Source organism: Tetrao urogallus, assembly GCF_951394365.1.
Source record: "Tetrao urogallus genome assembly, chromosome: 1".
NCBI classification, from domain to species: Eukaryota; Metazoa; Chordata; class Aves; order Galliformes; family Phasianidae; genus Tetrao; species Tetrao urogallus.
Window position 1 is genome coordinate 170,949,470 of NC_136813.1, and position 111,129 is coordinate 171,060,598.

The following is a 111,129-nucleotide window of genomic DNA, read 5'->3' on the forward strand; positions in this document are numbered from 1 at the left end:
AATGGTTCCAGCTCCTTCAGTGCCTGATCTCAGCACCTTCCAGGCTCCTGGTGCTGGCAGATGCCATCATGGTGGACTAGAGGTGGACTGAAAGCACACTTGATGAGTTAGAAGACTGTAATTTGTACCACCGCACACAATTAATTTCATACCCGAAGGAATGACCTAATCTAGAGAATGTGGGAGATACTTCTGTTTGGAAGATGGGATTTGTGCTCAGTTCATAAAGATAAGGGGATGCTGTCCCCACTGGGCAGTAGGGCCATGTGTGTGGGAGGGATAATGCAGAATGCCAAGTGGTGCTGATATTCAGGTGCCTCCGCTTGGGCATCACAAGTGCCGGAATAAAGAGAATTACTTGAACTAAATAATTTCCAAACAACTTCCAAAAGTGGTGACTTGTATAGGGAAACTTGAGAGTGTTTAACTTTAGAGGTTCTTGTGCCTAGTGAATGGGACAGCAGGCCTTGGTTATACTGACAACAGTATCCATTAACTGCATTAAGAGATATTTAGTCCATCTTCCAGGTATATTATCTACTGAGTGATCCACTTATGTATACAGATTCCATACAGTGGAGTACTTTTCTTTAACTAATGAAGAATAAAATGAAATAAAAAATAATTACATATCTGCAACCAACTCTGTCAAGATGATATTAATCATAATTAAATAGCACATTTATAAATGCCAAGTCAGGAAACACCACTCCACTGGGACACTTTTCCTTCTTTTTTCTTCTTGATTTTTCTTGAACAACAGTTTATTGTCTTCTTTTTAAAATAGAAAACTGTGGGCATTTTAGTATGAATAGGCAAAGAAAGCCCCACCTCGGACAATGAATTTTAAATAAGCAAGCAACCAGATTTATCTTCCTTCATTGATATCGATTTTTGATGACTCAAGCTCAGTACCTGACCTCTCTGTCAGACCCCTGTCCATAGTCTCTCTACATTCTTGTCACTGTCTGTGATGGAGGGAATGCTCTTCCTGCACAAGGTGCTCTGGAGCACCAGCCACTCCTGGCTGTGCTGCTTATGCCCAGGGAACGAAGCAGAGAGATGATGCAAATGGCAGAAAGGAAAATGAGGAAAGGAGCAGGGAAGAGGACGGGTTCTGGTGGGTGACCAGAAAGGAGGTAGCCAGAAAGGAGGTGCAGGGCTGTAGGCAGAGGGGCAGTGGTTGGAAACAGGAAGAGAGGCAGATGGAGGGCTGGGACAAACAAACACAGTAATCCAAACTTCTTTAAATCAGATGTTCATGGAAAAACTTGTCCTGCTTCCAATCCTACACAGAATGAACTAAAAGATATCCAGAGGTCCCTCACAATATGTACTCTTTAGCATCAGCCCTTCAAATTGCAGTTTCACTCTACACCAGTGTATATGACCAAAACATTTTCTTAACTACCTAATGGCTCCGATAGCATAGAATGTAGGCAAAATCAGATCCCAGCTCAGGGGATCCCAGAAGAGAATTTTTGTTATCCTGGATAAGGTCTTACAAATAGGTTTGGAATTTTTCAAATCAATGCTTTTTTAATTAAAATTTTATGTAAATTGTTACTAGAACATTTTGCAGCTTCTAGACAAAATCTCAAACATAGGAATTTAAAATCAAAGGCTCCAGACTAATTAAAGAGAGAGAGGGAACGCAAGAGAATAACCCAGTTAAAACAACAGGCAGGAAAAAAGTAGACAGAATAGCTGATTAATGCAACAAGTAGATTAAGAAGGGAATGAGAAACACAGCATTGCCAGGCCAGGGCTTTGAATTACTTCAATAGGTGGAGCCAGGAAGCAGCAGTGAGGGTAACAGTAGTTCCCTGACACAGCCCATGCAGTTTGGCTGGCTCTGGCCTTCCCCTGTGTCCCAGCATGGTCCTCTGTCCCTTCCCTCACTCTGGACAAAGTTCCTCTGCAACCGCAAGCAGATATTCACCAGGCTGGAATTCAGAGCAGAGAAATGAGCTGCAATGGAAGCTTTGAATGACTTGTTGGGTCATGTGGAATCTGCCCAGCACCGGTGGTGCCGTGGAGACCCTTTAAGAGTAGGCAAATGAAGTAGGAAGGAGACAGTTTTATGGCTCTGATTGTACCCTAGCCAATGCTCTTGAAATATCTCAGTATATCCACTGGTAAACAGGCAGGGTGAACACCACATTCGTGCAATTATTTCTCTACATGCTGTGCTCTTAAAAACTGTCTGTCGAGATGATTTATTTTGCTCTTTGCTTAGCGCTATTGTCAGTCAGCAGGAGCTATGTCACTTTTACAGCTGTGTCATACCAGAGCCTGCCCGGAGCTGCCCTGTTACCTGGGCTGTGTGCAGTGTGCATACACTGGAGTAAATCAGACCTGGAAGCCCTGGGTGCTGGTGATGCTCTGCATCATGCATCGGGCTGCCAGCATGGGCTGAGGGTGCCTTTCTGTCCAAGACTTTGCACAAGTGATTAACAAATACTAAATTAATAGTTGATAAGGCTTAGAATGAAGTTAACAGGACTGGACAAATGAGCAGTGATGCTGGCTCTACGGCCAGTTATCTAGCACTACGAAAGCACAGGGAAATTTAAATAAAACGTGTGGGAAAAATTCTCATTTACGACCAGCCCTCCTTACGCCACTTTTCTGTGCACGAAGTCGCTGAGGCCCAATGCCTGCAGCACACCCCGCGGCGCCTGCACTTCCCCAGCATCCCCCCAGGAGCTTCAGTCCCGGAGGAAGAGAAGGACAGCGCCGAGGGGCGGGCGGCGGTGCGGCGCGGTGCGGATCGGCGCGCAGTTCCCCGCTCCCCGCCCCGGCCCGCCCCGCTCCCCGGGCGGCCAATGCGCGGCCGGGGGAGGCAGAGCCGGGAGCGGCCCGGGGGAAAGCATCAAGCCCAACTTTCTCACCTTGAAGGGAATAAAGCTCTCCCGATGCTTCCCCGCCCGCCGCCCTCCTCGCCGGCCCGGGCTGTCCCCGTGAAGGACGGAGCCGAGTAGGGGCTCGATGCGCGGCCATGGGGCGCGGGGCCGCCCTCGGTCGGAGCCTCCTGCGGGCGGCGATGCTGCTCGCCCTCTGCCCCGGCGCCGCGGGCGGCACATGGATGTGAGTAGCCGGACGCGGGGATGCGGGGATCGGGGCAGCGCGGCGCGGGTCCGCCGGTCCCGGCGCTGACGGGGCTGTTCCGCAGGTGGCTGGGCATCGCGGCCGCCGGCGGGCCGGAGAAGCCGGGCTGCGCCAGCCCTCCGCTGAGCCCCGGGCAGCAGGAGCTGTGCAGGCAGAAGCCGGAGCTGGTGCCCGCCATCCGAGAGGGAGCTCGTCTCGGCCTCCAGGAGTGCCGCAGCCAGTTCCGACACGAGCGCTGGGACTGCCGCCCGCCGCCCGCCGCCCCGCGCCGCCCGCCCGCCGCCTTCGGGCAGCAGCTGAACAGCGGTGAGTGTCGCCCCGGGAGTTGCCCACGTTGTCTGGCCGAGCTGCTGCTGCTACCTGTTGTCATCCTCTGCTTCACGCTCCCGGGGATGACGGCACCTTGAAGTAGATTTAAACTGTGTTGAAATGTTATTCTTAGGCTGAGGTTGCTGTGCCCTTACTTGTGTCGCGATTGCTAAATTGGTGACACACGGTTTCAAAAAGGTGCTTGCTTGCAGGTAGAAATCTGCTCACACCCCAAACCGAACAGGAATTACTTTAAAACGTAGCACATGCACTCGGTCAGAGGTAGCACTCAGCACAACCAGAGCAGCGCTGCTCCCACTGCATGAACTGATGATGGAACTGCTGAGATTAGCACACAAACACGGAGTTTGCATTTGTATGGAATGGCAGTCCAAGGGCTTTACTCCTACAGGTTCCCTTTGAGGCCTGTTTGCTGATTTCACACAGCCACCGACGTGAGCTCCATTAAGTATTGCAGCACTTCGTCCCAGTTTTGTGCAATCGTCACTTTATACTACAGGAGTGGGGGAAAAAGAATCATAAAATAAGCAATGAAAAGAGATGTGTGTTCCAAAATGGGGAGGGGAGCAAGATTTTCACTCTTCTCTACGCAGCCTGGTTGCACTCCTTGTTTGTCCTTCTGGCCAATGGGAAGAACTGTCACTAAAGCCCCACAGCTGTGTGACTCTGCTGAGCCACTGTTGTGTTCCAGGGAAAGGTTTTGTGATGGAACTGGCACCAGAGACTGACATGGAAAGGAAGAAGGAGCAAGAACGTTCCAGTTGATGAGCAGGAGTACTGGGAGTGGGAATAGCAGGCTGTTTTTACAAGTGGAAATTAGCACAGGGAAATGTTATCTGCAGTTAGGTGCTGGGGATTGACTTCAGGTTTGCTTAGAGAGTGTGTGGTGCTGTGTGCCACATTGTGCCAGGATCACTGGAGAGGCCCAAGCAAGTGCGTCCATGATTCTTTGGGTATAGCAGATATAGCAGGAGCAGATAAGGGCTTTGTGAGCTGCTGTCCTTGCCATGGCCAGGTAACTGGTAACTGCTTGGAAGAGCACTTGGCCAACATATTCTTGTGCCATCCCAACTACTGCCTGGTTTAAGAATCAGGGGGCCATATGTTTTGTGTGTTATGGCAACCTCAGTGTTTGCTCATTTGAAAATGAAGTACATTTCGGCTTCGTACCAAATTACCCCGGGATCTTGACATCTTGAAGTTCATCTTCCAAGATCTGAACTGACTTCTTCATCCAATTGATACAAATAGTGAAAATCAGAGTGGGCAAAGAGTCAGGGTGGTTAAGCTGGGTGAGGATTTTTTGTTGTGCTTTACTTTGATTAAAGCTTAATTGGCTCAAAAGTTTCATTGACCAATAAAGTTCCCAACCAGATTTAGAAAGCAGTTACCAAGAATCCAGCAGCCAGAAACAGCAGAATTAATAGCATAGCCACATGAATAGGCACTGAAGTCTTTTTCTGGATGTGAATATTGACGGCTCCTTTAAACAAGTTAACTCTGGAGACCAAGGTGTGACAACTTTAACTTCAGAACTGTTCCCTTTTAATAATGCTCTGGCTTGTAAAATCAGTTCCCTCAGCTCCGCCAGCATGCAGAGCTAGGGAGCCGTGAGCTAACAGCCCTGCATTGCCTTGCAGGCACGAAGGAGTCCGCGTTTGTGTATGCAGTGACGGCAGCAGGGCTGGTGCATGCCGTGACCCGCTCCTGCAGCGCAGGAAACGTGACTGAGTGCTCCTGTGACACCAAGCTGCAGGGCGGGGGCTCGGCCAGCGAGGGCTGGCACTGGGGCGGCTGCTCCGACGACATCCACTATGGGATGTCCTTCAGCAGGAGCTTCCTGGATGCGCCCATCAGGAATGCGTCAGGAAAAAGTGGCAACGGACTGCTGGCGATGAATCTGCACAACAACGAGGCTGGGAGGCAGGTACGTGTTGCTGCTGAGCATGGAAGCCATGGTTAGCTTCGTTCTGTTCGCAAATGGCATCAGTCAAGTGAGGCTGGTCCTTGACTGCAGGTACAAGTGGCAAGAACTGGGCTGACACCTCCAAAGTCAACACTTACAAAACCAGAATCAAGTTGTTCTTAACTAAGTAAATGTCATGGGTTCAAATAAAATTCACAAAATACACGTTGATTCTGGAGTGCTGATCAAAGTGCTCACAAATAGGTAATTGATACTCTATTGCATAGCAAAGTTTAACTAGTCTCATTATCAGAATACTACTTGAAGATTTTTTTCCCTTATTATCTGTAATATTCTGTTATTGCTTGGGTTTTTAATTCTTTTTGATGATGAATGAACAGACTCACTGGAGACCATCACTCATGTGGGATCCACAGTCTGGGGTCCTTATCTGTGGGCAATAATCTAGGATCAATGAGGAAAAGGAGATTTAACCTTTTCTTTTGAAAGATGGGTTGGAAATGACAGTCCTACTGTAAAGCAGCCCACTGGCTAGGGCACTAACCAAAGCAAAGAGAGAAGGTTGGCTTCAAATAGATCTTCTCCCAAGAGAATTCAAAGCTCTGGTAACAAAGTGTTCCTGCCCTCATATAGTGCATGAGTATGGAACACTGGTTCCTCTGTGCTGGTCTGCAGAGAACCCCAGTAAATGAGGCAGAAATAGCCAGTACAGGTGATGTGAGTCCAAAATCAGGTGGCTGAGGTTTTACATCTGCAATGACAGAGCATTCTGGTTCTTGCTCTAAAATTAGTTTCCCTGCTTTACATGGGAGTTGTTGACTTCATAAGCGTTTGATGGCTCTCTCTGGCCCCACAATTCTTTAAATCTATTCTGCTCAGTGGCAACTGCTGTAACTGAAGAAAAGAAATGGTAACTCTCTGGTTTTGGACAACATATTGTTCACACTTGCTGGCCGACATTGTAACTCTGGAATTTCAGAAAAAGCATGGCTGGGTTTTGTAGAAAATAACTTTCCTATCAGATATGGTTTGGGAATAGCCACAGTAAGCCAACATCTCAAAAAAGAACCACGGTGGTACCACTGCGAGCTGTTTTAAAGTAAACTTACTTTTATATGTTATGAGGTAATATATTTTATTTAATTAAGTTATATTGTAGGAAAAATAGCAAATCTTTGAGAGACATACACCCTTTTTAGGTCTGAAGACCTCCTATCAAAACAGACTAAGAGATTCGGAGTTGTTCAGCATGGAAAAGAGAAGGCTTTGGAGAGACCTTGTAGCAGCTTTCCAGCACCTGAAGAGAGCCTACAGGAAAGATGGGGAGATACTCAATATCAAGGAGTGTAGTGATGGGAGAAAGGGGAATGGCTTTAAAGTAAAGGAGAGGCAATTTAGATTATATGTTAGGAGGAAATTCTTTACTCAGAGGGTGGTGAGGCCCTGGCACAGTCTGCCCAGAGAAGCTGTGGATGCCCCATCCCTGGAGGCACTGAAGGCCAGGTTGGATGAGATCCTGGGCAGCCTGAGCTGGTGGGTGGCAGCCTGCCTGTGGCACGTGGTTGGACTGGGTGGGCTTTAAGGCCCTTCCAACTCAAACCATTCTCCAATTCTATGAAATAAACTTGAAAACGAAGAAGATGCTGAGAATGGTTACTTTAAGTTCAATTAGATGTCGGGCAGCTAAATCATCTCCAAGGAATGGTGGTTGGTGTTGTGTAGTGGGGGATATTAACAAAAGGGGAGGAGATTAAGTGGTTATTCATTAGAGAAAGAGCAAAAAGTTATTAGTCACATTTGTAGAGAGAAATAATTAAGAGAGGAGGTAATAATCTCCAGAAAATAATCTCTCTTTAAATCTCTTTATCTCTCACGTTATTTAGTGTGTAATACAGATATAGATTTTTATTTTAATGGTCATATTTGTCATTAGGAAGAGAACAACAATCCACAGTGACATTTTGGTCCACTCCTGCCAACCTGCATTTCACGTACACTGAGACTTCTGTTGTATCTCCCATTGCAGAGAATTAGGAAAAGAATTGAATTCATGGAAATCAGTAAAACAAGTCTGTGAAAGAGTGACATTTTCTTAGATCAGTGTGACAGTGGAGATGTTGGAAACAGAGTGCAAGACACTTGATGAACTCTGGAAGAAAAGAGATGTTATTTCTGAGTTTAGGTGGCAGTGACACAGATTGTTTCCTTGAAGCCCCATTCTCTCTTCTATTCTTACTTAGCTCAGCAGCAGCAGCAATTTGCTATCCTCTTGCCTTCAGTGGCAGCATCTATTCTTCCTGCATCACCCTTATACTCAGAGCTCACTCATGCCCACACTGGGTTACAGCTGCTTTCTGCAGGTGGGCCAGCCCTGCTGTTTGGGGTCATGTTAGCTTTAAAGAGAGAACGCTGCCATCTCCCTAAACTAGAAAAGAAGCTTCTCTTTTGAAGCTAATGTCTTTTAAGTTGGATCAGCTCATCTACAGTGACCCATCAGTGTCCATCAGGTCCTGAAGACATAGTAGGGTTTCAGACTTCTCGTAAAATGCGGTGCATATGATGCACGTGATCATTTTTTTCAAGCTAACTTCACTTAAAAGAAAAACCTATCATCCACTGCAAGCCTGAAGATCCTTAGCTTTGATGGTTTTCTAGCAATGGTCTATTTACTGTTTGTTATTTTGGATGAAAATATGCAGAGTATTCAGTTAGCTTCCGTGCATAAATATTTTGTAACTTAATAGCAAGCTGTAGGCTGAAGTAAACATTTTGACCATCGTCCAGGATGAAAGAGAACATTTATTGTTGGTCCTTGGGATTTTTAATAGTGATATTAACTGAAGTGAAGTTTAGCAGAACTCTTCATTTTTCTAATTTCAAAATCCTTGACTAGATGTTGGAAAATGTTGACCTTCATGTTTTGGGGCTTACAGGAAGGATGTTTTGCAATACATTTTGGTACCTTATGACCTTTTGTAATAAATACTATCATGTTCCTGGTTGTGTTTCTTGCAAGAGCAATCTTCCAGGGACAATACTGTTTGTTTGGAGTAACTCATGGAAATGGTATGCTGGGAATTCTCTTGTTCCTTTCCCATTCCCATTTTATATCTCTACATTTCATAGTTAAGTCCAAGGTATACAAATTCTGAAAGAATAATGATAATTTGACTGAGTTGTGCTTTGTTTATAGTACTAACCTGAACCTCAAAAGGTCCATATTTCATTCCTTATTTTGCTATAAGATAATTATTCTTCATCTTTTGGAATTGTAATGTTCAGTGTACTTAGATATGCATATGTGAGCTGCTTTATAAAAATTATAGGTACTACTGTAGTAATATTTTTCCACTGATGGAAGAATTCCTGTTCAATCACACACCAGTGAAGTGTGTTGACCTGGAGGACTCATCTTCTCACATGCAAGTAGGTTAGCTCCTCAGAGGGTTAATTTTTATTGGTACTTGAGGATGATAGCAATCTGCAACTGCTCTTGACTGTTGTACCTCCATTAGAATATGTGCTCATCTTCATGAGTACTCCTCATCTGTTTGTGCCTTAAATTAAGATATTTGATTGCAGTTGCTGGTTTTCACCACAGAGCAGGTGGTCACAGTCCCAGCCTCACAGCTGAGAATAGGGACTGCAAACAGAGGGCTTGACCTGGAGTTATTCAGCAGTGATTGGCAGTAAGGGGTACACAGACTACATACAATTCCACTGACACTCAGCTGCAGCCAAATGCTTTCTGCCCATCTGCCTGTTACAACCACACTTTCCTTCCCCATGTCACTCCCTCTCTTAATTACATCAGATCAGTGAAAGGAAGTCACCTAAAAATAGCCTTCTTTTAGGTTATTTTTTAACACAGATCAGTGTTGATCACTGTGTCCAGTTTAACACTTTAACTCTTCTGCCAGCACCAACACAACTTAGGGTCAGCAAAAGGCAAGCGTGTGGGCTTGTGGTTGAATATGGCCATCATAGACCTGTCTTGGTTTGACGCTGGTCATTTCTCACAAGCAAACAGCCTTCTTGGTTTCATGACCAACCTAAGGAAACCAAAAAACTGTCCCAGCCTGTACTGGTGGACATGTGTCCACTGTGTTTGTGTGATCAGCAGTGTGCATCCTAACATCTGTATGAAGTTTTGCTATTTAGGGAGACTTCTGTCCCAGTATTTCATGAGTAACTGAAAATATTCCCCATGTGAACCTAGAGATGTGACACCAAGCACCGACTGGGGAGTGAAGCTGGAAATTATGCTTCTTTGGGCTCTACAGTGTGTTGTAGCCACGTCCCCACAGAAAGCTGTGTCAGCTCTGTAGGCACTGGATTAGATTTGTTTCCAAGAAAAAGAGCAAAAGAAGATTCCCAGTCTCTAAATTTTGCCAGATGTTCAACTTTTGGAGTTTGTTAATGGAGTTCACATGACAGCCTGAGGTCCAGGCTTGTGTTTTGTAATCAGACAAAGCAAGATGTCAGCTCCCAGTGCTGTCAGCAGAGTTGGCCCAAAATGTGTTGGCGTCCAACCAGAAAACCTGCCCATTCTAGCAGCTGGGAAGCAGTAACCTGGGGTCAAGCACAACTGTGATGACACCATCGATCATTTGAAAGCAGATTGCATGAAAACTTTATGGAAGAAGCCAAAGCCATGCTGAACAAGAACACAAATGTTTGTGATTGCAGTGTATATTCTCAATGACTCCACACAGATGTATATTGGTAGCATTCACATTGATCTGATGTTTCATATACAGCTAATGTATGCTGTTTTTTCATACTTTGACATTAACCTGTGACTCCAATATCATTTTCCACTCCTGTTTAGAATCATTTTCCACTCCTGTTTTCATTAATTTATCCTCAGAGAAAGACTCTTGAGTGTCACTGCTGGGCTACATGGAACTGCTGCCCACATGGAACTCACTCTCCATTAACACCCAGCAGACATGTTCAGGACTTCCCCATACAACATCCGAATCATTCTCCCATGTCCAGGTTTTACTGTGTCTTGTCATAGCAGACTTGGAAGTATATTTTTTTTTCTTCAAACCAAACCCTGTGTTTTCCTTCCGTTGTTTCTTCCCTAGTTAGCACCTTGTCATGCTGCAGTGAAGACTAACATTGCATCTGTAACTACAAGGCTTACAGCACAATGTGGTTTCAAACTACTTCAGCACTTCAGTTACTTGCTGTGGTGCAAACAAATGATCATTTGAAATTGGAAAATACTGTTAAATCCCTTCTGTTTGTAAATTGCCTATAATATTTATGTATCAGTATCAAGGCTCCCAGCTTCTGCTCTCACCACGGGATCTGGACTTGAGAACAGGCACAAATTAAACTTATTTCCCCTAGGAAAACTAAGGGTGTTAGATGGGCTTGTTTTCTCTTTTTTCTTTCTAAGATATTTTGAGGAAAACATAGATTGTCAGTGGTTTCTATCTGTGGGTGCTGTGAAGGAGCTGAAGATTTCAGGTGAGCTTTAATAAACAGCATGAAGATATTTTTTTTTTATTTTTCCTCCTCTTTAATGTTTCCTCCATAGAAAAATATTGTGAATCTGTATTGGCTTTGCTGTATGAGAAGTTTTAAGAAAAACTAAAATTCTCTCTTTCCATTACGTTTTCTAACTACCTTTATTCTGGAAAAGAAATGTGAGACAGAAGGTCAATAAAAAGGAATAGTGTAGCATGGCTTTACGTGCTATTAACCACCAACCCATGTGAGCCCACAGATGGCTACAAAGAATACAAACAAATGAAAAGGTAAAATGAAGCACAAATTATAATACCTTATCCTTCTGCTATATCTTGTATGTGATTATTTTTTTCCTTATTTTTATCCTAACTGTAATGTGTCACAAGACTAACTGTATAATTTTATACCATGACTATTAGCTGTTCTAGAAGGAAGTACTATGCTGGTTGTCTGCTAATTGTTGTCGGCTGGCTGTCTGAATTACAGTCCCAGATAAAGGAGGTTATTGGTTGTTTACAGTTTCAAGTTCTTGAAGTCTTGCTTTCATATAAAATGTGCCAAAATTCTTGCATATTGCAAAAGCTAAACACAGCCTGCAGATTTCCACTGTTGGTTGGATAGCTGTTGTGCAGCCCACTGCTTGCATCCATCTGAGCATAGATGTGTGCACATTTAAGGGCACTGGAAACAGTGGAAATCCATTGTAGTATGTGTATGCCTACATTTCAAGATCAGGGTTTATCACTGTAAGGAACACCTCAGATTTACTACAGAAGATTGAGGTGAAGGTCTCTCTGCAGAGCCCCGGTGTCTCTTTCCATGGCTTTTCCCTGCAACTCAGGGATGTGAGTACCCACTTACTGTGCTCCAGGGCACTCCAGCAATCTGTGGGTTCAGCTGCTGGGCCACACTGGTCACACAGACCCTCATAAAGCACCTCAAGCCATTCCCATCATTGGTCACAGGCTGCGTTGTGACTGGTGATCTGGATGGTCACCAGCCTCAAGGCACCCTTAGAAGATGTCACAGATGCTAATTCTTTTTCATCTCAGGAATGGTGCTGTTAGCTATTCTTTTGCTGCTTCCTCTCCTGCTGTTCCCCACAAGGGCCATTTGATCTTCAGAAAGAAAAGCTGCTGAGAAATACAAAGTTCTAATATTGGCATTTTGATACTACTTAGTTATTGCCATTGCAAGGTGCATATATAGGCCATTTCTGGAGATCTTTTGAGCACCAGCATGGGCTGCCCACAGGCTGTGCAGTTTCCTCTTCAGAGATCTTCAATGGCCACTTGGATGTGGACCTGGGCACGCTGCTCTGGGCATCCCTGCTGGAGCAGAGATTGTGCCAGGTCTCCCTGCCAACCTCAATCATTCTGCCACTGGGTTGCTGGAAGTCTGGAGGTAGAAACATGGTTCATAAAATGCACCTTCCTGTGGTCTGGCTGGCGGTAGCAGTATTAAATACTTAGAGAATTCCCAATGAATGAAAGACTACATCCAAATGTCTTCTCCCTTTGCTTTCAGGCTGTAGCAAAGCTGATGTCAGTGGACTGCCGTTGTCATGGTGTTTCTGGGTCATGTGCTGTGAAAACTTGCTGGAAAACCATGTCCTCCTTTGAAAAGATTGGCCGGTTTTTAAAGGATAAGTATGAAAACAGCATACAGATATCAGACAAGCTGAAAAGAAAGTTACGCAGGAAAGAGAAGAGCCAGAGAAAAATACCAATCCAGAAAGAAGACCTGTTGTACGTGAACAAATCGCCCAATTACTGCGTCGAAGATCAGAAACTGGGCATCCCTGGGACTCAGGGCAGGGAATGCAATCGCACGTCGGATGGACCCGATGGCTGCAACCTGCTGTGCTGCGGGCGCGGGTACAACACGCATGTGGTCAGGCACGTGGAGAGGTGTGAGTGCAAGTTTATCTGGTGCTGCTACGTGCGCTGTCGGCGGTGCGAGACCATGACTGACGTACACACCTGCAAGTAGGGCTCGGCACAGAAACAGCCAAACCGCCCCACAGCGGGCTGTGCGCCATGCAGACAGCAGTTACTGGAACAGGGACTATGGGGGATTCACCTCCAGGGCATCGCCAAACAGGGCATACTCCAAAAGGTTGGTGTATGAAAGTCACGAGTGGAGAGCAGCCTGCACACAGGGACAGCCACAGCAACAGACTCCCAGTGGCACATTTGAGCCATCTCCGTTTTAGAGTTAAAATCTCTTTGGCACTTGAATAGCTACAACATCTTGAAGATAAATGTGATCAGTGGGTACAGTGCAGAGAACCCAAGATCTTATCAGCCAGAGGATGAAGGGCTAGGAGGCTTGTAAGACACATCAGATGGATCTGCTGTATGATTCATTTCTACCAGTCTTACAAAAAAAAAAAATACAGGAGTGCTGTATGTTCTGCTCATCCTGAAGCGTTTCCTTTGTGACCTTTTGAAAAGCTCTCTGTGTGATGTGCAGAAGAGCTCCTGGTACCCAGAAACGTGTGTGCCTAAGGAGAGGTGGGATAGGAGAGGACGGCCCATTGGCCTGGAGCAAACTGTGCCCACAGATGGGGTGGGTTGGAGCACAGTTCAGTGAATGTGGTGAGCATGGCGTGCCAAACAGCAACCTCAGGGTCTTGTACAAGCTGTCTTTCAAATGCACAAAGGCCAGGTCTGAGGAGAGACAGAAATACAGCTTGGTATTTGAGGGAAGTGCAGTCCCTCACTGGTATCTCCTCAGCACCCAAGAGCACAATTTGCAATCAACCCATCATCGCCCCAGTGTTGGACTGTGTGTCAACCTGCCGTCTTCAGCCATCCTGCTGGGGCTCACCAGCATTTTCACAGCCATGTGAGACTCAGCCCAAATAAATCTGTCAGAAAATGAGAGAATTTTAATACTTCAATCACATTCTCTTACAGGAGCTACAAATAGAACTTTTCATTAGTATCCCAAGTCAGTTCAGTGCACAATATCACTGAAGGATTGGCTCACACCACTAAAATATTTCAACTGTTATCAATAATGTTTTCTCCCCTCCACGTGTTAGTTTAATTCTATTTTACATCTGAAAAAGGTTGTTTATTTTTATGCATTGATACAATTCCTGGTTTAAAAAAGCATCACGGGAAAGGATTTCTGTTGTTTAAATGTGCAAAGACCTATTTTTGATAAGATGAGAAAGTTTATATTTTGTAAATATTTAAATTATGCAAGTTATGTAAGAGGTTTCCAAAACGAATGTGCTAAGATTGCAGCCTTTGGCATTTACTGATGTTTGTTACTATTGCAGCAGCCTGTAACTGATTTTCATTTGCATGTGCAGGGGAAACTTATTCAGAGGTTATTACTGAGATGTTCTTCTTTTTTACAATCAGGTCAGTTATAACTGACCTGACACAGTGGTGACACTGGTGACACAGAGACGAGAAGCACTTATTTGGCTGTTCTAAACGACCATTAATTACTATCCTGTAGAGTTTTTCTGTTCTTTTCAACCCATTTTGCATACAGTGAAATTGGGCTCCAGTGATAAGTGGCGGGACTCCCACTGACAACAGGAGGACTGCTGAGGGGCTGCAGTCCCTTAACTCATTCCACAAGGGCAGGCAGTTGTTACAAATATATCTGCTGAGACACTTTGGTTGAGGCTTTCAAAGCTGTCATTTATTTTCTCGTGAAAGATAGTGACCGGATTCCCCCTCACTGTCTATTGGATGTGTAGGTCAGGAGGAAGGAAACAAAACCTGTGTTGTGTTACGTTGTTGCCTTGTGTAGAGTATCAGGAAGAGAAGTCCTTTATGTACCGGTTCGTCTTCGGGGACTGACCTCCCCTTTCGGCCAATCTCACTGCATTGACCTAGCTAGATAATGAGGAGGAAATAGTGCAGGGCTCCTGGACACAAGTTCAGCTTCAGGGATTTGCCAAGGAGAAAAGATCTCAAAGGGCTGTTTCTGTGGATTGGAGCAGGAGGGGCATGCACATCAGCATCTCACTGAGGAGTGGGGCAGTTGTGAGAGGGCCAACACATTCAGGGTGTCAGTGCCTGCTTGGGTAGCTCCTATTTGAGGCTGCAGAGCAGTCACCTAGATCTAAAAGGCAAAATAAAAATGTTTTTTTTGTTGATAAATGTTATTAATAAAAGACTTTTTTTCTGGCTGAAAGGGGAAAGAGTTTATTTTTTCAAAGCATGACAAAAGACAAGAAAGAGATGTAGGGACATGGTTTACAAAACAACAACATGGTTTGTGAAAGCTGGGATGGCTGAACAAATGTCATATGAGGGAGCTGAAGCTTTGCTACAACCCATCCTTTCTCTTTAGGTCATTGAGTGCATTTGCCCATCTGAGCAAGAGGATTTGAGTGGGAGAAAGGCCTTATCTCCGAGCCCCTTGTGCAATGAGCAGCAGTTTGTGAAAAGTAGCAAACCTGTGAAAAATGCCACAGGTTTACTTTCCTACCACTGAAGCAGACCATGCCAAAGGAGGCACTCTGTCTCAGCCTGTAACATACTGTAGACATCACCTGTCTGCCTACCCAAGAAGTCTTGGCTTTCCAGTCGGGTCTATGCAAAACCACTGGGCAGGTGCTGCTGAGTGCAGTGCTCAAGGACAGGCAAAGCCCACAGCAGTCAGTTGCATGAAGTTACTTTCCCTAAACTGCTCTTGCAGTTTGCGTTTCAGGAAATCAAATATGCTTTTTTCCCCTTCACAAATGACAGATGTGAACTCCACATTAAATAAATGCTAGAGCTAACTAATGCAAAAGCACTGATGGATACAAAGTATTAATGCTGAAATACACTACCTTAAGAAATTAACACTGTGCCAGGGTCTGCTGTCATACTGAATTGACAGCTGTGTAATTCCACGGATGGTCCTGTAAAGTAATGAATGGTTTTCACAGCAGAGAATGAAATGCTGTCTGGTCACTGTGTCAGCACTGGGGCTGGAGGTGCACTGCAGGCAGGAGCACGAGGCTGCAGTTCATTGGGAGCCGCTGAAGCACAGCAACTGGTGATGTCCAGCACAGGCAAAAAGTGGAGTCCATGGCTGGGTGCAGAGCAGGTGGATGGCACCTCACTTGGGCAGCAAAGAGGTGCAACAAAGTCAGGACTGCTAAGGCTGTCACACATATGGAGTTCAGATTAATTCAACGGAAGAAAGAACCAAATTTTCATTAACAAAAAGGGCCAAAGGCCTTCTGAAATGCTCTGCTGTTGGTGAGCTTGCAAACGAGCTGAAACATCACAGCCTTGCTCAAGGTTTGGCCATGGCGTTTTCCCATCAGTCCTGCTATTTTTATGACTATTCAGTGTAGTTTTAAATGAACTCCATGCTTTCCTTGTTAATTCTTCAAGAATGATCAAATTCTCATTTCTTATTCTGATATTTTTAAATATCAAGCTCTACACATATCAGGTTGCCCCAGTTAAAACTGAAAATTCTGACTGGTAAGATTTCTATAGGTATTATCCACAAAAACCTAAAAGCGTGCATTTGAATGTGGAAAAGAATGAGACACACTTCACGAGCATTTCTTTCTAGAGCAAAAGCCTGCCAACACGCTAGAGGTTAAAAAGAGAACTCACTATTATTTACATAGACGATCATTTATTGTCTGTGCTGAAAGGAGCACTGTGCCTCATGTCAGCAGCAGAAAACCAGCTGACAGCTAAGTCAGCATCCCAGTCTTTTACAGTCTAATCTGCTCCATAATCTAAGAAATTAAATCGATGTTACCATATCTCAACACGTCCAAAGCAGTATTTTGATGTTAAATGCACAGTTTCTATAGGATGTATATATCATCTGGGATAACACCAACAATTTTATCTCAGCTGGCTCTGGAGCATCAGGCTGGGGTTACACGGCATGGTCCGCACTGCTAGCCCTGCCCTGACCCCTGGGTCAGTTCAGTTTAGTGATATGGGTCACAGAAACATCACAAAGAAGAGCTTTGGCTGCATTTGTAGCCTCAAACCGAGCACTAACACACTGGTAAGGGCTTAGGGAGGTGACCAGGAGTGGTAACTCCTTGAGCTGACTTTGCTGCCAATTTATCACAACACTAAGGATCTGATCCAAGCAATCTTGCTTTGTAGCATTAGAGGAACAGAGCTAACTAGCTGCTTCGGGCTATCCCTAGGGATCAGAAATTTAATGAAGAGGATGCAGTGATTTGTGTGCATTATTACACAATATGGCTGGACTAGTACTCTCTACTGATACCTACTCCTCTCCATATATATGCAAGTCAGCCCTGAAATAAAGTTTTATTTTCTATACACCTCAAAGAATAATAAACAGACTATTTCATTTACTAACATACCACGAAAATTAGCACAGTGTTTAGTTTTCTGCATTGTGTCACATGTATATTAAGTGCTTTCAATAAAATTTGAGAGTGCATACATCAAAGCCATAAAAGACACTATCCACCCAGTTTTCCAATTGGAAAGGATGAGTCAGGATACTTGGGAAAATGAAGCGGTGCTGATAAAGACAATGCTAAGATACTCAAGGCCAAGTAAGATAATTAGCCAGAAGTGATCACTGAAGCATCATAGAAATAGTCAGGCTGTATTCCATGGAAAACAGTACTCCCTTCCACCACTATCCAAGCTCAAAGAGGAGACCTCCCCTCAATTGGGAGTGCTTTTCTCACATCAACAGGGCTGCATCCAATGCCCTACTAAAGGAACAAACCATTCTGTGGCTATTGCAACAGGCTATTGCAATGGCGACTTTAAAAGGATAAACACATTTCCTAGTGAGGAAATGACAGGGTCAGGAAGTAAGTAAAAATACAACTAAGTACCTCTGAGGCCAGTGATCAATTTTTAATTGATGTAAAAAAAAAAATCATTAATTTTCAGTAAAGATTTGGGTTGTACATTATCACACTTACCCTAGATTGATACTTAAGGATTGGAAGGGATGCCTGAGGAACACAGGCCTATGAAGGACACATCAGATCTTGGCTGAAAGGATAAAAGAGGGTAAAAGGAGCAGAGATGAGAAACTACAGTTGGTTTTAAGCCAGCCTGAGGCTGCCTTATCTCTGAGGCCACAGATAGGACAATCAGAAATGTAATGAAATATCTCAAGTAAAGCACAGACCTTCTTTCTCTGCTGCATCATTTATTTATGTTTTTATTTTTGCCTGTGCAGACAAGAAACTCTTCTTTCACAGAGGCTGCTGCAGGAAATGGCTAAACCCAGGTGCTGGATCTTTTGGTATACAGCCTGGAGGCAAAAAGCAGCATCCCTCACATGCCCAGTACAGCATCAGAAACAAGGTATCAGGTCCAGGACACAACCACCTGTATTGACCTGAAAGCTGAAAAAGCTTCCCAGCAGCTTCTAGCCTGTGCTCCACTCCAGCCAGTTTATGGAGGGGTATGGCCCTTCCATCTGTGCACAGAAAACCCTGTCAATATACCCAGCACTAACACTTTATTTCTCCTCATGATTTACCACTTGGCTTCTAAACTGCAGATAATCCAAACAGTTTAGGAACTATTATGAACACAAGTGTTTTCTAGTCTCATCAACATCTGAGGGAACTAAAAGCCACATTAATGTCTATAAAACAAAACATGCCAAGCAACAGAAAGCTTTTTCTGAACCAGCACTTGAGCAAGTAAGGCTGTCAAAGCCTCTCCTCTTTCAAGAAGAAAAATACGTTCGATGCTAGGAGAGATGCAGACAGCATTTCAAGGCAGGCATCTTCAGCTTCTTTAAGACTCATACACGTAAAGAGGACTAGCACAGCAGTTGAGAGCTGTGGCTGACAATGAAGCAGTTTCCAGGTGGCTCAGATCCCAGCCGAGTGCTCCTTGGGGAGAACAGCCACAACCTTCTTGTGTCCTGCCCCTTTACTCACACATACATTTGTTGAGGCAGACATACTCCCATCTTCACCTTTCCTTCCTTTGCTCCCCTGTCCTCAACGCGCTGCAGATGTTCTCATCCTTTCATGTAGGAAGTGACGTATCCTGGAGCTTTCTCATACAAGTACTTTTGCATGAAGCTCTTTGAACAAAACAGCAAGTTCATACCACAAGATGTAGGAGAAACCACACAAAGTTCTTCTTCATCACTTACTTGAAACATGCATTATTACCAAAGTCTTGTTTACTGAAAGCATCAGAAAGCTTACTGCAACAGAAGGAAATGGTGCAACTAGCCCACTCAAGGTAGAGAATGAGATGGCATGACTGTATCTTGTGGCAAGTCAAAAAAAGACCATGGGATCCTTGCTGTTTTTTCTCATTTTTCATGGCCAAAATGAGCTCATTTGTATAACTGAAATATTAAAGGATGCAGCTGCGAGGATGAGTTAGAGAATGAGGGAAAAGGAGGCAGATTTCACAAGAACTAAATGATTTAAGAACAATTATTAAACCATTTATTGCTTTAAAAGCAGTAGTTAAATATTTTGTGGTAGACCCATCTTTAACAGGTTAAATATTCATAATATGCATGCTTGCTTCTGATGGCTAGAAAAAAGAAGGCACAAACCTGAAGACAAAAGCTAGAACTAAAGTCAGGCTTCTTTTATGTCCTCCATTACATTCTGTAGAAGATAATCGTGCAAGGAAACAATAAAGGCTTCCTAGATGCACCCCCCCACCCAGCCTTCACCAAACCCACTTCCACCTTCAAGCCTCTGCTAAGTATCTTCAAATTCTTCTGTTATTACTTTGGATAGCAGCATAACCAATACCAGCTTACTTACAAATAAAAATTTATTCATGTGAAAATTCCAGGACTTTGCAATTAGTTTTCCACAGTAACCTGATGTTATTAAATAAAATTTATTTATTTTAATGGGTAGAAATCAGGTGTTTTATTTCATTCGATGTAAAAGATACATATGATTTTGACACATCCTCCTAAACAAGAGAATCTGAAAGATTTAACAAAAAACAATTTCACCACATAAGGTGCTTTTATTGCTGCTCTACATTAAACTTGAGGGAAAGCCACATTATTTAACAAGCTACTTAAACGTACAGAACAGCTCAGAGTCCAGTCTTACTCTGACATCACAGGTTATTTGACTTGCAAAGCAACGCCCAATATTGCTTGACTTTTTTTTAGTGCACACTATTGAGTTCATCTCAGAAGACATATCAACAATAGGAACGTTTGAGTGCTACTTACACTGTGGGTCCCTGAAAAATCCTTTGTTGCTTTATTCCCACGGTACTAGATGGAAGTTTCTGAAGATTAAACCAGAACTCATGATGTAAAACTCCAAGAGATTACAATCAATTCCATAACATCCCCATTTTTTGTATACCAACAATTCAATTTATAACAGACTTAGTTGCAGTAAAAGTTCAAGCTGGCCCTACCTAAAAATGAAGCTATGTTTTCCGATAGCTCTGGCATGAGCTGAAGAATAAGGCCACTTCAACTTGGTCCTTTTTTTTTTTTTTTTTGCAAGGAAAAAAAATGAAGATGCATCGTCACTGAAGTTTGAATATCATAGATTGCATAACCAAAGATGCAACGCTTTCTCTAACATCTCTGTAAGCACAAGTGACCCCACATTAGATGTAACATAAGCAGTAAAGATACATAATGCTGTAGCCTGGACAACTCTCACTAGAAGGGAGACTGCCTTCTGCTGGCTTCTTTGCGATGGAAAATTTATTTCTAGGGTTACAGCTACAGCAGGAAGGAATCCCATTACACAGGTTTACTATGTGACTAGCTAGCAGGGCTGAACAGGTCGACTCAGTGGTTAAGCAGCAGTACAAAAATTGTTACAAAAATAATGAACAAGTCACTTGAACAAGTACTGTTTTTTAACGTGCCAAGTCTCTTCTACATAGACAGTACTATTTTCAAACTGATCAACAATACTTCCAAACTGCTTTTAAGTACCACATACGGTATTTATGCATTTGCCCTTGCTCTTCCCCTAGTAAAAATAACTTATTTGTGCTTTTCATGGTATATCTGTATTTCTCTACCATGTTTTCTTCCTTTGCAGATTATTCAGTTTTGGTGGGAGACTACAAAATTTTTTTTTTTTTTAGCACTTGGTATTAGAATAACCAATTACCTTCAATAAAAAGTGATGCTGCCATTAAAAAGGCAGAGGATAAAAAAAATTAAAGCTCTTTATTAACTTATCTCTAAAATCTATATTTTCCACAAAGGTTACATTCTCACAGCAATGTTAGAAGACAGTACAACATTTGTCTGGATCTGTTTATTATTGGCATATGCAATTTATTAGCCAGTTGGTCTACAAGATACTCACCATAGGCAAACTAAATACTGTGCTTTTAAGAAATCTGTTTAGAAATTATTTGATGTTCCTTTTACTTTGAACATATTTACAAAAAGGATTTTATGTGTGTTAGCAATAAATAATCCCAATATTCAAGATGTCAGTGCTCATGCACACACCGACAGGATGGCTGCATGCTTTAAAAATATTATTTACAATACAGTCTCCTTCATAGCCCTCTCCCTAATAACAGCAGAAAGTGCATTTTCTTCCTTTCCTTTTCTGTAGGTTTAGTCTTGCTTCTGAGGGATACAACCTTCCATCTCAACAACTTCTGGCCAGCCTTCGTATTTGTTTGTGTCCTTGTTGTTCTTTATATGCTGCAAATAGAAAATATTGACTGTTAATATGAAGTCTTCTACCGTGTTGCTTTAAGTCACAGCTTGCAAAGGCATTTCTTGTAAAGACAAGACGACATCAGTAGTAGCCTCTTGTGCTTTTCTAATTATCATCAAATATAACAAACCCTCAGTACAGCAAATTGTTCAGGTAAATGTATGCTAAAAGCAAGTGAGCCATAATACAGAAAACATTTTTAAAGTTTACTTAGGAAGCAAAACAAGTAAGGAGAAGATGAACTACATGAAACCAGAAACCATTAGGAAATATTAAACAAGGATATTACATTTACAAGGCACTGAAAATAAAGTCAGATTTTAAGAAAATTATTTAGTGTTGAATGTCCAGCTTTTTTTTTTTTCTTTAAATTTATTCATCCCCCCACAAATCAATAATCTGCTGTCTGATAAGACATTACTAGCTGAAGAGTCTGCCACTGCTGCTGCACTAGTCTGCACATTTGCACTCACCAAGTACAAAGCTACCTTTACCAGTCATTAAAGGAAACAATGACACACGTTAAATTCTAGTTGTTTAAGTCTGAGAACTTAATTTCATAAGTTTTTCTATGGCAGCAATAATTTCTGAAAGAAGAACAAAGTGAACAGCTTAACCAATACCTTAATAACCTATTTGTCAGATGTTAGTGGGTCTAAAATATGACTCTTAGGCATTAAGTTTCGAATACCCAGTTTCACTGAATTCACTTAAAATAATTCATCTAGTTACTGTGATACTAAGACCTACCCAGGTAAGATTTATTACCACAGTCTGTTTGCACACATAAAAGAAAGCAAACAGACAAGAAGTAAGTTTGAAAATAACACTGTGTGCCACTATTGCAGTAGATACCCATCTTGAGTAAACTCATGGTATAAAACAGGCCATGTCTCTATTAATGTAAGCTGCTGAAGTTACAGAACATAGCATAAGTTATAGAATGTAAGAAGTCACAGACCTGCTCAAAAGGACTTTTAGTTTTAATTCCTTTTCCACCACAGAAGACCCAATTGTCTCTAAAGCCAAGGTTAGCGATAGATGTGCTTCCCAGTTCAGCAATCAGTTTCCGTGCTTCATCATTAAGCCTTGGGAAAAAAAAATAAAAATACACATTCTCAGAGTTTTCATTGTTCAGTGCACCACTTAAATTCAACCCGATTAAATATAATTTAAGTCAGTCAATATTGGGAAAGATCTGTCTTTCAAAATCAGATAAGGCCAGTTCTGTAATCAGCTGATCTAATAAGCTCTGCTCTTTGATATCATATCAGGCAAATAATATAAAACCACTAACAAAAGCAAAGAATCCTATCCTGTGAGAATTTATATACACAATTCAAACAATTTTAGCAATTCCCCAAGCAAGTAAGAAAAGTTAATCTTTAACATAACCATTATTTACACATTGAAGTTGAAGCCTAAATAGTTCTTCTAGGTTAAATGAATGACCTAAATACACAGAAGTTCTTGTCTGTTCAATTAATTCAGAAGTGAGAATTGCTGTCACCACAGCATGGTTCAGTGCCCATAGGTCCATACAGGATAATTTTAAATACAGAAATGAAAAAGATTCTGTAAGAGATAGGATCTCAGTACAACAGCTCATTATTTCTACTTAATGAGATATGGCTGTATGACTCACCTTAACCAAAATGAAAAAAATGATTAAATAATTTACTTTGGAGGCTATCTGCACCACCCACACTCCAAGCTTCCAAAGCATGAAGACAGCTTATATTAAAAGCAAGAAAAAAAACCAAACCCACCACCAAAACACTCACAGTAAGATTTTTATCTTTTAAACATGATGGTTCTTCACTTTTTAAGTTGCTTTCTAGCAGTTTGGTGTTTTTGGTTACTCTAAAGTCACAACCACAAGTTTCTGGTTAATTTTGCAATACCACTAATGAGTAGATCTTGGCTGTCAGCACAAATGTGCCAAACTCACCTTTCTGTTTAGTTTTAGAAAACACCAGCAGAGACATGATTAAAAAAAACCTAACTACTTATCTAAATGCTGAAGCACAACAGTTAGGAGATCTAGCCTTCTGATAAGGAAACATTAGATTGCTTTCATCTCCCTAAGGCAGGCAAAGTTACTTTCAACCAGTTATTGAAAATACTGCATGTTGTGTAGTCAGGACTTTGTCATAGCAAAGCTATTTCTACACCAAAATACAGACAGGTCACGGACAACAAACTGTACCAGAAGAGGGGAAAAAAAAGTACATAATATAAGTGTAAGTAATGTTAAAATAATGGAGGAAAATAAAAAATTCTCTACTAAAAAAATTCCTTCTGAGAATATGACTTAAGTAAATAATGACAATACAATTTTCTACAGTGATTTCAATATCTATTAAAGATGATCGAAGTTGAGAAGGTTGGAAAGTACTGCATAAAGAATATTAAAATAATATTAAAATTAAATTAAGCTGTATTTATACTGATAGGCTGAGCAGCTTACAGTGGAACACTTCAAAAAAGTTTAAGGCTCACAAGCATGAGGCTCACACTAATAAAAACTCTCAGACCTTAGAAAAGAAGGGGTACATGCAAGACCTATCAGAAATGCTCTGCACAATTTAACTACCAAAATACATCTTCAAGTTGTCCTGAAGAAAGCGTGGGATGGAACAGATCAATTTCAATCAGAGGGTATCTTCTCACAACCATATGACCTAAATTCAACAGCATAAGACAGATTTGATCCTCATTATCTCCAAATAATATTAGCATTATTAAATTGATCAACTGAAAGCATAGTTTCTAATGCCTTGCCGTGGAAAGACAAAACTTTATCAGAAGTGACTGCAGTTAAAAGCAACATTTAAAATTTTAGTCAATGTTCACTGCATAAATCAATGACATACTTGGTTGCACCATCATCGTACGTCCCCATTAGCACGATGGTTCCATCCTGTATGGATTTGAGAAATTCAATAAATGGTGCCACATCTGAAAAGAAAGAAAACAAAACCTTTGTAATAAGCAATTAATCATATTTAAACACCTGCGACGTTAGACTTCTTTTAATACTTATAAATATACTCAAATTTATGCACAGATCTTCAGTAAGAGGCAAATAGAACACATAAGAATGAACTCTCATTTTATAGAAAGGCTTTCGTCTATATAAAGCTGACTGCCAGTTGGTACATGCTTATTCTCCTGAGCAGTTCCCTTCTCCTCTCCCACATCAACTATGCGTGTTTACCTAAAGTTGTATCCTCCTCACAATTACAAAGGCAGAGGTAAGGCTTAAAATACCACAGCAAACAGAACTTAAGAGAACAAACACGTTAGCACAGAAACGGTTTGTTTCTTTAACCAGCTAGATTAACTGCACCTACCTCCTCCCCACATGTCAAAGAATTTAGTGTCTACTGGTTCTCCTGTTTTACCTGAAGAAAAAGAAATGTTTGGTGTCAGGAAAAAGCCAAAAGTTACTCCAGAGACAACATCCCCACTTCCTTTCAATTACTGTCAGAGAAAGTGCTGCAGAAGACGCCATATAAATCATCAAGTTTTATTTTTTATGAAGACCACTCCTTAACCACAGCAGTTTGTGAAAAGGTGCCGGAAAAAGAGGGGAAAAATGATAAAAGATGTAAATTTCTGATTTAGATTCAAGTAGAACACCCTCAAAAGACAGTAATAAAGAAAACGCACTTCACAAATTCATGGGGAATTTACTTTTTTTAGGTGCTTTTTCTAGGATAAAAAGAGAAAGCACAGTTGTAGGTTGCTTTTAGTACTGCAGAGGAAGCAGGAAAAATCAAAACTACTCAGCAAGTTTTGCTACAAATTAGAGATTCCTAGTTGATTTAAACTTCTGGAATGAATAGAGAAGAAAGCGATTGGTATATATATACATTAGTATTCTCCCTGTCTACAAAGTCAGTATTTGATGGAAGGCAGAGTTTCATTTTAATAGATACATTCATATAAAATTCAGAAAACGAGAAAGTTTGGGAACTACATGACGGAACAAGGTGGTTTGGTTTTTGACTAAGACAACAGAGGAAGGCAAAACAGAATTAGGTATTGTTCAAGTCATGCATTAGATTACATAAACCTGAATGCAATCCAAAAATAACATTAATTTATATTGCAGCAAAATAATAAAGTGCTGTCTCAGCACTACAAAGAATTGCTTCTTACATATTAAGGAGAAATGCCAGTACTGATGTTCAGTCTTGAAGCTGACACGCAGGTAAGTCTGCTTATTTTTAATGAAATTAAAATTCCTGAATACATATTACATGGATGTATACATGGACAAGATCAACAAACGCAGACTAATACAATCTAGTGATTTCAAACTGGTGAATAATGAACAGTTCCTTTCATGTAGTAATAAAATTGCTAAATGGATTTCTCTGAGAACAGAAGAATTTGGTGTAGAGAATTTCACAGTGGCAATACACAAAATCAAGAGAGCAATTTTATCATTCCATGTGTATCAGGAAGTTACTTGATGTATCAATAGATAACCACCATGGAAATCCACATGTGTAGGAAAAAAAAAAAAAGGCATCAAGTTTGAAAGCAGAAAAACAGCATACAACTGAATAGAACAGTATTCAACTAAAACACAGAAATGGCAAAATCTGACATTATCTCAGTACGAATACATTGAGTACTCCTCTTCTCCTCTTGTTTACTTGTCACCACCTTAGCAGACCTTAAACTTCATGAAGAATTGGAAAATGAAGACACTGCTCACTTAGAAAGTTACTCACCATTGACCAAGGCCACATTTATTCCTCTGCCGACATTATTTTTAACTCCACTCATTAATCTGAAACAAAATAAACAATTTAATTTGCAATAGAACTATTTTCTGATGCAAAATATTTCATTTTAAATTATTTTTTAAAATAAAATCATGTTGTAAAAGACCACCACATTTCCATGAATATTTAAAGCAAAAGGTGTCCTTATGGCACCACTGATTTGGGAACAATAGCTCTAATGTCCCTAACTGTATCCATTTTCTATGGAAAGAAGATGATTAAATGCTCAAATTACGCGTATATTAAAAATGCCACCAAAAATAAAGCACTATTAATGTAGTTGAGAAAATCCCTTGCAGTTAAGATGCATTGAACAAAGAACTATTTGAAGGGCTTAGTACAGCCACATAGCCAACATTTTAAGCTTTTCTGTAAGCAAAAATGTGTTAATGAGTTTAAAGCCTAACTGAATCAAAGTATTTAAAATGGATGTTGCAATACTGTGGACCATGGTACCAAACTAGAAAGTCAAGGCAAATTAGTTTGGTGAATCACAGAATGCCCAGGGTTGGAAGGGACCTCAAGGATCATGAACCTCCAAGCAGCAGAAAAGTAAACCAGAAACAGTAAATATAATGACAAGACTTCAAATGAAAATTGAACGCAACTTTGAAGCAGAATTGAACATCTCAACAAAATCACCACAATCTATGACAGCAACTACTTGGCCAAACTCAAAGCAGCAAAGGAGCTTGGAAAGAGCTGATACACTGTGAAATGTAAGCTGTTCAGAGCTGTAAAGAAGAGCTAAGGGGAATGTCAAGCTACAGTGCTGTGCTGCCCTGGCCACGATAGGTACATCACTCCAATGTGAAGAAGCTTAGAAACCAGCTCATTCCTTTTCACTGGCACCTTACAGAGATCTCTGTTCTACCCACAGGCCCTGCACTTCCCAGCACTACTATTTCAAAGCTGAGAGTCAAAGTGTTAGACAAACAAGGAGAAACAGGAAGGTCTGAAGTTGTATGAAGACAATGAAGAAGTTTTCAGCTCAGCTTTAAGAAAAAGCAGAGATGCACATCTCATCATTTCTAAGCATACTTTAGCAGATGCTTTAATTCCACTACAACCAAGGTCAATTTAACTTCCCTGGCTTATTCTAAGGGGCTGCAACCCTCTACAAATCTGTTGTCTACAGAACTTTTTCAGGTAACTTCTTTTGTCCTAAGCAACGTTTCAGAAGGAAATGTCCTTGCACAGAGAACTGCAACAGCTCTCCAATAATAGTCATGGGCTAGAAACAAGAATTGCTTTACCAGAAAAATGACAGCCTTCCTCTTAGATACCATCTTTGGCACTTCAATGAAAGACTACGAGTTAACAGCAACTCACAGTATAGTGACCTGGATTTTAAAGAAGTAATAATCAGAAGTGTTCCATATTTTTACGTTAACCCTCTAATATCATCTACCAAAAAAAGCCTTACTTGATTAAAAATGAAACTAATTCAATAACTTTGAAGACAGACAACTTGCAATTTTCTGCTAAAATACAGAATTCAGTTCTGTTTAATAGGGAATTCCCAACTGGGCTTCTGGAATTCTTTCTAAATCCATTCAGCACTTGGGGGAACATTACTTCTCCGACCACATCATTTTCAGGCCATGTCTGGACACCAATTCTAAGCAATAGAATCATATGACAAACAAAGATTGAAAAAAAATGAAAAACAATTATGTCCTGAATGGTCATGTGAGATTTAGTGTATCTGAATTCAACAAAAAGAATAAGAAGTTCCTTTCACTTTGACTACTAAATTCTCTATAAACAAATGCAAGTAAAAAAAAAAAGAATCCAATACTGGAGTGATTAGATGCTGAAATATCACATACGTATAAACAAAGTTATAACTGACTTCAGGTAAGAAAATATCCCGTGAGTACAAATGGCAGAAGTAACTGTTATTATAGCAGTGCAGAGTGCCATTCTGCTCTAAGGTTACTGCAGCACAAATATGGAACTGGCTTCTTAACAGAAGAAAAACTGCACGGAGAAGTGCTGGTAAAGAAGTATAACTCTACTGCTTCTGAGCCTCTCAAGCAGCAACCACAGTAGTTCATATTTAGAAAACGTACTACAGTTACTGTCAAATCTGGATTGCGTACTGTAATCAAACTTCCATAAAGCAGAATTTCCATTTTAGTACTCTCATAAATCAAACAACAACCTCGTTTAACACAGAGGAAAAACCTACATTGTAAATATTACTGACAATTTATGAAGCCATCTTCCTGTTTCTGTGTCTTGGACATACAAAGAAGAATTTTACATAAAACTCAGCTATTGCAAATTAACTAGAAAAGCACATCTTGTATAGGAGAGGTAAAAGAAACATTGTTATAAAAAGATCTATCAAGCAGGAAATAGATTTCTTTACAGTTCTGAGATACTACTCTGCACACCTGAGATAGCTTGTGTGTTGCCACAAATACTACTGGGTGTAATGTGAATGTTTTATCACAGGAGGGCAGTAGTTCGTCAGTTTTAGAATTCCACCAAAAAAACCCATTCAAGAAATGACGTGAGCTTTCAAATGAGAAATCAAATATAGTATGAACAAAGCAGAAGATCGTATGAAAATAATCAAATTTTCTGATGTACACTTTAATAGACATTAAAATCTTATTCCCCAGAAGTAATTAGAAAGGATTTTTTCCAACTGAGACAGAACTTTGGACTCCAATAGTCACGCACTAAGCTGTACAATAATATTAACAGAACAGAGAATTTCTTGACAGCTACTGCTTTCCTTTCATTTCTTAAGCAAAATATCCATCAATTTGCAGTTATTCGGGTTTTTGTTTGCTTTTTTTTTGGACATGAACCACAACCTCCCTTTAGTAAGCAAGGCATTTAAAAAGCCTACCATCCTGAAGTTAAAAATATTACTTGCACTCAAAACTTTTCATCAGTGAATCACCCCAAGTGTTTTTAGATATGAAGCTTCCTAGCAACCAGGCTGAGATGCTGACAAGCTCTGTAACGTGAACAAAAATCTCTCTGCAGAGATATTGGGTAAGACTGTCCAAGGTCATAAAGGGAATCAATGCTAAGAGAAGCAGAACCTAGCAGCTTTTAGTTAGTATGCACTAAGCATGAACTCATGCTCATTTTGCACGTGTACTGAGCAGTAATGCACCACTGGAAATGGAGTTCTACACAAACAGAAAAGCTTCATTTAAGTCAGCTTTGCATAAAATCACCTTGACATCTGAACAGTACTCAAGTTTTAACCTGCAATGCAAAGTGAAGATGCTGCATGGGTTTCACTATAAGAAAAAAGGTTCCCATTTCAACTTTACTACAGCTTAATTGCTAGAGGCAATGCTAGCAGTCATCTTGTTTTAGCTCATGCGCAACTAATCTTACTTTAATTAGAGAAAAAGTAACAAAGAATATAAAACAATACTTAAAGGTCTTGTAATACATAGGATTAGTATTTAGATCTATATTGCATGGGATTACACTGTTCACAGAAAAGTTATTATCTGCTCTACAATTTGCACTGACTACTGTAGGTAAGTGCAAATGACCTCGGCCACATCACCTACAGAGCAGGGGCTCAGAAACTGGAATAGTTTAAATGCAAATGGACAGCAATGGGTAATTAGTGTAACTGACAGTAAAACAATAGAAGCCTATTACTATTGACCATGTTTACAGCATGTCTGTTCTGCCATGGACATGCAAGGTTAAGCATATAGATTGTACTATAGAATGCAGTAGGAGACAACAAACAGTAGCAACCTAAGAACAAAGAAAGTCTCAAAATAAACATTAATATTGACGTTATGGAGATTAGTGACAGATATTCAGCTAAATACTCTAGACATGCTGTGTTAAGAGAACCGTCATCAGAAATAAAAGACTTGAATCATTTTACAAAGCTCTTTTCTTCAAGAAGGCTAAGTGCCAGGTCCCACGCTTGGGTCATGACAACCCCATGCAGCAGTACAAAGGCTTGGAAAAGAGTGACTGGAAAGCTGCCTGGCAGAAAAGGACCTGAAGCTCCTGGTCAGCAGTTGGTTGAATGTGAGCCAGCAGCATGCCTAGGTGGCCAAGAAGGCCAATGGCACATTGGTCTGAATCAGAAAGAGCACAGCCAGCAGGACTAGAGAAGTGATTGTCCCCTTGTATGTGGCACTGCTGAGACCATACCTCAAGTACTGTGTTCAGGTTCTGGCCCCTCACTACAAGAAGCATGGATTTGAGCCTTTGCAGAGGAGAGCAACAAAGCTGATGAAAGAACTAGAAAACAAAAGTTTTGAGGAACAGTTGAGGGAACTGATGTTCTTTAATCCAAAGATGAGGAGGGGAGATTTCAGTGCTGTGAAAGCAGGTTGCAGTGAGGAGTGTATTAGTTTCTTTGTTCAGAAGACACAAGAAAACAGTCAAGTTGCACCAGGAGAGGCTAAGATGGGACATTAGGAAGAGTGGTTTTGTAATGGGACTAGAAGCTGGAAAAGACCTTGAAGATCTTAAGTGATTTTATAATTAAATTCTAATTTAATTGTCTTGATTTAATTATGCCAATAGGAACTACTGATCTTTAATAGATGACTTCAGAAGGAAAAATATTTTAATGAAAAGTGGAAAATATGTTCTGTTATTGGAACTGTAGAAACAGATTAGTTTAAAAGATGACTTACAAAAGAAAATTCCATGATAGTTTTAACTAATGACATTCAATTAAGAGTATCAAGAGCAAGTACTTAAAATACACTTGTTCAATGAATTACAATTAGAGACACGAGTACCTTAGTGGTAAAACTGAATCCAGCTTCACAAAGTCTGACTATTTCATAAGTAACTAAAACTTGTAACTGTGTAGGTTACCTTATGCATATTAAAATAGCCTAGATTTCAACATTTACTGCAGAGTATTACTTGCTTCATCGGTGATTAAGTTATAGTGCAGTATAATTTTTTCATGTGTCACACTGTAGGCAAACGAAAACTTAAAGAATCATTCAGGTTTCTGATTTAGCATGCAAAGGAATTCAAGACAACAGTTGAAAAATGTACTTTGAGAACATGTAAAAATACTTACACATTATCTTCTACGCAAATTTTAGGTCCAACTACATTTGCTGCTCCACTTGCCATTTTGAATGCAAAATGCTTTTCAGGACAAGCTTTAGAGATCCCACACTTGTATCTCGGAGGTTTCGTAGCTTTCAAAAGGAAATAAAACTGGATTTTAGAGCTAAGGAAAATCAGGGAAAGGGGAAAACTAGCTTGACTGCATTTACAGTGTGATTAAGACTTTCTTAATTATGAAAAATCCAAAATTCTTTATGCTATTAGTCAAAGCAAGTGACAGCAGTAACACATGCATATGAATACTCACAGCGTGCAGCTGCATCCAATGCTGATCTAGCTAAAATGCAAAAAAAAATTTTACAAGACATTACTATTGAGATGTCATCTGCAATAAAATACCCTACAAATTTAAAAACTTTCTGTATCTCTATAATTTTTTTTTTTTTAAATGAGTATCAAATACACATGAGCACAATGTTCCACTGTAAAACCTTCATGTGGTAGAAAAATGAAAGCTGTATCATCAGGGACCACATTTAAAAGTACTACCCTAATTTATGAGTCACTGATTAAAATAAAAAAAACACAGAGATTCAGACTCAAAACAGCCAGGAGTCTGTGGAGGTTGGGCACTGAAGTGAAATCAGCTCCTTTCTTTCAAATCAATTTTATCCAGCCAGAAGTAATTACTACAAATCAGAACCTTTACCAGGGTGCAATTCCTTACACCTAACACCAGAATTCTGCAATTTGGGTGTATCTGTAGCCAATCATGCATTACTCCCTTTCATGGAATGAGGAAAGCATTATGATACTTAACATCAACCATGGTTTCTTCAATAATTATCTGTGATGCCCCTGGTGACTGTTTCAGATGTGTGCTCACACTGTAGTAATGCAGAGTTCAGCATCAGGAACCATACATACATACCTAAAATTGGGTTTTCCTAATTAAAAGCCCCTTTCAAGATTAAGGTGGCAAAAAAAAAAAAAAAAATCTACTCTGAACTTCAAATCATCTAAGCTGGTAATTTTTTTTCCTGCACAGAACTCATCACATCCAAAATGTTCTGCTTATTGCACAACGTAGTGTACCTATGCAAGCAAGAAATCCCACCAGAAATATGATTTTTTTTTTTTTTTTAACTGCCAGACTAAGCAGAAAAAATAGGTAAGAGTTTATGCATAGTTGGAAGTCAAAAGGATTAAACCAATTAAGAAAGGTAAAATATCTAATACGGAAAATAACATTAAAATACATTAAAATAAACACAACTCTTCTAAGCTTAAAAGCCTAAGCCAAGCTTACAGCTAAAGAATATTGTATCCTTGATTATGGCACAAATAAACAGGTGTCCGCAGAAAATAGTTACCACTTACCAAATATGTGTCCTAAGTTTGCTTCCATTTTTATTTCAAACACTTGAGATATGACATAAAATGTCAATAAAAATATTGCTATGACTACTATCAACTTTGCAGCACCTATTCAGAAATAGAGAAAAAAATAAATTATCTGTAAATGTTAACTGCAAGATTATTAAAATTAACTACATGAGAAAGGTGTACAAAGCGACAGGATGTCAGGATGTTGAATTCAGAAACTTGCCATACAGATGTAATCTGCAAGAAATGAGAATTATAGTGTAGGATGTAACTGAGCCACTCTGCTAAACTGCTACACCAGAGACACACACCCTGCTCTCAGACATGAAATCTCCCCTTGTTCTTTCTCCGTGTTTCATGCCATGTTGCTTGACATCATTTACCAACCTCAGCAACCAAGAGAAACCACAGACTTTTTTTGTATGGAAACCCAGATCAATAAGGTAAACTAAGCTGACTTGACTTGCTGCTGTCCAAAGTGGAAAGTTCTGCTCTCTCCAATCTCACTTCCCTGTTCTTAGCCATGTGTCCACATTTCTCACTGTTTATAAATATTCCCTTTCTGCCTTTATCCTCAGATTAACACAGCTCTGTTTTAACGTGTAACTAGACTGAGTGATTATGAATCTGTTGATATACTGTAGCTTGGCTGCTTTGGCCAGTCAGGTCTGAACATTACATTAAAAAAAAAAAAAAAAAAAAAAAAAAAAAACTTCTGGTCTTCAAGAAGAGCAAGAAAACATTAAAGTTCTAAGTTAAAAAGTAATGAAAAGCAGTATCTCACCTTTACCATTTTTAATATGCTACAGACTTAGGAAGCTTAAAGTTTGAACAAGCCTAATTTAAGACAGCACTAAGTGGTCCAGCCACCTTCTAGGGGGAAAAAAAAAAAAAAAAAAAAAAAAAAAGAAGCCTACAACTGCAGCAACTTAAATCTGAAATGGAAACCTACACGTGGTACCACCATGAACACTGCCATTTTCAGCAATATATTTTTACAGAATATTTTGCTCCCAGATTATTGTATATTAATGACTGTCTGAGAGCAGAAATTAAGTGAGAAAGATCTAATGAACATCCCATCTTCCTCTCTCACCTCTGTATGAAGAATTGTTTGGAAGAAGCAATGCTATGCATGCTTCTGTTCCTCAGATGGCCAGCCAAATAAATCCTCCAGAACAAAAGATTATTCACTCCTTCAAATCTTAAATCAGGCAGTTTAGCAAATCTTAAAATAGACAGATTACTCAGCCTTCATAAGAACGAGATATGTTAATCTTTCTAAAGGCTAAAAAAGGAAACAAAAAGATATGACTTTTGTTTGCTTACAGTTTGGACTTCCTCTCCCACTGCATGTGCAAGTATATGTATATTATGTAAGAAAGCACAGATGCAAACTGGATTTAAAAATATTACAATGGTATCCCAAAGATGACTGCATTTGAAGGAAAGCAAGCCACAGGCAAGAACTAGAGAAAACAGATGATGCAAATGTACAAGAAGCAGAAAAAAATACTTCAAAGTAACTTTACTGCTAAAGATGGTACCAGAATTTGGAAAGCGGAAATGGAGAGCAGTTTGTTTCTGTAGACAGCATGCAAGATCAATGAGTACAAACACAAGCTGACCTCTCCCACCTACATCTTCTTCCTCTTAACTGAATTTTAAATGCTCCCTTTATTTAAAGGAGGTAGGAAATCTTGAATATCCTTGCAGCATTTGAATAAAAGCAAGGCTGTCTGCTACAGGTTCAATCTTCCATAGGAATTGTCGTATCTTTTTGTTTGTAGGACTTAATAACAAAATAATTAGCTGGAATAGGGAAGAAGTAAGGCTTGGAAAAGTCATCTTTCAAGAGATTTTTCAGCCTTTTAAAAATTACAGCATTTTCCCAGTTCTTCAGCAGTTTTGTGTTAATGTGTTGCTCCCAGTTCCACTCACTGAGGCTCTGTAAACACACCATCTAACAACCGCCTTAACAGTAGTGACAAAAAAAACCATCAGGACTAATGTATCAATAAGGCTAGAAGTTGCAACCCTCCTGGAAAAGCAAGTGTTGCTGACTCCAGGGTAAGTCAACAGCTGCTTCTTCTGCAACATTAATTATTGCTTTTGATTAAAGTGCAAGACTTCAGAACATCAAGACTGCTCAAAAATGTACAGGCTATTCCACTGAAGTGAAGTGCCTAAAGTAATAGTTTCTTGCAGTACCATACTGGCAATGAGATTTTTTTAACTGCTACACCTTCTGCCAAATGAAATCAGCTTCTCAAACAGGCACTGAAGTATCTTACCTTTACTGAAAGGCTTTGCAGCTTTAAAACTCTCTGTAACCATTCAGGAAGTTTCAGACACTGTATTTAAAAAGTGCACAGCAATTTTGGTTGTGGTGTGGGGCACAAAAGAAGCCATTCGTTCCCATTTCCTTATTCTTTCAACGTCTTGCATGATTAGCAGCCAAAGATCACGTCACAGCACCTTAAGCTGCCACCACAGTTAAGCTGAAGCATTTGTAAGTAGCTGCTTCCTCTTAGACCATCCCAAATTCTCAATTAAGTTTCAGTTAACTGGCACAACAGGAGTCGCTGTGCCTTTTATGCTTACTTTAAAACCTTCTATTATTGTCACAACTTGTTAAAGCTATCCACACCTTATTCCACGAAGGACAAAAGTCTGATTTCAGTGAGTGTGCTTACCTGCTATTCTCATGTTTAGTTTTCAGCCAGGTAATGACACTACTGCATTAAAAACAGGAAAGTCACCTAGAGGAAAAAAAAGGAAAGAAAAAGTAATTGTAACTGCAATCAAATAAGCAACTTCATGGTGTGTTAACTGTAGCAATACCATGGACTTTCCAGCTAGTAACAGTAATGACAACTGTCCTGAATAGTTAACTACTAACACAATAAAGGGAAGAAGATGCAAGATGGACCTCTTGCCATAGTTTTACTTTCCTTTGTTACTCTATGAAACAAGCCATCTTAAATGCCATTACTTTAATTTCATCAAATCTACTACAAATTATGTTAATTAACCTGTGGCAAGTACTTAACAGTGCTGCATCTAAGCAGCCTTTAATTTCTTAAAGCTGCAAGTTAAAAGCAAGCAATTCCATCAATGTTGCTCCAGAATCACAGTGACATCTGGATATGAAGTTGTTGTTCAGTAATCTAATATAGTAGAACATAACTCTGGAGAGAAAAGATTTAAGCATTTTGTCCTTTGGGATACTGCACAAACTACATTCAGTGGAACTGAAAGACCCAGGTATTACAGAAAAGCACCAACACATCTCTCACCCACAGCTGCGTCCAGAAGATTCACTTTATGGCCAACGGTGGCAGAAGCAACAACCCTAGGACTATTTCAGACTAAGCTGAAAATCACCGCCTATGAGCACAAGCCACATAAACATCCCAAAGGTTCTTCTTTACAAGGGCCTGCTGCTACATGAAGCCAAAAGTTGCCACAACCTCCACAGACTCTCCTCATAGGCACCACAACTCCTCACAGCTCTGGGGCTGCACGCAGTGCTTCACTTCTGCTGCTGGCTCTGTTCAGTGGCATGGCCCTTGGCCACACCAGGCACACTAGCTCTGTTTCTGTTGCCTGGCACCAAGGCTCCCCTTACTGTTCATTCAAGGAACACAAAGCAGCTGACCATGAGTGGACCCTAGGCAACCTCATGGTGTCCCACAAATCAGGTCTGGCAAACACATCAAACACAGTCACCTTCACTGACAAAGTACCATAAATCCAATAGAAACAGCAGATTATTTCAGCAGGCTGAATACACAATTCATTTAAATTAACTGAAGTTAAATTTTGCTGGGAAACAAAGCAGTTAAGGTAGCACAATATTACCTCTATTTTTATGATAAGAAAAGAACTCTCAGTTACTTTCAAAAATATGAGGTCTTCAGACAACTTATAGTCTGCAGTCAGTATGGCCTTCTGAACAGTAAAAAAAAAAAAAAAAAAAAAAATCTGTTTCTGAATTTAATCTGAATTTTATTTCATGTTTGCACTTAATATGCAAAAAATCCTATTGGCATTCAGTGATTTTGTTGGATTAGCTATGTTAAGGTTGAACTTGAACATGTGTAAGAATCATTGTAATTGAAGCTGTCCCACACCCACCTATCAAAAGCTGCAGTCCTATCCCAGGATTCTGAAAACCACCAAAAAAACAAAAAAAAAAACAAAAAAAAAAACCAAACCAACCAAAACCTGTCTTCAGAAATTATTTGAAAAGCTATTATCACAATCCAGGAAATGCAAATCATTTGATAGCATCGCCAAAACCCAGATGGTTCTCAGAGTCCATGCCAGGGAGGAAAATGTAATTTTTCCCCAACTTTTTTCCCCTCACTTGAATCAGTATCTGTAAGGTCAATTATCTATGTGCCTAGATACTCTTTGCCAAACACCATCACTATCATCCACTGCTTACAGTTTGCTGAAAAGAAAATCTCATGCCATGTCACAGAATCACAGAATGGCCAGGGTTGGAAGGGACCTCAAGGATCATGAATCTCCAACCCTCTGCCACATGCAGGGCCACCAACCTCCATGTTTAATGCTAAACCAGGCTGCCCAGGGCCCCATCCAACCTGGCCTTGAACACCTCCAGGGACGGGGCATCCACAACCTCTCTGGGCAGCTGTTCCAGCACCTCACCACTCTCTGGGTAAAGAATTTCCCCCTAACGTCCGACCTCAATCTCCCCTCCCTCAACTTAATACCATTTCCCCTTGTCCTGCAGTTATCTACCCTTTCAAAGAGTTGATTCCCCTCTCCTCTGTAGGCTCCCTTTAGGTATTGAAAGGCTGCAATGAGAATACCTTCATCCCAGCATTTGTGCCCACTGACCCCAGCCATCATTTGTTGCAAGCAGACATATGCTGCACAGAATTTTCCAAGTGCAAGTTAACTTATGAACACCATGTCTTTTCCCAATACAATACTACTTTACCACATTATTTTTAATTAAAGAACAGCCCATTAGCCATTATGAACACTCACTGACTGTCACTCTGCGACATTAATAGATTTCATAATTGAAATTCAGACATGATATATAAGTGGATCAGGAATTTCTAACAGTGCTTAATTTGTGAATTTAAAAACGTGAAAAACAAGAATGAGACTGAGCTCAGGCTCACATGCATAAAAACAGCAACAACATTCTTTCAAATGCTTTCAAAATTAGGTAAGGCAAAAACAACAATAACAGCAAGCAAAAAACCCACTACTTCTTCCTCCTGTTTGATATATCACTCCAATCAAGCAGGGACATGAGCATTACAACCCAAATATCTTCTTGACTTACAAATGCCTGATAATATAAGTAACCACTTCATTATGATGTTAATGTAATTTACCTCTGTAGTACAACAAAGCTCATATTTACCATATCTAGAGTGCAGGAAGTGCAGCCTTTAACAGGATCTACAAGCAGACTGCTGATGAGTAAAGTAGAATCCATAACAGACACCAGGTCGAGAAGAGCATGTGAAATAGACAACAGAAGTAAGCAACAGCTCTAAGTCAAAATCCGGTGGATCTGAGGAAGCACTACAGTACATGATTGTAAAACATGGATTTATTTTTTTTTCCCCACCAAGATTGTTTTCTCAATGCAGTATTCAGAGGTACAACAGTTAAAGAATACAACTGGGATGATAAAAAGACACCAACAAACTCTTCAAGTGCCTTGAAATAAAGAACCTATCCACATAGAAGAATCTAAAGCTGGTGTTTTCAGAAGCTGGTTTTCTTCCACTTTAAGTAAAAGGAATTTATTGTTTCCCGGATACTATACTAGAAGGAGGAGCAAGAATTGCAGGTTTACATCAACCATGGACAGGAGCCAAGGCATTCTAATAGTTGGAACAAATTCTACTAACAGTACAGTCAAATCTCTGTTCTGGGCAGATGCTTTCTTCTTTAAGATGAGCACTGCTGCAGATTTCCTATTGCCTACTAAACTTCCAACATTCCTACTTTGCCGAAAGAAGTTTTGTGCAATTTCTCATGAGGCCTGAGGACCACACTTTCCTTTTCTTCTGATTCTACTCAGCACTAACAGTGCAGGCAGGTCTTCTCGTCACAACTGCACCAGCTGAAGAGAGGTTCCTATCATCTGTAAGAGCCAATTTACACAAGCCAACGTTTATAGAAGAATCAGTGACAAAAAGTTCAGACCGGTGACCTCTTGACTACAGGAAGCCATATTCACGCCCTGAATACTTTAAAGAGCATAGAAACATAAAAAGATTGTGGTCTACAGGCAGTTAGACCAGAGTAGTTGGTCAGTAGCTGGCTGATATTTTTCTAGTAGGGTCCAAAGGATATCAACCTTCAGACAAGGCAGCCAGCTATTTAGCCATGCTGACTCACTAATATTATAAAATTCTAGTACCTAAATCTAAAGCACTGAACAGCAGAAAGATAAAAGGAGAGTGCTTTGTTAGTTAAACTAACACAGAAAGTTCTCTCCAAAGTGGCAGAATTTGATCTACTCATTGAAAAAAAGGCAGCAGAAAAACAGCAGCTAAGTAGGAATCCAGATTAGTGAGTTTAGATACTCTTCCGTCACTACAGCCAATGGTACAGGTTGAGTAACAACTCCTTCAGAACAGAAAACAAAAGACAGACAGTTCACTGAACTGGAGAAACCAAGAAATTACACCATCCTGCCACTGCCCAGATCACCACATGAAGCTGCACGCCCATCCACGTAGAAAAGGGCTATTTACTCTGTCTGTGAAGTACTAGGGAATGGATACATGGAAAACAGTTGGGAACTGAAGTTACTGGTTGCTTATTTCTCCTCTACCCATCCTCGTGCACTGCCTTATGTCCTGAGGCAGGGGCAATTTCTAGATGCTGTGATTTCCAGTGTCAAAGCCTTTCCAAGTAGCAATCCAAAATGCTACACATAGAATGAAAGTAGAAGAAACAAATCAAAAACAGGAGATTAAAAAAAAAAAAAAAAAGAAAAAAAGAGTAAAGTGCTTTCCCCACCTTCATGTTTTACCATTCAGTCAGTTACAGTGCTCAGTAGACTTCTGGTTTATTGTTCCACTTTTTGGTAAGCTTGTGTGGGAATGACAATGAAAGCCTGACAAATTCACGATATACACCCATAAAGCTGCTGCATATATTCTTTTATATAGTAATACTAGTTTCAATCTATACAGTATCAGATATCTGCTTTCAGAAGTGATCTGTCACTCTCGTGGGAACTCTGCCAGAAACTTCACAAAGGAAGCTTACACTTGAACTTCATCTAGAAAACAATAAGGCTGTGCTCCTGCCAGGAAAAAAAAATAAAAAATAAAAAATAAATCAGATTTTATTAGATGTTCTGAATTACCTAATATGCTAAGATTGGAGTATTCCTGAATTGAAGTAGTTGATATGACGCTCATCAAACAAGCCATTTGTTTCCTAGATTCAGAATGCAGGAGGAAATTGTTTTAAGTACAGTAGCCATTAAAATACAAGCACATATACAGACACACAAATGATCTGTTAATACTGTCACCCTTACAACACTGAATGAAGCCCAGCTTTCTGTACCGAGAGGAATTCCATCTAGTGTGTTCAGCTCTCTATCAACCTTGTTCAATGTTCCTGCACAAAGTGCTCTGTGACACAACTCATCTGGGCACAGCCTCAGCCCTACTTGGTTTTAAAGCCACCAATAAATTGCAAGTGGCCAGAAATTTAAGTTTTGTTCAGTTTTATTTTTCCCAAATAGAATTGCAATAAATGTTTTTATATAATAGAAAACATGTAAATTAGCACACTGCATTCCCATTTCCCCAGGATAACAGTACTTCTATCAGCAATTTGATAATGCATTCAGATAGTATTTATGAAACAGGAGCACAAAAACAAACAGATGAGAAGCAATAATTCAGAAGGTCAAGATAATTTACTAATCTAGGAAGCTCAGAATACAAAAAGGTAAAAAAAAAATTAAGCAGTGATATTTAACAAAGCAGAAAGTAGTACACTTCAAAAAGGACGTCAAGTGCAGCCAAACAAGTGGCAGTAATGCAGAAAAGGATCTGAGAGCATATATCAGCTCTCTAATGTTAGGGTCAATGATGTAGTACTGCTGCAAAAAGGGAACTGCTCATTATGAACTGTACTCTGCAGTGTATCAAGAGGCTGCTGCACGCAAAGCAAAAAGAAATTATTGTGCTGTGCCCACAAGTCATCTATATTCTTAATTGAGATCCTGTGTGTATTTTTTTTCCTAAATCTATCTTAAAGCATAATCCCCAATGGAACAATCTAGATAACAATTACATAACCTAACAACCAAAGGGGTAAAAGAATCTGGTTTGCTGTGCAAGACAGAATGGAGGTGAAGAGAGCATGCAACAGACACCCTGGACCCTTACCACCAAGATGTAATTCCAAAACAGCTTTAAATGATGCTGAGCTGGACTGTTCTTAATATCTACTGACTGCTTTTTTACCTATTTGTAACTTAAACATTTAAAATGAAATATAAACATTTTTTAAATAGTCCCATTCACAAGGTTAAACAAGAAACAGAAGGATATAAATCACCATAGAATTTGGGAGAAACAAGAGGCAGGCCTCATAAGATGTTTGTTCAACATCTTCATCAGTGACCTTGATGAGGGGATAGTGGCCACCCTCAGCAAGTTTGCTGATGATACGAAGTTGGGAGGATTGGCTGACACGCCTGAAGGCCGTGCTGCCATTCAGCAAGACCTGGACAGGCTGGAGAGCTGGGCAGAAAAAAACCAGATGAGGTTTAACAAAAGCAAGTGTAGAGTCTTGCATCTGGGGAGGAATAATTCCATGCACCAGTACAGGCTGGGGGATGACCTGCTGGAGAGGAGCTCTGTCGAAAGGGACCTGGTTGTCCTGGTGGACGACAGGTTGGCCATCAGCCAGCAGTGTGCCCTCATGGCCAAAAAGGCCAATGGCATCCTGGGGTGCATTAAAAAGAGTGTGTCCAGCAGGTCGAGGGAGGTGATCCTCCCCCTCTACTCTGCCCTGGTAAGGCCTCATCTGGAGTACTGCGTCCAGTTCTGGGCTCCCCAGTACAAAAAATACAGGGATCTCTTAGAAAGAGTCCAGCGGAGGGCCACGAAGATGGTGAAGGGCCTGGAGCATCTCTCCTATGAGGAAAGGCTGAGTGAACTGGGTCTGTTCAGCCTTGAGAAAAGAAGACTGAGAGGGGACCTGATCCAGGTCTATAAGTATCTAAGGTGGGGGGGGCAGGATGGCAAGGCCGGACTCTTTTCAGTGGTGAGTGGAGACAGGACAAGGGGAAATGGCTGGAAACTGCAGCATAGGAAGTTCCACACAAATGTGCACAAGAACTTCTTTACAGTGAGGTGACGGAGCACTGGAACAGGCTGCCCAGGGAGGTGGTGGAGTCTCCTTCTCTGGAGATGTTCAAGACCTGCCTGGATGCCTACGTGTGCTACCTGCTGTAGGGAACCTGCTTTGGCAGGGGGGTTGGACTCGATCTCTGGAGGTCCCTTCCAACCCCTACAGTTCTGTGATTCTGTGATAACCTGGGTAGCAGTATGCAAGGTGCAAGTCAGCACCTCCTTCAGTAGTAACCCCATATTTCTATCCTACTCCATGCAAACCTGTAATCAGGTAAGTAATACTAAATCTGCACCAGCCTGAAATGCGTTGAAGGCTCCAGGGAGACCTCATTGTGACCTTGTAGTATTTGAAAGGAGCATATAAACAGGAGGGGGAACGGCTGTTTACGAGGGTGGATAGTGATAGGACAAGAGGGAATGGTTTTAAACTGAGACAGGGGAGGTTTAGGTTAGATGTAAGGAAGTAGTTTTACACACAGAAGGTGGTGACACACTGGAACAGGTTGCCCAAGGAGGCTGTGGATGCCCCATCCCTGGAGGCATTCAAGGCCAGGCTGGATGTGGCTCTGGGCAGCCTGGTCTGCTGGTTGGTGACCCTGCACACAGCAGGGGGTTGAAACTGGATGATCATTGCGGTCCTTTTCAACCCAAGCCATTCTATGAATTAAATTTTTCACCTCACCTGAACAAATAATTTTGAAAATGGTCAAAAACTGTTACTCCCCTGTTTTTATCTACTGTATCTGTTATTATGCATAGCATTATCAGGCATATACAATGCTATCTATAGCATTACCAAGTTCACGGGAATACAATTAGATGAACAATCAAAATTGATTAGTACAAAAAAAACAAGCTGTTATTTTTATTTCTGAGTCACAACTAGATTAGGATAGTGTTTGCTTTTGGCAGCACAGACTGCCTTCCTCAGCAATCCACAGATGGGCTTTTTTCTCCTGTCAGAAAAAAAAAAAAAAAAAACCATAGAAAAATGCCATCTGATGTTTTCATACCTGGTAAAGCAACCAGCAAAGCAAACTTTTGTTTAACACAGCTGCTGATAATAGATATTCCGGTCTGTTGTCTTCAAGCAGTTCAGAGCAGCGGTGGTTTTCTACCCGAGATTACAAAGTGAATCATTTATTTCAGGTCAGCTTTAGCTATATTTACCTGAGCTCTGGTTTTAAGCCAGTGGTTGTGCCAACCTGAATTACTGTATCCCATGAACTAGACAGCCAAGACTACAGAAATCATTCCAAACCAGAGTAGCACTCTAAACTGCTAATAGGATCCATTTAAATACAAGATGCATTTCCTTACCAAGATAACTGCTTACCCTTCTGCTAGACTAGCAGTAGATTTTCACCCTCCATTACAAAATGTATTTAATTTGAAACTGAACTGAATGGTAGACATACAAAAGAATTACCTTAAAAAAGTAACTACTGTATTTTTATTTTTATTTTTATTGTGTCAATGTACACCATTTGTGCCTTCCAATAAGCCTCTCACCTCAGCAGCTATATCCTACAATTACTCCTATAACCATACAAATTCCCTGTGACTATTGCAGAACTTCAACACAGAGGCTGAAGGTTTGTCTACACAGAATATTTCTGGGACAACTGATCCTACAAGAATGACACCACCTGAACTGTATTCAGCTTGGTATTCTGACAACACTCAACCTAGACCTCAAATCTTTGGTTATTCAAACAAGATTTACTTCTGTCAAATTAAATTCCGACTCCTTGAGCAGATGAAGCCAGACCTTACTTCAGAATTAAAAACAGGATGTGCAGCTGTAGAAGAACTGGCTACCTTGCTCGTATTGGTATGTGGTTTCACTTCTAAGAAAAGAAATACATCTGAGAAGAAACATGACTCTGCAAGAGTAGTTTGATACCTGATGTGCAAAACAAACACTTCCCAAAGGAGGTGACAAGTTACTGCCAGCAGTAGGAGCTTGCTGGTCATCAACCCAGCACTTCCACCTTAGGCAACACACACACTTCAAGGCTCACAAACAGGAAAATCTTCCTGTGTCCCTGGAAACCCAAGATAAAAGCACTAAGGTGTGTCCTTCCCACTAAGAATGAAACTCCATCTACATACCTTTAAATTAAACAAAAAGGGCTACAGAACAATCTGCTTCCACAGCACTAACAATGAACTCTTCTCAATCCATACCTTGAAAACTCTTCCATAATATCACACAAATTTCACTTTTAGTTATGATTCCTGAAAATCCAAGTCATTTAAATGTGACAAAGCCAACTGTCTATAGCTACTGATGGCCCCATTACAGAGAATCTTAGCCCTTAGCACTTCACAGGATTGGATAAAATTACACAGAGAAATTCAAAGAGATAAAATTGTTGAGGACAAATTGCAAACCTCATTCACCCGCTTCACTTCTAGCTTCATCCCACAGCAGCAGGAAAGTCCCAGAACAGTTGTAGCAAAGGAGGTGAGGTTTAACATTATTTCCTGTCACAAGATGATCCAACTATTCTGTAACTGAAACACTGCTGCAACCCCTATCATTTCAAGATTTCAAACTGATCTATGTTTCTTAAAAAAAAAAAACAAAAAAAAAAAAACACAGATGTCCACCTTGATTTCATCATGCAACAAAAGCTGTATAATCTTTCCAAACCAGCAATAAATCAATGTGTAATGTATCCATCTGCCAGATCTCAGTGGAGACAATGTGCTGCCACAATACAGCATGCGTTTCAAATGTACAACAGCCTCCACATCTTCAATAAAAACACAGCAGAACAACACACTGTTATCATGCACCTTACTCTCTTCTTTACAGCAATTCTCAACAGAACTACCAAACAGAAAGGTTATAGATCTGAAAAACAATTAACGTACACATAAATGCTGTGACTTGATACAATCATGTATGACACCACAGAAATTTGAGGCCACGCTTAGAGCATGCCACTTCATCCTGAGGCCTGTTTTGAATAGAGGCATCACAAAAGCAGAACAGAAAAAGAGCATTATGAACACTTCCTCTACAGGTCCAAATTCACTGCAGAATGATTGAGCTATCTCTCCACATTACTATCCACAGAAGTACAACCAGACTCTACATAGCATCTCTAACATGTCAGAATGGTTTCATCGTCTCATGATTGAGATTCATACACTTCAGTAAGGCACAGAATGCCTTACTGACCTCACCCCACAGAGCTGCACACTGACACTGCACAGCCATGCAGAGAGTTCTGAGGGATCTGGAAAGGCAGATAGTATTGTGGGTACTGAGAGCAGCAAGGGACACCAACACAGACAACAGGAAAAAAAAAAAAAATACTACTAATCGCTTAAGCTTCTTTAACAAAAGGTCAGCATGAACTGAGGAAGCTATATGTGGGAGAAGAGCTTTAACCTTTGCTCAGCAGCAAGCTGATCTCACTAGGAAGCGGGGATGCGTCCCTGAGAAAAGCACTTCACAGTGACAGCTGCTGCTCACTGCGCTGTTGATATCACTCCTTCCTCTTCCTCCAAGGGGCAAAGGATCCCCTGCTACACCACTGAACCCATCCTCATCTGTCAGTCTCAGCTGCACTTCACTGTGTGCCATCAGTTGCAGGGACAGCACCACACCTCAGCTCTAGGGAGAAAGGGCAGCTAAGCACAGAACAACCAACATGCAGCAGGGCCACAGCAGGACTACAGGACACTGCACTATAGGGTCATGTTGCAGATATCAGACTGCTGTCAGTAACTAACAACCACCACTCTGCATGACGTGCTCAGAATCACAAGACTCCTGAGGTACAGGGGAGTTTGTGCTCCTGGTCCACATTAGCAGCCAACCTTTTGTGAGGGATGGAGTGGACAACACTCAGAAATGGAGAACTCCTTTATAGCTGCAGTGACTTGCTTTTTTTTCTGTGGAAGATGCACAGAGACAGCAAAGAATACTGCATCTCTAGACTGGTTTCTGAGCACAAAAGTACCAGAACCAAAATCCATAACCATCTCCTGACTGGGTACAACATTTCAGCTACCAACACTGAGCACATCAGCCACAGAACCACAGTATCATCACAGTTGGAAAAGACCTCTAAGATAATCGAGTCCAAACATCAACCCACAGCCACCATGCCCACCAAATCACCATCCTTTGGATGGAGCCCTACTGGAGATGCTCACCACCATTAGGGTGGTACCAATGCTCCCCTGTCCCAAGTTCACCTAGCTGAGATCTTCACTTGCTATTTGGGCTTTTATTAGGAGAAAATTCATCCCTTTCAGAAACCAGTACTAAAGTTCCTTTCTGGACCTCACATAAAGGCTTGAAAGAAATCTATGGGCTGCAGCGCCTTCGACTGAATGACCATCACCCTTTCTACATTACTTTTAAGCATATCTCTTATTTTTAGAAAGACAGACATTTTCTCCTATAGTGACAAACTGGCTTTTAAGTAAGATCATGAAGCATCTTTATTCTGCATATACTAACTGTTACTAATATGTTGACAAAGTGCATGTGCTTTCTCTAGCAGTGATCTATGAGCCAAAATAAGTGGCTAGGAGCAGGTCAGAAGCTGGCAGTAGTAGAAGCTTTCACCATCTTAAATGTTTGTGAAATGCTGACTCAACTATCTGGTGATATCACCGCAGATTAAGAAAAAGGTCTCTCCTGCTGCTGAAAAGGCAGGAGAAGGTAGGAAAGTCAATCAGCCACACCAAGGGGGCAAGTTTCCTGAAGAGAAGGAAGCCTGTAAATGTCACCTATTTTGATGTTAATGGCTATTTTAACTGGACTCTCAAGACATTCTCAGAGAACTATTGTTGTTTTGCGCATATAAACACAATGTAAACTTTTGCCATTAAAATTGATTCAACAGCTCTGCCAAAGAAATGCAAGGGACAGTTCACTCCAGCAGCTCTCTCTACCCCAATAGTCTTCCAAAGCTGCTTCCCTCTTCCACAAAATCTCATCCATATGCTCTTGGTACTGAGCTCCAACATGAACTAGATAAAGTTAAGTTGCTCTGTTTGCAAATGAAGATACAAATTATTGAAAAGGCACCTTAACTAATAAAGGGCAGAATTAGAGACATAACTTACACAGAAAAAGATTTCTTTCTTTTAAGAAAAAGAAGTCTAAGCCCTCTCGGGACCATTAGGAAAAACAAGACAAGGCTCTACTTGGATTCATAGTTAGACATGGTCCTTCAGAAGATCAAGCTGGGAGCCAGATCCCCTAGATATTGTTTATAAATGTTTTAATGTCCAAATTGAGAATTATGGTGTATAAAAAGAGAAGTTCAAGCAGCGAGTTTCCTCCTCACCTCTATTACATCACCAGGCATCAGGCCTGGATAGAACTACAAAATGTGAACTTCATGAGTTAGGCTGGGCCCACCTGTCTTCCAGCATACATCCCGGGATTTTGCTCCCTGATAAAGAAAGCTAACCAAAAAGGAATTAATGAATATACATCTGCCAGTGACCAGGCAACCTTCTGGAGCGGCAGGGAGCAGAGCGCAGCAGGAGCAGGTTGTTAGATTTGCCCAGACATCTCATGAAGCCTCACGTAAGAGGGTAAGATTCCTGACGCCATTGCTGACGACATTTTTCTTGAAGTAAAATGATTTATTAACAGCCCAGGGAAAGGGAAATCATTCTAAGCCATAAAACAATCACAGTAATTCCAGTGCTGTTGATAGCAAAGTGATTGTCACAGGCTTACGCAGCAGGCCACTGGCTGAGCAAACATGCATGTCTACAGTAATTATACCTTAAATCCTCAAGCTCCTCAACAGATTTTTGTGAAAAACCTCAAAACTGAACTTACATATCACTTCTTCTGTGAATAATTTGAATCTTAAGCAGCAAATTCCCAATGTCTGCCAGACATTCATCTTACAGACACCTAATTTTACGCTACAAAATAACCTATAATCAAAGTGGTATTTTTGCAACTTCCACGGTACAATCCGTCTTGTGGTCTTACAGAAAAAGTCCCTCTCCTATATGCTCTGGCTAAAGCCAGAAACAAAATATCCAGCAGGACCAGCTCACATTTTAAACAACAGCTCACTAAAATTCCATTAAGTTCTCAAACTCTTTCTACGTTACGACTCTTTTCTAGCAGTGCTGAAAGCATTCTCCTTGTAAGTAGAGCCTGCACACCCTAGACTGACTCGGACTGCATCTAGAGAGGCTAGACAGCAATTTGTGGGCACTGCGAGGCAACTCTGCTATTTAGCTATTCACTCCGCACTCACTGTGACACGGTCACAGTTAGAAGAACGGCCTGCCACAGAGCAGGCACCTCCTCCATGCCTAGGCCATGAGACATTACCACACAACACACCAAGCTGTTAACGTGGGAAGAGCCTGCATCGGCCCCAAAGCAAGTTACAAAACCTGTTTTGCACGGAGACAACCTACAGACCCGCAAGTGCTGCTGAACAGGACTGCCCTCTGGCTGGGCCGGAGGGGGCTGCTGATGGTCTCCAGTCACACCTTGCCTACCTCACAGGCTTTAAAATACAATTGTGTACACACATTAACCAGCTGTTCCTGCTGCGGATTTGGTTTCTTCCCGTACTATCCTCCTATCAGGATCCCAGGATCAAGTACATACTTTGTTAGATGGAAAGGAGCTGCCAGCTGTGCGCACCTGCAAAGAACAGTGTAGGTTCCAGGTGTGCACAGCATGACAGGGCACGCAGTATCATAAAGCTACTCCATATCCATTACATACACGGATAGACAGCGAAACGCAAATATTTTACAGAGGTCAGGAGTCACTACTATCACTTAAACCACACAATCACACTTCTAAAAGTGAGAAAACAGAGAGAACCAAGTTACACAGCCTGCCAACGGCTCAGGCGTTCAGCACAGCCGGAGGCACGCATCACAAAACCGTGCTTTTCCTTACTTTAAAACCTCAGAAACGCAAAGGGAAACACGCGGCTCGGACAGGTACGCCGTGACACGACCCCATCACTCGAGAGGAGGCAGAAACCGCAGAAAAGGCAGACCTTTGCGCCCAGCCGCCTTATTTCAGCAATAAAACGCTGTCTATGGGGGAAGCGGGACACTCAACTCCCCGCCTCCCCCTGTTCCTACAGAGGGCGGAGAGTCGCTCCGTTACGGCCGGGGGGGCTCCCAGAGCCGCCCCCGCGCAGCGCCGCGGCTGTTCCACGGCGGAGAGCCCACGGGAGGATCCGGGAGGGAGGGACGGAGAGCCGGCTGCGGCTGCCGGCAGGGCGGAGAGGAAGGGGGCAGGGAGCGCGGAAAGTTGTATCCCCGGGGAAAGTCGGGAGAGGGGGGCACGCGGCCAACATCGGACCGGCCGCCCGGGCAGGGGAGCCGAGGCGCTGCCACCGGGGCAGGAATTCCCGCCCCAGGAGCGGAGCGCGGGCGTCGTGCGGAGGACGCGGACCCCTACCTGCTGATGGGCGGCGACGGCCACGTCGCGCAGCGCCTCCGTTCCGCTCAACTGCCGCGCAGCCTGCCCCGGCCCGCCCGCCGGCGACCGAGAAGGAAGCGGAGCGCTGCCGCCGCTGCACGGGCAGAGGAAGGCGCGCAACGGCGTGCCCGCCCCCTGCCGGTGGCGGACCGGGCCCGCGGCGGCGGCTCCGCCCACAGCCGCACCCCGTCCGCAGGCGCGGCCTTGTGGGCCGGGGAGGGTCGTCTTGGCAGTGGGTCGTGGGGCTGCTCTGCTTGTGTTTGTACTTCCGTAACGATGAGTTCAAAAGATAACAGCGTGGGGCTGCGTGCACCTGGCAATCATAGAACAACAGAATGGTTCGAGTTGGAAGGGACTTCAATGCCCATCTATTCCCAACCCGTGCCGTGGGCAGGTTGTCACCCCTCCAGCTCAGGCTGCCCAGGGCCCCACCCAACCTGGTCTCCTGTACCTGCAGGGATGGGGCATCCACCGCTTCTCTGGGCAGCTGTGCCAGCACCTCACTGCTCTCTGAGCGAAGAACTTTCTCCTTACATCCATTCTAAACCATCTGCCCTCTTTCAGTTTAAAACCAACGTCCTGTCCCTACAGGGGTTCTTAAAAGTCTTCTGCTATTCTGTCGGCTTCAAAAACATCTTTCTGGAAAATTATTATGTAGCCAAATTTGTTTTCCACTACAGACCAGAAAAATTTCTGCTTTAAAATAAAAAAATCTTTTCTTCTTTTTTTTTTTTTCTCAATTCTTCAGACAGAGCTGATCTGAGTTATTAAAAATAATAATAATAATAATAATAGGTAATCCCTTTTCCCTTAGTGTTGTTTTGTGGCTGCTGATTTTTCTTATTCTCTTCTCCTTTTTCTGTGCTGGTTTCCATCTAACTCCACCACGAGTTGGTGCAGGCAGGCAGGCAGGCAGACTGGCAGGGCACTCACCGTTGTGCTTTGTGGAATAAAGGTTGTGTTGATGCAGCTCCCTCAGCTGGGCTGTTGCTGTGGTGTACATAGAAAGTGCTCACGCAGCAGACAGCCAGACTCAATTACGTTGCTGTCAAACCACAAAGAGAGCATTTTTGCAAAATCAGTGTGGTGCTTCGCTTCTTTGTAGGGAACAGAGTCACACCCAAAATATAGGGCATATCACTCATCATCAAAGCCAGGCTGACAAAAGGAAGTTTCCATGTCTTACTTTAACCACCTCTGGTCAACACATCTTTTGACAGGTTTAAAATAACACATTTTGATCCCAGCTGCTCCTGGCTGCAGGATGTTTGAATGGCAGCCGAGTAATTTCCTCAGCAAGTGCTCCTAAATCCATTCAAGTTTCAGTCATAAGTAATGTTGTAAGGAGAAAAGAAATATAAAAGAAGGATTTCATAGCTCTTTATTCTAAATGTTTGCTATGGGTATATCTTTATTTGACATTATTGCTGTGTTCTCCTGATTGCGTACCAGGTGACACTGCACAGCTTACTCATAAGGTCAGTGTGGTATAAGGAGGTTGGGTCTTTGATAAGGAAATGTTTGCAGTTGGAATAACCGTTTTAAAAAGATAATAGAAGTATCAAATTATTAAAAGAGGAAATAATATTATCTGTGCAGTAACCGATACCTCAGAATATATCTGTCTCTGAGTTAGATAAGTAAAACTTGAGAATGGCCATGATTAAATAACAGCAATCATTTATCACAGAATCACAGAATCACAGAACTGTAGGGGTTGGAAGGGACCTCCTGAGATCATCGAGTCCAACCCCCCTGCCAAAGCAGGTTCCCTACACCAGGTAGCACAGGTAGGCATCCAGGCAGGTCTTGAACATCTCCAGAGAAGGAGACTCCACCACCTCCCTGGGCAGCCTGTTCCAGTGCTCCGTCACCCTCACTGTAAAGAAGTTCTTGCGCATGTTTGTGCGGAACTTCCTATGCTCCAGTTTCCAGCCATTTCCCCTTGTCCTGTCTCCACTCACCACTGAAAAGAGTCCGGCCTCGCCATTCTGCCCCCCACACCTTAGATATTTATAGACCTGGATCAGGTCCCCTCTCAGTCTCCTTTTCTCAAGGCTGAACAGACCCAGTTCACTCAGCCTTTCCTATTTATGTGACTGAATGGGCACTAATAACTCACAGAGTGTGACAAGTCACGGTTCTGGTGTTCCATGGAAATACAGCAGCTAGCTGGCAGGAGCCCAAAGAAGAGGCATTACTGCAGACCCAAGGTGGCTGAGGAAGGCTCTGAGTCCAGGTACCTGTGTGTGAGTCTACTATGCACAGTGCTGTGAGGAACTGAAGGTAGGCTGCTACTAATGACTCATTACCAAAGAATCACAATCACTCTTTGGTAAATCAGATGATCAGCACAACACAGTGGCATTACAAATGCAACTTTTGCACAAATGCTTTTTGTCATTTGTGGCCCCATAGTGAAGTGCTTCTATGTTCCGGTTGTTATCACAAACACTGGCATTAGGGGGTGATTTTAAAATATCACATGACAAAGAACTGACTGCAGCATGCAACGATCTGGGCATGTATAAGCACCACTGTCACAAAGATGCTGTTGCTACATGTCAGAAGAGCTCCTGCATGAAAATTAGAGAACTTGAGACAGCATTGAGCAATAGTGACTTTCTTTTATGAATCAAGCTGACAGAAGTTTGCTAACGTGTATTAATTACACTGCTCATCTAAACAAGCCTCTCTTGTACAAGAGCTGCTCTGAAAGTAATGCCCCCAAAAGAATTTGTTGTAGTTTTCATGTCGATTAATAGGAGGCAATACTTTCGGAGCAACCTTCATATAATTTACCAGTTAACCTCTAAGGAAAACAAACAAACAACCAAACAAACAACAAAAAAACCCAACAACAACAAACAAAAAACTAACAGTATTGTAGATATTTAATTTTCAAATGTCGGACTCCGAAGAGTCTTAAGCATTCAGGTACGCAGAATCTGAACAAAAATAAATTTGTTGGCCTAATCTGAAACTCACATCTCAGATGAGTTTATTTGCTAGTGTCTATAGCATGTCTTGAATTTACTTTCTGGCATCTCTCATAGCTGTTAATTTTTACTGAATGAAATTACAGCACTGCATGATGCTTGTTTTAAGAAAATGAAAGCATTTCCTTCAAGTAATTGCACAAAAAGATAAGTAATGCAGAATTATGTAATTCCACATGCCTTATTTAGCACCCCAATGCTGAGGGGTATAAATGGAAACAAGATAAAGTATGAACATGAGCCTTTTCAGATACTTTATCTTCAGGCTGTTGATTATTGCTCCTGGCAATATTTAATTCTGCTAATCAGTAACCAGTCTTGATTCTTTGTTTTGTCATGAAAGCAATTCCTGATGGCTTTTTAAAACTACGTTTTAGTGTAAGCATAAACTTTACATTTATGCACTGTAAACGGATGCTTCTGCCTTAGCTGATCTTTCTGTGCAGTTTTGAATGAGGCAGTCTCAGAGTGCTGGCAGAGACCTCACTCTCTGAAGCTTGGAAGATCTGTGTGTTATGAGAGTTAATTTTCTTAACATAGTAGTGCTGTCATAGGAAACACTTATCTTGACATCTGATAGGATCAGTACAACCATGCTGTCTTAAATGAGTAAGACACAGCTCCTAGGTGACCTTTAAAAAAAAAAAAAAAAGAAAAAAAAGTGAAGAAGGGAAAATAAAATAAAATAAAAAAATAATAATAATAATAAAACAAAGCAGAAATTACTTAGAAATGCTCCAGGCAATTTACATTGCAGCACTTGAAAATTCTGATTTTCACTGACTTGTGAGTCACTTAAATATAAATATAAATGAAAATGTATAAACACAACTTGAAGCTCACTCCTCTCCCCTTTTCTTTCTCTTTCAAACAGGCAAGAACATGAATAGAAAATTCTTCCTTAGAAATTTCAAAGCTTTCTTCCTGGCATCATCAAGTTTTCTGTAGAAACTCTGAGTCCAAAGGATGGATTTGAACACCTCTAAAAGCTTTTTTTTTTTTTTTTTGCCATTGATGCACTTATCATGACTGATATTTCATATCCTGTACTATTTCTAAAGTAAATCAAAATAAACTCCAGGTGCGATCATATCAAAACTTTCAAATCTCTTCCCTTTATTTATACCCATCTTTGTTTCAAGTTCAAGGCATCTGATTATGAAAGGAGTTATGTATACAAGTGGGCCAAATTCCACTGGCATTAATATAATTGCAAGTATTTAAAGCCACATTGACACTACAAGGTTTCTTATTTAATTCATCTATATTGACTATGGTATAGAACAAAGTCCTCTGTAAATGCAGGACAGGGGGAACCTCCTATGCTGTTTGTTAAAGTTGAACATTAGAAAAGCTATTCCTTTTATGTGGTGACATTAACGTTTTATGAAATGTAATGTTCTTGTGTTTGGTGTCAATGAAGAAAGGACGTTCTGCCATTTAGACAGAAGTGGAAGTTAGTAATTTTTTTTTCTTTTTACCACATTGGACCAATGAATATTTGTCTCAGCATCTGGCACACAGTTATTAGTGCAGACACAGTGAAATATTGGTGGCTTGAGGGCTTACAAGAAATTGCAGTGAGCTGGAGAACCATATGAAATATGCCTGCAGTAATGAAGAGCAAAATGGCAGCCACATGCAACACCTCCAGACTGCAGATGTGGAGATCTTGTGGTTCCTACAATAGCACTGAATCTAGGCAGTTTCCTGAAGAGCTTTAGAAGTCCTTAAAATCTTAAAATTTTAGATGAGTAGATTCTGAACAACACTTAAGACTGAGATCATACTCATTCAGATCAAGAACAAGCATCACCAGGTGGAAGTTGTAGCTGTACTGACAGAGATACAGTACTGTGTGTATTCAGAAATCGCACTCTGAGAGGTGAGCATTCATGTTCAGTGTCCTGCAATAACGTGATTTTCCACACCATGAAACTTGTCCAAGTACCATACTTTCTCACAGGGAGCATATACAGCTTGTGTTCATGTTTATTAATGCTTTGTTTCTGCAAGATGTTATTTCTGTTTATTTTTTTTTTTTTAATACTGTTTCATTTCTTTTCCTTGCAGGCACTATATTTAAATATATCTGCTCCTTTATTGAAATTTGATAATTGTACAGCAATGGTTTTTTATTTGATGTGAATCATTAATAAAAAATGAGTGAGAAGTTAATAATATGCTTTACCGGTGCAGTAGAATTGCATTCCAAAAGCTGGTAAATGACACAAGCACTTATTTTGTCATGTTTCCTATTGTGAGAGAATTGAAAGCTTTTAAAACCTCCATTTGAAGTTTAATAACAGTATTCCCTGCTAATTGTAACTTTTCTATTCTTCAGTTAACCTGCTTTGGCACAGTATCACAAAACATGTAATGCTGAAAAGGCCACTCTGCTCTTCAGACCTTTCTGAAGTCAAGTTCTGATTATTTCCAGAGATGGAAACTCCACAGTCCCTGGGCAGTGTGTTCCGTTTTATAGTAAAAATGTTTTTTGTGTGTTTTTTTTTAATGTTTAAATAAAATTTCCTCTATTTCATTCTGTCAACAACTCCTCCCGATTTCGTATCATCTGCATACTTGCTGAAGGTGCACTGTGTATCACTATCTGGGTCACTAATAAAGAAGTTGAACAGTGCTGGATTTGGTGTCAGTCTCAAGTGTACACTAGTAAGTCTGGGATACTGGTCTCCAGATGAAGTTTTATTGCTTGTCACAACTTTTCTAGTTCCTCCTGCAATCTCTTATTCCCCCTGTTGGTTATCCCTGCTGCATGCATGGATGTGCAAGTACTTCAGAGGGGCACCAAGTCACACTGATACTCCTGAAAAGAAATGAGAGCTTTCTCCATAATGTTGTGATATTAGTACTTGCTTATTTATGTGCATTTGCTTAACTGGGCCCTTTCACCTTGTTCTGTTGATTACAAAGTATCTTGTCCACATTATCCCATGCAATTTGCTTGCCAAAGTGGTCCACCACTTCCTTGGTTGATTGTGGGTCATCATCTTGTCATTTCCACTTTAAAGATCTACTTACCACTGGTTGCCCAGCCAGATGGCAGTGTGACTTGTGCCCCACTTTGACAGGTGAATCCTGTCTCTTCCTAGCTATTACTGACACTCAGAGAGCCCCACAGTCAAAAACAAAACAAAACAAACTGTTGATGCCAGTTGCTCATCCAGCCAATGATCTGCAGCATCTATCAGCATCCCCTCAAACCCTTTCTCTTCCATAGCAGGATCAAGGAGGAAACTGTCTCAGGGCTTTGACCATCACAACCAGTAATGTAATTATTCTTGACATTCTCAATGCTTTCCCTAGCCAATATCATTGCTGGTCATATGGAAGAGCAGCAGAGGATGAAAGTCCAAGGGTCCAACAAGCCTTAACAGTCACCAGTACCTCAGATTCAAGCCCCATCAAGAAACAACCTCCCTTAGCCAGCTAGTCACAAATTGAGACCTCCTTCTCCACTGCAGGAAGTTTACCCCTACTAAGGCTTGCTTCTTCCCCAAGTGGTGATGGGAGCTCAGACTTGGTTGGTGCTCTGCTTTGCTGGATGGAGCCCCCAGCCTCCCAGCACTAAGGGCACTAAGTGCACCAGGGCACTAAATCTACTTTACAGATGCAGATTTGCAGGTGGAAAATGAGCTGTCTTCAGGTTGTCAAAAGTCACATGCCTCTAGCCTCCATCATCATTTTGTTTTTCTCCACTTGTGTAACTCCACAAGAAATGTGCACTTTGATGGACAATTTGTCCATCGTCACCCACCCCTTAGTGCTTAGTCCAGAAAAGCTCTTCTTGTGTTACCAGCCATGAGCAACCATCACTAATTGTCATGTGTATGCATTTCTAGAAGAAAGAAGAGAATCCTATCTTGTCAAGAAACCTCCATGAAAAAAAGACAAGGAAGCTCAGCCTACAGGGTAGAGCTTGTACAGTGTTGGGCCCTTAGGAGATACTGTAATAAAAAACATTACACTTCATCCAGAAATAGAAAGCAGCCTCTATAATTATGGATTCTGCCAGCTCACATACACATGTCACCAGCATGGAATGGCCGGATCCCATCTTTCTAAGCCTCAAATGATGAGTAAAAGAAAAAAAGCAGAGACACTGGTGATCACTCCAACCCTGCTGTCGTGTTTCACTAAACCACAGAAAAGAAACTGCATCCTTCACTGTATGCTGACAGGCATATCCCTGAAAAAGGCCTGACAATCTAGCTCTAACCACAGATTGTTACTGAACTAGTAACAGAGGTATCTGAGTGGCTCTGAAAGTGAAAAATACAACTTGTGTAGCAAACATGGTTTGTTTTTACTGAAGCAGATCCAAATGCAGCTGGCTTCAGGCCAGGCTGATTTATCCAGAGACCAGATTAAACATTTTTCAGCCTAGAATCAGAAAGAACCAGAACTGTGAGAAGCTATGAGATTACTTGGATTGTCACCTCCTCAGTTAATCCCTACGCCCTCTGATACTCTTCACTTGTCATCTTCCTGCTCATATTATGCCTCTACAAATCTCACTGCAACTGCCGAGAGTCTCAAAGTCGTACAGCGACATTAACAGTGAATGCCATAAGGCTCTGGCTCTGCTGGAGCTAGAAAACTCCTACGTCAGAAGTTCTTCTGAGTCCAGCTGGGGCAGAAGTTTAGCCTTGCTAAACAGTAAAACAAATGTAGCAGTGAGTTTCTGTTCATCTGGTGATAATCACTGGGGATTTCTGAGCTCTGAAGGAAAAAAAAAAACTTGTCTCACTGAGTACTTCCTCCTACTAGAGAGCTGAAACACAGGCTGAAAGAGCTTGGGCTGTTCAGCATGGACTAGAGAAGGCTCTGAGGTGACCTGGTAGCAACCTTCCAATATTTGAAGGGGAGCTACAGGAAAGAAGGGGACAGACTCTTTTACTAATATCTGTTGTGATAAAACAAGGGAAAATGGTTTCAAGTTTATACAGGGGAGATCTAGGTTAGATATAAGGAAAAACTCCTTTACAGTGAGGGTGGTGAGGCACTAGATCAGCATGCCTGCAGATGTGGTTGATGCCCTGTCCCTGGAGACTTTCAAGGTGAGACTGGATCAGGCCCTGGGCAACCTGATCTAGCTGTGGTGTCTTTGTTCATTGCAGGGGAGTTGGACTAGATGGCCTTTAAAGGTCTCTTCCAGCTCTAAGGATTCTGTGAGTCTATGAAACTCAAATGTTTTTGAAGGAGGCTTACCTCAATAGTCAAAGTGATACGGTATGAGGTGCAGTCCATTTCAACAACCATCTCATTAAGCAAGGTATCCTGTCAGAACCAACACCTTGTTTTTGCACCAGGGCACTCACTCTTCGTACATCAGAACTTTTAATTGTTTCTCATGCTGCTGCAAAAACCCAATGCTACTGATTTTCTGACACACACACACGAAAAAACAATATACCTTTCAGTAAATTTGTAAAAATTTATATTTCCATATGATGGCAACTACAGATAATTTTAGTTCAAATAATGACATTGGGAGAATACTTATCTCCGTTTCGAAGTGTTCATAGGAAAGAAAGAACTCATGAGAAGCAGGAAGATTCAGTTTCTGAGTAACTGAGAAAAGTTACCCTTTGATGTCAGGGGTTTTCCAACTCTTCAACAATTTGTTGGGCTTGTATTCATGTCTCAGCTTAAACACTTGTTTGTAGGCATGTCTTTCAGACTTTCATTCTCTGGTTGTTTTTTTTTGTTGTTGTTTTTTCAATTTCTCTGAAACACAGTGCCCAAACCTGGCCACTCTATTTTAGCTCTACCAACACAGAATTATTCATGGCACACAGTTCTCTTAGATGATGTTTTTTTTCATTTTTGCCACAGCAATCTTGTTGATTGGTGTTAGGCTGTGACTGCGTGCAGCTCCTACACCCTCCTCTGTAGATCTGCTACCCCACAGAGTTTCCACTGTTATATTTACTTGGCTGATTTCCCTAAGGCGAACTGTATTTACACGGCTGATTTCTCTAAGTTGAAGCATGTCTTTTTTGTACCATTTCTGCTATATGTTAATATCATGCTGAAGTTAATCATATTTTCTAAAGTCTTTTGCATATCTGTTTATTTAACAAGAGACACTCCATCATTTGCAGTCTCAGTGAAAGCCATGGGCTGTACTACAACCAAGGCAAACCACTGGGGTAGCCCAGCACTAGATTTGGGCAATGTACAGCTGAATGCAGTTTTTTCTTTCAGTGTTGTATACACATAATATAAATTTTCTCAAATCTTTTATGCTAAGATTTCTCACAGATGTCTCATGAAAAGCAGAGTCCAAAATGCTACTATCAAGGACTATAACTTCCACTGTTTTTCTCTTTTCTACATGACCTGATTCCCAAAAGGGTCAGAGCTGAGCTGTGAATGGCACTGGGTGTGCTCTGGGAAAGCAGAGTTCAAAGAGGGAACAACTGCTGCACAGCAGCTGGGGGAGAGGGCTGACAAATGAGAGAGAAGCAGACCTGAGGGTACTGAGGTAAGGGCAGGGTGGATGAGGCCCGAAGGAGCTCCAGCCCATGGGGAGGCACCCGCAGTGGGGCAGGAGGGCTGGAAAGTAAGAGAGTGGCTTTGTAGTGCTGCCCATGGGTGTTAAACTACCACGCTTGTTACTTTGGTTAGATCAGTCATATAAATAATTTTATTCTTCCTTTACATGGTACATACAGCCACTGAGAAGTATCTGAGATGTTTGGTTGCCATGGTATTTGAAGTAATACTATTTCTGCATTAATAAGGTCTTCATTGACTTCACAGCAGTTAGGCAATATCTGCCCACCTAATCTCAAAACAGATTTTAAATTGCAGAATGATTGTTATCTGCATATCACCGGTTTTGATTTGAAATAACCAGGAAATCTTACATTTTCTGAAGCTGCTTTTTGAGGATTAGATTTTATTTCTTGCAGCACTGCTACAATTGCTACATACATGAACACAGAGTGAGAACAAACTGCTTACAGAAGCATATGCAAAGCTTTCCATGGAAATCTTCCCTTCCTGTGTTTAAGACTAATCCAGTATTAATGCGCATCCTCAATCAGAGGCAAGCTGCCTGTACAATTAATTGTGCAGGAGCTGTTCTGAAGATAAGGGCAATGACAGATATATGGAAAATGTAATAGAGAGCAGTCGATTATCTTTTAGTAGCAGTGTGCTTCACTTAATAAAATTTCTTTATAAATGAGGATTTAATGATGAAATTGGAACACAGATTTCAGCCAGAGAGAGAGGTTCCTGGAGTAAAACCTCAGCACCAAATCTTTCGAGTGATTTGCCCATTAATCTGATTCTAGCAAATCATGTGTGAGCAAAAATAATAATAAGAAAAAAAGGTATGGAATAGCTTTATCTACTTCCAGCAGTGAACAATCTGTCTAGAAAATTTCTGATGAAAATTTTTCTCATCAGGATATGCCATTAATTGAAATCAAAATGTTCCAGAGAATTTCCATTTTTGATCAATTTCCAATGGAATCCAGGCAGGTTTCCAAGACAACAGAGCCTGACAGTTTGCCTCTCTGTCTTCTTAACAGCCCTTCTGGGACCTTAGGCTTGCAGCCCTCTTAGCTTTGGGGCTGATAGAGTGCTGAAAGCTGGGAAGGAAAGACCCTCCAGTTTCTGTCTTCTTGGCAATTTCAGTTCTTCAGACATGCAGGGTGCAAGGCTGACAGGCTGCCCCAGAGCTGAGGCATCATGCCATGAGAAGTCTCAGCACTTCTGGTTTCTTTCCAGATTTTGAAATATTAAAATCTTCCAATGGAAAAAAATATATTTCTTGCAGCTCTTTATACCTGAACAGAGCCTAATTCTGCAAAAGAATGTTTAATCTATTTTTACTAGTGTGGTATAAAATCACATGGATTTTATTGCAGATCTGGCAGGCTAACCCCATAAAGGTGTATAAACATCGAAGGTCATGCTTGGACACAAGACAGGTAGTAATGGCCATGGTGGCGTGGAGATGACATATCCCTGCTATGACTAGTATATTTCTTCACAGTGCTTCACAACTGATTAGTTCTTCCAGTACATCACTGTAGTACTAATAAATAATACTTCCTTTTTAAAGGTAGAAAGCTGTTCAAAACTGTGGAGTCTCCTATGGAGATATTCAAGACCTGTCTGGACACCTACCTGTGATAGCTATTGAAGGGAACCTGCTTTAGCAAGGAGATTGGGCTTGATGATGTCTTATGGCCCCTTCCAACTCCTGCAATTCTATGATTCTGTGGTTCTGTAATATCATTAGGATAACCAGTCCGCAGCCTCGCATACTCACTTAAAAGTTTTACTGAAATAATTTTTTTGTGTGTGTTCCTTGGACAGATAATCTTCTAATTCTTACTTTAGCCAATGAAAACAACACCTTTCTTGCCTGTTCTTTTCACCTCTTACTTACTAGTCTTACAATTAAGGGGCTTACTATCCTTACAGCTTAGCTCACAGAAGGACGTGAGTGTTTCTCCCCTTTTTCTGTGAGGCAGTATTGTCAACATGACCTATGCACTGAATGTACTTCTTCATTGGGAATCTACAGAAAAAGAATGGTAGGAGAGAGTCATGCAAGTAATAATAACTTGAACTCACACCAGATTTTTCCAAAAAAGGATACATAGTATTCATGTTGTTCTTGGTTATCTGACATTCCAAACTAAACATGTTTTAGGAAAAGCTTCAGTATCCTTTTTATGATGCAATGTCAAATACAGAAAAAATATACAATTACTAAATGTACTGATAACAACTATTAGCCTGCTAAATTGTGGTAGTGCACGACACACTAAATAGCAGAACTTCAGCCCAGAAAGATTATTGGAAACTTGAAGATAAAGCCAACAGAAACCTCATAAAGCTGTAAAGGGAGAGGTGCAAAGTTCTGCACTTGAGTAAGCCCCATTGCATGGTCTCAGCCATAAATGGCTGAGAACATCTTTTGATAAGACCTTTTGATGTCAAGGCAAACCTCCCGTTGTTTTATATTGATCAACTCCTTGTATGTGTGTGACTTGTGAGGCACATGAAATCAAATTTTAACAAATTTGAGCAGGAGTTGCTGGCAGGGTTGGATCTCAGACCAAATTATCTGTTACATAGCAATTAAATTTTACTTCATGCTCAGTCAAACACTGAGTTTTGTTACGGTGTAGCAATTACTGTGCTGGATGGAAAAAAACAGAGCAACTGGGCATCAGATGAAAGGTCTGTGTCAGCCTATCTTACAGCTCAGACTCCTCTTTCTGTCTGTTAATGGCATTCTTGGGCTAAACCACACTCAAGTTACTTGCCTTAAGGATGATCCTATTTCTTTCCACAATATTGAGGCCTGAATTTTACCCTCACTGACTTCAAAGTGAGCAGGTTCAACCTTTCTGTGGATATACTTTCATCTACCGTATTGGAATATTTTACATTTAGTAGGCTATTTTTAAATGAAATTCCTAATGTTTAGTTATACAAGACCTCTGGATAGATTTCACTCAATCTCAAATTTCTGTATCTTTGGCCTCTTTATAATGTTTCGTTTGGCTTCTGCTGGCAATTCTCATTTCTCTCTGTGTTGCAGTGCTTAAGAATTCCATTAGTAACTATTTTGTCTCTTAGAAAGAAGTTTGTAACTTCTCCAGAAGACAAATATATAGAGATACATAGAATATAAGAGGGAGAGGAGGAATTAATTTTTTAAACTTCTGCTTCACTCCATTTTCTGCTTCACTCCACACGCAGTCAGTCAGAAAAACACAGCATTTAATCCAAGGAAGTTAGGTAGGGGTAAACGTATAGAGTCCTGTCTAGGGAAGTCAGCAAAAGCAGTGCAAGATTAGTTACAAACCATGTTCCCCATTTCTCACATGGATTTCCAGTTCAGTGTGATCCCTCAGGCTTTCCATTCACAACTTATCTTATGCACTGCCTAAATAATTTCCTAGCTTTCTGAAATAATCTAAGAACCTAATTCAGTTTATCCTTCTTGTAAATGTGCATCCTTTCTCATTTAAATTGTCTGGCTTTATGACTGAACTGGCATTATGATCACATTGGAAGATTAGTCTGTTCTACCAGGTGCACACACCCTACCAATGAATCACCTTCTGAATTACTGCTTTTCTGTCATTTTTGAAGGATTCTTAAATATCTGAGAGTCTGTATGTTCAGAAATCCAAGATAAGCAACCACTTCCTATATGCTTATGTGTTCTACATATAAGCAAATCAGTATAGGCACAGGGTGAGATATCTATAGTATATGGGATCCACTATGCAACTGATTTGCACACGCACAGGAAGTTTGGTAGGTTTTAGACACTGATTTTGCAGTCCTTGCATTGAAAGTTCAATCTGCACGTGCAGCTCTTAATGCATCTGATAGTCTGGAAAGGAGCAGGCAGGAACAGAGTACGCAGAGCTGGAGAGAAGATGAGGTTCTTTCTGTGACTTGACTGGACTCACTAGCAAAGTGAGACACTGCCCAGCAGAAGCCTTTAGAATTGCAGGATTCAGAAAACACAGATCTTTGTCCCGAGGCTTCTAGATAGTTTGAAAGGGTCACACGGCTCACAGAAAGGTGTGTAGGGCAGAGGGGGTGGGAGCCAACAGGATGCATTCTGAGCCTGGCAAAGCCTACCTAAATTCACAATTACAGGTTCAGAATGCATGACTATGCATGAAGTTTTTTCATGACCTATGGCAGAAGAATGCAACCTCCCCTCAACCTGTCTGGCTGAAATGGACATCTGCTATCTGATCATCATCCAAATGAATATGGGGTAGTGTGAAGAGTATGAAGAGATGCAATTGTCGTTACCTGCCTTACAGACGTAATGAAACTCTGTAAGAAACTTTTCTGAAGTAGAGCTGTACTTTCTCTAAGGACATAGTGATGTCTTTTTATCCCAAATCTTTGGAAGCTCTATTACATAGCACTAAGCAGAAAAAGAAATGTAAACTTTTAAATCAATCCAATAAATCACAATTGAAAGAACGGGCTTCATTGCTGAATGAATAAAGAAAGACAGCTAGTGCTGAATTTGCTGCTAAAAACTAAAACTAATTTGATCTTCTTCATATAAAAGCAAACCTCCCAGCTCACACACTGAATAGCTTCCTGAGCCTGGGAAGGCTGCACACACTCCTGTACAATGCAGTGTATCACTGCCATCATGTAGAGGTGCCAGTTCTGAATAAACTGGTGTGAGTATGGGACCTCGTCACATACTAACATACTGCTTACTTCTTACTTCTTACTTCTTACTTCTTACTGCTACATACCTGAGAGTTCAGTTGGATATTCACAGCCACACCTGTACACAGAGATAACACAAGATACATAGCAATTTCAACATCAATAGATATTCTATTGACTTTCTGGTTATCTCATAAAGCAAACTATGAAGCAATATCAACTGTACTCTGATGGCAGTGGCTTGAGCTGTGAAAATATATACAAGTACAGGTTTTTCTGCATTGTTTCCCCAAGAACTTCAGCTATGGAATAGAGGATGGAAGCTGTTCTAATCCCAAGTCTGTGCTGAGCTGCAGCTGCAAGTTGTGATGATATTTGTGATGAAAATGTAGTCCTTCTATGACATAACCACCTTAATTTTCACTTTAAAATTCAGATTAAAAAATAAATGTGTTCAAGTGCTATTGTAGCTTTAGTATCTTCAAGCTAAGGCCTAGAGAGAGGAAAGACATCTAACTAATTTGTTGAAATTGATTCTTGAAAGTAACATTAATATGACGGTAACAGATTACAGCATTCAGTGCTGTAGCCTTGACATTTCTTATTAAATGTTTGATTGCTGGCAAGTGCACTTTGCAAGCACCTGTGTAAATGAAATATCTGTTTTCAAGAGCACAAGGTTGATTCTCATAAAGATGGACACCGATAAAACGAAATGTGTAACGTCTCATTCCTACAGTGTAGTAGAGATTGATTGCGAAATTGTAGCGATTGCGAGTTCAAACAATAAAGTAGTACATGCTGTAACCTGATAGGAGGACCTACCTTGTATAGGTGGTCCTATAGTGCTAAGCAACGATATCTAAAGGGATGTGTTGTTCAATAAAGAGAGCATTCTTCAAGACCACATCATACGAGTACGAGCTTCTTGATAGGTTGAGGGTACACCGTTCGCAGGGAGCTCTCAAGTAGTGCGAGCACGAGGCAACACTACAGGAGGTGGTTTGAGACATTTTTTGTATCTATTTGTATGTGTAATACTTTTCCTGAGAGGATAAAAGCTTGCAGACTCATTAGAATAAGTGTATTTTGTTCACTAATGGGCATTTTCAGGCTTGCATATAAAACACTTTCTTGTACATATTTCTAAGGGAGACTACTTTTTAAATTGCTGTCAAAGTAAAGCAAACAGATGAAAAGGTGGAGAACTTCACAAATAGCACAGCAGTGCCACTTTGCACTTGAATGTTCTGATACTGCAGAAATATCAGATAATATCAAATAACTGACTGTAGTCATCTTCAGTGAAATCTCAAAAGAATAAAAAGATGAACAAAGCACTGATCACATGTAATGACAATGTTATGTATTTAATTTTGTCATATTTAAGCAATAGGATGAGGTTCCTGCCTACAGACCTGGAATATACTACGTAATTTATATTGCGTTTTATTCTCTCTTAAAAAATAAAAACAAGAAACACTTTGGTGCTTTACAAAATACATGTGTGTGTATGAGATTGTGTGTATTGCTCAAGTAATTGAGTGGTGAAAACTGTATAAGGACAGGCAAGTGACCATAAGTGGTGCGGGGAGAAACGTGAGTGCTTTCGTAGAGTAGTGTGAGCTGCAGACCTCAGGCAGTTGAGGTCTGAGAAGTTTTCTGCTCCTGCAAGATCATCTCAGGCCTGACCTGAGTGACGCTGTACAAACTTCATTTTCTATCCTCTGACAGTGCTTTCAGCTTTTCTGTTCAGATTGCCATTACAGATGCCAGTTAGTGGCAGGAGCAGCAATAATTCTGTGCCAAAGATGAGCCTCTCTTGGGAACTGGATGAAATCCACCCAATTTATTGTACAGGACTTTTTTTTCAGTCTCCAACTCTATCAGAAGCTCTTTCAGTCACCACAAGCCTCACTGGATTCAGATTAGCAAAGACTCAAAAACTGAAGAGGAGTTTAACTGCACCTTTGAAATGACATTACCATATCTTTTCCTGCTCCTATATGTAGTCACATTTTTTTAGCACTGTTTTTTTGAGCCATAGTGATTTTTGTCAGCTTGTTGCTTAATTTGATTTCCCAAGAAGAGATACAAATCTGGCTGACAGCTAGGAAGCTTTTATTAGACACATTCATGTCCATCAGCATGCTGGAAAGACCCAGCAATCAATTTTGCTTTACCCTTGCCTATCTAAAATCACAGAATCATAGAATCACAGAATGGCCTGGGTTGAAAAGGACCACAATGATCATCCAGTTTCAACCCCCCTGCTATGTGCAGGGTCACCAGTCACCAGACCAGGCTGCCCAGAGCCACATCCAGCTGGCCTTGAATGCCTCCAGGGATGGGGCATCCACAACCTCCTTGGGCAACCAGTTCCAGTGTCACCACCCTCTGTCATGGTCACAGAACAGACCTGTGTAAGTCACCTGTTCTTTTCTTCATCTCCCAATTGCTGTTTGGTTGAGCCTGTGTGTTCTTAGTGGCACTTTAATACTTGAAAAAATATACTTTTTCTTTCTGTATTGGATCCTGCTATGGTTGAAGAAGTGTCACTAGAAGTCATGATTCATTCAGCACTGCTAGATATGCTTCTGTATCAGAGTACAAGGGGGTGATACCTGACATCATTTCATCTTCTTTGGCACCTACAGAAAAACAAAAACAAAAACAAAAACAACAGTCCTCTTTATTACTGCTCCATAATTGATTTCAGAAACAAACAGCACTCCAGGCAAAGCATTTCTAAAGGCTAATTCCATGGTCTAGCAGTCAATCATTTAGCAAGCAGCATCACAGCTTGCAACATTCACTGCCTGACATATGATAATAATTACATAGAAATAGGTTTGTTTATTTGCCTTACAGGAAGCCTTTATTCTTGAAGTTGTATTGATGGTAATGTCAACAAAAGCCACAGGCTAACAAAAATGGACAGAATCATTTTTTTTCTATTTTTTTTCCTTCATGTTAGCATAAAACAAGCTCTGCACAATTCAAATTCTAATTAAATCATTCATCTCAGTCATCAGTGCTTGGATACTATATCTACAAGAAAATGTGTTTGACAGCGTGTTTCTTTGATAGTATTTCCTTTATTTTCAAACACAAGTTGGCACGTCTATGCAAATTTGATTTGCTCCTGAGATGCACAGATGTTGTGATTGTCTTTAATAATGTGAAACTGCACTGCCATTTTTCAGTAGATTCCCATCTTATCTCATGATGTGATTTCAAAAGAAATCTCATTTTCTTTACACGGCTTTCAGAGGTGTTGTTGACAGAATATGCTAAGTATTTCAAAACAATTATTGGTACAGGTATCTCCGCAGTGTGTCTGTTACATTATGTGGTGCCATAAAGGCAGAGAAAGGAAAGCCAAAATTATCAATCCCAAATATATGCCAATTTCTAATGCCCAAAAAGAAATATCGGGTCCCCAATTTTTCAAAGGCTGAGGATCTTATTGGCCAAGGCAGTAGGATAAATGTAAAAAGTATGTCTGGAATCACAGAAGCAGTCTTTAGCTGATGGCAGGTAAGAAAGGAAAGCACTCATTTATCTGGTCTTAAGGACACAATTTGTCATCTTTTTTTTCTCTGGCTTATCCTCAACTTATCTACTTGTGTCCTTAGAGGAAGCAGCCTACAGTCTCCACAGGTACCAGATTTGACGCAGGCTGTCACCTATTCCTGTGGTGAAATTGTAATATAATGTAATTAATTTGGAAATAAATATGATATCATAACATATGCACAGAAAGGAACAAGGTAAGGTTACATGAAGAGCCTTTTCTGGGACATCTTACAGGTGTATGAACCCTTACTTTTACTATCTTAATTTTCAAAATGTGCGTGATTTGGGAGGAAGCTGTGTTCACATGTGGTTTCTTTCCAGTGAGGACATGATTACCAGAATGCTAGATTTGTACTGATGTTCAATAACAGTAAGGAAGCCATGCAAACAATTGACCGTGCCCTGTATTCAACTGCTCAGGTGAGTAAAAAGTGATGGAATAATTTCAAATTTCAAACCATATTTTTGGTGGAATTTTTTAATTTTTATTGTTTAAAATTGTTCTGAGACAATTTACTGCAGCTTAATTATTTTGGACTGTATGTTAATTACTGGACTTCTTTGAAATGGCTGAGTCTGATCCAACTCATTCCGAAGTGTATGAGAATATTTCCACAGAGCATGCAAACAGCTCCGGTGGGTGTAAGATTTGTTAAGGTAAGACAGATCCAGCACCTCCAATTATTTTTGTTAATTCTTTCCTCTGAAACATCGTGGCTTTACAGAACTTAATTATTTACTCCAGTGTTTGCTTGGAATGATGCTTTGTGTTTGTTGCCGTCATTGTGCATTTTTAAACGTGTAACCTATAGTGGCTGAAACCAGCAAACTCTGCGGAACCACGGAGAGAATGGGAGAACTTAATTCCAGATTTCAAGGAGCTCATTAATGTTCAGATTACAGCTGTGCAAACAGAAAGCTAGAAGCAGAAGGGAATAGTAAAGACTCAGACTCAGCAAGCCCCTATCATATCCGTGACTACAAGGAAAGTAAAATTACCGCAACCCCTATTTGCTGGAAAAATGCCATGTATGACTTGGGCTGAATCCAAGATTGCTGCCAACTATACACAAAGTTATCATTTGAATAAACAGCTCTGTAAGGTCCAACAAATTCCTTATTACGCAAACATTCCGATTGCCGTCAGAGCTGTGTGGGCTGCATCCAGCTGCCCCTCTCTGAGCCCTCTCACCAGAGGGAGCCTTGCCTTAAACTGCAGTAGCATGGCTACACGGCACCCTAGGAGTCCTGTGAGCAACCAGCTCACTCAGACACACACAGACCAGTCAGCCCAGCCTTTGCTTTCCCTGGGATGCCCAGGCAGCGGCTGCAGTGTTTTTCTTCCCCTCCTTAAAAGTTTTTTCCCCAGAGGTGGGTTCAGATGTGTCCTACAGTGGGTTTGTTTTGAAGGGCCAGCTGTGTCCAGCACAAGGAAGCCCATGGGCTCTTCTCACAGAGGCCATCATTGCAGCCCCCCAACTGCCAACATTTTCCCAAGTAAATCCAACCCATGGAGTCACCCTGCAAGTGTACAGTAACCAACTGTTCCCAAGTGTGGCAAGTTGCAGCACGTGTCCAGCAACAAACCTACAGCTGCATCTGGGCTGCCTTTAGGGAGCCAGTGAGCAGCCAGGGTGCAGCTGGCACGCTCACGGCCCAGTGCTTCCCAGAGGGCTGAGCCCGTCCTTTCTTCCCATGCTCCTAGCCACTTTACTCTCTTGCTCTTACACTCCTCAAACCTGTGTGATTCCCTATGTTAATCCAAAGCAAAACTCCCTTCTGATCTGTGTAGTTACTTTTCTAACAATTTTTCCCACAGATGGTGGACACCTAACTAAGCTCAGCTGTAAGCTTTAACTCTGTGTGAACAGCATGATGAGCACTCTGTGTGGTGTACAGCCATATCTTTATTTTCAGAAATCCCATCTGAAGATGTGGGAGCCATTGCCTTTTGAATGTGGAGTGTGGGCAGGTATATATGATTAAAAAGAGCTGTGAATTCCCATGACAGAGTTTATTACCTATTTGGTGCTGTGGAGAAGGGAATGAAGAAGCCTGTGGGATTTTGCATGTTTTCTTCTGAACAAAAATATAACCCAAATGGCTCAAAAGAATTTAAACCAGGCAAAGGACTTGATAAGAGAAAGCAAAAGCAAGAATCTCCAGCTGAAGGTCCGGAGGACAAGGATGATCTAAGTATGGAAGAAAAAGGAAAGGATCTGCTTAGTACACAAGGCTGCTCAGCCAGGACTGTTACCCTAAGAGACAATATGACAGATTGTTACACAATCATGAGTGTCCCAAAGAACAAGGAACAATTGTTCACTGTTACCCCGAACCACAAACTTACCAGCTGGGGAACTGTGCCCTGTTCCTGTGCTGGTCTGCCAGTATCAGCATGCTTGGTTGCATGGGTGTATAATCTGAAACATTACAGAAGTGCTGGCTGTCAAAAAGTGTCTGAGGAGAGAACCTGGGAGCTGTGGAGCAGTGAGTCTGACTCAGAGGAAAATGGTAGACGTGTTCTACAATGTAGGAAGATGTTGCCAAATGCATGGGAAGAAAAAACAAAAACCAACAGACTATAGAGAAAGATTCAGCATGGCTTGAGTAAAGGAGTATCCTGTCTGCCTGGACTCTGAAGTTTGGTAGAACTGTTGGTAAGAGTGTGGACAAAGGCTAAATACATTTGAATTTCAAAAAACTCTTTAACCAGGTTACAAAAACAAACAAACAAACACCTAACCACAGGATCCTTGCCACAGGACTGTAGGGAATTATTTTTTATTGATGAGATGGTGGATGAAGGGTAGGAATTAAAGAGTACTGCTTTTTAGGGTGGAGAAACATCAGCAGTGAAGTCCTACAGGGTCTGGTGGTGGGTCCAAGTTTGTACTAGTACTTGTACCCCATCTGTACTAGTGATCTGGAAAGGAAAAATGCAGCAAAATCTTAATGTCCAAAGAATAAGCTCTTCTGGTAAACTGTAAGGCACTCCAAAAGAAGTTTACAATACAGAATTGATAAAATGCACCAAATTAGTTTCACTGTTTCTAAATGAAAAATAACGCATCTAGAGAAGAGTAACCTGAAGTGGAAAATTCAGAACTGGCCATTTCACTTTGTAAAATGATCTGTAAACACCACAGTCAGTTTACTTAAATTATTGGCCTAAGGTTTGTTGGCAGACAAAAAAAGCCATCAAAACATACAGCATCATCAGGAAAAAATATTGAGAATAAGTCAAGAAACCCCATTCTGACAATATGTAAATCCATATCTTCAGAATTTCGAACTTCTGGACTCTTAAGAAAAGAAGAGTTAAATGGGATACAGAGAAACGCAGTCGAGTTATTGAGGTGCTGTCATGAGACTTGTTAGGGAAGACAAAAAAGGCTGAAGCAGTTCAATATGAAAATGAGAAGGCTTAAGGGAAAAAGGAGTAAGATTTACAAAACAAAGTGGTAGAATGGTCAGTGCAAAAGTAAAAATTACTAAATCTTGCAATGCTAGAACTAGAGCTCACTTGGTAAAATGAATTTAAAATAGACAAACTTGAAAGAGATTAAATAAATTCATTAATGGGAACAGGCAGTGATGTATGTTAACTTGTAGGGTCTTCATACCAAGTCTTGTGGATACTGAAATAATGGAAAAGGACCCTAGACAATAGTACCTTGAATTGCCACTGTAAGACACGGTCTGTTCTGGCTGATATTTCATGTATTCTTACCCAAAGGCTAAATGGGATGGACAGAAATTTTGAGGACAAACTTCTCACAGTGAGACTAATCTGCTGTGTATCTATGAGCAAACAACTCATTATAGCAAATGAAATGGCTACAACAAATTTCAACTATTCTCTTGTAATACATTCTAATGCACAAAATTGACAAGCAGAAAATTGTAATAGAATTAAACAATAGATTGTACTCTCTAGATGCAAATTTTTGAGAGGAGGGCATAAAACCTTTGACAACTATTTAGCATGTATGAGGACCCAAAATATCCTCTGTACATTTGTGAGAAAGGCAGGAAGGAACTTGAGGGAAAGAAATAACAAAAAAAAAAAAAAAGCAAAAAAAAAAGTATGTGACTAAGGATAAACGTGTAAGCCCTGGATGCTACCATTGCAGTCATAAAACTATAAAACTATACATCAGATGATTACTTCCTGTTCTTGGTTCTATGGTACATTAAGGTGTGGAACAAGTGCAAATATAGGAATACAGGAAACATAAGAAAAATAAATCCTACTTCCAAGTTAGCCAGGTCACAGAAGTGCTGAACTAAATAAAGGATTTAGAGTGTGAGACTTTGATCCATTTTTTTTTGTAATATGATATGCTGTTCCTTGTATATACGTACATTTCAATATACACATTTTTAATTAACATGAGGGAGGATGGTTACAACCTCAGCTGCCATGCCTAGGAATCTGATAATATTCACAGTTCTCTGAAAAGTCTGGATAGCCAGGAGTGAAGCCAAGATTAGACTGAGTAGGACAAAATGATTTCCCACTCTGAAATAGAATTTATAGCTGAAGCATGAAGCTCCCAATTGTTGTACAAACTTGGCAGCCTGAAGAAATGTTTACCAGCTCCAGGTGTTAGGCAAGCTCTTCAGCACCTTGAAGAAAGAGCTTTATTCAGAGTTGCATGTGAAGCTCCAAGTAATGTGTATTAGAGTCAGAGGCACAATAAAGAAAAGGAGTAATTATCTGTCTACTTAGATACTGCTGACTTACAGTGCTTAAGAGCTCCTAGCTTGTGAAAGAAAAGTACGTGCCTTTTAATTCATAAAATCTGCAGGGAATACAGAGTTTATCTGTGAATTACATTTTAAATAGAAACTAAAGCAACAGTACAAAGCAATTATTCATTTAATGTGTATGATTTCTATTAAAAACAAACAAACCAACAAACAGCAGTATTTCTCCAAGAGTGAAAGGAATTAAACAGATTAAGGGGAGATACTGCTTAAGCTAAAGACAAAGTACGATCAGTTTACAAAAAACCCATGCTATTTTATTCATTGTTTTCCCAAAACTACAGTATTAACACCCATTTTCATTCCAATATGCCCCAAGTCTATTTTTTCAGACTTACCTCTTTTTAGACTCACTGTTGCAGCAGTTTTAAAAATCTGCAAATTCCCTACTTGGCCAAGAAGGGAGAGATGCATTATCTGTAATTCTGCCTACGTTCTTCAGAACCATCTGCAGTTATTTATAATGTTAAAAAATGGTTGTATTCAGAACTGTCATTAACTGATGCAAGAAGTTGGAGAATATCATGAATAACACATGTAGGATCTATTAATTTTAACAGAAATTGAGTCTTACCTCAGTAACCCAGAGGGGACCTGGGATGAACTATTGATCAAACTCACTAAGGTTCTGGTAATTTTTATATTGTTTGCATCTAAATTAAAAGTCCAGTTCTAAGCTTTTCCTATACAGTCTATGATGTGCACATCTAGCTGAGCATAATTTAAGCAGAGTCTAATTTAACCCTGTATGGCTGCTGAGTCACGGCCTGAACCTCTGACTGATCACCTGAGGCGAGCCATGAGTCAGCCAGTGGAGCACAGCTGAAGGCAATTCACCTGTGCTGCTGGAAGGGGGGGAGCCTGGCTGCACCCCTCCTAGACCTATTGAAGAGCTGGCTACCAGTGGGGAAGGATCTCTTCTGGAGATTGCCTCTGCTGGTGTTTTGTGAGTGAGCCCAGGATAGGAGTAAGCCTTCCATTTATTCTCATTTGTTATCCTAGTCTGCTCTGCGTAACTCTCTTGTTTGTTTTGTGATTATAACATCCTAGTATTCTTTGATTATACACTTGGCGAGCTAGGCAGGCCAAATATACTAAAACTTACATCCTGTCTTTCCTTTCGAATTCCTATAAATGGGTCAAGGGGGAGTTCAATACTCCTCTGAAGAAAATGATTCCAGGGCAGATCCCAGGATCTGTGGGATCCCCCTATTATGAGCTAGCGGTTATCATTGAAAAATGGGGTCCCTTATGCGTTATGGGCAATATCTCCCCATATCACATGGTGGATTACTTTCAGGGAATTAGCAAGGATGTGTTCATCACTAAAGAAAGACAACTGGTTGCCTCCACGGTGCCATGGCCACTATTAAGTGCCTTAAATCATGCGGAAATAAGAAGTAATAATTTAGAGAATGAAAAGCAACTTTTGAAAGACTGTATTAAAAAACTAGAGCAAGAACATGGTGTATTAACAGGGAAGAAGCCAATTCTACATCTTCCCATAGGCCAAGTTCCTAACATTTCAATAAGCAATGACCAGACTCCTGAATTAACAGATTTTGTTGATCAGGAAAATAAAAAATCCAAATTAGATCTTGAATATCCAATTCTGACTGATCCACTAGAAGTCTGTCCTGTCATAACTTAGAAAACAAAAAAGTGCAGGACCAACCAGCAGGTGGAGATGGGAGAAAGAGAATGGCTGTGAAAACCATGCTGACATGGCCAACCTCGGCCAGTTGCTCACCACCCTCACGGGAAAGAATTCCTTCCCAATCCCTACTCTAAACCTACCCTCCTCCAGTTGGAAGTCATTTCTCCTCATCCTGACTCTACTTGCCCATAGAAAAAGTCCCTCCCTGGCTTTTCTGTAGGTCTCCTTCAGGTCCTGGAAGGCCGCTATAAGGTCCGCAAGGAGCCTGCTCCATTCCTGCACTCCACTCATGACAGCCATCCCACCACACCTCACTGATGCCAGTGACATCACAGCCCTGCAGGCACACACACACCTGCCACACTTGTTGCTCCATTCCCATGCTCTGTGCATCATGAGCAGGCTCCCATTGAGGCACATTTACCTACTGCAGTTCTCTTATCCTGCACCTTTGGTGCTCCCTTACTGCCCAGGGATCCAGCTCAGGCCTACAGCATCCATTACCATCACCAGCCTCAAAGAGGGATGCACTGAGGATCCCCTCCCTGGCTACATTCAGTCAAAGATCAAAGCCCCCCCGATTACATTGGAAAGCTGGGTGCCAAAGATGGCCTTCCTCTTCTCACAGACCGGGCAGTGACATTCATACTGACAAGGCCAAAGCACCATCAGACATTCAGGGATAAACAACTGATCATTTATTCGACGGACGGCAGAAGGCAGCAGCCCCCAAAAAACTACTATTTATTTGTTTGTTTGTTTGTTTGTTTATTTATTATAATAGTACAATTTTTAAGGTTATCTTCTCTTTTCTCGTTCTCTTCTCTTCTTTTCTCCTTTTCTCCTTTTCTCCTTTTCTCCTTTTCTCCTTTTCTCCTTTTCTCCTTTTCTCCTTTCAAATTTCCCCTTTCATTCCCTTTTTCCTTCCCTGCTCCTTTCCTCTCCTCCCTTCCTTTCTTATCCTTTCTTCTTCTTTCTATTGGCTCCATCGCTGAAGACAAAATTCTCTTATTCTCCTCCATGTCTCACTAGAAAAAGTAGAGTCGCAACTTGAGACTATTCACAACAAAGAAAAGCTGCCTCCTCCCTACATCCCTCTGCAGCAACAGCAAAGGCGGGAGTGCCAGTACCTGTCCGTTGGCCCAAGCGGCCGGGAGAAGTTGTGCATCACGGCCTCAGTGTGACAGCGGGTGAGGATGACCACCGCCTGGCACAGGAAGGGCAGGAACGTGCTCTGCTGCGCAAACGATGTGATGCTGCGCAGGATGTAGAGGATTGGAGGCACCTGAGAGAAGAAGAGAAGAAAGAATGACTTGTTGCATCCTGGACTCTGCCGGGCCCAACCAGGGACATTCAGCGCATGAGCAGTGCCTGCTCCCTTGACATGCTGCCAAGTCCGAAGCCTGAATTTCATGCCAGCTACCCTGGTCTCCACGCCCTGAGCACAAGGGGCAAAGGGCACAAGTCAGAGTGCAACAGCCAGCAAAAGTCCAAGACACGTGAAAGAAAGTCTCTTACGTTCCAACAGATGTCCTTCCCGTGCATCTGCAGGAAGGTGGTCATCCACTTCCCAGCAGCACGCACGCGCACTCCGTTGGCTTTCCGGATGGTCTCCTTGATGGCAGTCATGAAGTCAACGGTGCGCTCTAGGGGGAAGTTTCTGCACACGATCTGCAGAGAAATGAGAAGCGGGAGAGATCCCATCACTGCTCTGCTGCAGCTCTTCGGAACAGAAAGCAGCCTTGAGGGCATTCTTAGCTCAGCGGCGTGCTGCTCATTCAGGCGGCAATCACAGCGCTCCCGCTGTCTGCACCCTGATGTTTATACGGAAGGCGGCTGAGCCTTCTCTCAGCTTCTGCACCCATGGTGTTTGCTTACGTGCAAAGCCTACCTCCCAGCAGCCACAATCACACATGCATGCAAGTGCATTCACACACACAAACGCACATCATGGAGTCAGCTCCTTGCACTGGGTGCCTGAAGGCCAGACATAGCTCAGAGCCTCCTGCTTCTTGCACTGGGAAAAGAGGACTCAGGGTAACAGCTCATTTGGGAAACAGTGTGAGAGGCTGGGAGCAGCACAGGGTTCTGCAGAAGCCTACGCACAGAGATCACCCCACCCCTTCTTGGGTCCACATACCATGGCCATTTTGGATGTGGCCTGCAGCTGAGAGGCGATGCTGCAGGCATGCAGCCCCTCGCACAGGCTCCCGATGTCACCCGTCTCGATCTCTGTGTTGGTCGCTTTGGCTGGAAAGAGCACAGGGAGAAAAGGGAAGTCATGCTTCTGGGAATGAAACTGCTTTCCACGGGAGAAAGACAGAGGACAGGGTGGGGACAAGAAGAGAGCTGTGCACGGTGCCTCTCCCTCCTGTAAACAGGGCCCAGCCCGTGGGGCTCTGGTAGGGCTACAGAGGAGGGCAGAGGGCTGGAGCACGCCTGCTCCACTCACCCTGGATTCGCAGAAGGGAGCTCAGACAGGTGACAGCCAGCTGGCGGGATGCGGGCATGGGGTCACAAGTCAGAGGCGCCAGCAATCCCACCAAGGAGCCAAAGTGCTCACAGGCATCTCTTCTCTGCAGGGGTGAGAGGCAGGAACAAAGCTGTAGATGGCCCCAGCTCTCCCCAGCTTCTCCCATCTGTGCCTTCCCATGCCATGACACAGCATGCACAGCTGGGCAGAGCTCGCCTTCCAGCTCAGGGGCGCTGGGGAGGGAGCAGGGGGCATGCGGTGGGGCTCTTTACTCACTTGAAGCTCTTCACAAACAGCCAGCAGCTGGGAGCAGGTCTGCAGGGCCCTCTGGCGCTCCCACACGTTGCTTGAGACCATCGATTTCTGCAGCACCTGGGGTAGAGCATCTGTCTCACTGAGGATGTCTTTTCTTTCCCTTCCTGCCACCCCTCTCCCTGTCCCTCCTTTCCCAGCACTTTCCCTCAAGGCCTGCCCTGTTGCTCCATGTGGCCTCCTGCCTCACAGAGCACCGGCACTGCCGCCCCGCTCTCTGCAGTCACTCCTGCCTCCCAACCCAGGAGCTTTTCCTTGGCTGTGGCCTGCCAGGGGCTGGCTCCTGCTTTCCCCCTGCAGGGCCCATTTCTGAGCTCGCAGTGAGCTGGCACGTCAGCAGGAGATTTCTCCCCCTCTCATCCTCCTCTCAGTCCCCAGATCTCTGCCCCCGCTATTGACAGGCACCATGCTTTCTCCCTTGCCCCACGACTACTCACATGGACTATGTTCTGAAAGAAGCCGCCGCTGGGCTCTGTCTCCAGCAGGACCACCATGAGCCGGCCCAGAGCTTTCAGTGATGTTTGCTGAAGCTGAAAGCAGAAGAGGGGAGTGACGTGTAGCATCTCGGCTGCTGCCAGAGCAGAGGTTGTGTGTGCTGAGGTAGGCTTTGACCGAGAGGTGGCTGGGAAAGTTACGGCAGGTTACCTGCAGGTACTGTGCTGCTTGCTGTGACTTCCTGATCTTCAGCATCATCTCTGCTGAAGGGTGTGTCACGATGTTCTTGCAGCACAGGACCAACATCTCACGCAGGTCCTTGCTTTCAGAAGAGGGCTTCAGCTTGCTGAGAGGAGGAAAACAGGAAGAACAATCAGAAAGGGTCTTTACCTCTCCAGACTGGTTCAGACAACATCGGAGTTTCTCCTAATGGACAGCTACAAAGCCAATAGCCCCACCCAGCTCCTGCTGCTGAGCACTGCCTTCAGTTCCAGCAGCGCCCACCTCCTCCCCGGCAGCAGTGAACCACCTCCCGCTCTGGAGGGAAGGAGACCCCAGCTCTCCCTCTCTTCCCTGCCAGGGGACAGGAGCACCAGGGCCTTTCTCCCTGGCCAGAACCTCAGCTTTGCTGGGCACAACAGCCCAGCCGTCTCTCCTGCTGTAGATGGGGCTCCTCCCCCCCGACCCCTCCAGGCCCTCAGGAGCTGCCCAAAATGGGGATCACCATCCTGACTTGCAACCTCAGCCCTTACCTCAACTGCTCCAGGGCCAGAACCACCTTGAGAGGCACTGGGGAGACAGGGATGCCCGAGTAATACTTCTTCATCAGGTCCTGCAAGTCCCAGAGAGACAGTGTCAAAGTGGGCAAGGGGCACACAAGAGCTGTTCCACCCGGCCCCGAGACAGGCACAACTGCCACACACCAGCCCCATCACTTTCCCATGGAAGCGCTGCAGGATGCAGCAGCTGGTGCACCTAGCCCGCTGCCCAGCCGCTGCCTGCCAGCACCCAAAGTCCCCACCAGCTGGAGACGTGTGGCTGCTGGAGACCTGCATGCCCCCAGGGAAGCGAGCCTTGTGGCGCAGCCCAGAACTCCTCTGCAGACAGCCCTGTCTCTAGGCACTCACCATCAGGATTTCCAGAAGCTTTCCCTTCAGGGAGGGGTTAAAGCTTGCAGAATCACCCACAGCTTGGAAGGCAGAGCTGCAGTCGGTGATGCTCTGCACCAGCGCGAGGTTGTTCTGCAAGTCCTGAGGAGCAAGAGAGAAGAACATTCTTTGAACTGCGGGAAGGGACACAAGGGGGCTGCAAGGGGGACACGTGGGGACAAGGCTAAGGGAAGGGCTTGGATCTTTATCTGGGCACAAACAGTTCCCCGGGGGACCTTTGGAAAGGGAAGGCCCATCTCAGCATCTCCCCATGTGGAGGGGCTGCAGCTGGGCGCTCAGACACCCTGGCACGCTTTGAGCTCTCACCCGGCAGCTGCAGCTGTAGAGCATCAGGATGTTGCCCACGATGTCTCCCTCCAGGTGGGCGAGCAGCTGTTCTTGGGAGGCACGCAGTGCCACGCTGCCGTGGGCGAGCATGAGAGCGCTGCGTGTGGCATGAGCTCTCGTGCCGTCCAGCTCCATCTGTGTGGGAAGAAATGCCTTGAGAGACTCGCTAACGGCCCCCAGTGCCCCGCGATGCACCTGGGCTCCCAAGGCAGGAGCTGCAGGGAAAATAAGGCAGAAGAATGCCAAGATGGAAACCCGTAACGCTTTACCTTCTTGCGCCTGGAAATCCTGGCATTGCGGCCTTTGCACAGCCTGGACGCAAACATGGTGAGCGTGGCCAGGACTGTGTGGAAGTTACTCTCAGCAGCATGGCTGAGAAGAGAGATGATTCCCTGCACAAAAGAACAAGGGGCCGTTGGCACAGGCCTGAATCTACAGGTTCTCTCCTGAGGAAAATGGCAGCAGTGCGGAGGTTGAAAGGCCCCGAGCAGGGCCAGGAGAAGGCCTCTGCCCCAGGGCCAGAGCGGGGATGCTGACAGGAGCTGGAGGAGAGGAGAGCTCACCTGGGCCTCACATGGCTCCTCTGCATTTGCCTCCTCCAGGTGCTGGAGCAGCTTCTCCTGGACGTGGAGGACTCCCTTACAGGATCCCAGCACCGTGCCCAGAGCCTTGTACAGGAACGACTGCATGGGAAGGGAAGGAAGAAGCTGAGATGTGGCAGCAGCTTAACCTGCTGGCGGAGGGCCAGGTGGGGAGGACCCAAGCTCCCTGGCGGTTGCTGAGAGCAGCTGCGGGGCCGAGCTTTAGCCATCCCCGGGCAGATTGCAGGGAAAGGCCCTCTGGGGGGCACAGACTGGGGAAGCAGCATCAGCATCCCGCGTGGGCAGAGCACCAGCCGCAGCCCCAGCCCCCGCTGGACACCTGCAGCTGCACCGCTGCGTAGAGCCGGGGGGAACTCACCTTTTCTGCAGAGCTGCTGGCAGAGCTGCTCAGCCGCTGGCTCAGCTCACAGCTCAGGGCCTCGATCCATGCCTTCTCCTCTATTGTGTCCAGCGACGCCTTCAGGAACTGTTGGAGAACAGGAGAAGACAATGTTCCCTTGCCCTTTGCCTCTTCCCTCACTCCCAAGTTGCTGCAGGCCTCTGGGGAGAGGTGCCTGGAAGAACAGTCCCTCTCCCAGCTCCCCCAGCATTCCCTCCCTCCATCAAAGCCGCCTGCTGCTCTTCTCATCAGACCCCCCTGGGCTTGGGACAGAGCGGAAGAGGCAGCGCCACAAAGGCGGGCGGCCGCTCCGCTCCGCTCCGCAGCAGCGCTTGAGAGGCTGTTCCTGTCCCACAGCGGCTCATGTGGGAGCGGGGCTCCTTGGGGCAGGCAAGCACTTCTCTGCACCGCGCCTCCCGGCAATGCTGTACCTTTAGCAGACGGCGCTCAAACTCGGCAGTGTCCGGGAAGCTCTCATTTCTCCCTGCACAGCAATAGGAAGAAAAAGACCCTGACTTGGGATCAAGGCACAGAAGAAGAGCTGCTGCAAACCTGGCTTGGCCTGGGCACTTGACACTGCCAAGCTGGGACCCGCACCTCCTCCACAATGACCTGTCCCTCCCCACAGACACTGCCTCCGCAGGAACACGGAACTAAGTGCTCCAAGGCTGCTGTCTGAGGGGACGTGAAGGGCCCATCCCTGTCCTGGAATGGGCAGATCTCTGGTGGGATAGGTCCCTGGGCCTCAGTGCTGACTCCCAGGAATGGGAACGGCAGCAGCAGAGCAAGAATTGGGCTGCAGGCAGTGCTTCCCCTCTGCCATGCTACAGAGCTGCATTTTCACTCCCCCCCTTCCCTTCCCTTCCCTTCCCTTCCCTTCCCTTCCCTTCCCTTCCCTTCCCTTCCCTTCCCTTCCCTTCCCTTCCCTTCCCTTCCCTTCCCTTCCCTTCCCTTCCCTTCCCTTCCCTTCCCTTCCCTTCCCTTCCCTTCCCTTCCCTTCCCTTCCCTTCCCTTCCCTTCCCTTCCCTTCCCTTCCCTTCCCTTCCCTTCCCTTCCCTTCCCTTCCCTTCCCTTCCCTTCCCTTCCCTTCCCTTCCCTGCCTCTGCCTCTTCTTCCCCTCCAGTGCTGTACCTTCAAGACACTGCAGCAGCAGGGGGATTTCAGTAGCCCACATGGCCCCCACAGCTCTGTGGAACCTGCTGTGGAGGTTTTTCATCAGCAGTAAGGCAGCAGCTTGGAGTTGGCTGCCTGCAACAGGGCTGCCTGCCACCACCTGAGTGAGAGCAAGAAAAAGCAGGGTCGCTTCTGCAGCAAGAGCAACGGCTTCCCCCCAGGATGGAAGCAGCTCGGCTCTGCTCTGGCAGGCAGTGAGCAGCCAACAGCTTTGCCCATGGCCATGCTGCTTCCTCCTGGGTGCTCGTAGAACCGGCCTCTGGAGCATCTACTCACCAGCAGTCGTGCCAGCAGTGTCTGGGGCGTCAGCAGTGGGCCTGCAAAGAGACAAAAAGTGCTGAGTAAGACTCCCAGACACTGCGTGCCCAGCCACACGCACCTCCGCTGTCCCTTCTGGCTGCTACCACAGGTCAGCAGAGCTCACTGGGGGAGTTTTTGCTCCTACCTTGAAACATGGAGCTGACGAAATGGCGATCCAGATGTTCTATCGGCCGTCCTGTCAGCTCCTCTCTCTCAGCCAGGGCACAGACACAGCGGGAGACTGGGATCAGCATACCCGTGTACTGCGCTGGCACCACAAACAACAGCAGCCGCGGCCACAGGAGCTGTAGGGAACGAGGCAGTTGAGCAGGTCAGCATTCCCGCTTCCGCTCAGAGATGAAGAGGACTCTGTGAATTTCCCTGAGTCCTGTGTGCTTCAGAGCACATTGGAGGAGAGACCTGGGGTCTTGGAATGGGACGAGGAACACGTGGCGCAAAGGCAGGGAGCAGCAGCAGGGCAGAGCGTGACTTACTTTGGACATCCCTCTCACAGAGACGTCCAGTGATGCCAGGATGTCCATGCAAAGCTCCTGGAGAGCTCCTTCTTCCTGGGCTTCCCGGGCAGAAAGGTTTCCGGTTGCCTGCACCAGAATGGTGTTGAAACACTGCTTATGCTCAGTTCTCAGGAGCCTCTCAGGAGGCTCAGGTGTGGCCCCAGCGGTGCTTCTGTATAGCAGCCTCTGAGCAGCACGGGTCTTCCAAAAGAAGATGCTGCCCACTGTCCTTACCCTTCTTCCTGTGGCGCGGCTGAACTCCCTGAAGAGGTGCCCTACCACATCCCAGGCTGAGCAGCTCCGGGTGTTAGAACTGAGCAGATCCTTGATGAAATACAGAATAGCCGTCCTCACCTGCAAGGGGTCAATTCTGGGTGTGATTTTCCTGGTCAGAAGGCAAAGGGAAGCCACCTGCTCATCGGGGCAGCCCTTTGGGCATGAGCAGAGACAGCAAGAGCAGTGGAGAGGCTTTAGCTACTGAGGTGAGGGCCAGGCCTTAGCACCAGGCTGTGCACTTTCCATGCACAGCACAGGGACCCGCCCGCTCCACTCTGCCTGCTCTCCCCACAGGAGCCATCGTGACCGCCTGGTCAATGGCCCAGCACCTCTCTAGTCACCCCAGCCCTGCCCGTGCTGGCAGCAGCATCACCACCCCGACAGCGCTTTCTTTTCCCAAACCAGCTCACCCGGATGCTGGGGTCGCTGCACAGACGCTGCACAGCCTCGACGACCTGGGGCAGCATCTCCGTCATCATGGGCTCTGCAAGAGATGCACAGAAGCATGAGCGGAGCCACAGCGCAGATGGCAGAAGGGAGCCCTGGCAGTCCCAAGGCGTGGTACTGACCAACCCGTGGTACTGACCATCAGAGCGAGCCAGAGCACCCAGCAGACCCAGGGCTGCCACGCATCCAGGCTCCCAGTCATCGCCCAGCTGCGACTGCAGAAACAGGATGGTTTCCTCTGGGCAGATCCGGGCTGCAGGGAGGAAATCCCACGCTATGTTAGCAAGAACCTCACGCCCATTCCTGAGCTTTGTGAGAGAGGTTTTGGCCAGGGCAGCGCCAAGCATCGCCCAAGCCCCTCTCCTTACCCTGCAGCATGATGCAGTGGGTCAGCTGTGCACGATCAGCCTCGCTGTGCTGCTTGCTGTCGTCATAGAGCTGTGGGAACAAGGTCCATTTGATACAATCACATCAGCACTGAGGACGGAAAAGACACTGTGCTGCCCGCTCTCGTCTCCCTGGGCACTCTCGGGAAGAGGACAGGCAGACAAAACCCAGCCCAGCCCACCCCGCAGCATCCCCGAGAGTACATGCATGGCTCTGGAACAGCCTTGAGCATGCAGGAGCTAAGGCTGAGCCTCCTTATTCCGGGGCTCGCAGCTTTGCAGTCGACTTAGCCACAAGGGAAACTGCTGTGGGCGCAAGGATAGGCTCCCCTTACCTGGTAAAACACGGCCGTGGTGACGTCCAGAAACTTGTCCCCTGGGATTGCAGACTCAATGCCCCCTAAGGCCTCCAGGAAGATAGTGAGGCTCTGCAAGAGAGCGGGAGAGGAAGAAAGGGATGAAGCCACATCTAGCCACCAGCCAGGAGTGGAGAAACTGTTTCCCAATTCCCAACTGTTTCTCTGCAGGGAGAAGCTCCTGCACAGGCGTTCTTGTTTATCCCCCACCTCCCAGCGGCACCAAGAGAGTCTCTCTGCTCTCAATCGAGCATGCCGTGTTTGGGCATCATTTGCAGGCATTGCCCACCCAGCAGCCCACTTCTCCCCCATCAGATGCAACTGGATGTGGTCCTCCCAATTGTTAGCATAGAGCTCCTCAGGCACTCAGAGCCCCACAGTGGTGGTGAAGCCCCACGAGATCCCATCCCCATCCCCAGGAGATGAGCCCCAGTGATTCTTGGTTCCCTCCTGGCTCCTGTCCGGGTTGTTCCTTCTCTGACTAAAGAGCTCAGGAAGCCTCAGAGCTCCCTTGAACACCCATTCCTTCTTTCTCCAAGGGCTCCCCACCTCCTCCCTGCATCCCCCTGACCCCTGGTGGCATTTGCACGGGCCCCACGTCTACCCTGAGCCCTGCGCAATGTCTCTCACCTTGGCCACCCTGCAGGTGTCTTGGATCTCCTGACACGGGTGAACGAGCCAGAGGAGCTGCTCCCAGACCTGCTCTTGGTGCTGCTCCTCTTGCAGGAGAACCTCCAACATGGCAGCCACAGCCCCAAGGACGGCCTGTTTGTCCTGGAGAGGATGGCAGAGGCCCGGCATCAAAGACTGAAGGTCTGCCCTTCCTACGCAGAGGGCTTTCCCTTTCCCTTCCCCTTCCCCACACCCCCACACCCCCACACCCCCACGCCCGGCAGGAGATGGGCTTGCTCTGGAGGGCAGGCAGCTTTTCCCCATACCCTCATCCCCAGCTCCTCCTGCCACAGTGCTGTGACATGCAGCTGCTCCCTGGCACAGAGCCACTTCAGGGCCCTTTGCAGAGCCAGCCCACTCCCTCTCATCACCCATCAGCTCTCAGCCCACCGGGCACAGACAGAGCTGCCGACATGGGTGCCCCTGCTGCCATCCTGGGCTGGGAATGCAGCAGGGCTCACCTTTTCCTCCTGGCAGTCTTGCCAGTTCCACACCACAGAGAAGAGCAGCTCGTGAAGGTTCTCATAGCTCTGCTCTTTCTCCATGGCAGTCCAGGGGCATTGCATTCCGGAGGACAAGTAATTCTTGACTCCATCCAGCCACTGTTTCAAAACTGAAAAAACAAAATAAAAATAATTAAAAAACAATATTTATTTGTTTGTTTGTTTGTTTGTTTGTTTAAGAGAGTGAGAGAAAACGGAGCCTGTGAGAGTCTGCAGCAGGGCTGCTCTGGGGCCGGCACTCACCAGCACAAGCGATGCGCAGGACCTGGCCACTCTTCACCTGGCCCACCACACTGCGCAGGCCTGCCAGCATCAGCCACACAAAGGGGATGCACTGTGGAGCTGCGGAAAGGAAGGAGAGGGCCACAGTCAGAGCCCCGGCAGCAAGGTAGGTGGACAGCAGCCCTGCGGCCCCCAGCTCAGTGCAGATCACACTCAGAGGGCAGAGACCCCTTTCCCGGTTGTTCTAGATGTCAGGAGGTTGAGGGTACTCTACCATAGGTGCTGAAGAGTTTGCTCAGGGTGATGAGCACCAACTCCTTGCACATGTCCCCCGTGGCCTTCAGGTGGCTCTGGAGCTCAGCCATCACCAAGGTGAAGTGCGTCCGAGCCAGAGCCACCAGGACATTGCTGGCAGCTGTCTTGACATTGCTGGTCACGCCCTGGAAGAGAGTCACTGGTGACACGCGGCCCAGGAGACTGCCTGAGGCCCTTGGAAGAGCTAAGGCACCACCATGCGCCAGCAGAACACCAGCGTGGGCAGGCGGTTCCCTTTGCCTTTGGGAGTGAGCCCTCACCTGGGCTGCCGTCAGGTCCCGGGACACCTCTGCCAGCAGCCGGTTCACCACTCCGCACGGCGGGCGGCTGCTGTCTTGGCACAGGGCGCTCTCCAGCTCACAGTACGCCTGCGCTCGGTCACCCTGGGGACAAGGATCAGTCACGCTCGCTTTGCCCGCTGCCACCCATCGCTCTGTGGATGTGCTGCCGGGCCTGGCACCCACGGCACCGTGGCCCCGGGCCAGGAGGGCAAGGGTTGGTGGTTGGATGTCCCCAGCTCACCTCCCGATCTTGCAGGCGCTGAAGCAGTAAGGTCGCGGCGCAGGTAGGGACAGGGCTTGACACCCTGCTTCTCTCCCTGCGAAGCGTACGCCTGGGCACGCAGCCCACACAAGCAAAGAGACCTGGAAGGAAAGAGCAGAGCAGCTGCTGCAGGTGTTGCTTGGAGCCAGGGCCTAGCATCCGGCCAGCTGTGGGAGGAACGCTCCTCCAGCTCCACAGCGCGAGGCTGCGTGTGGTTGGTGGGGGCAGGGGAGGGAGCTTTCCCCTTGCTGGGGTCCTGGGGAAACCACGGTGAGCAGCTGCACTCGGCAGAGCAAGGACAGTGCTGCTGGCACGTCCTAAACACACACTGGAGGCACACGTGTGCTCGGGCAGCGTCACGGGGTCCGGAGAGGTGGAGGGACTCACCTCGAAGGGCTCTCAGCCTCTCCATGATAGCAGGATGCCTCCAGATAGACGCAAAGCTCTCTCTGGTTCCACTTCCTGCGGGTCCCACAAGCGGACTGAGCCACCGCTCCCACCGCTCCACAAGGGTGTATGAGGCAGCCACTGTGACACCACACTGCAGTGTTGCCTCACAGAGAATGAGTGACACAGCCCGGGCTGGGGACCACACAGGTCCCCAGGGCAACCCTGCAGGCTCTCAAACACAGCACGTTTGTGTGACGCAATCGGCTCTGGGGTTCCGGTTCCATGCTGACGCAGGGAATGACCTCAGCGGGTGATGGAGAGCCCCTGCCAGGGAGCAGCTGCTGGGCACCGTTGCCCGGCGTTGTCTTAGTGACTGGGGACTCCATGCCGGGAGGCACTGAGGCCCCCATCTGCTGCCCAGACAACCTCTCCAGAGAGCTTGGCTGTCTACTGGGGGCACGTGTCAGAGATGTTAAGGAGACTCCACCGCATCTGATCAAAAATGAATACATTCATACGAGAAAAAAAAACTTCTTTATGGTGAATGTAGCAGAACAGCGGAACGGGCTGCCCAGAGAGGCTGTGGGGTCTCCCTCTCTGGAGACGTTCAGAACCTGCCTGGACACATTCGTGCCTGACCTAATCTAGGTGTTCCTGCTAAGGCAGGGGGATTGGACTGGATGATCTTTCAAGTTCCCTCCCAATCCCTGACATTTAGTGAAACTGTGAATACACAGGGTGTACGTTGGTCCTGTCAGGAATTCTGTGTAAATCAGACAGACAAAGTATTGTGTAAGGGGCTGCAGCTGAGTGAGTAAGGAGAGGGGCATTATCAAACTTGAGGATTCCTTGGCATTTTGTGGTGACAAATACCGCAAATACAAATATGAAATCCATTAGGTCAGTTAGCAGCAGAAGAAACACTTGGGTCCATATTTAGGGTCATTATCAAATCTGCTTCAAACGTAGATGCAGTCAGCTTAATGCAACGCCTCTCCTCCCGTCAGTGTGTATGTATGCACGTGCATACACAAGCACCGAAAACACGCATACCAATTCTTTGCATGTGGAAATGCAGCCAGGTGAGCTCTGCAATGGCATGAAGGCACACAAATAGGCATGTGTGAAAATGAGTGTAAGAAAAGCTCCCTTTAAACACTGGATTTGGAGACTGACCTCCCAGTGCTGTTCCCTTGGCCTAATTCCCTATGGCGAGCACCAGCAGGAGCAGATTTCCAGCCCAGCTGCAGCAGCTGACAGCTCTGCCTGTGGCCTTGAAGGGTAACTGTTGTTGTGCGGACTTGGTGACTGCCCTGAAAGGGTCAGTCACGTGTTACAGTGTTTCATCCTGAAAGGGATGGATACTTCTAGCAAAAACAACAGTTTTCCCTGGTACAACAAAAACAAAAACAAAAACAACAATTTCCCTGGTACAAGATTCAAAGTCATTTACAAGGAATTTGGGATAATGCAAACACCTCTCCCGATTTAAAGGAATTTCAGCAACATATACAAGACATAATGAACGCCCACAAACTTGATACAACCCTAGCAACCCGAGCACAAGATTTCGTACAAACACTGAAGGCTACATTTCCCTCTTTCTCGTCTTTTCAAAAAGGATTTTATGGAGTATGCTTTATGATCGTGCTTTTGCTAGTAGGACTTGTCCTGGTCCCCTGTGTTTTGCGAACAGTAATTCATCAATTACAGGCAATAAAAACAGAAATTGAAAGGGTCAAGCTAGAACAAATGAAACACAAGCCACCACCACCCTTAACTTAAAAAGATAAAAAGAGGGTGGAATGGAGGGAACTGTTGTTGTGCGGACTACGTGACTGGCCTGAAAGGGTCAGTCACGTGTTACAGTGTTTCATCCTGAAAGGGATGGATACTTCTAGCAAAAACAACAGTGACCCTGAAAGGGATGGATACTTCTAGCAAAAACAACAGTGACTGATTGGCAAAGGAAGAAAGAACTTCGGTTTCGGTAAGCAGAACACTGGAAACTAGGATAAGGGAGTACAAGAACAGCTGCTCGCACACAAGCCTCTGCTTTGTGCTTGGTTTCACACTTGCTAATTATCTACGATCTTGTAGTGTATCCAGTCTATAAAAAGAATGAGCCTTCAATAAACATTGCTTTTGTGCCACCAGAGCCTAAGCCCGTCTGTCCCAGGCGTCTTGAGCTGGTCTCCGTCATTTGGTGCCAAAACCCGGGAATCTCGGACTCCAAACGACAAAAGGCGTCGCTTCCTCCTACGAGCCGCGGTTGGTAAGTTGATTTTGGGAGGCAAGGACTAGGGAATTGGACAGATCGTTCAAGAAATAGAAATGGGTCACGCTGCAAGTACAGAAAGAGGTGTTTTTGCAGCAATGTTAAAGTCTTTGTTAGTTGCTCGAGGGATAAGGGTAACTCGGGCGCAGATTAGTCGTTTTTTAGATTTCATAGGGGAAGTTTGTCCTTGGTTTCCCAGGGACGGGACAATTAATATTGAAACTTGGAACAAAGTAGGTGAAAGACTCCAAGGCTATTACGCTGTGCATGGTGCTGCGAAAGTCCCCATCGATACCTTTACGCTTTGGACCTTAATAAAAGAATGTCTCAGAGGAGACACAGGGGATGAGAAATGGCAGCGGATTACTCGTTCTACTGATAAGCTATATCCTACCCTGCCACGTTCAAAATCTTTAGATCATATCCCTTCATCTATGCCTCCGGCACCCCCTTCATTCCCTCCGAGGTATGAACAACCGAGGGTTAGTAAATCAGCAGGCGAATTGCCACCTTGTCGACCTCCTGATGATAACGCAGTTCCAGACACGCTAGGTCCTGATGACTGGGGAGAATTAGAAAGAGAAGGTGTTGAAATACGTAAGGAATTAACAGCTGCTTTCCCAGCACTGCAAATTGCTGATGCTGCAGTTCAGACGCTAACAGCGACTGATAATGTGTCCAATCCTCCGGTCATTCTGCCTGCCTTTAGACCAGGTCGAATGCCCCCCCTGCCAGGAGTAGATACGTTACTCACGCAACAGTCTCCCATGCAATTAGCATTGAGAGATGCTAGACGAGCAGGCGAAACAATGAATTCATTTCTTGATCAGTGTCCCCCATCCCAGGCATACCCGGTGACACAGCGCCAGCTTGCAAATGGGGGTATTTTGAACGGTTATGAACCGATTCCTTTTAAACAGTAAAAAGAACTTAAAGCTGCTAGTTCGCAATACGGACCAACAGCTCCGTTCACTGCTGCAGTACTAGAGACAGTAGCCTCTAACGTACTTCCCCCTGCAGATTGGCGTAGCATAGCAAAAGCAGTACTTACAGGAGGAGAGTATCTTTTACGGATGGCTGTTTCAGATACTTGAAGGAGACCCAGACCCAACTTCCCCACGACAGTTAACTACATTGGCAGCAGAAGCCTTGAGGAAAGTTGAACAAGCAATTGAAACAGCACAAGTTACTTATGCCTCTATTACCGAACCAGGGCAATTAATAACACCTCCTACACCTTTAACCCCCATGGGAGTATTATATCAAAATGGTGTTTCACATTGGATTCATGGACGACACGCTCATTCTGGTACCTTACGCTCACATCCTATATTAATAGCTGAACGCATTCAAACAGGTCGTCGGCTTAGTGTTACATATTTAGGGAAAGAACCTAATACAATTATATTACCCTATCAATCTGATCAAATCACTTGGCTCTTAAATGTACTTGATGAATTTACTCTAGCTCTTGCAGGATATACAGGAGAAATTTCCAATGATTATCCAAAGGACAAAATACTCAGTTTGCCGCTTACCATTTAATTACTTTCCCAACTGTTGTTAAATGCCAACCAATGTCGGCAGCATTAACTGTTTTTACTGATGGTTCCTCTAATGGTCAAGCTGCGTTAGTTACATCTGATGAAACTTTTACTTGGAAGTTATCAGAAGTGTCAGCGCAGATGGCTGAACTTTATGCAGTATATCAGGCTCTTCTTAAATTTCAACAGAAACTTAACATTATTACTGATAGCGTGTACATTGCAAATGCACTAAAAATGCTAGAAACTGTTCCACGAATCAACTCCAAGGTAACCTTTCTTCAACAATACCTTAGTTTAATTCAATCCCTTCTTTTAATGCGAAACCATCCTGTGTATATTGGTCATATACGCAGTCACACGAATCTTCCCGGACTCTCAGCCGACGGCAATAGGAAGGCCGATCACTATACTAGAATTTACGTTGCCAATATTCAAAAGGCTGAACAATTACATAAATTACATCATGTTTCCGCTCGCACCCTCAGAAAACTTTGCCACCTTACCAGAGACCAAGCCCGACAGATAGTCAGAAATTGCTCTGCTTGTGTGCCCCTGTTACCTGTTCCACACTTGGGTGTAAATCCACAAGGTCTTAAACCAAGGGATTTATGGCAAATGGACATAACGCACATGCCCTCGTTTGGTAGACTTTCTTATGTTCACATAACAACAGATACATTTTCACATTTTGCAGTAGTGACTCCACTAGCAGGAGAACGCGCATCCCATGTTTGCACACATCTGCTACATTGTTTTTCAGTACTCAGCGTTCCTAAAGCCATTGAAACTGATAATGGCCCTGCGTATACTAGTTCCACTTTTAAGCGTTTCTGTACACAATTCTCTACGCACCACAAAACTGGTATCCCTTATAACCCACAAGGTCAGGGAATCATTGAAAAATACAATCATCTAATTAAACAACAATTAGAAAAATCAGAACGGGGAATATGGGGTTTTAAGGATACGCCTGCTTCCTTGATAAATCACGCCTTATTTATCCTCAATTTTTTGCAAGTTGATAGTGATGGGTTAACAGCTGCAGACAGACATTGGAATCCAACAAATAAACCTAAACCACTAGTATACTGGCGGGACCCTTTAAATGGGCAATTACGTGGGCCAGATCCGATATTAATGTGGGGACGAGGGTATGCTTGTGTGTTTCCCGCAGACGAACCATCACCTCGGTGGATCCCAGAGCGACTTATACGACATGCCCAAAACCCGGATGGGAAAGCTTTGGAGAAAGATGCAACGCCTCTCGGTTTCTCTCAACCGTGAGGCCATTTGGCAGCATCGGTTTCAACTGCTCACTCTTCTGATAAGTACATTACGGTTGTTACGTCATGTGGGATCTGCAGAAACATACTGGGCATTTGTACCAAACCCACCATTGATCCATGCAGTGACTTGGGAAGAAGCAACAGACATTCCTGTGTATAATAATCAAACCTTGTTCATGGGACAATATTCTGATGATCACATACAGCAGTTCTCGGCAAAAATCAATTATACAGGACAATTACATAGTTTGCCTATATGTTTTCAAGTGAATCAGACAAATCCACTGTGTGAGCAAATTATTTTGCAAGAAAATTGGGACACAAATGTTACAACGGGAATTCACTGGGCAACGGATTTTTATTCTCCAAATCTCACAAAACATACTAAAGGTTCAGGAAGAATGCCCCCTCATATTTGTTCATGTAGAACAATAAAATCCATAACTCCCAATGGAAATTTTGCACCAGGATGGAGACTTTGCCATGCAAACGAAACTACCCGCTCAAGTACTTCTTTATGTGACTGGAGTGTCATAAATGAAAATGGACGCCCGATTAACTTAGTTTCTGCCATTTGGACCAAAAATAATCAAACATATTATACCAACTTGTGGAAAGCAGTAGCAGCATTGGGACCAATTAAAGCAAAAAAGGTTAATGTGACATGGGAACAGATAGACAAAGTATGGGCAATGCGTGCATCACAAAACACTACTGTGTTCTATATGCGAGCATGTCTTCCTGAACCCTGTGCATTCCTGACAGGAAATTGTTCTGTAAATAGCACAAATGTAACGTGTACAGAGTGTAATATAATGAATTGCATAAACAGGTCTAGTGATTCCTTTTTGCTAGTTAGGCAACCCTCCTATGTGTATATTCCAGTAAATCTTACCCATGATTGGTATGCAGAGAGGGGAACAGAGGTGTTAGAGATAGTTACGCAGCGACTATCGAGTAGACAAAAGCGGGTACTAGGACTTACAATTGCAGGGATTGCCGCACTGATCACTGCTATCACAATAACGACAGTTGCCTCAGTATCTTTGTCACAAAGTATTCAAACCGCTAATTATGTAAATGATCTCACTGTCAATATTAGTAAAGCCTTAAAGAATTAGGAACGCATGGATGAAAAAATGGAAATGAAGCTGAATTCATTGAAAGATACAGTTGACATATTGGGACGTCAACTGGAAACTATGCAAATTAAGGAATCCCTAACTTGTCATGCAGAATACACATCCATATGTGTCACACCAGGAGTGTACAATAGCTCTCAATTTCCCTGGTACAAGATTCAAAGTCATTTACAAGGAATTTGGGATAATGCAAACACCTCTCCCGATTTAAAGGAATTTCAGCAACATATACAAGACATAATGAACGCCCACAAACTTGATACAACCCTAGCAACCCGAGCACAAGATTTCGTACAAACACTGAAGGCTACATTTCCCTCTTTCTCGTCTTTTCAAAAAGGATTTTATGGAGTATGCTTTATGATCGTGCTTTTGCTAGTAGGACTTGTCCTGGTCCCCTGTGTTTTGCGAACAGTAATTCATCAATTACAGGCAATAAAAACAGAAATTGAAAGGGTCAAGCTAGAACAAATGAAACACAAGCCACCACCACCCTTAACTTTAAAAGATAAAAAGAGGGTGGAATGGAGGGAACTGCTGTTGTGCGGACTACGTGACTGGCCTGAAAGGGTCAGTCACGTGTTACAGTGTTTCATCCTGAAAGGGATGGATACTTCTAGCAAAAACAACAGTGACCCTGAAAGGGATGGATACTTCTAGCAAAAACAACAGTGACTGATTGGCAAAGGAAGAAAGAACTTCGGTTTCGGTAAGCAGAACACTGGAAACTAGGATAAGGGAGTACAAGAACAGCTGCTCGCACACAAGCCTCTGCTTTGTGCTTGGTTTCACACTTGCTAATTATCTACGATCTTGTAGTGTATCCAGTCTATAAAAAGAATGAGCCTTCAATAAACGTTGCTTTTGTGCCACCAGAGCCTAAGCCCGTCTGTCCCAGGCGTCTTGAGCTGGTCTCCGTCATGGCCTGGATTTAAATTGCTCTGAATGACCCCACATACCAGCATAGGTTAGGGACTGACCTGTTGGAGAGCAGCGTAGGGGAAAGGGACCTGTGGGTCCTGGTGGACAGCAGGGTGACCATGAGCCAGCACTCTGCCCTTGTGGCCAAGAAGGCCAATGGCACCCTGGGACATACTGGAAGGGGCATGGTTACTAGGTCAAAAGAGGTTCTCCTGCTTCTCTACTCTGCCCTGGTGAGACCGCATCTGGAGTATTGTGTCCAGTTCTGGGCCCCTCTGTTCAAGAAGGACAGGGAACTGCTTGAGAGAGTCCAGCACAGAGCCACAGAGATGATGAAGGGACCAGAGCATCTCCCTTACGAGGAAAGTCTGAGGAAGCTTTGGCTTGGAGGAGACTGAGAGGTGACCTAATGAACGCTTATAAATATGTAAAGGATGTCTGTCAGGAGGATGGAGCCAGGCTTTTCTCAGTGACATCCAGTGTCAGGATAAGGGCAATGGGTACAAGCTGGAACATGAGAGGTTCCACATTAATGCTAGAAAAAAAACTTCCTGGTGGTGGTAACAGAATATTGGAACGGGCTGTCCAGAGAGGTTGTGGGGTCTCCCTCTCTGGAGACATTCAAAACCTGCCTGGACACATTCCTGTGTGACCTAATCTAGGTGTTCCCAGCAGGGGGATTAGATTAGATGAGCTTTTGAGCTTTCTTCCAATCCCTGACATTTGGTGACTGTGATTCTGTAACTGGTATGGAGAAGAGACAGCAGCTATTGAAATAAAGACGTGGTAAAAAAAAAAAAAAAAAAGTACTGTTTATATATTTATATATTGATATATTGATATATTGATATATTTATATATTGATATATTTATTTATAATAAATAATACAATTTTTCAGCTCATATTCTCTTTTCTCGTTCTCTTCTCTTCTTTTCTCCTTTTCTCCTTTTCTCCTTTTCTCCTTTTCTCCTTTCAAATTTCCCTTTTCATTCCCTTTTTCCTTCCCTGCTCCTTTCCTCTCCTCCCTTCCTTTCTTATCCTTTCTTCTTCTTTCTATTGGCTCCATCGCTGAAGACAAAATTCTCTTATTCTCCTCCATGTCTCACTAGAAAAAGTAGAGTCGCAACTTGAGACTATTCACAACAAAGAAAAGCTGCCTCCTCCCTACATCCCTCTGCAGCAACAGCAAAGGCGGGAGTGCCAGTACCTGTCCGTTGGCCCAAGCGGCCGGGAGAAGTTGTGCATCACGGCCTCAGTGTGACAGCGGGTGAGGATGACCACCGCCTGGCACAGGAAGGGCAGGAACGTGCTCTGCTGCGCAAACGATGTGATGCTGCGCAGGATGTAGAGGATCGGAGGCACCTGAGAGAAGAAGAGGAGAAAGAATGACTTGCTGCACCCTGGACTCCCAACCAGGGACATTCAGCGCATGAGCAGTGCCTGCTCCCTTGACATGCTGCCAAGTCCAAAGCCTGAATTTCATGCCAGCTACCCTGGTCTCCACGCCCTGAGCACAAGGGGCAAAGGGCACAAGTCAGAGTGCAACAGCCAGCAAAAGTCCAAGACATGTGAAAGAAAGTCTCTTACGTTCCAACAGATGTCCTTCCCGTGCATCTGCAGGAAGGTGGTCATCCACTTCCCAGCAGCACGCACGCGCACTCCGTTGGCTTTCCGGATGGTCTCCTTGATGGCAGTCATGAAGTCAACGGTGTGCTCTAGGGGGAAGTTTCTGCACACGATCTGCAGAGAAATGAAAGCGGGAGAGATCCCATCACTGCTCTGCTGCAGCTCTTCGGAACAGAAAGCAGCCTTGAGGGCATTCTTAGCTCAGCGGCGTGCCGCTCATTCAGGCAGCAATCACAGCGCTCCCGCTGTCTGCACCCTGATGTTTATACGGAAGGCGGCTGAGCCTTCTCTCAGCTTCTGCACCCATGGTGTTTGCTTACGTGCAAAGCCTACCTCCCAGCAGCCACAATCACACATGCATGCAAGTGCACTCACACACACAAACGCACATCATGGAGTCAGCTCCTTGCACTGGGTGCCTGAAGGCCAGACATAGCTCAGAGCCTCCTGCTTCTTGCACTGGGAAAAGAGGACTCAGGGTAACAGCTCGTTTGGGAAACAGTGTGAGAGGCTGGGAGCAGCACAGGGTTCTGCAGAAGCCTACGCACAGAGATCACCCCACCCCTTCTTGGGTCCACATACCATGGCCATTTTGGATGTGGCCTGCAGCTGAGAGGCGATGCTGCAGGCATGCAGCCCCTCGCACAGGCTCCCGATGTCACCCGTCTCGATCTCTGTGTTGGTCGCTTTGGCTGGAAAGAGCACAGGGAGAAAAGGGAAGTCATGCTTCTGGGAATGAAACTGCTTTCCACGGGAGAAAGACAGAGGACAGGGTGGGGACAAGAAGAGAGCTGTGCACGGTGCCTCTCCCTCCTGTAAACAGGGCCCAGCCCGTGGGGCTCTGGTAGGGCTACAGAGGAGGGCAGAGGGCTGGAGCACGCCTGCTCCACTCACCCTGGATTCGCAGAAGGGAGCTCAGACAGGTGACAGCCAGCTGGCGGGATGCGGGCATGGGGTCACAAGTCAGAGGCGCCAGCAATCCCACCAAGGAGCCAAAGTGCTCACAGGCATCTCTTCTCTGCAGGGGTGAGAGGCAGGAACAAAGCTGTAGATGGCCCCAGCTCTCCCCAGCTTCTCCCATCTGTGCCTTCCCATGCCATGACACAGCATGCACAGCTGGGCAGAGCTCGCCTTCCAGCTCAGGGGCGCTGGGGAGGGAGCAGGGGGCATGCGGTGGGGCTCTTTACTCACTTGAAGCTCTTCACAAACAGCCAGCAGCTGGGAGCAGGTCTGCAGGGCCCTCTGGCGCTCCCACACGTTGCTTGAGACCATCGATTTCTGCAGCACCTGGGGTAGAGCATCTGTCTCACTGAGGATGTCTTTTCTTTCCCTTCCTGCCACCCCTCTCCCTGTCCCTCCTTTCCCAGCACTTTCCCTCAAGGCCTGCCCTGTTGCTCCATGTGGCCTCCTGCCTCACAGAGCACCGGCACTGCCGCCCCGCTCTCTGCAGTCACTCCTGCCTCCCAACCCAGGAGCTTTTCCTTGGCTGTGGCCTGCCAGGGGCTGGCTCCTGCTTTCCCCCTGCAGGGCCCATTTCTGAGCTCGCAGTGAGCTGGCACGTCAGCAGGAGATTTCTCCCCCTCTCATCCTCCTCTCAGTCCCCAGATCTCTGCCCCCGCTATTGACAGGCACCATGCTTTCTCCCTTGCCCCACGACTACTCACATGGACTATGTTCTGAAAGAAGCCGCCGCTGGGCTCTGTCTCCAGCAGGACCACCATGAGCCGGCCCAGAGCTTTCAGTGATGTTTGCTGAAGCTGAAAGCAGAAGAGGGGAGTGACGTGTAGCATCTCGGCTGCTGCCAGAGCAGAGGTTGTGTGTGCTGAGGTAGGCTTTGACCGAGAGGTGGCTGGGAAAGTTACGGCAGGTTACCTGCAGGTACTGTGCTGCTTGCTGTGACTTCCTGATCTTCAGCATCATCTCTGCTGAAGGGTGTGTCACGATGTTCTTGCAGCACAGGACCAACATCTCACGCAGGTCCTTGCTTTCAGAAGAGGGCTTCAGCTTGCTGAGAGGAGGAAAACAGGAAGAACAATCAGAAAGGGTCTTTACCTCTCCAGACTGGTTCAGACAACATCGGAGTTTCTCCTAATGGACAGCTACAAAGCCAATAGCCCCACCCAGCTCCTGCTGCTGAGCACTGCCTTCAGTTCCAGCAGCGCCCACCTCCTCCCCGGCAGCAGTGAACCACCTCCCGCTCTGGAGGGAAGGAGACCCCAGCTCTCCCTCTCTTCCCTGCCAGGGGACAGGAGCACCAGGGCCTTTCTCCCTGGCCAGAACCTCAGCTTTGCTGGGCACAACAGCCCAGCCGTCTCTCCTGCTGTAGATGGGGCTCCTCCCCCCCGACCCCTCCAGGCCCTCAGGAGCTGCCCAAAATGGGGATCACCATCCTGACTTGCAACCTCAGCCCTTACCTCAACTGCTCCAGGGCCAGAACCACCTTGAGAGGCACTGGGGAGACAGGGATGCCCGAGTAATACTTCTTCATCAGGTCCTGCAAGTCCCAGAGAGACAGTGTCAAAGTGGGCAAGGGGCACACAAGAGCTGTTCCACCCGGCCCCGAGACAGGCACAACTGCCACACACCAGCCCCATCACTTTCCCATGGAAGCGCTGCAGGATGCAGCAGCTGGTGCACCTAGCCCGCTGCCCAGCCGCTGCCTGCCAGCACCCAAAGTCCCCACCAGCTGGAGACGTGTGGCTGCTGGAGACCTGCATGCCCCCAGGGAAGCGAGCCTTGTGGCGCAGCCCAGAACTCCTCTGCAGACAGCCCTGTCTCTAGGCACTCACCATCAGGATTTCCAGAAGCTTTCCCTTCAGGGAGGGGTTAAAGCTTGCAGAATCACCCACAGCTTGGAAGGCAGAGCTGCAGTCGGTGATGCTCTGCACCAGCGCGAGGTTGTTCTGCAAGTCCTGAGGAGCAAGAGAGAAGAACATTCTTTGAACTGCGGGAAGGGACACAAGGGGGCTGCAAGGGGGACACGTGGGGACAAGGCTAAGGGAAGGGCTTGGATCTTTATCTGGGCACAAACAGTTCCCCGGGGGACCTTTGGAAAGGGAAGGCCCATCTCAGCATCTCCCCATGTGGAGGGGCTGCAGCTGGGCGCTCAGACACCCTGGCACGCTTTGAGCTCTCACCCGGCAGCTGCAGCTGTAGAGCATCAGGATGTTGCCCACGATGTCTCCCTCCAGGTGGGCGAGCAGCTGTTCTTGGGAGGCACGCAGTGCCACGCTGCCGTGGGCGAGCATGAGAGCGCTGCGTGTGGCATGAGCTCTCGTGCCGTCCAGCTCCATCTGTGTGGGAAGAAATGCCTTGAGACACTCGCTAACGGCCCCCAGTGCCCCGCGATGCACCTGGGCTCCCAAGGCAGGAGCTGCAGGGAAAATAAGGCAGAAGAATGCCAAGATGGAAACCCGTAACGCTTTACCTTCTTGCGCCTGGAAATCCTGGCATTGCGGCCTTTGCACAGCCTGGACGCAAACATGGTGAGCGTGGCCAGGACTGTGTGGAAGTTACTCTCAGCAGCATGGCTGAGAAGAGAGATGATTCCCTGCACAAAAGAACAAGGGGCCGTTGGCACAGGCCTGAATCTACAGGTTCTCTCCTGAGGAAAATGGCAGCAGTGCGGAGGTTGAAAGGCCCCGAGCAGGGCCAGGAGAAGGCCTCTGCCCCAGGGCCAGAGCGGGGATGCTGACAGGAGCTGGAGGAGAGGAGAGCTCACCTGGGCCTCACATGGCTCCTCTGCATTTGCCTCCTCCAGGTGCTGGAGCAGCTTCTCCTGGACGTGGAGGACTCCCTTACAGGATCCCAGCACCGTGCCCAGAGCCTTGTACAGGAACGACTGCATGGGAAGGGAAGGAAGAAGCTGAGATGTGGCAGCAGCTTAACCTGCTGGCGGAGGGCCAGGTGGGGAGGACCCAAGCTCCCTGGCGGTTGCTGAGAGCAGCTGCGGGGCCGAGCTTTAGCCATCCCCGGGCAGATTGCAGGGAAAGGCCCTCTGGGGGGCACAGACTGGGGAAGCAGCATCAGCATCCCGCGTGGGCAGAGCACCAGCCGCAGCCCCAGCCCCCGCTGGACACCTGCAGCTGCACCGCTGCGTAGAGCCGGGGGGAACTCACCTTTTCTGCAGAGCTGCTGGCAGAGCTGCTCAGCCGCTGGCTCAGCTCACAGCTCAGGGCCTCGATCCATGCCTTCTCCTCTATTGTGTCCAGCGACGCCTTCAGGAACTGTTGGAGAACAGGAGAAGACAATGTTCCCTTGCCCTTTGCCTCTTCCCTCACTCCCAAGTTGCTGCAGGCCTCTGGGGAGAGGTGCCTGGAAGAACAGTCCCTCTCCCAGCTCCCCCAGCATTCCCTCCCTCCATCAAAGCCGCCTGCTGCTCTTCTCATCAGACCCCCCTGGGCTTGGGACAGAGCGGAAGAGGCAGCGCCACAAAGGCGGGCGGCCGCTCCGCTCCGCTCCGCAGCAGCGCTTGAGAGGCTGTTCCTGTCCCACAGCGGCTCATGTGGGAGCGGGGCTCCTTGGGGCAGGCAAGCACTTCTCTGCACCGCGCCTCCCGGCAATGCTGTACCTTTAGCAGACGGCGCTCAAACTCGGCAGTGTCCGGGAAGCTCTCATTTCTCCCTGCACAGCAATAGGAAGAAAAAGACCCTGACTTGGGATCAAGGCACAGAAGAAGAGCTGCTGCAAACCTGGCTTGGCCTGGGCACTTGACACTGCCAAGCTGGGACCCGCACCTCCTCCACAATGACCTGTCCCTCCCCACAGACACTGCCTCCGCAGGAACACGGAACTAAGTGCTCCAAGGCTGCTGTCTGAGGGGACGTGAAGGGCCCATCCCTGTCCTGGAATGGGCAGATCTCTGGTGGGATAGGTCCCTGGGCCTCAGTGCTGACTCCCAGGAATGGGAACGGCAGCAGCAGAGCAAGAATTGGGCTGCAGGCAGTGCTTCCCCTCTGCCATGCTACAGAGCTGCATTTTCACTCCCCCCCTTCCCTTCCCTTCCCTTCCCTTCCCTTCCCTTCCCTTCCCTTCCCTTCCCTTCCCTTCCCTTCCCTTCCCTTCCCTTCCCTTCCCTTCCCTTCCCTTCCCTTCCCTTCCCTTCCCTTCCCTTCCCTTCCCTTCCCTTCCCTTCCCTTCCCTTCCCTTCCCTTCCCTTCCCTTCCCTTCCCTTCCCTTCCCTTCCCTTCCCTTCCCTTCCCTTCCCTTCCCTTCCCTTCCCTTCCCTTCCCTTCCCTTCCCTTCCCTTCCCTTCCCTTCCCTTCCCTTCCCTTCCCTTCCCTTCCCTTCCCTTCCCTTCCCTTCCCTTCCCTTCCCTTCCCTTCCCTTCCCTTCCCCCCCTTCCCTTCCCTTCCCTTCCCTGCCTCTGCCTCTTCTTCCCCTCCAGTGCTGTACCTTCAAGACACTGCAGCAGCAGGGGGATTTCAGTAGCCCACATGGCCCCCACAGCTCTGTGGAACCTGCTGTGGAGGTTTTTCATCAGCAGTAAGGCAGCAGCTTGGAGTTGGCTGCCTGCAACAGGGCTGCCTGCCACCACCTGAGTGAGAGCAAGAAAAAGCAGGGTCGCTTCTGCAGCAAGAGCAACGGCTTCCCCCCAGGATGGAAGCAGCTCGGCTCTGCTCTGGCAGGCAGTGAGCAGCCAACAGCTTTGCCCATGGCCATGCTGCTTCCTCCTGGGTGCTCGTAGAACCGGCCTCTGGAGCATCTACTCACCAGCAGTCGTGCCAGCAGTGTCTGGGGCGTCAGCAGTGGGCCTGCAAAGAGACAAAAAGTGCTGAGTAAGACTCCCAGACACTGCGTGCCCAGCCACACGCACCTCCGCTGTCCCTTCTGGCTGCTACCACAGGTCAGCAGAGCTCACTGGGGGAGTTTTTGCTCCTACCTTGAAACATGGAGCTGACGAAATGGCGATCCAGATGTTCTATCGGCCGTCCTGTCAGCTCCTCTCTCTCAGCCAGGGCACAGACACAGCGGGAGACTGGGATCAGCATACCCGTGTACTGCGCTGGCACCACAAACAACAGCAGCCGCGGCCACAGGAGCTGTAGGGAACGAGGCAGTTGAGCAGGTCAGCATTCCCGCTTCCGCTCAGAGATGAAGAGGACTCTGTGAATTTCCCTGAGTCCTGTGTGCTTCAGAGCACATTGGAGGAGAGACCTGGGGTCTTGGAATGGGACGAGGAACACGTGGCGCAAAGGCAGGGAGCAGCAGCAGGGCAGAGCGTGACTTACTTTGGACATCCCTCTCACAGAGACGTCCAGTGATGCCAGGATGTCCATGCAAAGCTCCTGGAGAGCTCCTTCTTCCTGGGCTTCCCGGGCAGAAAGGTTTCCGGTTGCCTGCACCAGAATGGTGTTGAAACACTGCTTATGCTCAGTTCTCAGGAGCCTCTCAGGAGGCTCAGGTGTGGCCCCAGCGGTGCTTCTGTATAGCAGCCTCTGAGCAGCACGGGTCTTCCAAAAGAAGATGCTGCCCACTGTCCTTACCCTTCTTCCTGTGGCGCGGCTGAACTCCCTGAAGAGGTGCCCTACCACATCCCAGGCTGAGCAGCTCCGGGTGTTAGAACTGAGCAGATCCTTGATGAAATACAGAATAGCCGTCCTCACCTGCAAGGGGTCAATTCTGGGTGTGATTTTCCTGGTCAGAAGGCAAAGGGAAGCCACCTGCTCATCGGGGCAGCCCTTTGGGCATGAGCAGAGACAGCAAGAGCAGTGGAGAGGCTTTAGCTACTGAGGTGAGGGCCAGGCCTTAGCACCAGGCTGTGCACTTTCCATGCACAGCACAGGGACCCGCCCGCTCCACTCTGCCTGCTCTCCCCACAGGAGCCATCGTGACCGCCTGGTCAATGGCCCAGCACCTCTCTAGTCACCCCAGCCCTGCCCGTGCTGGCAGCAGCATCACCACCCCGACAGCGCTTTCTTTTCCCAAACCAGCTCACCCGGATGCTGGGGTCGCTGCACAGACGCTGCACAGCCTCGACGACCTGGGGCAGCATCTCCGTCATCATGGGCTCTGCAAGAGATGCACAGAAGCATGAGCGGAGCCACAGCGCAGATGGCAGAAGGGAGCCCTGGCAGTCCCAAGGCGTGGTACTGACCAACCCGTGGTACTGACCATCAGAGCGAGCCAGAGCACCCAGCAGACCCAGGGCTGCCACGCATCCAGGCTCCCAGTCATCGCCCAGCTGCGACTGCAGAAACAGGATGGTTTCCTCTGGGCAGATCCGGGCTGCAGGGAGGAAATCCCACGCTATGTTAGCAAGAACCTCACGCCCATTCCTGAGCTTTGTGAGAGAGGTTTTGGCCAGGGCAGCGCCAAGCATCGCCCAAGCCCCTCTCCTTACCCTGCAGCATGATGCAGTGGGTCAGCTGTGCACGATCAGCCTCGCTGTGCTGCTTGCTGTCGTCATAGAGCTGTGGGAACAAGGTCCATTTGATACAATCACATCAGCACTGAGGACGGAAAAGACACTGTGCTGCCCGCTCTCGTCTCCCTGGGCACTCTCGGGAAGAGGACAGGCAGACAAAACCCAGCCCAGCCCACCCCGCAGCATCCCCGAGAGTACATGCATGGCTCTGGAACAGCCTTGAGCATGCAGGAGCTCCTGCAGCCTTGAGCATGCAGGAGCTAAGGCTGAGCCTCCTTATTCCGGGGCTCGCAGCTTTGCAGTCGACTTAGCCACAAGGGAAACTGCTGTGGGCGCAAGGATAGGCTCCCCTTACCTGGTAAAACACGGCCGTGGTGACGTCCAGAAACTTGTCCCCTGGGATTGCAGACTCAATGCCCCCTAAGGCCTCCAGGAAGATAGTGAGGCTCTGCAAGAGAGCGGGAGAGGAAGAAAGGGATGAAGCCACATCTAGCCACCAGCCAAGAGTGGAGAAACTGTTTCCCAATTCCCAACTGTTTCTCTGCAGGGAGAAGCTCCTGCACAGGCGTTCTTGTTTATCCCCCACCTCCCAGCGGCACCAAGAGAGTCTCTCTGCTCTCAATCGAGCATGCCGTGTTTGGGCATCATTTGCAGGCATTGCCCACCCAGCAGCCCACTTCTCCCCCATCAGATGCAACTGGATGTGGTCCTCCCAATTGTTAGCATAGAGCTCCTCAGGCACTCAGAGCCCCACAGTGGTGGTGAAGCCCCACGAGATCCCATCCCCATCCCCAGGAGATGAGCCCCAGTGATTCTTGGTTCCCTCCTGGCTCCTGTCCGGGTTGTTCCTTCTCTGACTAAAGAGCTCAGGAAGCCTCAGAGCTCCCTTGAACACCCATTCCTTCTTTCTCCAAGGGCTCCCCACCTCCTCCCTGCATCCCCCTGACCCCTGGTGGCATTTGCACGGGCCCCACGTCTACCCTGAGCCCTGCGCAATGTCTCTCACCTTGGCCACCCTGCAGGTGTCTTGGATCTCCTGACACGGGTGAACGAGCCAGAGGAGCTGCTCCCAGACCTGCTCTTGGTGCTGCTCCTCTTGCAGGAGAACCTCCAACATGGCAGCCACAGCCCCAAGGACGGCCTGTTTGTCCTGGAGAGGATGGCAGAGGCCCGGCATCAAAGACTGAAGGTCTGCCCTTCCTACGCAGAGGGCTTTCCCTTTCCCTTCCCCTTCCCCACACCCCCACACCCCCACACCCCCACGCCCGGCAGGAGATGGGCTTGCTCTGGAGGGCAGGCAGCTTTTCCCCATACCCTCATCCCCAGCTCCTCCTGCCACAGTGCTGTGACATGCAGCTGCTCCCTGGCACAGAGCCACTTCAGGGCCCTTTGCAGAGCCAGCCCACTCCCTCTCATCACCCATCAGCTCTCAGCCCACCGGGCACAGACAGAGCTGCCGACATGGGTGCCCCTGCTGCCATCCTGGGCTGGGAATGCAGCAGGGCTCACCTTTTCCTCCTGGCAGTCTTGCCAGTTCCACACCACAGAGAAGAGCAGCTCGTGAAGGTTCTCATAGCTCTGCTCTTTCTCCATGGCAGTCCAGGGGCATTGCATTCCTGAGGACAAGTAATTCTTGACTCCATCCAGCCACTGTTTCAAAACTGAAAAAACAAAATAAAAATAATTAAAAAACAATATTTATTTGTTTGTTTGTTTGTTTGTTTGTTTAAGAGAGTGAGAGAAAACGGAGCCTGTGAGAGTCTGCAGCAGGGCTGCTCTGGGGCCGGCACTCACCAGCACAAGCGATGCGCAGGACCTGGCCACTCTTCACCTGGCCCACCACACTGCGCAGGCCTGCCAGCATCAGCCACACAAAGGGGATGCACTGTGGAGCTGCGGAAAGGAAGGAGAGGGCCACAGTCAGAGCCCCGGCAGCAAGGTAGGTGGACAGCAGCCCTGCGGCCCCCAGCTCAGTGCAGATCACACTCAGAGGGCAGAGACCCCTTTCCCGGTTGTTCTAGATGTCAGGAGGTTGAGGGTACTCTACCATAGGTGCTGAAGAGTTTGCTCAGGGTGATGAGCACCAACTCCTTGCACATGTCCCCCGTGGCCTTCAGGTGGCTCTGGAGCTCAGCCATCACCAAGGTGAAGTGCGTCCGAGCCAGAGCCACCAGGACATTGCTGGCAGCTGTCTTGACATTGCTGGTCACGCCCTGGAAGAGAGTCACTGGTGACACGCGGCCCAGGAGACTGCCTGAGGCCCTTGGAAGAGCTAAGGCACCACCATGCGCCAGCAGAACACCAGCGTGGGCAGGCGGTTCCCTTTGCCTTTGGGAGTGAGCCCTCACCTGGGCTGCCGTCAGGTCCCGGGACACCTCTGCCAGCAGCCGGTTCACCACTCCGCACGGCGGGCGGCTGCTGTCTTGGCACAGGGCGCTCTCCAGCTCACAGTACGCCTGCGCTCGGTCACCCTGGGGACAAGGATCAGTCACGCTCGCTTTGCCCGCTGCCACCCATCGCTCTGTGGATGTGCTGCCGGGCCTGGCACCCACGGCACCGTGGCCCCGGGCCAGGAGGGCAAGGGTTGGTGGTTGGATGTCCCCAGCTCACCTCCCGATCTTGCAGGCGCTGAAGCAGTAAGGTCGCGGCGCAGGTAGGGACAGGGCTTGACACCCTGCTTCTCTCCCTGCGAAGCGTACGCCTGGGCACGCAGCCCACACAAGCAAAGAGACCTGGAAGGAAAGAGCAGAGCAGCTGCTGCAGGTGTTGCTTGGAGCCAGGGCCTAGCATCCGGCCAGCTGTGGGAGGAACGCTCCTCCAGCTCCACAGCGCGAGGCTGCGTGTGGTTGGTGGGGGCAGGGGAGGGAGCTTTCCCCTTGCTGGGGTCCTGGGGAAACCACGGTGAGCAGCTGCACTCGGCAGAGCAAGGACAGTGCTGCTGGCACGTCCTAAACACACACTGGAGGCACACGTGTGCTCGGGCAGCGTCACGGGGTCCGGAGAGGTGGAGGGACTCACCTCGAAGGGCTCTCAGCCTCTCCATGATAGCAGGATGCCTCCAGATAGACGCAAAGCTCTCTCTGGTTCCACTTCCTGCGGGTCCCACAAGCGGACTGAGCCACCGCTCCCACCGCTCCACAAGGGTGTATGAGGCAGCCACTGTGACACCACACTGCAGTGTTGCCTCACAGAGAATGAGTGACACAGCCCGGGCTGGGGACCACACAGGTCCCCAGGGCAACCCTGCAGGCTCTCAAACACAGCACGTTTGTGTGACGCAATCGGCTCTGGGGTTCCGGTTCCATGCTGACGCAGGGAATGACCTCAGCGGGTGATGGAGAGCCCCTGCCAGGGAGCAGCTGCTGGGCACCGTTGCCCGGCGTTGTCTTAGTGACTGGGGACTCCATGCCGGGAGGCACTGAGGCCCCCATCTGCTGCCCAGACAACCTCTCCAGAGAGCTTGGCTGTCTACTGGGGGCACGTGTCAGAGATGTTAAGGAGACTCCACCGCATCTGATCAAAAATGAATACATTCATACGAGAAAAAAAAACTTCTTTATGGTGAATGTAGCAGAACAGCGGAACGGGCTGCCCAGAGAGGCTGTGGGGTCTCCCTCTCTGGAGACGTTCAGAACCTGCCTGGACACATTCGTGCCTGACCTAATCTAGGTGTTCCTGCTAAGGCAGGGGGATTGGACTGGATGATCTTTCAAGTTCCCTCCCAATCCCTGACATTTAGTGAAACTGTGAATACACAGGGTGTACGTTGGTCCTGTCAGGAATTCTGTGTAAATCAGACAGACAAAGTATTGTGTAAGGGGCTGCAGCTGAGTGAGTAAGGAGAGGGGCATTATCAAACTTGAGGATTCCTTGGCATTTTGTGGTGACAAATACCGCAAATACAAATATGAAATCCATTAGGTCAGTTAGCAGCAGAAGAAACACTTGGGTCCATATTTAGGGTCATTATCAAATCTGCTTCAAACGTAGATGCAGTCAGCTTAATGCAACGCCTCTCCTCCCGTCAGTGTGTATGTATGCACGTGCATACACAAGCACCGAAAACACGCATACCAATTCTTTGCATGTGGAAATGCAGCCAGGTGAGCTCTGCAATGGCATGAAGGCACACAAATAGGCATGTGTGAAAATGAGTGTAAGAAAAGCTCCCTTTAAACACTGGATTTGGAGACTGACCTCCCAGTGCTGTTCCCTTGGCCTAATTCCCTATGGCGAGCACCAGCAGGAGCAGATTTCCAGCCCAGCTGCAGCAGCTGACAGCCCTGCCTGTGGCCTTGAAGGGTAACTGTTGTTGTGCGGACTTGGTGACTGCCCTGAAAGGGTCAGTCACGTGTTACAGTGTTTCATCCTGAAAGGGATGGATACTTCTAGCAAAAACAACAGTTTTCCCTGGTACAACAAAAACAAAAACATAAACAACAATTTCCCTGGTACAAGATTCAAAGTCATTTACAAGGAATTTAGGATAATGCAAACACCTCTCCCGATTTAAAGGAATTTCAGCAACATATACAAGACATAATGAACGCCCACAAACTTGATACAACCCTAGCAACCCGAGCACAAGATTTCGTACAAACACTGAAGGCTACATTTCCCTCTTTCTCGTCTTTTCAAAAAGGATTTTATGGAGTATGCTTTATGATCGTGCTTTTGCTAGGACTTGTCCTGGTCCCCTGTGTTTTGCGAACAGTAATTCATCAATTACAGGCAATAAAAAACAGAAATTGAAAGGGTCAAGCTAGAACAAATGAAACACAAGCCACCACCACCCTTAACTTTAAAAGATAAAAAGAGGGTGGAATGGAGGGAACTGTTGTTGTGCGGACTACGTGACTGGCCTGAAAGGGTCAGTCACGTGTTACAGTGTTTCATCCTGAAAGGGATGGATACTTCTAGCAAAAACAACAGTGACCCTGAAAGGGATGGATACTTCTAGCAAAAACAACAGTGACTGATTGGCAAAGGAAGAAAGAACTTCGGTTTCGGTAAGCAGAACACTGGAAACTAGGATAAGGGAGTACAAGAACAGCTGCTCGCACACAAGCCTCTGCTTTGTGCTTGGTTTCACACTTGCTAATTATCTACGATCTTGTAGTGTATCCAGTCTATAAAAAGAATGAGCCTTCAATAAACATTGCTTTTGTGCCACCAGAGCCTAAGCCCGTCTGTCCCAGGCGTCTTGAGCTGGTCTCCGTCATTTGGTGCCAAAACCCGGGAATCTCGGACTCCAAACGACAAAAGGCGTCGCTTCCTCCTACGAGCCGCGGTTGGTAAGTTGATTTTGGGAGGCAAGGACTAGGGAATTGGACAGATCGTTCAAGAAATAGAAATGGGTCACGCTGCAAGTACAGAAAGAGGTGTTTTTGCAGCAATGTTAAAGTCTTTGTTAGTTGCTCGAGGGATAAGGGTAACTCGGGCGCAGATTAGTCGTTTTTTAGATTTCATAGGGGAAGTTTGTCCTTGGTTTCCCAGGGACGGGACAATTAATATTGAAACTTGGAACAAAGTAGGTGAAAGACTCCAAGGCTATTACGCTGTGCATGGTGCTGCGAAAGTCCCCATCGATACCTTTACGCTTTGGACCTTAATAAAAGAATGTCTCAGAGGAGACACAGGGGATGAGAAATGGCAGCGGATTACTCGTTCTACTGATAAGCTATATCCTACCCTGCCACGTTCAAAATCTTTAGATCATATCCCTTCATCTATGCCTCCGGCACCCCCTTCATTCCCTCCGAGGTATGAACAACCGAGGGTTAGTAAATCAGCAGGCGAATTGCCACCTTGTCGACCTCCTGATGATAACGCAGTTCCAGACACGCTAGGTCCTGATGACTGGGGAGAATTAGAAAGAGAAGGCGTTGAAATACGTAAGGAATTAACAGCTGCTTTCCCAGCACTGCAAATTGCTGATGCTGCAGTTCAGACGCTAACAGCGACTGATAATGTGTCCAATCCTCCGGTCATTCTGCCTGCCTTTAGACCAGGTCGAATGCCCCCCCTGCCAGGAGTAGATACGTTACTCACGCAACAGTCTCCCATGCAATTAGCATTGAGAGATGCTAGACGAGCAGGCGAAACAATGAATTCATTTCTTGATCAGTGTCCCCCATCCCAGGCATACCCGGTGACACAGCGCCAGCTTGCAAATGGGGGTATTTTGAACGGTTATGAACCGATTCCTTTTAAACAGTAAAAAGAACTTAAAGCTGCTAGTTCGCAATACGGACCAACAGCTCCGTTCACTGCTGCAGTACTAGAGACAGTAGCCTCTAACGTACTTCCCCCTGCAGATTGGCGTAGCATAGCAAAAGCAGTACTTACAGGAGGAGAGTATCTTTTACGGATGGCTGTTTCAGATACTTGAAGGAGACCCAGACCCAACTTCCCCACGACAGTTAACTACATTGGCAGCAGAAGCCTTGAGGAAAGTTGAACAAGCAATTGAAACAGCACAAGTTACTTATGCCTCTATTACCGAACCAGGGCAATTAATAACACCTCCTACACCTTTAACCCCCATGGGAGTATTATATCAAAATGGTGTTTCACATTGGATTCATGGACGACACGCTCATTCTGGTACCTTACGCTCACATCCTATATTAATAGCTGAACGCATTCAAACAGGTCGTCGGCTTAGTGTTACATATTTAGGGAAAGAACCTAATACAATTATATTACCCTATCAATCTGATCAAATCACTTGGCTCTTAAATGTACTTGATGAATTTACTCTAGCTCTTGCAGGATATACAGGAGAAATTTCCAATGATTATCCAAAGGACAAAATACTCAGTTTGCCGCTTACCATTTAATTACTTTCCCAACTGTTGTTAAATGCCAACCAATGTCGGCAGCATTAACTGTTTTTACTGATGGTTCCTCTAATGGTCAAGCTGCGTTAGTTACATCTGATGAAACTTTTACTTGGAAGTTATCAGAAGTGTCAGCGCAGATGGCTGAACTTTATGCAGTATATCAGGCTCTTCTTAAATTTCAACAGAAACTTAACATTATTACTGATAGCGTGTACATTGCAAATGCACTAAAAATGCTAGAAACTGTTCCACGAATCAACTCCAAGGTAACCTTTCTTCAACAATACCTTAGTTTAATTCAATCCCTTCTTTTAATGCGAAACCATCCTGTGTATATTGGTCATATACGCAGTCACACGAATCTTCCCGGACTCTCAGCCGACGGCAATAGGAAGGCCGATCACTATACTAGAATTTACGTTGCCAATATTCAAAAGGCTGAACAATTACATAAATTACATCATGTTTCCGCTCGCACCCTCAGAAAACTTTGCCACCTTACCAGAGACCAAGCCCGACAGATAGTCAGAAATTGCTCTGCTTGTGTGCCCCTGTTACCTGTTCCACACTTGGGTGTAAATCCACAAGGTCTTAAACCAAGGGATTTATGGCAAATGGACATAACGCACATGCCCTCGTTTGGTAGACTTTCTTATGTTCACATAACAACAGATACATTTTCACATTTTGCAGTAGTGACTCCACTAGCAGGAGAACGCGCATCCCATGTTTGCACACATCTGCTACATTGTTTTTCAGTACTCAGCGTTCCTAAAGCCATTGAAACTGATAATGGCCCTGCGTATACTAGTTCCACTTTTAAGCGTTTCTGTACACAATTCTCTACGCACCACAAAACTGGTATCCCTTATAACCCACAAGGTCAGGGAATCATTGAAAAATACAATCATCTAATTAAACAACAATTAGAAAAATCAGAACGGGGAATATGGGGTTTTAAGGATACGCCTGCTTCCTTGATAAATCACGCCTTATTTATCCTCAATTTTTTGCAAGTTGATAGTGATGGGTTAACAGCTGCAGACAGACATTGGAATCCAACAAATAAACCTAAACCACTAGTATACTGGCGGGACCCTTTAAATGGGCAATTACGTGGGCCAGATCCGATATTAATGTGGGGACGAGGGTATGCTTGTGTGTTTCCCGCAGACGAACCATCACCTCGGTGGATCCCAGAGCGACTTATACGACATGCCCAAAACCCGGATGGGAAAGCTTTGGAGAAAGATGCAACGCCTCTCGGTTTCTCTCAACCGTGAGGCCATTTGGCAGCATCGGTTTCAACTGCTCACTCTTCTGATAAGTACATTACGGTTGTTACGTCATGTGGGATCTGCAGAAACATACTGGGCATTTGTACCAAACCCACCATTGATCCATGCAGTGACTTGGGAAGAAGCAACAGACATTCCTGTGTATAATAATCAAACCTTGTTCATGGGACAATATTCTGATGATCACATACAGCAGTTCTCGGCAAAAATCAATTATACAGGACAATTACATAGTTTGCCTATATGTTTTCAAGTGAATCAGACAAATCCACTGTGTGAGCAAATTATTTTGCAAGAAAATTGGGACACAAATGTTACAACGGGAATTCACTGGGCAACGGATTTTTATTCTCCAAATCTCACAAAACATACTAAAGGTTCAGGAAGAATGCCCCCTCATATTTGTTCATGTAGAACAATAAAATCCATAACTCCCAATGGAAATTTTGCACCAGGATGGAGACTTTGCCATGCAAACGAAACTACCCGCTCAAGTACTTCTTTATGTGACTGGAGTGTCATAAATGAAAATGGACGCCCGATTAACTTAGTTTCTGCCATTTGGACCAAAAATAATCAAACATATTATACCAACTTGTGGAAAGCAGTAGCAGCATTGGGACCAATTAAAGCAAAAAAGGTTAATGTGACATGGGAACAGATAGACAAAGTATGGGCAATGCGTGCATCACAAAACACTACTGTGTTCTATATGCGAGCATGTCTTCCTGAACCCTGTGCATTCCTGACAGGAAATTGTTCTGTAAATAGCACAAATGTAACGTGTACAGAGTGTAATATAATGAATTGCATAAACAGGTCTAGTGATTCCTTTTTGCTAGTTAGGCAACCCTCCTATGTGTATATTCCAGTAAATCTTACCCATGATTGGTATGCAGAGAGGGGAACAGAGGTGTTAGAGATAGTTACGCAGCGACTATCGAGTAGACAAAAGCGGGTACTAGGACTTACAATTGCAGGGATTGCCGCACTGATCACTGCTATCACAATAACGACAGTTGCCTCAGTATCTTTGTCACAAAGTATTCAAACCGCTAATTACGTAAATGATCTCACTGTCAATATTAGTAAAGCCTTAAAGAATTAGGAACGCATGGATGAAAAAATGGAAATGAAGCTGAATTCATTGAAAGATACAGTTGACATATTGGGACGTCAACTGGAAACTATGCAAATTAAGGAATCCCTAACTTGTCATGCAG

General features: G+C 44.9%; 4 protein-coding genes across 4 annotated transcripts; 1 reads left to right on the forward strand and 3 right to left on the reverse strand.

The window, feature by feature from the left end:
- Positions 1-2,801: 2,801 nt before the first annotated feature.
- On the forward strand, positions 2,802-12,844 carry WNT16 (Wnt family member 16; the record flags this gene model as incomplete). Its single annotated transcript, XM_079541186.1, is given in 6 exon segments — positions 2,802-2,837; positions 2,839-2,958; positions 2,960-3,090; positions 3,176-3,417; positions 5,082-5,368; positions 12,380-12,844. Coding segments are annotated over 6 exon segments (1,254 nt in total). The 5' UTR covers positions 2,802-2,828.
- Positions 12,845-21,394: 8,550 nt separating this feature from the next.
- On the reverse strand, positions 21,395-35,440 carry FAM3C (FAM3 metabolism regulating signaling molecule C; the record flags this gene model as incomplete). The annotated part of the gene is made up of 9 exons (XM_079533441.1): positions 21,395-21,484; positions 22,462-22,588; positions 24,377-24,461; positions 24,857-24,907; positions 26,249-26,307; positions 31,353-31,476; positions 31,653-31,682; positions 32,726-32,830; positions 35,428-35,440. 9 exons carry the CDS (start codon positions 35,438-35,440, stop codon positions 21,395-21,397), a joined length of 684 nt encoding a protein of 227 aa, XP_079389567.1.
- Positions 35,441-49,165: 13,725 nt separating this feature from the next.
- LOC306944845 (maestro heat-like repeat-containing protein family member 2B) lies at positions 49,166-85,618 on the reverse strand (the record flags this gene model as incomplete). Its single annotated transcript, XM_079533468.1, has 31 exons — positions 49,166-49,844; positions 74,932-75,086; positions 75,320-75,472; positions 75,942-76,051; positions 76,254-76,377; positions 76,551-76,637; positions 77,024-77,116; positions 77,232-77,367; positions 77,774-77,853; positions 78,149-78,271; positions 78,497-78,652; positions 78,787-78,909; positions 79,081-79,200; positions 79,478-79,585; positions 79,930-79,982; positions 80,630-80,771; positions 80,948-80,988; positions 81,117-81,276; positions 81,466-81,573; positions 81,721-81,840; positions 82,173-82,246; positions 82,349-82,462; positions 82,578-82,647; positions 82,931-83,023; positions 83,582-83,725; positions 84,085-84,236; positions 84,370-84,468; positions 84,623-84,788; positions 84,924-85,046; positions 85,186-85,307; positions 85,594-85,618. 31 exons carry the CDS (start codon positions 85,616-85,618, stop codon positions 49,166-49,168), a joined length of 4,053 nt encoding a protein of 1,350 aa, XP_079389594.1.
- A 4,178-nt stretch (positions 85,619-89,796) lies between these two features.
- LOC306944846 (maestro heat-like repeat-containing protein family member 2B) lies at positions 89,797-104,806 on the reverse strand (the record flags this gene model as incomplete). Its single annotated transcript, XM_079533469.1, has 31 exons — positions 89,797-89,860; positions 93,979-94,133; positions 94,359-94,511; positions 94,980-95,089; positions 95,292-95,415; positions 95,589-95,675; positions 96,062-96,154; positions 96,270-96,405; positions 96,812-96,891; positions 97,187-97,309; positions 97,535-97,690; positions 97,825-97,947; positions 98,119-98,238; positions 98,516-98,623; positions 98,968-99,020; positions 99,792-99,933; positions 100,110-100,150; positions 100,279-100,438; positions 100,628-100,735; positions 100,883-101,002; positions 101,335-101,408; positions 101,511-101,624; positions 101,740-101,809; positions 102,119-102,211; positions 102,770-102,913; positions 103,273-103,424; positions 103,558-103,656; positions 103,811-103,976; positions 104,112-104,234; positions 104,374-104,495; positions 104,782-104,806. The coding sequence occupies 31 exons, from the start codon at positions 104,804-104,806 to the stop codon at positions 89,797-89,799; spliced, it is 3,438 nt and encodes a 1,145-aa protein (XP_079389595.1).
- Between the last annotated feature and the right edge of the window lie 6,323 nt (positions 104,807-111,129).